The sequence below is a fragment of the Coturnix japonica genome, chromosome 21, assembly GCF_054131305.1.
Source record: "Coturnix japonica strain WE chromosome 21, WE-NBRP24, whole genome shotgun sequence".
NCBI classification, from domain to species: Eukaryota; Metazoa; Chordata; class Aves; order Galliformes; family Phasianidae; genus Coturnix; species Coturnix japonica.
Window position 1 is genome coordinate 7,986,602 of NC_140683.1, and position 144,179 is coordinate 8,130,780.

General features: G+C 42.9%; 2 protein-coding genes across 6 annotated transcripts; both read left to right on the forward strand.

The window, feature by feature from the left end:
* Window positions 1–211: 211 nt before the first annotated feature.
* On the forward strand, window positions 212–31,720 carry MEGF9 (multiple EGF like domains 9). Its single transcript, XM_015878845.3, has 6 exons — window positions 212–671; window positions 14,367–14,559; window positions 19,890–20,026; window positions 22,946–23,080; window positions 23,542–23,814; window positions 26,845–31,720. The coding sequence occupies exons 1-6, from the start codon at window positions 227–229 to the stop codon at window positions 27,297–27,299; spliced, it is 1,638 nt and encodes a 545-aa protein (XP_015734331.2). The 5' UTR covers window positions 212–226; the 3' UTR covers window positions 27,300–31,720.
* A 2,504-nt stretch (window positions 31,721–34,224) lies between these two features.
* Window positions 34,225–100,579, forward strand: CDK5RAP2 (CDK5 regulatory subunit associated protein 2). Of its 5 annotated transcripts, none has more exons than XM_032448013.2 (39): window positions 34,225–34,395; window positions 34,508–34,569; window positions 36,010–36,077; window positions 39,878–39,988; window positions 41,018–41,094; window positions 42,106–42,229; window positions 44,255–44,406; window positions 45,635–45,797; window positions 47,119–47,172; window positions 47,593–47,712; window positions 48,314–48,406; window positions 48,970–49,188; window positions 53,591–53,761; window positions 54,600–54,773; window positions 60,048–60,145; window positions 62,756–62,886; window positions 64,309–64,424; window positions 65,697–65,825; window positions 69,077–69,172; window positions 69,553–69,600; window positions 70,223–70,413; window positions 72,444–72,909; window positions 74,898–75,165; window positions 76,488–76,604; window positions 78,659–79,253; window positions 80,858–81,090; window positions 82,603–82,651; window positions 83,175–83,362; window positions 84,239–84,364; window positions 88,528–88,644; window positions 90,014–90,203; window positions 90,419–90,540; window positions 91,616–91,864; window positions 92,761–92,856; window positions 92,949–93,196; window positions 95,276–95,422; window positions 96,886–97,024; window positions 98,978–99,024; window positions 99,911–100,579. In XM_032448013.2, exons 1-39 carry the CDS (start codon window positions 34,343–34,345, stop codon window positions 99,968–99,970), a joined length of 5,907 nt encoding a protein of 1,968 aa, XP_032303904.2. In that variant the 5' UTR covers window positions 34,225–34,342; the 3' UTR covers window positions 99,971–100,579. The 5 variants fall into 5 exon arrangements, with proteins under 5 accessions (XP_032303904.2, XP_015734739.3, XP_085377064.1 ...); XM_015879253.3 differs by having other exon boundaries at window positions 92,761–92,844; XM_085520938.1 differs by lacking the exon at window positions 88,528–88,644.
* The last annotated feature ends 43,600 nt before the right edge of the window (window positions 100,580–144,179 follow it).

Genomic DNA, 144,179 nt, shown 5'->3' on the forward strand with positions numbered 1-144,179 from the left:
TAGATAGATAGATAGATAGATATGGGTATATAACGATGTATAGAAAAGAAACGACGGCGTCAAACGCTGTGATACGAAACGTGGGAACGCAGGCACAAGCTCCATCAAGGTATATATAAGGTTATAAAGGTATAAGATCGATACAAAGCCTCAGACACACAGCAGGGCCGTATGGCAGCATCATAAAGCGGGGCGGGCGGTGTTGGGGGGCGGAGCGCTTCGCACAATGCCGCCCCAGCGGGCGGGGCGCTGTCAGCGGGGCCGGGGCGCGCCGGGTGCCGCCTGCGGGCGTTGTGCGGCATGGCCGGCTGAGCGGGGCCGGAGCCGCCGCCTCCTCCCGGTGAGCAGCCACCGAACCGGGAGAGAGAGACGGGATGGAGGATTGAATGGCGGAGAGCCGCGCCGCAACATGAGACGACGGGCTCGGACCGCGCCCGGGCTCGTCCTGTTGTGTCTCGCCGCCCTGCTGGTTGATGTTAACGGGTTGAGCCCACCCGGTTCAGCGCCGCCCTCCGAGCCCGGTAGCGGTAGTGGTGGACCCTCCGAGAGCAGCCCCGCTCCGACCGCTCGGCACCGCGGCCCGACGGCCCGGCCCGGCCCCGCACCGCCACCGCCATCGGAACCGCCCCGGGAGGAAGCGGAGGAGGAGGAGGAGGACGCGGGCCCTACAGGTGAGCGCCGAGAGGTACCTGGGGTCCCTTTGTGCCCGCGGGTCCCGGAGAGCTGCTTCCTGCTTTTGCTTGCTTTATTTCTCTATAGGTGTTAATGTTTGCTCCCATGGCGGAGCCCCCGAGGCTGAACAACAGCGCTCTTGGCGTTACCGGCTCCTTTTGCCTGCAGCCATCAGTGCTTTTCGTTGTTACATCGCAGTTCGGGGCTTTATTTTCTCCAGGAGAAAGAAAGGATGGAGATGGGGAGATGCTGGCAGCGGGAGGAGGGCGTGGGGTCCTAAAGAGCAAAACCCTGCTGTGCTGCCATGAGGTTGGACCCAGCAGGATGCCACCCCTCCCTGCCCACTGCTCTGCCTATTCCTGGCCTGGTTCCTCTGCCCCCATTGCTCCATGGGGATGGGCACAGTGGTGGCACTGGGATGCCCGTGTGTCAATGGCAGCAGGTGCTGGTCCCCGCTCGCTCTATGCCCTTTAGTGCTAGTGGGGTGGGAGCACGTGAGCTGGTGATGCCTTCCTGAAGCCTCAGTTTGTTGGGCTATTTGTGGTTCGTTAGCAGGATGGGGTTGGGCCTTACTGGCTGCTGTGATGTGTCAGGGCTGTTTTGGGGGCCTGGTGGTGTGGAGCTGCTCCCTGGGCTTGGCCATGTCCAATGGCACCTAATGGGAGGTTTCCCAGCTCACATGGAGGCAGTGGGATCCATGGGGTCAGCTGCTGGCCTTCTTGGCTTCAGTGCCTTTAATTCTCCTTTGTATCCTTTATTGTATGAAGCGAATGGGCCTCTTCTCACAGCCATCAGAAGGAATTCCTTTAATGCTGATAGCTTTATTCCTGGTAAGGAATTGATGTGCCAGTCCTCTCAATGCTACCGAGACTGAAATCCTGACATCGGTGTGTTGTTCTCACTCTGATTTTTCAGAAGCCCTTCAGTCCCTGTCTGGTTTGTTTTCTTCTCCCATTCCCAGTTTCACAGTGTTTATTTTTCTTGTCAATCCTGTTAAAATCCCGGATTTTCTGTTTTTTAAGAGAAGCAAATTGCTAATCCTCCTGTTTGTTTGTGGAGGTGGGCTTAGGAGCGTGCCCTGCCTTATCCATACGGCACCCAGTGTGCTCAGGGTTGGGGTGGCCTCAACCTGCAGGGACTGCTGGGGTGGGTGCATGCAATTAGCATGGCCCTGCTTGGACTGTCTTTGCATGGGGAACAAAACCCCTCTGTCTGCTCCTTCCTGCAGGGTGCTTTGTGCATGAGGGTCTCTTGGCACTTGGAGCAAGGATGGGTGCAGGTGTCTTGTACCCCATTGGGGTGCTGGTGAGGTTTGCTGGCTGCGGCCCATGGCTGGGATGCTCTCAGCACAGGTTTCTGGATGGCACATCTTGGTTTCGATTAAGGACGTGGAAATCAAGTTACAGACGTGAAGGGTCGTGGTAAGGAGGATGCTTATGTTACTTGGGTTGAGTATGGGAGCAGCCAGGGCAGAGCTTTACTTCAATTGAGGAATGCATTGTAGGGTTTTACCTTGAGCTTACAATGCAGGGATGTTGCCTGTGGCTCACTTGCCTTCCTCCTGCCTGCACGCTGCTGTGCCTGAGTCACTCTTGAATCAGATGCTGCCAACGGTCCTGACTCAAGAGTTTTGGTCTTAGCAGTGCTATTGGGAGGACCTATGAAGTACCCAAAGTCACACTTATTAGCTTCTTTGTGCAGTGCTAAGCTTTGCCTTTTTTCCTTTGGGACAAACGCTGCTCTGCTGAGCTGCCAGGTGGGAAACACAGAGATGGAAGAGCTGGAGTGGGACTGTGCTGCAATGAGCTGCTTACTGTGACTGCAGGCTCTGCCAAGGGGAGCTGGGGGCATCCAGGGGACGTCCCAAGGAGCTGTGGGCAGAGGAGCACAGAAGGAGCCATCCCTGAGGAACGGAGATGCATCGGCCTGCTGAAGTCAGGGAGGGATTTCAGAGTGTTTTTGCTCTATAAATACCCGGGATAAGTCATCATGATGCTTCTAATATTTGTGACCGATGCCAGCGGGCTGGCGGGGAGTGCTGCTGCAGCTCCTGGTGCTCCCGAGAGCGGAGATGGGCTGTGTGAGGCATCTGCTGGCAATGGAGTTGAAGCTGTGCCCGCGCCGGGAGCAGAGCAGGGATTTCTCCTGCAGCCATCTGGCCAGGACGGCTCCTTCTGCTGCACCTCTGACAAGTGCTTAAAATAAACCCCCAAACTGCCGGGATGCTGAAGTGTTGTGCAGCACTCAGGCTGCAGCTGAGGCTTCTCAATGAGGCTGCAGCAAGGACATGAGCTCTCTTTGGGGGTTGCGTGCATCCAGCTCCATGGGGCTGCCTTGTGAAGGGGGAAGTGCTGCCAGGGCTAGCACTGGTGCTGGGTGGTTGGTGGGATGTTAACATGGTGTACAGCCTGGGGGGAGGATTGCAGCCTCACCATCTGCCTTGCCTTGGGAGCTCACAAGGCTTTGTACCACCCCAGGAGAACCCCACCTGCAGGCTTGTTAAACTGCCTGCAGTCCAGGGTTTGCGCTTCACAGGAAATTATCTGCTTTTCTTCTTCCCTCCCCCCTGCCCCAACAAATTGAATTTGACTTTCAGTTGGGTCAGATTGGAATAACGTGGCTGCGTGCTGGTTATTGCGTTGCTTCTGGCTGTGTTCAAGCTCAAGGGCCCTGCACTGTGTGCTTCATCCCCAGTGCGGGCTCTGGAGGAAACACACACAGAGTCAGCAGGGCTTGTTGATCTCGAGGATGCGTGGGGACTCATGAGGACACCTCTCCCCCATCCCCTTGCAGGTTGGTGGCTGGTGATGCTGGTCCAGGTCCTATAGTGAGAGCAGAGCCACCTCTGCTGCTTGTCCCCAGCTGTGCATGAGGGCTCCAGATCCCAAGGGATGCTCAGGTTGTGTGCAGAGCATCGCTATCAGAACAGGCTTTGGAGCACTCATCCATGTTACTTGGGATGGATGTGGGGTCCCTGATCCTGCATGGGTCCAGTTTCCAGGCAGGTGTCAACGAGGAGCTCCTGGTGCTGCGTGGATTCCTGCTAAGTCTCAGTGTGGTGTTCTGCTGCTTGAAGGAGGATTTGCTGAGCACCTGCTGTATGAATTAGAATTTGCCTTGTAAATGTAACCGATTCAGAGCCTCAGCAGGAGAGGCGGTTGTTTGCTCTTTGCATGGATAAGGATAAACAACGAAACCCCCGAGGTCTGTATCAAGAGGAAAACCGGCCTTGAAATCAGGGAGAAGCCCGAGCTGCTCTTTTTTTTTACCATTTTTAATTCACTCGCCCCACGTCCTTATAAATAAGCCAGCAGAAACATGACAAGGCAGGCATCCCTGCTATTTATAGCTCGTGCTTCTCTGCATGCCTGCTTTAAAAATCAGCTGGCTAAATGGCTCTGCAGCCTTTCAGCTAAAGACTTTATGACACAGGCTTTCTGCATGCAGCGAGGGATGCATCTCAAGCTGTGTGGCAGGGTCTGTCCCCCTTGGGTTGGGGGAGCTCCATGTCCTGACCCTGCATCCTTGCTGTGGCCATCACTGCCCAGCACCAAAACAGCACTGAGGGATGCTCCTGGTTGGGTTGGTGCTCTCTCTGCTGCTGGGGTGTTCACCTCCAGGTAGATGCAAGCCGACATCCCCCAGGTTTCATTTTTATTCTTATTTTTTTCCCCTTTTATTTCATTTTAGGGTTACGTTGACCCTTTATTGCCTTGCTTTGGCTTCATGGCATCACCTGTGTAATTAAGGCTGCGGGAAGCCCTCACCCGTTTAACTGGTCGTGCCACTTCTCAGATGGATCTGCTTTATTCCTGGTGAATTACCCTGCTGCACTTTTCAGGCAGCTTTACTGTATTTTGACTGACTGGCTGCCTATATTAACTGATAGTGCTGCTTGGGCTGCTTTGATCCCGTATTATTTATGGAAATGATGGCACATAACTCTGCGTAGCTGATTAATGCTGCATGTATCTTTAATGCGCGAGTTCTGCTGTTTGATCTGTGCTAAATGATAATTCTCTGATGTGTTCCTGGGTTCATTTCGGCTGCTTATGAAAAGGATATTGAAATGGACTGTTTGTTTTGTTGCTTTATTTTTTCCCCCCTGGTGGTTCTCCAGCTCTCACACTGCTTTTCCCCAAGCACTGCTCTGCTGTTAGCACGTGGAGAGCTTCTGGTTTAACACCATTTGAGTGCTTCCTTGGTGGCAGTGCTGTGGATTTGTGGCCGTGTTTGGGGGATGTTCTGGGAGGACTCTGGCCTTGGAGGTGATGCCTCGTCCTTCCTGGTGCTGTGACTCAAGCCCAGAGGCACCTCAGTGGGGTTGAAACCATCTGGAATGGGGTGGGTGCAATGCATGTTTCCTGTAGCCTGTCACAGGTTGGTTGGGGCTCCTCGATATTAAGAAAATGACTTTAATTGCTGCTTGACCCGTAGCTTCCTCCCCTGCGGGGTGAGATGTGGTCTGCTTGGAGATGGGATCACCCCGGGAATGCCACCACATCCGTTGCTGTGTCCCATGGCTGAGCTCACCCTGCCCACATCCGTCCCATGGGCTGTTAGCCAGGATGGCTGCACGAGGTCCATGAGTGAGCCAAAGGACCAGCACTTCCCTTCCCTGGGGGTAAAGCAGAGAGGAAACGCTGCTTTCTATTTCCTTATTTTTCCAGCCTTGCTGACGCTTGCTCACATCCATGGTAAGGCAGGGGCTGAACCCAGTGCCTTTCTATGGGCACACCACGTGCAAGGAAGGCACTGCAAGGGCTCCTTCTTGAAAAGCACAAAGATGCAAAGCAGTGTGAGTTGAAAGCCTTCAAAAGGAGGCATCTATTAATTTCTCAGAGCTTTTTTTGTCAAGATCAGCAAAATAGCTCCCTTTCTGGAAAAGATCCTTTTTCATTCAGAGGATTTTCCCACTGTAAGCAGTTTGTTTGACGTTTTGTTCCCCCCCCAAATTCTTCATAGCTTCATGAAAACCTGCAGTGATTTGTTTTCCTCCTGCCCTCTTTTCCATATCAGGTATTTGCTTTTTAGTAAGGCCAGGACTTCCTGTGGGATAGAAAATCCATTTTTCTGTCAGCCATAACTCAAGCCTTTTGTCACTGGGAACAAAGGAAATATTATAGATTTTTATATATATATATATTTTCTGGTGTTCCTCCCTTGCCTCAGCACTGAGACACACCAACCTGACTGCTGCAGGGAGCCATCTGGTTTTGGGAAGGGATGCTGGTGATGGGAAGGTGGGCAGGATTTTGGGGTAAGATTCCTACAAACTGGCTCATGCGATGCATAAGTGATGGAGTGGGGAAATCCCTCCTTGTCTTTGCCTTGAGCAGGTGCAGGGCTTGCCCCAGGTTGTTCAGCACTTCCAGCTTCGGATAGTCTGTGATGCTGTGGAAGTGAAGCTGGAGCACTGCGGATCTTGCCTGAGCTGGGTGTTTGCTCCCTTGGTGTGAGCACATCAGATGCCTTTTGGCTGTGGCTGCCCCAGCAGGTTGCAGTGGCTCCATCCTGCTCTGCCTTCCCTCCTGGGCTGCATCTTCCCCAGTACCCCTTTGGTGCTTGGGGAAGGATTTGCCTTGGGTTTGAGCACTGGAGACCATGGCCATCTTCATCTCCCTAGAAGCAGCTGCATTAAGGTGGAAGCTATAACCAAGGTGTGTGTGTGTCAGTGCTCTGTCCCAATTTCAGGGCAGGACTCAGGTACTACAGTGCCTTGCATGATATCCCCGTGGCCGCGTGCCCAGGGAGCAGCACCAGCAGCTTCGGTTGGCGATAAGTGTTGTGACGCAGGCAGCTAAATACCTGTTCTTGGAGAAAAGCAAACAGCCTCCACCTGCCTCCAGCGTTTCTCCCTTCAAGGGCAGGCTGCACGCCCAACGTGGAGCTCCCTGGAAAATATCTTTTATTATTAACGCGCTTGCTTTGGCTCAGCTGCGTTGTTGAGAAATCCAAGCTTGACTCCAGATAATGAATGACAAACATTTGTCTGGGTTTAACTATTTTACTCGGAGCGTTTTTTCTGTGTTTTGTTTTTTGTTTTTTTTTCCTCCTGGAAGCTTACTGTAAGCTGTCAGCAGCGTTGCCTGCTGATGTGAGTTATCGCTGATGTCCTGTGCTTGGGTCTTCCCTTCCATTCCTTCTGTCTTGGTTGTTTCTCTTCAGGGGAGGCCTTTGTGCAAATCTAACCCACTGGAAATGGAAAATAAATAAGAGATGGCATTGTCTCTTAAGGCGCGTGTGTGTGTGTGGCTGCATCCCTGTTTGGGGTCATCAATCTGCTGCAGGGCTCGGGGGAGCAGCAGGGATGCCCTCCAAGCCCTACAGATGGGCTCAGCCTTGAGCATGCTGGGTTTGTGCTCTGGCCTTGTGCCAGTGCTGCAGCTGGAGGGAGAAATCATAGAGAGCTCAGGTGCTTCCAGACATCCCCTCCTCCTCTGGGGACCTCGGGGTGCTGGTACCCAGAAGGTAATGTTGGCTTTTGGCTGCAGATCCCCACCTCCCCCTCCATGCGTTATTTCCCTGATGTGTTCTGTCCCAGCTCGGTTCCCTTTTCAGAAGTTTGGCTTTTCCTCTTAGGGTTTGCCAGCAGGTTTTGTCTCATTACAGTGTCCACATTCCAGTTCTGCTGGTGCCGGCTGAAAGCAAAGGCTTGAGGAACTCCAGAATGGGATGACAGTGAGAAGCAAGCACAGAACCAGGTCCCATGCAAAGCATTGCAGGGCAAACATGAGGCCTGTGTTATAAAATACAGGAATAAAGCCATAAAACCTGGCCAGCAGGAAGCATCCTCTATTCCCTCCTGGTAGGGCATTTCCCTTGTGCTGTTCCAGGGCTCCCCATGCTTGCAGTGCTTCACAGCTTGCAACTACTCACCTGGCAAGAATCGTGGTAAATCCAAATTTGCCTATAGCGTTGTGTTGTCATAGCCTTGAAACCAGACCCAAATGGCAAAACCTGCCTGAAACCAGTTGTGATTACTCATGCCTTGTGCTATCCTTACTCTCCCCGTAGAGTTTCTGCTGTGGTAATTCCACTCATTGAGCAATGAGACAAAATAGCTTTATTAAACTTGGAACCAAGCTCTTGAGAACCAGAACACCCAGGTTTTGGGTTGCTGGGAGGTTTTCTTCTCTCCTCCTCTGCAGAGGTGTTATATTGAATGCACGGAAGGGAGAACACTATGGCAGGGCTGTTGGAACTACTAGGTGATCTATAAGGTCTCCTCCACCCTAAGCCAGTCCATGGTTCTATGATACTTTGCTGTTTTTCTGTGAAGAGTGGAGCTTTGTGTATGTTTACTTAGAGCTGGGGGAAAAAAGAAAGAGAAAATGATGTGGCAAATGAATCTTGTACTGTTGTGGCTTCACCTGATCTCAGAGCTGAGCATGCAATGAGCTGAGAAGGTTCCCTGAGAAGGATGGGGTGTGTGGGGGTCTTCCCTCAGGCTCTGCAAAGCGCCTCTTCATTAACACATTCAGTAAGTGTTTATTAACATTAGGGATAAAAGAAGCCTTTGTTAGAGGATCTGTCCCTTTGCTGCTCCAGTGGAGGAGCTGAAGCTTGAAAGGAGCTGCCTTGGCCACCTGCTGGAGATGCTGATGGAAGTTTGCATTCCAGATTTTCTCCACAGGCTTAAACACAGAATAGCCTGCAGCCCTCCGAAGCCAGCTTGTGCATTTTCATATTGAATTCTGTATTGATTGCACGTCCGTGCTGTTGCTTCTGGCATCTCTGTGCTGTTGCTCTGTATTTTCTTCCAGTGTAAGAGTGACGGCTTGAAACGAGAGAGGAGTGCTGATGGTGCTCAAGGAGATGTGTTAAAGCTGTAGAGATGATTTCTGTGCTGAGCAAAGTACTGCCATACAACAGGCCCTTGGTTGAATGGTCGGAGCTTTCTTGCACTAGAGCCCCAGCAGCTGTGTTCTGCAAGGACATTGCGTGGCAGGTCAGCTATGGTGGTCAAGGATGTCACTGCTGCCCTTTGCTGGAGATCTGGGCTGCTTAGGAGACCTGAGTGCTTTACGTGGGGCTGGTGGCTGTATCTGCCATCCTCGGTGGGCAGCTGATAGATGGGAGCTTGATGAGATGCTTTTAATTAGGGGAGAGCCCTTGGGAGCCTCAGCTGAGAACATGAGTGCTTTGCACCATGCATCGGCATAGTCCAAATCATTGACAACAAATTAACTCCAGGAGAAGGCCGGAGGGCAAAGCTCTGAGATAACAAAGCTTCTGTGGGGCTTTGGGCAGCGTCAGGGATTTCATGCTGTGTCAGCAGTCAGCAAATTTGGGTGTGATGTTGGGGCTGCATGCCAAGTGCTGGGCTGAACATTCCCATCCGTGTGCCTGGAAGCTGAGCTCTGTGTCCTTGGTGACGCATCTGCCTCAGTCCTCAGCATGAATGTTCATCAGTTGGCTTTGCCCCTTCACCCAGTGGCACCAGTTACTGACCAGTTGTCCCAGTATGGCAGCTTGTTGTTGTTCCCTTTGGCAGTGGGATGGGCTTGCAGTGCTGGAGCATCCCCCAGAAGATGAACAGCAGCAGCATGCAGGGCTGCAGGTGGGCAGCCCTGGGAAGGTCAGCATGCTTAGTGTAGAATAACATCTGAAAAACATCTGGCTTTGAAAATCAGGGAAGAAACCCAGGGTTCTTGCTGCTGGTGCATGCAGCAGTGCTCATACCCTGTGCGGGTGCTGGTAAGGATGGCTCCTGCCCAAGGTTAGCGCCGTTAAAACTCCGGTATAAACTAATGCACCCGTTCATTAGCTTCAATTCCCCACAGCGCTGAGCAAAGTTTGTGAATTTAATTACTTTTTGCAGGGATCTGAGCACACAGAGACTGGAACAGCTGATTATAGTTTGTATTATTCATGCACGCTTTATTTTAATCCCTCTCTCCGCGAGGACGTGGCGGATAGATACCAAAATTGAAGCGTGCTCATAAATCCCCGGCCTGTGCGAGGTGCCTTCATCTTCCATCTGAAGGGGTTTGCTGACAAAACAGCTGAGGTTCCTGCGGTCCAAAGGGAGCGTGCCTAGCAGGATTGAGCTTCCCAAACTGCTTTGGCAGGTGTGTGCCAAGGTTACGTCTTGCCTTGTTTGCTTCCAACCTCCCAGCTCGGCTGTGTCGCACTCTGGGTGGTAAAAAAACACCCCATTTTTTTTCTTTATAAACAGCAAAGGCAGAATATTTATATGGTTGCAGGCGTTTGTGAAAATATTAGTGTGAAAATATAACCAAGTAAAGGAAAATACCAACGAAACTATTTCTGAATTGATGGAAAGGATCAAGCCTGGGTTTTATTAACTGCCAGGATTGCGATCGCTCAACATTCATTCCATCTGTTTGATGTTGCTGCAGCTTCTTGTATCATAAACACTTTAGGACCGCATTCTTTATATGAAAATGACTTTCAAATACTGTGCAAGAGACACGGAGGATTTATCTGTGTATGGAAACTCGGTGTTAGGTGTGAATTGCTCCCCACTGTGGTGGGGTCCCGGCTGCCCTGGGCTGTGTCCCAGCGGGGCTGATGGGTCGTGCAACCTGTGTTTGTTAGTTGATCTTGTGCCTGTTGGCAGGGTTTGATGCTTCAGTCACACACCTGTGTGTCTGGCTGCTTTGACACACGTTGCTCGGGAAGGAGCTGGTTCAAAGCTTGCTGTGCGGGTTGCTGGTTTGTTCAGCATCAAAAAGGACGGCGGAACAACAAATTGCTTCGTGCCTGCGCTGCACAGAGAAGCTTTCACCAACTGCTAGGAAACCAAATGACTGCATGTTTGACTGCAGGTGCAGGAAAGGAACAAAAATAACTCATCCTCCACATTTTTGGGTTTGTTTAAGGCCTGCTGCTTGTTGCTGTGCTCAGATAGGGATGACAGAAGCCATACACAGCCCTTGGAAGCCCAGGAGCAGTGACTGTCTTGGCTGCACCCCAGTTGCCTGCCCCACAATGATGGAAGTGCTGTTGGCGACCCAGAGCTGGCACCTTGACGTTGTGTTTCTTTCCAAGTGATAAGAGATGGATTTAATCTGATTTAATTGTCCTCAACAAACATGTTTAATCTTTTAACGATATTACAAGTGGTGTATAAGCATTGAGAAATCCTTGTCTTTTCTCCCCTATTGACCTACGCAATCCTTTTACAGAACGACACAAGTGATTCCTGTAAAGCTCTTAACAGCATTAACATGAGCAGTGCTGCTCTGTGTGCTGGCAGCATGCTAGAATTCATGGTGAGGAGCTGTCAGGGGATTGCCAGGCTGGGGATGTGCCTTAGAGGGATGTGGGCACAGCCCTGATGCTGGAGCTCAGGGAGTGTTGGGCCATTGCTCTCAGCCATAGGGTTTGAGTGCAGTTCAGGGTTTAAGGATGTCTCCAGCAGATATAGGCTTCATACAGGCATCTTGATGCATCTCACAGCTATTTCTTCTTTTGCTGCTTTGTTTTCAGCAGCTTTTAAATTATTTACTCACTAAGTGCCTTAGTTGGAAGAAAGAGTCACGCTTAAAGCACATGCAAGAACCAAAAACACAGCATGTCCAATAGGATGCAGTAAAGTATATGATTCAGAAGGCAATTTTTGCACTGCAAGGAGCCCTCCAGGACAGCCAGCTGGAGGCTGTGCTGTGCGTGCAATAGAAATGCTCACTAAAAGCAGCCCTCAGGCTCAGTGCTGGGCTCAGCGCTGAGTTCTGTGCCTCAGGGCATGGCTGGGGACGTGTTTGGTCCATCAGTGCATGCACAGATCCCAGCAGGTTCATCATTGTGTTGGTGCTGCTGAGCAGATCTTTCAGTAATCCTACAGGGATGGTGTGCATCCAGTAGGGTGAAAATCCAGGAGCGACTCTTCTCCGGTTTATTGGCAACCTATGACTTTTGCATAGTAATTATTCAGTTCAGGCTTGCTGCTGGCTGTAATTGCACTTTAAATCTGGGTCTTCTGCACTGTGAGCAGCGTGCCTGTTGCTGCAGCACGATGGGAACCTGCTCTGTTCCTCCAGCTGCCTCCGTGGATCTGGCAGTGAGTGGTGAAGGTTGAAATGCAGCTCGTGGTGGGAGTGATGCTTCCTTTTTTTGGCTGGAGGAGTAGCAGCACGTGGGAAGGGTGCACGCTTTTATAGTGCCTCTATTCAGGGATCTCACAGTGTCACTGGGCTAATTAGAGCCTGCCGATGCCTTCGTGAGGGAAGGTGGTGGTTCTTAACATTGAGAGCTGAGTGCTTTAGGAAGGAAGGGAAGGAAACCACGATGCTTTGGAAATGGAGCTGTGGGTGAGGAAACCAAGGCAGTGAGGGGAAAGAGCATGGTGAGGAGCTCAGAGCAGAGCTGTGACCCCAGGGGCTTTGTTGTGCCTGCTGCTGAAGGCAACCAAACCAGTACCTCCAGCCCAGCTTCCTCTGATCCTTCTCATGGGGCGGAAGCTCTTGGTGAGGTGTTTGTGAAGGTTATCTTCAAAAGCAAAGTGTCTGCTTGATAGAACAGAATAAAGGCTCTGAGTACCTGGGTCTGGCCAGGAGCTGGGGCAACACTCCCTGATCTTTTTCTCCCATCCCCACTTTCTGTGTTACGTTCCCACACCTCAAAGGCAGAGGCTTTGTTACCACGTTCCCTTTCTGCCTGCAGATCATATTTGCTTTTTCCAACCCGGCAGCCGTCAGAACACCAAAGTGTTGTCTGAATTAAGCCTGGGGTTTTCATAGTCTAGTTCATCATCATGTCAAACCCTGACGCTGCGCTCGCCGCTGGGTTTTGATGCTGCTGTCTGCTGCTCCTCTGCTTCCCACCAAAGGGCATTGAGGGCATGAATCCATCAGCCGGGTGCAGCGGAGTGGACTTTTGTCCTTGGGGTACAATGTATGATGCGTCTCCATTCCCAATAGTCTTCCTGGGTGCTTGAGGGAGGAAAGCCACGCAGGGCAGCTGCCCCTGGGGAGGTCTGTGCTGACCCTGTGGTGCTGTGCCTTGCACCCAGGGGCAATTATTTCCCAGGTTCCTCCAGCCTGCCAAACACAAAGCTCCTTTTGCCTGTGTTGGTTTGGATTCTTGCAGCATTGCTTGCTGTATGGGGAATGTGGAACCAGTGCTGTCTATGTTGCTATTGAGCTCAGCTGTTAGAACTGAGCTGCCTCTGGGTTTGGACCTGACTTTGTGCAGTTTTGGTGGGCAGAGACCCGCAAAAGAAAAGGAGAAGAAGAAAAAGTCACTGGGATGATAGTGTGTGTTGGAAGGTGTACAGCTCCCAAAGCCCGAGGGAGCCTCAGCCCTGCCCATGGAAGGAAAATGCCATGATCTACATTACATGATCTGTAGCTGATACCGTTGCTGAGCTCAGCCTGCAGCCTTTGGGATCACAGTGCCTGGGGGTGGCCCAGCCCCAGCTCTTACCACCCATTTGGCTCCTATCCTGTCGTACATCATGGCCACAAAGCCAGACTCGTGTCCTCTTTTAGCACAGCTCTGTCAGCTACAGCGCAGGTTGAGCTTTGAGGGGTATTTTGATGTGTTTTTGACAGTCTCCAGCAGTGCAGGTGCTGTGTTGGCTCAGTGCATGTTTTCATGCCTCACTCTGGCAAAAGCCCAATACCCACATGGATGAGGTTCCACTGGGTTGATTGAGCTGAGAGTTGGGCTCTTGTGTGAAGTGTGTTCTGGAGGGGTGGTTGTGGGTCTCGGGGTGTTTGTCCTACTTGCTGGCACCAGCTTCATGGGTTAATAGGCACCAAGTGACCTCCATGGGGATGACTTCCCAGGTGGAGCAGCAAAGCCAAATAACTCATCTTTTTGTAATGTATGTATGTTGAGAGAAAGCAGACAAGCAGTCGAAGCAAGGCGAGGTATTTAACAAGCAGCCATGGTTCATTGGGGCACAAGCATGCAGTGTAAGTGTTAAATAACCTTAGGTTCTAGCACTGACATTGAGCTGCAGTGTTGGGTCCTCATGGGGTGCTCAGAGCTTGGTTGAAGTCAGGTTTTCATGTGCTGGAGGCCTGTCCTCTTCCCTCTGCAGAGTGCCCCAATTGGGACTTTCCTCAGGGAATAACAAACAGCAGCGCTTGCGTAAAGCCCTGATGTGCTCTTTCTGAAAATAATCCTTGTTTATAATTCACAGTTGGCAGTAAAAGACTGTAAATTATTAAGGCACCAAATACTTTGCAGTGAAGAAGCGGAGATAAACCTTGTGTCAGAAACAAATTGCTGGGGAGGTTGTTCTCTTTGCTGCGTTAGGTGCTTGAAGATATTACGAGAAATAAAGTGCATGGGGACCGGGAAGGCACTGCTGACTCAGGTTTGTTCCTCTCTTAAAACATTGACTGCTTGGTCTTGTAGCCTCATGAAGGGTGAGCATCCCTGGAGCACGTATGTGGGTGTCAGGAGGATGTGAGGGTCTCCAAAGGGCATGTGTAGGTCCATAAAGCTCATGGGCAGTTGATGGTGGCCATTGTATTATGGGCAAGGCAGGTGTGTCCCTGCTGCCCAGCTCCATCACCCAGCACTGTTATTTTACCCCAATATCACCTACTGTTGCTCAGCTCCTGACAAACCATGTAACTAGACAACCACAAACATGATTATGTATCTGGATGTGTGTGTATATATGTGTTTAAGCACTTAGACCCATAATATGGCTATGACCTAATCCCTGTGCCCTCCTCACACTCCTTTCAGCATCTCTTTCCCTCTTGCAGGAGAACCATGCAACTGCAGTGCTGTGGGGAGCAGCGGATGCCTCGACACTCCGGGACACTGCACTTGCCTGCCAGGCTATACAGGGCTGCACTGCGAGCACTGTGCCCACGGCTTCCACCTCGACCACAACCAACAGCACTGCCTGCCCTGTGCCTGCAGCCCCACTGGTGCCCTCGGACCCAGCTGCGATGAGTGAGTAACCAAATGGACCCAAGTGGGGTGGGCTGGGGGGGAGGGTTGAGATACAGAGCAAGTATGAATCAGAGTCATGGAATGTCTTGGGGACATCAAAGATCATCTCGTTCCAACCCAATGCCTGCAGATGGGTCATGTTGGCTGGTGCTAATTGGAGGTTATTGGTGGTGGCTGGGGCAGGTGTGGCACCGGGGTCTGCTCTCATCCACCCTGTGGCTCATTCCCTGCCTGGGCTTTAAACCAGCCTCGTTTAACCTAAGAGAGCTGCTGCAGATGCTCCTGAGTTGCTGCATAAAGAATGTGTTCCTCTGCCTGGAATTCTGCTATGCTGGCATTGCTCTTGTTGTCTTTTGGGGTTTGGTCCGGGTGCCCTCTGTGCTCAGCACCTGCGCTCTGCTGCCAAGGCTGGTGCTGAGTCAGAACTGCAGCATCCTGCAGGGACACGCTGTCTGTAAGAATTTCATGCTTTATTTCTTTTCCAAGGGCCCAAGCCCTGCATTATTGGCCCTTTTCTGGCAACGTACATGATAAAAAATCAAGACCTAAATGCAGTTCAGCACTTGAATGGAACGACCTTCTTACTGAGAAGGTGGCTCTTGGGGCTGTGAGTTTTCCACCCTGCTCAGGACCGGGCACACCAGCTGCCGGCTCCTGCTTTGTTGACATTAAAAACACTGCCAGCTGTTTATGACTGTTATTATGATCGCTATTATTACTATTATAACTAATGAAAGCAGCAGCCAAGCATTAACTCGCACAGGTTAATTCCTGCACCCTGGCTTAAGAAAAAAGGGCCTGTTGTTGTGAGCAGAGCAGCAGTGTGGTTGTGGCCTCCAGCAGCTCCTGCAGCTGCTGATTTCTGCCAGCCTGGAGCTGAGAGCTCAGGGCAGCAGAATAAGAGTGATGCATTGCTGTCGGCTTGCTCAGACTATTGCCAAAGTGCCTTTTAAAGCAGCACCGTGTGATGGTTATTGGTATCTCTATCCATGTGCCATCATCTGACCAGCCGAAGTGCTGTTTATTAACTAGACCACAAATAAAACTAAAAAATAAAATAAAAAAAAATCCCCTTCCCTCGGGCAAGCCATTGATCTGGGGAGTGAACATTGACCTGACATGCTGTCGCCATGCCTGGATTCCGCAGCCACTAATCAAAGGTTGCTTTTAGTTTTAGTTCTCATCTGGGAGTCCCCTCTGGAGGCTGTGAGTCAGCAGGGCCGGGTGCTGCTGTCAGCAGGGCTGTGCTGACGTCCCTTGGCACCGCTGGGTGGGCACAGTGCAGAACTGTGCCTGCCTGCTCATCCTGTGTCCTGCTGGGCGTGATGGTGTGATGCTCCTGCTGGGCACCATGCCCGAAGCCCAGGATGGGATGGTGAAACAGCCTTCCTGTGGAAACCTGTCCTCTGTATGACTCAGTGAGTAACGCAGAGTTCCAGCCTGCAGGAGGCAGCCCACAAAGAGGAGGTGCCGAAGGACATTGCGTCTTCCCCTGGCCAATGCCAGGCAGCCCTGCATGTCCCTGAGGCGCACAGTGCAGCGGTGTCATTGCCCTTGTTTGCCTCTTGCTGGGAGTTCACAGCATGGCATGCAGCACCTGCTGGCTTTTCTTCCTGGTGGCACATGAGCAGGCGGCCCCGTGCGGCTGTTGTCACATCCTGTGTGTTGGGAGGTGACGTGGAAAGATGCTGTGAGCCCTGCAGAAGGGCTCAGCACTCAGTTCTCCATTTCTCCTTCTACGCAGTTGTCTCTTATCACTGTGTTCAGAGAAACTGCTGGTGGAAAGATGCACCCAGTGGGACCTTGGGGACGAGAGTGTAGTGTGGTTGCTTGTCCCAAAAGAAAACAGGAATGTGTTAAAGTGGGGCTTTGCAGTATTTGATGAGTCGCTCCCACTGCCTGTGCCTCAGTTTCCCCACGAGCAATGGGGAGCAGGAGCTTCATGTCTTGCATTTGCAGTTTGCTTCAAGCCCTGGGTTGCAGCCTGCATGCTGCTCTGCTCAGTGCCAGCCTGGCAGCTCTGAGGTGCAGTCCTGGTGTAGCCCTGCTTTGTGCCTCAGGCTGGTGTAAGCCGTGTAGCAAAGATCTGCTGTCACTTGCTTCCATTCTAAGAAGAAAAGGGAAAAAAAAAGATAATGCATGCATATAAATGACGAAGTGTTAATTCGGAGATGTTTTGCCCCCTCAAGGGGATCCGATGCTTTGTGTTTGCATTAAAAAGAATTAAAGCAGAGCATCCCTGAGAGTGTTTGTACATGGCTGTGCCCTGGAGCAGGGTTGCGGTGAGGCTGGAAGAGGAGCAGCCTCCCCCTGCTTACTTTCCATGTGCTGGGCTCTGGTTGGAGGGGCTGACCTGGATGGGTTTGCAGGATTACTGTGATGAGGGTAGAAGCAGCAGCACCAGAGAGTGCCCTTTGTGATGGTCTTTGAGTAAGGACTGGGGGGAGCTGGGTTTGCAGAGCCCAGTAAACCACACTGGGAACCCAACTCCTCAACACCTTCCAAAAGAAATGGCCCCCAAAAGCTGTTTTTTTTCCCCCTATTTCATATCTGGAATACTGTGTTCCCTTTGTGGATCGGCCAAGCACAAGTGGTGGCTCATTATCTCCAGGCAATGCCTCGTCAGCATCCCTCTGCCAAGAAGAGATGTTTTCGTAGCGGAAATTATTATATGTGGACGTCATAAATGCAGAAGAATACCCAGGCAGAGCAAATTTTTTTTGTCTGTGTGCTTTAATTATCCAAACATCTCTTCTATTACTGGCTCCTGTGCTTTACGTCTGATTGGTTCTTCTCTGCAAGCAGGTGGATGTCCTCCCTGCACTCATCTGTATTGGAATGCAAAAGAGAGAGAGGGAAAGGACTGAATGAATGGACAGTGGGCAGCAGATTGTCATAATCTCCCCTACAGTAATTTGGGCTGCTCTGAAATCCTGTTATTTGGTTGATTTTCCAGCAGGTTTTGCTGTTTCTGTGTTGCAGGCTTGCTGCTCTGAAGAACACTGCCTGCCCTTGCACAGATACCAGCGCAGCTGTTGGAGCCCTTATGGCTGCTTTGTGGTTTTGGGGAGATGCTCAGCCTGATTTCAGGCTGCCCTGTGCCTTCCTTCTCTCTGCACTGAGGGATTTTGGGCTGCGCTGTGCAGAACCATGGGCAGCAGCCCATTTCCCATGGCTGGATCCTGTTCTGAGTCCATTTGAGTTCAGCATTGGTCTCTGGAGGCACTGTGCTCTCCTCATTGCCACTGAGCTCCCTCTGAGCACTGAGGCAGTGCTGGGGTGGAGATCCCCAGCTTTCCCAGGGTGGGATGTGGGGTGTCCCTGCCGGGGGGATGCGGCGGCGGGGCTGGACAAGGTGGCCCTTTGACACTCACAGAGCAGCCTTTCAGGGTCCCTCTCCATCGAGGGCTGCCCTCTGACCAGGCACCCTCCCCCGGCACAGAGTGAGGAATGTGGTGCACAAAGGCCCAATGTTCTGTGCCATAAAGCCCAACTTCTTCTGCTTGCCACAAAGGCAGCTCAGAGCTGGGCACTGCTTCCACGAAAGCGTTTGGACTTCCAATGGCAGAGGGGAGTAGAAACCCAATGGGGCTTTTCCTGCTCCAGGTGTGCATTGCTTTGTGCTTCTGAACGAAGCAGAGAGATAAGAAATCCACGTTGTGCTCTACGCTGACACCCATAGGTGTGCCCTCCTTCTTACCCTGCTCCACAGTCTTGCCAGCCTCGTATATTAAGAGAAGAATTTAAAGTAAAAGCAGAAAGGTTTGGTGCTGGGACATATTGGTTGGCAGCTGGGAAAACATTCAGCATGAATTTCTTCTTTCCCTTCTCCTTGAGAAAGGAAAGAAAGAAGAAAATAAACCATTGGAGCTTGCTAAGGGTTTTCTGTTACATCATTAAACCATGCTCAGCATGCCTCCAAACAGCCCTAAGGCTGTGCTGCTCATGTGCCCATCCATCTTGTATCTGTCTGTCCCCCTCTCTTTAGGGGTCTCTGTGCAGGAGCACAGCTCCCATCACAACTGCATGCTGTGATTTCTCTTGGACCCCAGATATTTTTATGCTTTCATTATTTTCCTTGCAAAGAGGCCTCGAGTTCCTGTGCTGAGCAGTGATCTTTGTATCTTTGTGTCCATCCCCGGCCATCAGTGCTGGCTGGGAGTTACCTGTGATGCTCTGCAGCTTCAGGCCCAACACAAGGCAGGATGCTACAGAGGTGGGATCCCTTTGTGCCCCGCTCTAAGGGCACTCCCAGGCAGAGTTGAAGCTGACTGAGATGTTGGGATCTGGGGCCTGGTTCTGTCCCATCCCATCCCCGCATCACTTCATTGTCAAGAGCTACAAGCTGGCTCTGAAATGGAGCTGAGCAATTGATGTCGCTGCATCAAAATGTTTCCTCCTCCCTTCCCCCCCAGCCTCCCCCAAAAATGAAATTCCTGGTGTCGGCTCAAAATGCAGCTCCGTTCTCACTGTGCGAGTATTAAACTGTGGCTCTTTTCTTTCAAGTTTCTGGATTTTTATGGGCACGCTCGGTCTGTTAACAGGACTTTTTTTGTGGTTTCAATGCATTTATATCATTGACCTTTGCTTTAAAAAGTGTCTGACAGCCCTTACTGGGCTGGGGCTATGAAAAGGAGTGTTGTAAGGGGGCTTTATTCTATGGAAGCAGTGACCACAGGGAATGCTTTATATTTGCTGAGTGATTTAATTCTTGCACATGCAGAACCTGGCTCTGTGCCATATGTAATATGTAGAGAAAAGGTCTGCTTGAGAGCCATTAAAATTAAACTTTTCCAACCCCTTTTTGTTGTTGTTTTTTTTGGTAAAAAATAGCTTGCTTTCTTGTTATTTTTATGCTCATGAGTAAAATCAAGGGACTCTGCCCTAAAATGCTCCATTGAGTGGAGTCAGTGGGGAAATAAAGCTTTAAAAAATGACGTTGGAAATTATGACGTCCGAGGAAAGGTGCAGGGGGGTGTCAGTAAATATAGGCATGATCATAAGGTAAGAGGCAATAAGACAGAGCCCTGGACTCTTGGAAATCCTGATACTGTTGTCTATCCCTACTTGGCTCTTCCCATCCCCTGCCCTCTTACAGGAATATCTGCCCAGCGATGGCCAGAAGTAAATAAAACCAAACTGTTTTCTGTTTGCTCTCATTGTAAACACCACGACAACATTTGGATTAATGTCAGGCCTTGTGAAAAGCTTTTGAAAAAGCCAAATGTTTGGAGCCGCAGATTTGTAATTGCAAGGAGTTGGACCTGATGGCTTTTAAAGGTCTCTTTTTTATGATTTAATGATTTCACTGCTTGTTTCTCTCTGTGCAGCGATGGGAAGTGCCGGTGCAAAGTCGGTGTGACAGACCTGAAGTGTGACCGGTGCAGTGATGGGTATTACAAAGCCAACAGCACCTGTGAGCCGTGCCAGTGTAACAACCACTCCAGCACCTGTGACCGTGTAACAGGTAAAGCTGCCTTCCCCTCCTGAGCCTGCAAGCTTTGCCTTCTTTGTCTCCTTTCCCTATTTCACTCACCCCACTGATCTGCATCTTTGTGCATTGAGTGCTCAGGATCATCACTGTGAGGCTGAAATTAAGATGTAGGGCAGGGCTGGAGGGAGTGCTGTTCCCAGTGAAGCCGATAAAGGCTGTGTTATTTGCTCCAGGCTGCAGCGCAGAGCCTTTATCCTTCAGTCTCTATCGGAAATCAGTGCTCCATTGTTCTCCTGCACAAACACAACACGGGCTCTTAAGGAGCTTTTGTTTCACTGCTGTTTACCTGGAAACATATACCATGCTGGCAGTGACGTAAGGGGACTGTTATTGCCACAGATAATGTAATTAGTGTTGGGAAAAACTGGCAACATCTAATTACTATTGCTTACTTCTGAATTTGCCTCGTTTGTTATCCTTGATCATCCCTTTGGCTGTCTCTTGTGCATACAGGTGCTGATGGGGTGAAAGTGTTGAGGCATCTGTACTTGGGTGGTATATGGGAGGATGGGGAGGCTGAGCTGTTCCAGGTCTGCACTCCTTAGAGTTGAATTCATTCATTCCTACTCTGAACTTCAAGCATGGTTTTATGTTCTCTTGATATTGCAGGATATGAGCTTGTAGCTAAAGCTGTGCACACATCAGCTGTTATGCTGATTTGGAGCTGGCTGTGTGGGTTTTGTGAAGGAGTGAGATAATCTGCTCTTCCTTCTTCTCCCACGACGATCCCCCTCTCTTGATTCAAACCCCAGTACAGCCCTGGCCTCTGCAGCTCTGCAAAGAAAAGCTCTCATTTCAATTAACGAGCTATTGTTGATTTGACAAAAATCCTTTTTTTTCCTCCCTTTTCCTCCATCTGCTTTATTTGCTGCCGGAGATGGGGGGAACCCAACAAAACCAGAACAGAAAACAGTTGATAAAGACGAGCTCCGACATCTAACAAGTAACACAGTGCTCTCAGCCTGCTCTAGAGACTGCACTTTGTGTGACCTCCCCAGCTTCACATCCACTGTGTGCAGTCTTTGTCAAATTTTCAAGGCTTTTTTCTGTATTAACGCTGTCCTTTGGGCTCCCTCTGGCGGCTCCTCACAGCCTGGCTCAGCTCAGCTCTGCCCAGGAGGAATACTTAGAATTATTGGGCTGGAAATTAGGCAGCCAGAAAGTCCCCACGTGGTTTTGCTTCCTCTGCTGTGACCCTCCTGCCTGGTGTTGGGGCTGTGTGGCTTCAGTTGTATCCAGCTGGGGTTCAGCCAACCCTGAGCTGTCCCCAGGGTGTTATCAGGGTGGGAAGAGCTATTAATTATTAAGGCTTTCCAACATTGATACTCGATTGCTGTGCACGGCTGAGCAACCTGCTGACTCATTGGAAGTGCAGCCATTTCACAGGGCAGATAAATGCTGGTAATTTCCATGGGCAGGAAAGACACTGGGCTTGAAATAACCACAGCTGTACAGAACGCACAGGTGTGAGCTCAGATTTATGCCTCACTGAAGCCTGCAGAGCACAGTTCAAGGCACCCTCGGTGCTGATGGAGCATTCTGGCTTTCCAGGAGTGGCTCTGCACAAGGCAGCCTGGCAAAGCAGCTGATTGAGGGCTGCAGCTGTGGGAACAGGGAGCAGGAGGTGATTTCCCCTCTAACTCTGCACCTCTCCCACAAAAGCCACCAGCTCGTGTCTGGCAGGCACCCTGGAGCAGATCAAACAGTGTGTGGGAGCTGACGCCGCCGAGCAAGCATCCTGAGTCACCAGGGTGCTGCCGGCGCTGCTGTGGGTGAATCAGCCACTTCCCCAGTTCAGCTGCTAACCAGGGTTTGCTTCGTCTCCTTGGTGCTGGGCTTGGGATGCTCAGCTGCAAAGTCATTGCTTTGCAAGGAGAGGAGCAGGAGCCACGCAGTGGGCTTGTATGGAAGCCAAACTGCTTCAGAATTAATGAGAAAATCTGCTGTGGTTACATTAATAGTCAGCATTAAATCAGTTCAGGATATTGGATGTGGTTAGCACTGATAGGAGCAGCACTGCTGGCGTAGCTCAGGGAACATCCTGTTGGTGCTCAGAGGTGCAGTGGGTGTGTAGTGCTAGCTTGGGCTGTTACAAGGAGGTTGTTGCATTTTCAGTCTTGTGTAGGGGATTTAATCAAATAAGCATCCCTCAGGTCACCGCCACCTCCAAGAGGAGCCTGCTGAATTACAGGATGTTCCTGCTGATGGATGGCCTTGTGGTCGATTTTTCTTTCTCTGTTCACAATAATATCAAAATGCAATTTAGAGGGCCATTAGGATACAGCCTCCGTGAGACACAGCTTGTCAGTTTTCTGATTCAGGGGCTTCCCCTGGCAGGTCTCCTTTGTCCCTGCAGGAAGGTCAGTCACTGATTGCTGCTGGCTCATGCCCATGTCAGATGTTTCTCCTGTGCTAGGAATGGGGGGAGCTGGATCCACACGGGTGGGATGCAGCTGTTGGCCCCCCCAGTGCTGCAGTGGCATTTGTTCATCAGTTTTGTAGTGTGGGTACATGAAAAGATGCAAAGGCATAAGCTGGAGGGAAGTCCCCTTGCAGAAGTGGAGGAGTTTAAGCATTGCCATCCTGGCTTGCTGTCACAGATACTGCCCCAAACCCCTTCTGTTGGGGAATATTTAATATTGATAGCATGTGTTTACCTGCTCTGACCTTGAGCTGTGGGCACCTTCGCTGAGGCTTTTCACATTATATGTGTGTGTGGAACACCGTCAGAAGGTCATAAGAGTCCAAGGCAAGTCCCAGGATTGTGTTTTGGCTGGAGGGCATCCTGAATCAGCTGTGAGCTCTGCTGATTGTGAGCACACCAGGTGGGTTCATGCTCCAAATGTTCTGCTCCAGTTCTGTCGCCAACTGGCTGCTCTACTCTGTCCCCAGGCACCTGCCTGCACTGCCAGGGCAACACGGAGGGGAAGCACTGCGAGCTCTGCAGGAGTGGCTTCTACAGGAGTGCCCAAAGCTGCCACCGCTGCCCCTGCTCCACCGTGGCATCAACCGGCACCTGCCAGATCCGTAAGGCTCTCCTTTTGGTCTGATTCCTCTTGGTCTGAGCTCTTCTCAATGTGTTTCAATTAAATTGCTGCTCAGTGTGCAATAACCATGGGGCTGGCCTATAGCCGGTGGGTCTCCCTGTGCTGGGACCAACCAGGGCATCTTGCTGGAAGCAGTGGCACCAGGTTGCTGCAGATTGCTGACAGCCTCAATTCAGGAGCAGGCATGTTTGCTTAGCAACGTGCTGAGCATGCTCTGTGATGGCTGGTACAAGGCATCAGAAACCCACAAAGCTTTTTATTCTCTGTAGAAACAGAAAATGCTGCAGTTAAAGAATTATATCGATAGCTTAGAATTTGAGATTGATTAACAGGCAGTGGTTTTGCTGATGTTTGTTATCGTGGTTCACAGTCAGTTCCACAAAACAAACCCCACAAAGAGGGGCTATGGCACACAACTCTTCTGTTTTCTGTCTTCTGCAGAGCCCGGTGAAGCTGCCCCAACGTGTGACGAGTGCAAAGTTGGCTACACTGGCCCCAACTGCAACCAGTGTGCCAATGGCTACTACAACTCTGACAGCATCTGTGTCAGGTGCCAGTGCAATGGGAACGTGGACCCCACACTGTCCCCCAGCATCTGCAAGCCGGAGAGTGGCGAGTGCATTGGGTGCCTGTATCACACCGCTGGCTTCCACTGCCATGAATGTGAGGATGGTTATGTCAGGGACCCAGAGGGAATCAACTGCACCAGGAAAGGTAACATGTGCTCCTGGGCTCATGGCTGGAGTCTGCTGTGTGTGTCAGATGCACATGAGCTGCCTGGAGGCTGGGGAGGGGGTGCTGGTAATTGCTCATATGGTGGGTTTGGACTGAGAATGGAGCAGCTTTGAAGTCTTCCAGGGGAAATAGTGAACCCCATACCTCTAAAAGGGCTGGCTTACAGTGGAGCACAGGGAAGACGTAAGAAGTATTGAAAAGAGCAGCAGCAATGGATGCACCCGATGTGCTGCTTGCCCTCAGCATTCTGCAGATACCTTGAGTTTCCCACACAGGTCAAGACAGTGTTCTGGGGACTGATAGTAACTAACTCAGAACTAATCTAGGTATTCTTGTTTTGGCTTTGTAAATGAGAAAGCTGAATCTTCCCCGAGAGGCAAGAGCTGGGCTCATGCAGCAAGAGAATGCCAGAACTTAGCGGTACTTGCTCTGGGTTCTCTCATCTGTCTTCAGTGTGCACCTGAGATGCTGCATGTAGCACCCTCAGGTGCAAGCTGGCTCTGGTACTTAGAAAAGCTAGTGCACAGTGAAACTTAGAGTAAAATCACAGAAAGTAGTTCTTACATTCCCAGTTCAGTGGTTATCAGGAAGTTGTTCCTCAAGGTGGATCTCCAGCTCCATGCATAGACACAATTCCAGCACTCTTTATGTGTTAGGTAAAAGAACCCATTGTTCAGGAAATGCACCCGGACCCAAATTCATCCTTGTCACCAACAGAGATTGAATCCAGATCTTCCATTAGGAGCTAATGTGGTTTTTACTCCCGTGCTGCTCTCTGGAGGTGCAATCACTGAGCCCTCTGTGCAGGGAGATAATCAATACAAAGAAAGTTGAATGCTCATTAGCTCTAACTTTGCAGATGCAGGGCTGGAAATGACAGTTTTGCATTGGGTCATCCATTATCTCCCTCTGCACAGCTCTGCCATCGTACAAAGCACTATGTGACCTTGCTCCATTAAAATCCATATGCATGATTTTGCTTGTATACTTGCAGCTTTCACCACAATTCATTTTATTTTAAGGACATTGTTAAGCCAGTTCCTGATGTGGGAGAAGATTGTCACTGTTCTAAGGGACAGAGACATGTGTTCATCTAACTTTCCTGTTTCCTTGACACCTATTTTTTCTCTTTCTGACAGTTTCTTTCACTTGTCTAAAAACTGACTTGCTGAAGTACTGTGCATTAACTGATATAGCACGACATGTTCACAAACCACCGGTGTGTGTGAGTGACCTAGTTTGGAGTGGTTTCTGGAGTGAAATCCTCACCAGATCTGCAGGTGAAATTGTTGGGCTCTGAGGCTCTGTTAAGCCATCAGAGTTGATATGACAACACACTTTGCTCTCCCTGGACAAAGCTAAAACCAGCCTCAGCTTTCCACACAGACCATTTTCAAACCTTACCAGGTGTGATGCTTTAGCAGCAGCTTAGGAGAACAGTCAAGAGTCACATGGGATGACCAAAGTGAAGGATTTGGATCCCCAGATGGCTGCTGATCCTGCTGCAGCGATGAGGTGCAACAGGGCACAGAGGAAGCCAAACTGGGGTTGCCATCTGCAGAGTATTGCTGTCTGGGTTAAGTGCTGCTTGCACAGCCCCGGTTCCCTGGAGCTCACTCATGGCACAAGTTAGTGGCAGTTTTGCAGAAGCAGCTGGATATGATGCTCACGATGAAGCTGCCAAAGCTGCCCATTGACTGAACAGCTGCTGCTCTCAAGGAGCAGGCCTAGGACATCTGGAGGGCTGGCACGGCCTCACCGAGCAGAAACAGGCACCCTTGTCGTGGCCCAGAAGCTGCAGCCCGCTGTCAGAGCATGGCACTGTTTCCTGTGATGCTGTCATCAGTTCCAGGATATGTTTTCACCCGGGACACCCTTGCCAGCATTTAGCTGGTGCTGACTCACAAATAAGGCTCTGAAAAGTCCTGTTTCCTTGCTGGTGAATCAGCCATTGTCTCAGTTCTGTTTTTGCTAATTATAGCTACTGGCTGAATTTGCCAAGAATTAAGTGTTGATGAAGGAATTTGGAAAGAATGACTGAATTCCTCATGCCATTCTCCCAAGCTGTATCCAGGAATCTCCCATCACATTCCTTCCTACTACTAGATTCTGTCCATTAACCCATAGAGAAGTTCCTTCTGTCACCCAGCATCCTTATCAACCTAATGCAGCACCTGCAGTGAAAAGAAGCTGCTGCAGGGAGGACTCGAAGCAGGAGCCTGAGTTAGATTCATGCTGCCTCTTTTAGAGGAATTTCTTTCTCCATCACCTGAACTGGGAATCTATCAGCCCAAAGTTAACCCTTGGGAGTTCCCCTGAGGGTCCATGGCTGGAGATATGCTCAATATAGGCAGCTCCTGTTGCAACCTTGTTCATACTGACTCTTTCAGAAGAGGCTTCCTCTCCTCAGTCATCATTAGCAGACTTTCCAGGAGAGCTGGATCAATACAGAGCAGCACCATCAGCTGTAATTGCCACAGCTGTAAGTGGGTTTAGGATGAAGTTGTGTTTCTGATAGCAGAAACAGAAATGGAAGAGGGAGGGAAAGAAGGTGCAGAGTGTCCTGTGGAACAATGGATGCTGAGTACATTTTGATTGATTGAGGTTTCAGCTTCTGGAAGATTCTTACTGCATTTACTTAAGAGTCTAAAATAGATTCACAGGTTAGTCTTGTGAAGAAAATACTTCATTGTAGTCGTATTTTGAAAGATACTCAGATTCTTATGGTGATTTCTGAGGCCTCAAGCTCAGAGGGTTTGAAGAAGGTTTAATCACCGTGTTTTCCCTCCTGGGAGATCTCCAGCACTGAATCTTGGCTTGTGCATTTGTTATCCGTCTTTGGGCAGTGAACTCATCTGTTCACCACCAGATTTGCACAGGATCTCTGCCATCAGGGAGCACTTAGCACTGTAGATTTGACTGGCATAATAACTGTTACATAGGAGTGTGTTCGATTGCAGTTTATCGTGTTTCTTTATTGATTGCATCTGTATTTTCTTTCTTTTGTAGAAGCCACTCCTGGCCCAGAAATAACAGAGTTTACAAGTCCTGCTCCGAACATTAGCAAGGCAACATCAGTTCCAACTGCAGTGACAAACAGTACATTGTCACCAACAACTATACAGACTATATTTCCTTTAAGTTCCTCTGACAATAGTACCTCTGCTTTCGCAGATGTTTCTTGGACTCAGTTTAATATAATTATTTTGACAGTCATCATCATTGTCGTGGTCCTACTAATGGGCTTTGTGGGTGCTGTCTACATGTACCGTGAGTATCAAAACAGAAAACTTAACGCTCCTTTTTGGACCATTGAACTCAAAGAGGACAACATCAGCTTCAGCAGCTACCACGACAGCATCCCCAACGCTGATGTTTCGGGGCTGCTGGAAGATGATGGGAATGAAGTGGCACCGAATGGACAGCTGACGCTGACGACTCCCATGCACAATTTTAAAGCTTAGAAGAGGAAGCGATCCAGCTGTTCCAAAGTTGGCTTTAAAGAAGTTACAGGGCTTGTTGAAGGGGTATCGGGATCCGTGCCAAGGCTCCGTACAGAGGAGTTTGTTCTTCAGATACTCTTAGCTGGGCATGCTGTAGCTCGCAGGTGAGCAGGAGGAAGGTGTAGTACGTTCGAATTTCAGGTAACGTGGTGAAATGCATTCGGTGTATTGTTCTCCATCAGGACCCATATAATTCACTGTTGGTAAAGACTCGATTACGCTGATCTTAAAATATCCTTTTTACATAGAGGTGATGGGGCAGTGAAAGCAATGCCCCATTAATCAGAAGCTACTCTGTTTCCAGCCAGCCTAACTCTTACGCCTGCATCTTTAGCTTGAAAAGTAGCTTATGAATTAACAGTGGATTTTCAGGAAGCAGACCTTTGTAAAGGCTTTGTATTACTTCCTGATGTGAATTTGCTTAAAAAGGAGGACATAAAACGGGAAATGATTGTTTACTGTACTACCAAGAAGCAAGTAGAGGAGTGAGTTGCACACTTGAACAAAAGCCACCGTTAACTGTTCCCACAAAGCTGGGAAACAGGAAAAAATATCACAGAAATATTAGGGAGGAGAGTAAGCTTTTCCCTTTCTGAGTATTTATACAGGGTGATGATGCTATTAAAACATAGCAATCCACTTTTATTTTTTTTTCTTTTCCTAGCAGAGGTTTATGAACTTGTATAGTTTCTGTGCAAGGGAAGACGACGAGACATCTCAGGGTTGCTGTGTACAAATAAAAGCTAGGCTTAATACCCTACCCTGATAGCAATGGTGTGTTCTGTATATAAAATGTAATATATCTTCTTGGAACTGTATTTGTAATTATTTGTAAAGAAAAAAGAAAAAAAAGACAACCAACCAACCAAAAAAGCCGACAGCAAAACCATGGACCCGTCCCCAACATCCTCTGTTCCCCGGTCATGTTTTATCATCTAGATTTTAATTGTACAGTGGTTAGTGGCATTGTTTAAAAACAAAGGACAATGGGGTTGTTTAAGATACTGTAAATTAGGTGGCAATATTGTCAGAGCTGGGTCTCTGGCAAACACCCACTGCTTCAAGCTTTTCTTCTAGTGTGTCATTGAATAACTTTGTTTTTTTTTAAGAGAAAATGTGAGTGCTCCCTACTTGCATCTGTCAAATTTCCCTATTCCTTTAAATACAGAGGAAATAGCCAGCGTTGCCACGCGTAGAGCCTGGGAGGTGTCCAACAGGCAGATGTACCTTTTAGTTATTTGTTTTGAAGTCTCTGTACAAGATGCAGATACACTGGTGTGGATGCACTGAGAGCCTGCTCTCAATGACCGAGCTTTCCTGAAGCGGCTGCTCTTCACATGAGGGATCTTGGTGCTGTCCATCCCATGTGAACACGGTGCTGGCTATGGCTGGGTACAGCTTGCTGGCTTCCCTTGAAGGATGGAGGCAAAAATTGCCTGGATTTGGGTGGAAATGGCTTTCAGCTCATAGAAAGCGATCAGCACTTCTGGCTTTAAAAGCTGAAAGTGCGTGGGTGCTTTCAGGAAATTCATGTAGCACAAGGTGGTGGTGGAGAATCAGCTGTCTAAAATTCAACAAGAGGGGACTAGGTTTTATAGGTTCCTCTGAGTTTTCAGTGGGCCTGGCAGGCTGTTGGCACCGAGAGAAGAGCAAATGGGCAGCACAGTGTGGGGAGGTTGTGCCACGTGGCTAGTACTGCTGGGCCAGCCCCATGTAAATCAATAGCATTGTGCTGAATATGCACTAATATTACACCCAACTCACAGGCGACCTCCAAAACAAAGCTGCATCACTGTGCGTGTTGGTGCTCTGCAGGTGATTGGTGCTGAGGAGGAATGAAGTACCTGCTAAGGGTCAGCAGGAGCTGGCTGATGCATCCTCAGAGCTGGGCAAAATGACTATTTCTCAGTGTGAGAAATGCTAGGAAGAATGTGGTGGTTATTTATTTGCTTTCTGGTGCTGCATGGAGGCTTTTCTTATCTTTGGAGACTTTTTTTGGGGGGGGGGGTTATGGAATAGGTGCTTTAAACACAAGCACAAAGATGCCATTTCTGCCTCAAAAGCTTGTTTGATTTAAAGGAGAGGCACAGCAAAGAAGGAAAATAGCCAAGAGGATGGTGAGAAATGGTGAGAGGAGAATGTGGTATTGCATAGAGGAACGTGGAAAAACTGCTGCTGCCTGCTATGGGCCTGAGTGAGGTCATGTAGTTCTATAAGTCAGGCTGAAGTTTGAGCAGTGCCACATTTAGTTATCAAATGCAGGAGGAATGGAGGAGAAAATCTGGATCTTGCTAATCCTTGAGTTACTCTTCCAGCTTTTAAAGAGCAGAATGGTGACAAATAGAGAATTTCCTAAAAGTTGTAATTATTTGCCAGTGCTCATTTTGCAATACTCTTGCACTTGGTCACTTCGTAGGGCAGGGAGAGGTGATTTAGGAACTGTTAGCTTCTGGGACTGATGCTAGCAGGCAAAGTGAAGGATGGGTTGTTCACTTTAATGCTTCCAAAACAATTTAGTAGATGTTATCCTCTTTGCCACAAAACACCTCTTCCCCAGATCTGGTAACACGGTTGGCTACCTTGTAACTGGGATAAGGTTTAATGTTTCTCTGGCTGTAAAAACAGTAACGGGTCTGTGAACTGGAGCAGGAGTTCAGGTGCTGAGCCCTCCCATCCCATATGCTGCAAAGGGAGGTGTTTGTGTCTGGGCTGCTTCTGACTTCCAGAACTGTAAGAGCTTTGTGTTTTAGCCCTGGGTTTGAAAAGATGAGGAGGTCAGGATGCCTTATGCAAGGGAGGGGGATGCAGCCATGGTCTGTGGGGGTTGTACATCTGGATGAAGGGATCTAGATGGCACCTGTAGTTGTGATGGGAAGAATGGCTGGGTTGGGGGCCTGGCTGCCCAGGTTTAGGCAGCAGAGGAAAGCACAGAAAGGATGTGGCAGTGAGACAGTGCTTGTCAGATTGCAAGTTGACTCAACAGCCAGGCAGAACCTTGGTGTGGAGGAATGATATTTATAAAGGGATGCCCCAACAAAGAAAGAATGAACAGCTTCATGTTTGATTGCTTCCTCCATCAATCGTGCAGTCATCCCCCAGGCACTGTGGAAGGTGAAGGAGAAGTTACATCTCCAGTCAGCTTGGGTTGGCATCACTCCTGGATGGAGTGCAGAGCCAAAACACCTGTGCCAGGGTACTAAAGACCACCAGGACCACCAGCCTGCCCTATGTTATAACTTGTCATGAAGCTTCCCAGATGCTGAGGTTTGCAATTGCCGTGCTGGGATATGGGTAGATTAGCCCAAATGGACTTAACGGGGCAGCACTGGGGTCCAACTCAGTGGCTATCAAGAAAAAGGCAAAGACATCTATATGACTTGTAGGGCTGATGTAGCAATACAGATACCCAGAGCTTTCATTTCTAATGGGGTATACAACTGTCTGGCTGCAGTGGTGTGACCACTGTGGGGAAAGGCAGTGGTGGGATGGTACGGTAGCTGGAGAACACAGAAAAGGTACAATGAGGTGAGTAAGGGTGGGAAGCCAGCTCTGCAGATGATCCTTGGGGTTGTGAGGCTCTGTGGGACCAGCTGATCTGGATGGGGTGAGTTCAGTTCCACAAGTAACTGAAGGCAAGAGGATATAATGGAGCAGATAAAGGGCAAAAAGCAATGATGTGTCAAAGGCATGGGGCAGCCTGGCTGGCTCACAACTTAGGAGAGCATTTGGTAAGCAAAGTGCAACAGACATGCAAAAGTATGATTGGGTTAATGTGAGTAGATGATCTTAAATCACAGGAACCACTGTAGCTAGAAATAACTGCATGGAGCAGTAGCCCTGGGGAGCTGTCAGGAGATGTCATCCATTGGAATGATAATTCCCTTGGAGCAGGCTGAGCAAACTTAGCACACTGGATGCCTTTTATTGAAAGAGGAGGGGATGTATTCAGCATCCTTCAGGTATCCTGGCCCAGTTAACCACTGCTATACAGCGTCTTATCCTAAATGTTAAATGCAATGTAAATGTGGCAGAAAGTTTGCACGGTCTCCTTTAAATAATGGATGTCAGATTGAATCCTAAAAATACATTTCTCATTAAAGTGAAGTTTTGAAATGAGCTCCCACAGGATTCTGCTCTTTGTGTGTCAGAGGAATGGATTAAAATCAGAAAAATGTGGGCCTTGTACTTGCTCCCAACTGAAACCCATCAGTCTTACTACACATCCAAATAAGGCGTCTCCTAAGCTATATGCTATGCTGACAAATGCATTTCTAGAAGAAACAAAAGAAAAAGTGTATGATTTGAATATATGTCAGAATTTATACAGAAGAATGTTATTTAAAATGAATAAAAATAAATGTATATAATTTGTATCTATGCCACTCGGATTGTTGCATTTGTTTTTTGTTCATTTGAGTTCAGCAGGAGCCTTTGTACAGATAGCAATCAGAGCTGGCTTGAAACCTAGAGGAATGAATCTGATCTCATCCCAGTAATGACATTTGTTCCAAGAGAATTATTCCTTCACTATACCACTGTATGTGAGATGAGAACTGTGGCCTAAAAATGTTTTTTAACATCAGATATTCATTAGTCCAGCTGACACTGTGTCAGATAATCCATCTAAAAAATGAGCCCTGTGATCTGTTGTGTCTGCTTATTAACCATTCCAGCTTTCAGCTTTCATTCATGTGTTTGGTAGCTGGACAGCCAACACTTATTTCCCCATCATTTAATGTGATATTCACACAGACATATTTTGTCAGAGATCTGTGCAGTCATTTAAAATGCAACCCACAAAGCAAAGAAATTAGAAGAGGATTTTGTATTTTTCTTCTTCATGACCACGATGGGTCTTCTGCAGATAATTTATGTTTATCAGACACTCTGAAATCCACATCTGTGCTGTCAGTAGTATTAGACATGTTTTTGGCCGTGTCTGCAAAAGGACTCATAAGAAACTTGCACTTCTTTCTCACTTTTCAGAGTTATCTGTTTGGTGTAAATACAAATGCTAGTTTTGCATGGTAAATGTTGTGTCTAACTCTTTGACTCCTATTAAGCAAAGAACCTGAAGAGAGGTGAGCCAGCTTCAATTAAGCAAACGTAAGAATGACACATTCATTCAAATACTTAACAGAGCCAGAGCTATAAAAGCAAGGGCCACACTAGTGAAATTCCAGGCAGTATATTGAGACCTGATTTGCATTAGCAGAACAGTTTGATTCTGCATGATTTAGCTGAGGAGGAATCTTGCTCAGGAGTGAGCAAAACTGAATGCTGAACTAGGTCCCCAGTGCCAAGACATGAGGGCAGCAAGCAACCCAGGTTCAGCTGGTGGTGACATCCATCCTTGTGCCACCACCATGCTTCTGCACTGCACACCCTGCTCCCTCAGGCTTTGTGGTCAACACAGAATCATAAAATGGCTCAGGTTGGAAGGGACCTTAAAGAACATCCAACTCCAACCTTCTGCTGTGGACTGGTTGCCCCCGATCAGATCAGGTTGCCCAGGGCCCCATCCAGCCTTGTCTTGAATTCCCCCAGGGATGGGGCATCCACAGTTCTTAGGGCAACCTGTGGATCATACCATTGCACTGTTGTTAAGTATGTATTTCTTAGTTCCCTTTAGCACTTTGTTTCTGGACCAGTAAGAATCTCAGACTGGCTTCTGAAGTAAAACACCATTCCAGCTTGGCTTGCTGGTATAAGGATTTTCCATAATCTCCCCAGATTAAGATAAGGTTAAATAACACTAAGAAGATTATCAGTTGTTGTTAATGGCTTTTAGACAATACATTTACCTTCCTTGCCTCCTGAAGCTGCAGATATTCAAACTTTGGGCAGTGTAGTAACCCAGAGGAGTTTTCCATCACATCTATGTATGAATGTGTGTACATCTCTGTCTGTCTGTATGCTGTTGTCCATCAGAGAATCATTTCACGAAGTGTTGACAAGGAAGGCACTTCTAATTTCCTTCCAGGAAGGAATATGCTGGAACTCTGCAGACTCATCACTTTGCGGCTGATGGATGGTGACTTAATAGCACGCATGAAATATATAATATCCTACTGTAACCTTAACCAAGGCCACACTGGTATCCTAAGTAAGTATTTACTCACTTTATGAAGTGAATGCTCGTTTCTGCTTTGTAAGGATGTGCAGGCACACTGCAGACGGGATGAAGGGATCTTGGTGCCATATGGAAGACGTGGTTTTGCACACTGAGCTTCAGCAGGACAGAAGGTGAGGCCACTACAAAAGGGGAGCTGGTCATATCAGGTAATAAATGTCTCCAGAAGGCAGTGGTGGAGTTGAAGGGACTGAGTTTATCTTAGGACCCTCAGACCCCCAAGTGTAAAGTATCAGGCACGGCTGACTGAAGGGTAAAGCTCTCAATGTCTGGATTTCCCCACTGCCCTGGGCCAGCAGCTGCAGAAATAGCTCTTTCCAATGGGAAAATCCCAGTGTTCTGATTCAAGTCTGGAACATCACAGAGATATACATCAATACCACAGTCTGAGGTAGATGAGCCAAGCAGGCCAAGGCTGGGCTCTGCCGGTGACTGGAACTTTGTTCTAAAACTCGAGTATTTCATTCCAAATCTGTGCCCTCAGTAAAGATGACAACCCAGTATTACCGCCTTTCTGTTCTAAAAAGATGGCGGCTCTGTACGTCGCTCCTCCTTCCCTCATTCAAGATGGCGCCCACCGCTCTCCTCCCCTGTATCCAGCTGGCAGTCACCACCCCACTCTGCCCTCAACCAACATGGCGCCCTCTCGCTCACTTCCTGCCAGTACCCACAACAAAAATGGCGCCTCCCCTTTCTTTCCCACCGTGCCCTCTCCTTGCCTTCCTCCTTTCTACCTTCAGCGGCTTCATCTCCGTCGACGCAAAGATGGCGGAAGCGGTTGCGGCCGTTTGAATTCCAGCAGAGCCGCCAAAGCTGCGCACAAAGGAGCCGGAGCCGAGTCTGGTCTTTGGGTCCGAGTGTCGGCAGCGGGATGGATTCTCTACCAGGGGAAGACATGACGCTGCCTGTGGGCTTCGAAGCCAGGTAGGTGGGGGAGTAACAGGGGGACGAGGAGCTGAGGTAACCGGGTCGGATTGAGGTGCCCCCCCTTATGGTGTAAGGCCTCCCCGCTTCTCAGTGTGTTATTGCTTCGCAGTGTCTCCGTGATGCCGGACATCTCCCGTGAGGGCCCGCAGCTTGAGCCGGCCGGCTGCAGAGGTGAGGTGGGACCGTGGGGTGATGGTGGTACCGGGTTCTGCTGTCCCGGTGGGGTGGGGGCTGTGTCTGGGTCCCCCAGTCTCTTTATGTCTGGCTATAGTGCATCACTCTTTATCCTCTTCCACACTGAGAACCTTCACTCTCTAATTAGATATATGTTTCTAAACGATGAGGTGTTGTTACGTTCGGCATCCTTCGGGCTAGCTGACAAAACGCTTGTTTGGAAATCAAATGGCTGAGAGGTGTTATATTGAGAAATACTGCTTGTCAAGCTGGCTGTTCTTTGTTCTGCTCTGCGAGCGTAAGGCATGTGTTTCTGATTTGCCTTTGTTCCTGCCTGTCTCCAGCAGTGTAACCGGGCTCAATTCGTCGTGCAGAAGCAGATAATGCAAACTGAGCCAGGCTTACCAGGACCTCACAGAATGACCCGGGTTGGAAGGGACCTCAAGGATCATGTAGTTCCAACCCCCTGCCTGGCAGGGCCACCGAACATACACCTTTACTAGATCAGGTTGCCCAGGGCCCCGTCCAACCTGGCCTTGAACACCTCCAAGGCATCCATAACCTCCCTGGGCAGCCTGTTCCAGGGCCTAACCACTCTCCTAGTAAAGAACTTCCCCCTAACATCCAACCTAAATCTTCCCTCTTTTAACTTAAAACTATTTCCCCGTGTCCTGCTATTGTCAGCCCTTTCCAAGAGTTTACTCCCCTCCTGGGAGTAAGTTCCCTTCAGGTATTGAAAGGCTGCAGACCTCCTTGCTTCCAAAAGCCAGCAGTGATGCTGCTGCCAAATAATGTGACCGTACTCAGCCTCCGGCTCGAGGAATGCGGTTTTGTGATTGTTAATTAGGATGTCAAGAGTTAAAAGCAGTTTGGTATTCCCTGGGATGCTTTAAAGGCTGATCTATGTGGCTACACAATGACTTTGAAAGTACTTTAATGAAGTGTTTGAATTCACGTGGGTGTTTGCCTAAGGCCATGGATGCCTCTTTGTACTTAGGATAACTCAAGTGCTATGAGCTGTATGCAATCTCGCTATTTTCATTAAGTTTACTCTCATGGGAGCTTTGAAAGGAAAGGGTTATATAGCCCTGTTAAATGCAGTTGTTGCAGAACATATGTGCAAGCAGTTTAAATACATATGTGTTCAGAAGGCGTTATGCTTTAGGATTACCAATGCTGGTCATTTGCAGCTCCTAATAGGACTTCATTCTGATACTGGAGTCTGTTGCAGATGCTCTGAAGGCTTGTGTTTAGACGTGTCTTGTAAAGTCTCTTGACTTTAAAGTTCAAAATGCAGAGGTTGTGATGGGGCCAGATATTGGGATCAGAATGAAATCTGGGCTGTAGCTGGATGGTAATACTAAAGCTCACTGTTTTCAGAGTGAAACCTATCTTGGATTCCTTTGCCTGAACTCATTCTGTCTCTTCAATGTCCAGGATTACCAGATGTGGCAGAAGACACAGTCTCACCAACCAGAGCTCGGACCATGAAGGACTATGAAAATGTAAGTGGGCTTTTAATTTAAGACTTAGTGACAGTGTTATGTCTGAGGTAATTCTGATATGCTGGCTGCAGTGGATTGGGCTCTCTGTTTATATCATAGGTGTGATCTGTAACTATTTGTGCTGTCAACCCCCATCTCTCTGCCTTTAAAACCAAAGGCAAAGCATTGCTGTAAGGCAGACCAGCCAGCTGTTGCTTTTAAGTTGCGAAACAGAAATTAGCACCATCTGCTCAGAAGTGGATGTAATCACCAGAAACAGAGCGTAGTTCACAATTCTGCCATCGATTCCTTGTATTTCAAAGGAGCATCAAACCCATCTTCATTTATACCTGTGTAGGATTTTGTGTTTTAATTCACTGCTGTGTGGTATCTCTTGCGCTTACATACAAGCTTTTGTTATAAAAGGTCTAATATGTGCCAGTGCTGTAGATAAAACTGGTTTTGATGCTTACTGGAATACAGAGGAAATCATCAGATGCTTTTAAAGTGTCAACTACATTGAATAAACTGTTTAAATTATGAGCTAATTGTTTATGGCTGCTGGGTGATGTCTGTTTGGGTATAGCAGGACAACACTTCCGTAGAGGTTTTAATGTTGCTTAGCTCAAGTTCTTATGATTGCTTTACAGCTTGTGGCTTCCTATCTTCAGGACCTGTCACGTGTTGGTGGTTGATGGTGGTGTTTAGTGTGCTTCTTACTGCCATTGTTACCTTTAGTAGCATTGCAAAGTCTGAAATGAGCTTTTCTTCTGAACTCTCTCACACTTTCTTATTTTCCTCTGAGGAGAAAGTTGTGCTCTTTGTTTAGAACTGTCGGCTTGTTTTGGAAAGTCTTAGTAAATTAATGTTTCTTGCTGTTTCCGTTTCAGTTTATTTTGGAATATTGTCTGGGGTAAAAGGGCTCTGCTTTGGCATTAGTATATGCTTAAAGTCTTTTACTATGACATGCACAAGACCCTACTCTAGAATATATATGCTGCAAATGCTGTACTCTCAGCAGCATCCATTTTCACAGAGGAAAATGTTGGAGAAGGAAAGATCTGTTGTTGGTTATGGGTGAAGGAGGAGTTCTATTCTCTTGGAGAAGGCAGAAGAATTTATACTGTGCTTTTTACCTCTGGCCCACAGGTCTGTATTGCTGAGGTGTATTAGAGATGAGCGATGTCAGTCTGGGCTTTGTGTGGAAGGGGAGGGGACTTCCTGGCGTGTACAAACCCCTTCTGTTAAGCTAAGCTGTGGGATTTCTTGGAGGTCTTTGTTATTAACAGCATCATAAAGCTCAGAAATCTCTTAAAGTAATGGCAGAAGAATCTAATAAAGGGTAATAAAGCACACCGGGTTTTCTACTGCTCCTGCTTTTGAGATTGCTGGTAACTGGAAGGCTAAATGTGAGAAAGGAAGCATTCACTTTTTTGTCCTTTTACTGTTTACTTAGCGATCCAGAAGCTGTTAGATGTGCTTGGACTGACATCATAAGCCTGCTCTTATCCTGCCTTAAAACAAATCTGAGTTAACATGTTGAAGGCAGATGTAATTCCTGATAGCTCCTGCTTGGAGATGAGTGTGTTGTGTGTATGTACACATATGTGCATTTATTGAGCTTTGGGCTATGTTATTTGCTCAGGATGTGAGAAGGAAATGAAGGAAGAGTGGGAAACGACTTGGAAGGAAAGAGTGGAAGAACTTGCCTTGTGGTTTGGAGAGACCAGGGTGGATATGGTAACCTTTGAAGGGCACACTGAGTGGACCTATGTGGGAAAGGTCCCCTGTATGTTAAGAGTTGGGGAGCATACAAAGGTAGATAATCCTGGGGGTGTTTATGATGCGTCCTGGAGAAGGGGAAAATGCCAGCGACTTTAAATGTGATGACATGGACAAAACGAGAGACTTCATTAATTGAGGACCTTGTTATGATTTATTTGATGCTCGTGAGTACAGTTATTGGTAGCAAGCTAGGGTACTTTGTGTATATGTGGTTCTTTGTGTTCTTGTCTGTGTGGTTTTGTTTATTTATCATTATTATTGTCTTCCCAAACCCATTCAGAATTGTGCTGGCTTGTAAAATGGCCTCTGCTGGCAAAAACTGTGCTGTGCTGTGAAACCACAGCCCCTGCTGACAGATGCTGCTTTGCATAAAAGTGGCTCTGTGCAGACTTGGAGCTGAGCTGAGCTGGGGAAGTGGTATTTGCTACCATTGTATCTGTGGTGTGTAATTTTCCGTGCAGTATATTACATTTCCCTCTGTTTTTGTGACGTCTTTGCTGTTTCTCCTCTTTCATTCTTAAGTACAGACATGAAAATGTATAAAGGCATCAACAGTGGTTCTGTAAATGCAGAAGGAATGCAAAAGAACTGCCATGAAATTTCCTTTGCAATGTGAACTTGGTGGTATTTTACAGGTTGCTTTTTATTAAGCTATAACTTTTAATTGTTGCCTGCTCAGATTCACTTTGCACTGGGGAACTGAATGTCAGAGGGAACACTGATTTCACTTCTTCATTTCTGATGGTGTAGTATGTTTGCTTGCCTTCTGAAAAAAGGATGCTTAAGCTGTTTGGTTTAACTCTGTTGCCACAGAAATACATGAGAATAGAGTTAAGGAATGCTGAGATCTGAAATCGTTTTTTCTTTTTAGTTCAGATCTGTACTGAAAGTATGAAGTGTAGCAGAAATTCAGCTCTTACAACTTCAGTCTTTGTTAGATTGAGTCTTTATACTCCTTCCAGTTGCTCAGATGCCTCCTGATCCTCAGGAGCTGTCATACTTTAAGCAGTCACCACTTCTGCAGTTGATGTTGCCACTGTTTGTGGTCATTGGGATGGCAGTGTAGAGATACAGAAAGGAGGGAAGGAGTTAACTATGTGCACTGCTGCACTGAAGACATCCTTCTGCAGGATGTGTGGATGGGCCATAGAGTTGTTACAGAGCTCTGGATTTCTGGTTGCTTGGGTGATGCTTGCTTGTGAATAATAAAGGGGCACCTTGCTAGGCAGAGATTGTTACACTGAGCAATAGATTGTGAATGCAAGTGGTGAGAGGAGTTAAAGAAAAGTGTCTTCCTAGGCTTACACAAGCTGAGTATTATAAAAATTGCATTGGTAATAACTTTTACAAGTGGTACTATACTGTTCTGGAAAAGCCTACATAAATGTTTTATTAGGAGCTCTGTAGCATATTAGATTTCCTTTTGCTGAGAGCATCTGACAGGGGTCACGAGGCTTATTTAAATGAATGTTTTATGCTTGGGCTCTTAAAACATTTCAGTGGGAGACTCTTTTTAATGAAACTATCCGCTATGTTACTGCTTCTACTAGTTCAAAAATCATAAGTCCTGAAGGACGTGTATAACAAGCCATTTTTTTCCCCAAAGAATTGTGCTATGAAATATATAGGAGTGGATAAAGATTTTATTGGTATTTGATTTGGTTTTGCTGCCTTGTGTGCCCGAGGCTTTGCCCCCATGAGTTGTGCTCCTGTCTCATATTCGTTTGGTTTCTCTTCATATGAAGTCGGACAACATATTAGCACTTAAAGGAGTGTTATAAAGAACACTGCAACAGCACACTATGTGTCTTAAACAATACTCTTCTATAATCATGATTTCAGTGCCAATGTATCAGAGTTTTGAGGGCTAAAAGTAAATGTATGTGTATGCACACACATGCATGTCTCACCATGTTGGTTGGATTCTATCTCAGTAATTGTCTTTCACTGTGTTGAGCAAAACCAAGTGGATGTGGGTCTTGCTGTTTGTTTTCCTTGATTTGAAACGTAGTTGGCTCATTTTCTTTCTTTCACAGCAAATCTCTGATCTGAAGAAGGAGAATTTCAACCTGAAGCTTCGTATATACTTCCTGGAAATGCAAATGCAGCAGAAGTTTGATGGTCCCACTGAAGATATGTACAAAATTGTAAGTGCTTAGAATATCATAAGAGAATTATGTATCTTTGAAGAGTTTGTTTAATGGGAAAGCTGCCTGTTTTACTTCTGAATCTTTCTCAGCTGGCAATCTCAGTATGACTCTCTTATTCTGCTCTCTGACTGCACACTGGAGGAGTCTGCTTCCTTCCTAGCAGTTCTTTAATGGTATTTCACCAGCACCGTGAAAGCCTGCTAATCAAAGTGGCAAACTCTCCAGTCTATGTGGAGCTGTTTCCTCTGGAGCATGTAGATGAAGTTGTGTATAGCTTCTTGTTTTATTTAGTTCTGTTTAGTTCCTGTTTAAGTTTGTAGAAGAGAAGGTGTGGTTTGGTTTTCACGTTTAAGTTTGAAGAAGGGTTTGAGTCTATGCATCCGTGGGACAAGCGTTTACTTTGTCTACATTCTACAAGGCATTCATTTTGGTAATGCAGTGGCATTAAGGCTCATCTATAATAGAATGGAAACTTCAGTTTCTCTTGATGGTTCTCGCAGTAGTAAAGTGCACAGCTGCCTGGCTAGGTCATGGTTTCAACTGTGACTATTGCTAATTGGTCTATTCTGGTCTTCTGCGTCTATTCTGGCCTGTCTTGTAATGACCAATGTATAGAAAATTATCTGTTAACTTGTGTGCCAAGCAGTTCTTGTATGATGTGTTTTCCCAGGCTGTAAGAAAATCATTTTTAAATGATTTAAAGCCTCAATAATTGGTATACACAGATTTTAAAAAGAAAATCATTAGAAATTATAGCTTCCAAGCTGTAGTAACTCCCAACTTGATTTGCTCCCCTTCCCATTGTAGTTAAGGATACACACATGTGCATAGACTTGCTTGATTACAGCGGTCCTAAATGCTTGATGCTTTTAAAATGTGCTTTCATAAGCTGAAGTTGCTGTGCTGTTCTTATACCAGCAATACTTTATTTGCTGTTCCAAGCAAAACTGATCTATATGGTGATGTTAACTTATGCATGTGGTGACATCTGAGTTCTCTGCGAATGCTTCCATTCTTATGTTCTAGAACATTGAGCTGAAAGTTGAGATAGAAAGTCTGAAGCGTGATCTGCAGGAGAGAGAGAAGCTGCTCATCAAGGCCTCGTGAGTACCAGTATACTGAAATTGTGTGTTATTTAAGACTTCCAAGGTCTTGCTTCTGTTTGCATGCTTTTTTCTTGATGTTTCCAGAGTATGAAAGACACAAAATAGCATTTTAGTGATGTATTTTCTAGAAACTGTCCCTTGTGATGCTGGATTGATATTTTAGTTCTTATACACACAAGGGTGTTGTCATGGAGTAACTTAAATGTGACTACTTAGTTGAGAATGGGTTAGCATTCCTACCAGCCTTAGCATAACTTGTATAATAATTCCCTGTACAGTTATTTCCTCCTAGATTCCAGTTTAAAAATGAATCCAAGCTAGCAGTGTCATCTAATGACTGCTCTGCAGGCTTCAGTTGCAATGGAATTTTTTCTGTGGTTGGCTTCATGTGGCATTGAGTTGTTACTAATTACCTTGTTCAATAGTTGGGAGTTCCAAGTAGATCCTGCAGACCAGATTAATTTTCATTTGTAGCTGTCAGAAGGTTTCACTGGGCTTTGAATGGAACCTTGTGTGAGTTCATAATAGGACATGGAATTTAAAGTGAAATCATAAACAAGTGGTCATCCTTTGCTTAGTGAGGAAGTATAAGAGAAGAAGGAGCTGGTAAGAGATTACTAATTACTAAAGATGTGATTAGAAGAGGTCTCAGGAGCTACCTATCTTCAGTTTATTCCAGTGCTGCTGCTTATAGGTAATATGACTCTACTGAAGGCTTGATACTATACTTGGAAGCTTTAAATATATGGAAGAAATAGTAACTATTTTTCATTGCACACTTATTTGTTGTGACGAGGATTGTGTGCAGCTCTCATTGCTGTACATCAAGCAGAGACTATACCACCAAAATAGTTATGTGCTGTGTAGATGTTTGTATTTTATCTTACAGTGACAAGCAGGTACAGATAAAGTAGAAGAAACTTCTCTGTAATCTATCAGCTGCTTTCACTAAAATGTTTTCTACTTTGGTATGCAATGGGATTTTGATTATATATTATGGCCTTTCAGAAAGGCAGTTGAAAGCCTGGCCCAGGGTGGTGATGCTGAAATACAGCGTGTGAAAGAGGAGGCACAAAAGAAGTTACAAGAAATGGAAGGAATCTTGACTGGCAGAATAAACCTTCTGGAGGAGGTGAGTGCCTAAAATGGAATGAGTAGTTAGAAATCTGTACTTTGTACTATTATCTGAGATTTCATACTGCGATGGGCCTGTATTTTCAAAATTGCTTCAGATTTCATGGAGAAATAGCTGGTGCAAATCTAGGAGGAGAAGAAAAGAGAGGAAAACCAAAGCAAACAGTGAAAGGGAGAGTACCATTAGCTACTCTTAAAGCACTGAATGGGAGGATAGCAATTCTTCAGGAAATTCCTACCTTTGGATGCTATTTGGGTATGTTCAGAACAGACATTTAAGTCTGGAGTTCCAGTGAGGCAGCTTTGTTTCCAGAGCTGTAATCTCTGTTTAGAGGAAGAGGGGCTGCATTTTGGGCACTTGTTCTGGTAAGGTCTCATCTTCACAAATAGCTGAAACCACTCTGTAAGAGCTCCTGTCATGTGGTTGGCACAGATTATTCCCATATTTATTTTTGAGGAATTGCTGGTACCTTAACAGGGGAATTGCTTCATGTTTTTCTCATTTTGTAGTGTTTAGGCATCACAAGGAAAAGAATTGTCTGTATGAATAACGCATTTCCTCAGAAGAAAGGAGACTCCTCTTCTTTGTAAAGAACAAATGAGATATTAAATGGCCTGAACTGGAAATGTATACGTTCTATAAATAGACTCTTAATTGTTTTGCATCATTGAGTGCATATGCTTAGGTAAGGGATTATGTAACTGTGTCTTTTGAGAGAATAGAAATCTGGTGCTCTTTTGTGAGTAAATAAATAGGACACTGTTAAGCTCCAGTGTTTGCTTTTCTGTCTCAAAAGAATGATTTGGTCATAGAAGATATTGGTTACAGTCTTATAATGCTGTTTTCTATCAGGCTGATTTAGAAGTGAGCTATGGGGATTCACCATGACCTTTTCTTTAGCAGAACTGGGGTTTCTCAAGGCATTCCTTGTGCTATCGCTGAGGTAGAAAATATCCCAAATTACTTATTGTAAAACAAAATAATTGATCAGACTGACGTTTCTTAAATCTTACATGTAGAGTAGCAGATATTATCATCTCACAGTGCTACAGTATTTCCTGTAGCCTGAAGGTAGTGTTGGTCTCTGACGTGAATTGTATTATGCTGGTGGTTGTAAATACTGCAGAGCAGTATTTGTTCATGTAGTGCTGTTTAGTTACACAGATCTGGGTATGAGTTCTCTCTGGAGTTTTTGACTGAAAGATGAATGCTGATGGGAAGGGGAGAGGAGCAGTGAATTGTAGTAGAGAAGGGCTTTTTCTTCACACCCCATTCCCCAAGAGATCCTCTTTGGAAGGGAGAGTTACTTGTTAAGTTTCAGGGAGGCTGATAGATCATAGAAAGCAAAACTCAGTGAGCACAGCAGGGAAGCTTACCACAGAGGAATGAGGATCTGAAACAAACGTTATGTAGTGTATGACAGATTGCTTTTGTGTGTTTTTGTTTGCTTTGTTGGTGGCTTTTTGTTCCCCAGCCCAGTGAGCTGGATCACTAGAAGTTGACTGGAACATCTGGGTGTTCCCTCTATTTCTGTTGCTGTTCAAGGCAAACATGATTCATGCTTTATTGGTGCTTAATCAATCGTCTTGAAGTTCCAGTTAGCTACAGCGAGGCTGTGAATATTGATTTTTATCCCTGATTTTATGAATAAAACCTCTTTTAATCTTTTTATTTTCTGTCCGTTTCTTATGATGGTGGGAGGGTAGTGGGGTAGAGTCAAATTACTTTAAAGCAAATTATCATCGCTAAATCTAAAGCCGTAGCACAGGGAACTTCTGCTTCTATTTCTGTTGTTTGATAGGGAATTTGATTTGCTACTTTGAAATGAACTTCGCATCTTTATGTACCACAGAAATTGATTCACTTGAACTTTTCATGTCTGTATTTTCAAGAAGTGTTTGCAAAGTGCTTGAGATAATTAATGCGTGTTTGGTAAAGAGTCGGTGCATGAAATCTTCTGTGAGCATTTTGTTCTTGTAGACATCAAAATGGTCTTTCTTTTTTAAATTATTTTAAATACAGAATCTTAAGGCTGCCCAAGAAGAGGTGGAAAAAGCCATTGCAATGACAGAGAAGGAAAAAGCATTGAGACTTGCTGCAGAGCAGGAACTTTCTTCACTTACAGATGCTCCTGTAAAGGATCTGGATATGATTGCAGAAGCAGAGAAGGACAGGTCTGAACACTTGCTGGTGATATTTCTAACCAGATGGAAGTCCTTTTACTGTTTAAGTGTGAAGAGTCAGCATGGGTATAGAATGTAATGGTTTCATCCTTCCCTGGGATAGATGATTGAGTGTTACTAGATTTCCAATCAGCTTGTAAATGAGTGCAGCAACCAGTTTACATGTTGCATGACAGCAAAATCTTTAAAAAATGTCTGAAAGTGTAAAAGAATCAATGTGCACGTGACATGAACGTGTCCTGCTTTAAAGCTTTGTAACTCTGCTGTCTTATCTTCTGCTTCCTGCTTTAGAGCCGTTGCTTGAACAGGTTCACTCATATCTGTGTTCACTCACTGCTTTCGTAGTGTTTACATGCTTTTCAGTCTTGGTGTATCTGATGAGGTTGGTAAATCTAATGGGACAAAGAAAAATGTGTTTGAGCTTCACGGCTTTGATTATGCTTTGCAAAGCATTGGTTTTGCTTTGTTTGGCAGGTAGTTGAAAAGGTGCCCAAGCTGTTCTTACGGCAGGGAGATGCATGCAGTCAGATCTCAATACTTGGAAGACTGATCTTATTTGGTTTTTAAATACATTTGGGATAAAATACATGTCTGGTTAACCTAGTAAAGCTTTGGTATGTAAGCCTGATGTGGAAATGAGGAGAATGTTATAATCTGTAATACTTTGGAGTATCCTTTTCTGACTGAACCCTGAAGTTAGCTGCTCTGAGTATCATAATTTGATGAAGTCAATCTTACTGCATGATAGGTGATACTGCAGTGGATATAACCTGGCTGTTAGGCCACCTTGTTCCCTTTCCCTTTATCTTCCCTGCTCTCTTTTAGTCTCTTAGACCTCTTTGTAGATGATGTAGAGATGGTACTTGAGGGACCTTTTGTGATTTGTATGTAATTATGTGTGCTAGGAAGAGGAATGCATTGATAAGCTTTTGTGTATGGGATAATGTAAACAAGATGTTGAAGCTTGAAGCATTTATGTTTAAAATAGGAAGAGGAAAAATGAGTGCTTTGCAGATAGCTCAAACGTGTTGTTTGCTTTAAGTGGATGGCAGCTTTTCTAGCTTCTCTGGGGGAGGTTGTGGAAAGAAAGGCTCCCTCAGATTTTACAAGTATTGTGTGGAGCCTTTGGCTAGGAAAGCTGCCTGTGAGATTTACTGCAATAATTGTGGGGCTGCTGGTAGATCATGCAAGATTAATATGAAAAATCTTATCATTTTAGACTTATAGAGCAACTGAATCTGTCTTTGAAAAGTAAAGAAGCTGTAATTCAACATCTTGAAGAGGAAAACTCTCGGAGCAGACCTGGTGATGGGAACTTAGCAGCAGAAAAAATGGAAGAACTTATCATTGCTTTGAGACGTGAAAAAGATAGTGAGATAGAGGTGAGGAAACTGTTGTAACTGTTATACAGAGTAAATCTCACGTGGTCTGAGATTCTCAGGGTTTTAAGCATGGCAGCATGTGGGTGACTTAATAAAAAATCCTTCTTCACCGCTATTTCTTTCTCCCTTTTTCGTCTTCTAAACATTCATTGTTTACACTGTGTTTTGGCAGTCAGTATTCATCGTTACCAGCCGTGCTTATCATTCTTTCAAAGAGAGATCATTTCCCTCTACGAGCATAAGCTTGTTCTATCACAGATACCGTGTAATTGCTTTACACAAGTATATATTTAAAAGAAAAGCTAAATGTTTCTAGATCCTCACCAATAGATGACAGAACTTTTACAGTACTATAAGTTAAGAATGTGACCTGAGAGTTTGTTTTCTCTACTCTTATTTGGAGAAAAAGCTTTATTAAAGGAGGTAAGTGTTAAAAATTTCTCATGAAATAAAGTGAAAGCATTGCTGTTAGCTTACAAAACGTTCCAAGAGTTGCCATTCTATTTCTGTTGTCTCTTTAAGAGGAAAACAGATATCTTGACAGCTTAAAGGCAGGAATAAGTCTGAAACCTTGCTTTTCTTGGTTGTTTGCTTTTTCCATTTGTTATTCACACTAACAAAACTGAAAGGAAAAAGAAATTATGGAGGCTGTTGTGCTTTTGAGAAAGATTCATCCCTTTTGTTTTGGGACTTCATAAGAATCAGTGCAGAAACACCTTTTTGTTTCTGTCAGGAATAGATGAGACCCTTCTGCAGCTGAACTGAATTAAAGCTTCTCTTCTGGGTTTTACTGCAATGAAATCAATGTGTCAGGAAAAACTACCCTAGATTCACAAGATTATTTTGTGTCAAGCTGAAAGCAGGGTCATCTTTAATCATTTCAAAGCAGGTGGACAGACTGTATCATCCTTTTGGGTTATGGTACTAGAGAAAGAAAGCTGAATGTTTTTGGTGCACAGCTCCATTTTTATATAGGATTATTCTTCTTTAAAAACCCATCTTCCCCAAAGAAAAGTGCTAATTAAAATCTCCTGTATTAAAAGGATCCTGCTGACATAGCTAAGTCTCATAAAAGTGCACTTTTATTAGCTTACAAAGCAGAATTGCCCTGTCTCTCATTGAAGAACACTGTTTTCTTTCATACTATGCCCAGATACATCTATAGACTTCCAGGAAGCAACTATGCATTCCTGCCTAAATATTGACTGTAGTACAGTTCTGAGACACATATAGAGTGGTCTTGAAGTTCATTTTATTGAGTTTTAATGCTTAATGTGTTGCTTCTGTGTTTAGAATCAACGTACATGTTTTGTTCTTACAGGCTATTAAGATGGAGCTTAGAAATGAGAGAAATTCCTTTGAAAAAAAAATCCAGGTAAGTCCTAGTTGTCTTTCTGTATTTGTGGCTTCATACAACGTGTGTTGGGATATCTTCTGTTATGCATCTGTAAATATGGAGAAGTATTGGCTAGAAAAGTAGTAAAGGAACTCCTTTAGCTAATTCTTTTAGGTGGCAGGAAGGATCTCCTTGTTTTTGAAGCAGTTTTCAGTGAAGCTGAAAGGCACTCTCATCAAATATTAAAGCTCTATGGCTGGTACTTGTGGCCAGCACATGATTAGGTTTCTTTTACTCTATTCCAGGCTTATCTTTAAGATGATGACTTGCATTTGGGATGTATTTAATATTAGTAATTTGAATTATAAGATATAAGAACTTAGAGACTCTACTTATTAATCTGCTGCTACAGTAACTCTTAGTAAGAAGTTAATACAACTTGCACATAATCTAATTTAGTCTCTCGAAGAAGAGTTGCAAGAGAGAGAAAATGAGCTTACTGTTGAAAAGAAGAATCGCTTGAAAAGGGATAAAACCATTCAAGGGTTAACTGTTGCACTAAAAGCAAAGGAAAAAGAGGTATGATGACTATGATCTTGCCATCACTGAGTGTGCATGATGTGAGTGTGTCGGGGATTGTTTTCTCTGCCTGTAACTGTATAGGAAGCTTCTAGTAGATTCTAAATTGCTCCTGTCATGCGTGTAAGCAGTTCTCTTTGTTATCTAGAGCTTTGGGCCTTCAGCTGGAGGGGGGAGGGAAAAGGTACTTAACTGATGCTTTCTCCCTTAAGAACTTAGAGGAAAAATGTTTTCATTTACGCACTGCTGTTTATCAGCTCTGAGCACCACTTAAAAGGTATGAGAAGTATTTTTTTTGTTGTTGAGTAAGTAGAGCTGTCATAAAAGAAGGTGAGATAGTAGGTCAATGTCAGATGAAATTCGAATTTTATGGAAGAGAGGGAAGTGTTTAACTTGAGTGATAGGCAGTCTAGTGAGTATGGTGTGAGGCAAGAGTTTCTTTATGTGAGATTTATTATGATGTATTTGATGTTTTTGTTCTTAAAAATCTTCGTTTTGCGTAGTTGGCTGGATAGATAATGAGGTGGTGGGATAGCTATTACTGAGTCTCCATCCCTTGGAAATAACTTTCTATGTAGTGTTCGTTTTACTTTACTTAAAGAATGAAGAACTTGCTTCTGAAGTTGAAGCTCTCAGTGCTTCGTTGGCTAAGGCAAGAGAGGCGACTCATCAAGCACACATCCAAAAATTCAAGGTAAGCAAGCAGTTAATGTGGCTTTCCTTTTCCCTGCACCTTCCTTCACTGTTTCCACATAACATATATTATTTCATGTGTTTGGAAGTAAAGGATTGGAAAGTAGTTCAAAGAGTTGTGGTTTTCTTTTTTTGAATGTTTAATTTTATGTAATACATTTTTGCCCAAAATAATTGTTTAAATGACTGAATCTTAAAATACCAGATTTCTTAGTTCATTTTCTTCTTCTATAACAACTGAGAACTAAGTAAGAAATATGTAGAAGCACAGTGAGTTGAAGATAAAGGTGCCATTACATATGGAGTTGAGATGATACTGAGTTCTCTGAATGGAATGTTTTGGTTGTTCTTCCAATAGAAGTAACAACTCACCCTTCCACATCAGCAGAGTTAAAAGTTAAAAAGAATCTGAGAGACATGTTTATATTTGTATTTCTTCATTTCTACATTTCTTCAAATGTAAAGTGGTAGAAAGCACACGTGGGGAAAGCAACACAACAGCAGTAAAACTTGCAGGTTGCACAAAGTACCTGTACAGGCTTTGATTGCTGCTTTATGTTTCAGGGTGCTGAGGATTATCAAGCTCTCCTGATGGAAAAAGAGACCCTTTTAGCAGAGCTACGTTCAGAAAACCTCACAAAGGATGCTGAGAATCGTAAACTACAACGGAGGATTAAAAGGACTGATCAAGAGCTAAGTGATCTGAATTTAGAAAGAGAGAAAATGGAGAAGGAGCTGGATGAAGCACAGCTGCAGAAGAGCAGAAGTGACAAAACCATTAATGTTATTATCAGATAATTTTTTTTTCCTTCATTAAGTTTAGAAATGCTATGTTTGTCTGTTACTAACTTGTCCTTTTCTAACAAATTTAAACTTTTAACTGATGCTTTTTTGGAAAGGCAAATGTATTTGCTCAGTGTTCAGAAGAATGTGGCCGAAAAGACCAAGGCAAATTCTGGCACTTAGACTGCACAGACAAGTATTTTTTGGATCTTACTTTGTTAGCCTTGGTCAAGTCGTAGCCAAAATGGTTAGTCTTTTAAGCAGGAAATGGGAGCTGTTTGCTTCAGTTTTCTGATTGCAGTCTGAACACGCCTGACCTAGAATGTATGTGCTATTTCTGCTGTATTTACCATTTTACATGTCTCTGTTGTCTTAAATTGCAGTATGTACAAGTTCTGATGCGGTGCAAGAGTAAGAAGTCAGTTGTTGCAACCTGAAACTTCAGCAACCTGAAACTTCAGCTTGCTTTTTGCTATCATAGCTTGGTCACTGTAAAAGCTGTGTAACTAATAGCAATTTTTGCTTGTAAAATCCCCAAGCCACAGCTTACTACATAGAAGATAAAAGATGCATCTGTTCCTTAACCGTACTTTGTATTCTCTTTAGGGCTTTCTTTAAACCTTAGTGGAGATGTTTAGACAAGCTCTTCTTCCATTGTGCACAGGTCACGCAACAAAGTGAATGACTGGGCTTCCTCTTCCTTTGAAAAAAGGATGCACGTTCTGCTGAGTGCAGACATTAAATAATTCTCACCTGTCTTGCCATGCAGATTTCTCCTTCCTTAGGGCAGCACCTGCATGATGGGTGGATTCCTGCCCTGTTTCAAAGGCTGGTACTTTTCAGTTTGAAAATCAGCCTCTTTCTACATAACATAAAAGGTCAAATGAGCTTGTACTTCTTCAGTTTATATTTTGCCTTAATTATTGAATAAGGACTTTAATAAATACAGTGTGTAGATGTGGAAATTGCTGCCCTTGCAATATCACTTAAAACCAGTAGAGGGATCCCTCTACCTACAGAGAAATGAGATCTTTCCCCCCCAGCCTGCTGTATTTATTTAACTTACAGTTTTGGATGATTGTCAGCTGTGGTTAGGCTCCTGTCACACAGTCTTTATCTTTGCTATGCTTTGAAATTTCTTCTGGGTGTTGAGGTTAAGGGGAGAAAGAACAGATAGCTCCCATCAGTAAAACAGCCACAAAGAACATATTTTATTGATTTAAGTATTTTGTCTTTAACTGTCTTCTCTATTCAGAATCTTTTTTCATCTTTAAGGAGAGCCAGAATATAAATCTGTATGGGAAAGGCACAAAAAAATAGGACTGAGTAGGGATTTGCCAGGGGATTCAAAGTTACTGGTATTACAGAAATCTATTTGACTCCATTATGTCCAAGTTTTTCATGTAAATGACTGGTTCCTTGGGGAAAAGCATTCCTGTCATAAGATGAGCAGTCTTATAAAAATTATATCCCTAACCTATTTCCTGCTCCTTGCAGAACAGCTGCTTCAATTTCAGAGTTGCTAGTACATTTGGATGGAGCAAGACTGCCTGTGAAATGTTGCCCATTAAGTAGTAGATATGTGGGTGTAAAAAAATATGCTGTGATATTTCGCTGTTTGACAAATAGGAAACCACTTCAGTGATCTGATGCAAACCTCTTACGAGACAGCCCTAAAAATCCTATTCTGTTTATGCCCCTGAGTTACCTATTTATCAGTGTTTCTACTCTGTTAGGACCATTCTTGCTAGTTTTATTCTAAGCTGTCCTATGTCTTCCTCCCACACAAGGAAGGTTTTGGTGACTTTTCATGTACAGTTGGGATAATGGCAATTTTTTTTTTTCATAATATATCTGTTTAAAACAAAAAAGAGGGGAGGAAGGAGGGGGAAGCAAACCTCTAGATGAGGTTCTTCTCCTGGCTGAAGGGGATGTGAGCTGATCATCCAAATTGGATGGCCCACAGTATGAGTCTTCGGAAGCACCACATGTTGACCACTGTCCCTGGCACTGTGGGTTTGAAGCTTCAGCTTTTCCTTGAGTCACCTTAAAAACTTTCTTGGTTCAGAGCTTTCCAGAAGCTGCTGTTGAGATCTGCGTCGTTTTAATTCTTTGAAACAAGAAACTTTGGGCTTTTATTCTTCCATACAACTGATGAGGAACAAACATCATCATGTTCTACTTGTGTCCGCCATCTTGATACATAACATCTAGTTTTTCTTGATCAAAGCATTTGTCCGGCCTCAGATCATTCAAGCACTTTAACTGTTGTCTCACCAGGCCTATGTATAGACAGTTAAAGTATACTTGCTAGTTGCTCATATTTGTTCACTTGTTTGGGAAGTGCATAACTTATTAGGTAGAATTTATTATGGAGTCTTCCTACATGTAAGTTAGGCTGAGGGGGAGGTTTTGTAGCTTCATGACTTAATTATCCACCAGTCTGCTTCCCATATGATGAGGGGGAGGCATCTGCACCAGTCTTTGATGTTGTTGTGTTTCGCATTCATTTTTCTTAGTTCAACTATCATTAATCATAGGAAAGTCTCTTGGGGAAAAAGGTTGGCAGAAGGAATAGCAAAGTTTACGCTCTGAGAACATAGGTACTAAATTATCCTTGCAACTCAATGTATAGAAACCAATATATTTTCTCCCAGACAATTTGAGTGGTCAATGAGTTCAAGCAACCTGCTATAGTGATGGATAGTTTTGTGTGTTAACAGAATTCCATCTCATGCAAAGAAAATAACTTTCAATCTCAACCCTTAACTTGTTTGGAGAAGGATTTAAGGGAATATTGGAGGCAGAAATACTGCAGACAAACTCTCACAGGCCTTTCCATTTTCTGTAATAATGTGTATTGCCAGTCCAGCTCTTTCCCTGAACCCGGCCATTGTGTATGTGCTGCTTTAAAGGCGGAAACGTAACTTCTGTGCCTGACAAGTGTTGTACACTGAGAACTCTGAGACTTATGTTATAGGAAGTGTAGTACTATTATTGCCAACAGTGTGTTTTCCATCTGTACATGTCTGCATTTTCTCTTAAATCTATTTATGGTCTTCATAAAGAGAAACCACAGAGTAATAATTTCCTGAAGTTCCAGGACAAATCACAAGTGTTCCTTTAAAATTTGCCTACTGTGTTCTGATACAGTAGCTCCAAGGTGACATAAAAAGGAGTCAACTTTGCAATGCATCATGAAAGTCGTCATGTTACGGTCAGCCCTTCCAGTTCAAGTGTTGTAGGTGATGTGACCCACTTGAAGAGTTCCATAGCTGAAAGCCATAAGGTTCTGCAGTAGCCAGACCTTACAATGCTTCCACTCTATGCTATGGTTTATGGATAGTAAAGATGGAATGGAAGCATATTTCATTTAATACGTATTTACACAGTTTGGAACTGATGCTGCAGTTCTCGCTTTGCATAGGCAAACAAGTAGTTATTTTGATGATGAAAAAATTAACGTTGTTAGTTTGCAGAACCAAGTGCAAAAGTTTACCCATTCTTTGAAACAAAGCAACATTTGATGAGAGGGTTTTTGGGAGCTATTAGGAATGTCTGAGCTGATTCCTGATAATGAAGCTAAAATTAAGCAAGTAAACGAAAACGAGTTGCAAATGACAATTCGTATTTAATGTACAAAACAGACATAAAGCAGGGAAGTGGCAAAGTGATGCTAAAGATTTGATGTGAACCTGCGTGAAGCGAGGTAATTAAGTTAAAAAAAGGACATAAAGCAGTTTGTAAAGAGAATGCAATTAAAGTGTCACTAATACTATTTCCCTGTACCTGGGATAAGAAAACTATTGAATTTTAAATCCCGGTGGAGGTAAAAGTGGAGTTTATAGGTGACTACCAGATGTGCAGACTATTTAAAGGGCTTATGATACTCCACAAATGGGCCCTTTTTGGAAATAAAAGGAAAGCACATTAATTTTAAGATGTGGGCGCTGTTACCCCGTTCTTTTTGTCTGAGGAGAAGTTTAAGTAGCATAAAAATAATGTGGAAATGGCATAACTCATCTTGGAGCCTCAGGGAAAGGAAAAGAGCAAATGACAAAGTGAATCAGCCATAACCTTTTTTTCCCTATTTCTATCAAAAGAATAATCAGTTTCAGAAGTGAGTGTTGTGACAGTGCATGTGTGTGATACTCCTAACAGCCTTGGTGTCCATTCATTGTGTGAAAAGCATTTAAATTAAAACAGACTGGATTTTTAGAAAGCCATGCTGGCACCTTATTAAAAAGTTTTCTTGGACAATATTTATAGATATTAAGAGAAAGATATTGACTTCAGTGCATACACCAGAGCACGCAGTGATATGTGTGATCTAAAGCGATAGAAAGTTAAGCTGTTAATGTGGTTTGTCATTTGCTAAATATTCAGTTTCATTTTTTTGTAGGATCTTAGAAATCAAGTAGAGAAATTACACGGTGAAATGGCTGAGAAGGAAAAAGCTGTTGAAGATCATTACAATATTCTTCTGAGCGAATGCAATCAGAAGTTGCAGAGCCAAGAACTGGTTATCAAGCAACTAACAGACAACGTCAGTCAAAGGGATCTGTTGCTCCAGGTAGGTAGGCCTGAATCAAAATGAAGAATGTGAAGTTATCGTTTGATTTTGTGTGAGGAATGATTACAAAGTCCCATTTGTACTTGGATTTGCTGTTGATTTTGATGATAATCCTTCAATTCTTGTAATACTGCATTTGCAGAATGGGCACATAATTATGGGGATTTGTGCCATTAAATAGATTTCTTACTAGGGTTATGTTAAACACTTGGACAGAGAGGGGAAAAAGCTTTTCTAATATATATGTGGGATTTTCACTAATGTGATAAGATGCTTAAAAGCTCTGCAGTGTCAATGATTTACAGTCTGTGCAGATGCTGGAGAAAGTAGAAAGTGAGGAATAGGTATTGATAGTGAAATATTTTCTCTCTCTTTTTTTTTGTGGGGGGGGAGGAGGAGAGGGTGGATGAAGAGCCAACTCCAAACAAGGCATGTGAGCTAGTAGCTGCCTGGGTGTTTAAACAAGTCTTGCTCAGAGCTCTTATAGGTATGATCCTGAGCAGTACTGACAGCACTCATCCAGCACTGTGACAACTCATAATTGAGGTTGTTCTGCACCAAACTGTATGCATAAATCCTGCTGAGTTTTCAGATTTAATCAGTATTTTTTCTTTTTTTTGAACTTTTGTTAGGATTTAAAGGATTGAATGGCTGGCTGAAGCTTTTGTTTCTTCTTATTTTCATTTCTGTTTTGCTGTGTTGAGCTTTTCTTTTGTAAGACTTATAAAGAACGTGCTGGATCATCCTCGGTTATTTCCTGTTTTGTTTCAGTATATGTTTTACAGCATAAAAACCAGAATGAGTTTTGCTACAACGTATCATTGTTTTCTTTTGTTAGAAATCTGATGAAACAATTAAAGAAAAGGAAGCAGAATTGCAAGAGCTGCTGAATAAGTACAAGAACCTCCTAAGAGATAATCAAGAACTTGAGCTGAAAAATGAGGGCTTGGTAAAGGAAAAATATGCTGCCCAGTCTGAACAGTCGGTCATCAGGATAGTCAGAGAGTTAGAGGTGAGTTTCATGTAACTGTGATCATTTGCAGATAAATACTTTGACATGAAGTTAATGATGTACTTCCTTATGGTGGAGAAAGCTATTTCATTTCTTTAACAATATAGTGGTCATTAACGACATTTTCTTGAGGATATTTAAAATGAAAAGAGCCAATGGCAAAAGAAGCATGGGTACTGTGTGTACTGTCATGTTCTGAATATACTAGTGATGGAATGTTTAATATGTTAGGGACCAGACTGTTAAATAAGGTAGGTGCAAGCACAGTCTGAGATGTGAGTTATTTGGCAAGCACAGAGATGACAAGCTGCATCATGGCTGGTTAGGGTACCAACAAAGAGTATAACAAAGTATGAAAGAATATACATACAGAGCAAATGAGGTCTGTGAAAAGCTATGTAGAAGTTTTATTTCTGTAAAACAAACTGCAGTGCATGCATGTACTTTCTGTAATGAAGGGACTTTGTAGTCATGGAAAATCATATGGAATTAATACAAATCCAACAGTAAATTTCTTCTGGACACCCCACTTCAGATACAGATGTGTAACCAGGAAAGAGAACAGTGGCGAGTGAAGCCATGCATGGTAATGATCCAGTACCCACCTGCTAATCACAACCTATTCTGTATTGCTGGTTCACTTAGTGATTGTGAACAATATGTAATCACAACCCTTTGTCCTCTCTGCTCAACCTCTGTGTAAGATATCACCTCTAAGAGCCCCTTTGGCATATTAATCATAAGTTTTTGCACACAGATTATCTGGAGCTCTGCTCTCATTGGCTGCTTTAGACTCTTTGATGACTTTGCAGTGCTGCACCAACTCTCAGCAAATGCACAGTGGGTTCCTCCCCACCAGAGAGAACAGAAACTGAGCTCTTCTGGCCTCACTGATCTCTAAAGTTGAAGAAACGGAATTGAGAGATGCAGAACTTTCTCTCTTTCATCATACCTTTTTACTTTATTTTAATGTAATGATAAATTTTAAAGCAACCAACATCCAAAGCTCTGCTGGGTGCCTTGGCCAGGCCAGGGAAGATAAATGACAGTTTCCAATTAAAGTTTGGATTCTTGAGCCACTGTTATGGGCTAGAGAGAGCAAGGGAGGGAGGGAGTGTGCGAGAGCACTGCTGATGAGGTTAGTCATGCAACTGCTGACTCTGGTATCAATGAAGTCTTGGAATTAAGTATTTTTTACAGCATGGAATTTAGAAGTGCAATGGACTCGTACAGTGTTGAAAACTGTAGATGATTTTGTGCTTAACGCTGCTCTCTCGCTAACAATACTCCTTTACTTACAAAGCTTTTTGTTGGACAATTTGTTAGGTTAATACATTTCTAACATATTTTTAGACCTTTTCAGTTCATTTCAATACTGAGAAAAGCAGGAACATTGAGAACAGTGGCTCTTGCTCAGTCCTTGTATGTATGTTTCTGGGTTCTGTTGTGTTACACATATAGCCTTGCATGCAGCAGCAGGGAGCCACAATGAGTTTTAATTCTAAATTGGTTTCTCTGAGGGTCCAAAAGAATCCTTGGATTTGTGTGATATCTCTCCATAAAGTCTTTCTGAGAAGGGGAGCTTATGTGCCACTCGAGGGTGGAGTAGGGAATGAGAGCAGCTGAAACCTGATGTTTCTGCAAACAATGCAGTGCTTTTGAGTTCCTGTACAATCAGCACATTATTTGACTTTAGTTATAATTACTGCAGTACTTGGGGAGTTAATGCTGTGCAGCCAGGGAACTGAAGAAGAGTTTGTGCAGTTGTGATGTCTGATTTCCTGCAGTTGGTGAAGTTGTAGTCAAAGCATGAAGTCACTGATGTAGCCAGTGCTGCAGTTTTTGGGTGCCCTGAGAACCACAAATGGTGCAGCTCGGTGGTTGTATCTTAACTGGTGAAACCAATGCAGTGTTGTTGCTGAGTTGATTTTTGTCACTATCTTTGTGTTCACACAGCAGCCGTGATGCTTTTCACTGTTACACTAAACAAAGCCTGCTGGTGGGAGCGGATGGGATCTGTGAACTGCACCATTTCCATATTAGCAGCAGTTTCATCTTAGCAGAATTAGCCCGATGAAGTGATATTTGCAGATCTGTTTATAGTCCAGTAGTCTCGCCATATACATCATCAGGAGGGGCCATGAGTTCCTCAGAGCCATCAGCTTTTTGACATTTTCTGTGGTTGAGATGACATCTTCTAAAAGTCAGCAGCAGTCTTTAGCTACAGTAATTTCCATCTTTGGGTCTATGACTCACTGGCCTGTAACGACTTTGATCTTATTAGTGATCGTTTCATTTACAGTAGACCATACGTCGTGTTCTCTGTAAGGTTATAAGAAATGATCAAATCCTGGTGCTAATGGCTGACTGGCTGGGTCAGTGCTGGGCTGTAGGTTGTGGCCTCATCCCTGTCATTCATCCCCTGACCTTCACAGGTTTTGAAGTGATCCCAATGAGGCCACCAAATATTCCTGTGACGTTGCCAGTAGGTTACTTATTGCAGAGGTACAGACCTTTTACTTTCATGGCTTACAATTGGAAAAACCTTTTAATGAAAATAAGTGATGTTTTCCACCGCTGCTGCTTAGCAATAGCGTTTCAGATTTAAATATAGACTTTAATGTATTAGATTGCCTGCTTTCATGGGAATATAAATCTTCCACTGCAATATGGTCCTGGATGTCTTGCAGCTATCTCTTCTAACACATTTTCCCTCACACCATGTGTCAAGAGGTTTAATGTTTCATTAACTCCCACAGCATTATGGTCTGTGTAAGTTACAGAGCTGCCGTATGTTTTGTGTACCTTTGGGGAGTTGATTGGAATAATTCACTCCTACGCTTTATTTAGAAGTGACAGTAATAATGTACCCAAAAAAAAATGTTCATGCTGTATCTTCTCATCCTTATTATTCATGGAAGAATCTGAATAATCAAGAAAGCTTCTCCATGATTTTGCTAACCTTTACCTAGCTAATTGAATTTAGAGTTTGTAATAATTTGCCTATAATCTGTGACATTTGGAGTTAAGGAACAGCCCCTGTCTCCAGTAATGGAGGAAAGAAGAAAAACATTGGGAGGTTTTCATGAGGTTACTCAGATTTTGGTGCAAATATGGGGCTGAATTAGCTCAGGAATTCGGAAAGCAGGGTAAGAAAAGAGGCAAGGTTCTGTGTAGCACTGCTTTGCTATGCAGCAGTCACAGCCCATGAACAATTGGTAACAGCCGCTATCTAATCTGCGTGTCCTAAACTCTTCAGAGTGACATTACTCAGGGAGAGCTTCTAATTAGGAGACAGTTCTGTAGTATTTTCACAGTAATAATTGCAAGGCTTGTATCAGCCATATGGAAGGGTTCACAAGAACTTTTAACAGACTGTTAACCAACTAAATTAAGTCAAAAGACTTATCTCTTCCTGTTCCTTTTGTGTCATTGATCAGTGACGAACCCTTTTCCAAACTGAATAGCAGTCAGAGTGCTTTATGCTTAATGCCTATTCTTATAAGGCTGGAATTCCTGCACATTGCTAAGAGTCCTTAACTCAGGCTGTGAGATTCATTGACACTTTTTAAGAGGCATTTTTTATTGATGGACTCTGGCTCACCCATCTCAGCCCATTTGCCTTTGTGTTTCTCAGCACTCAGCCAGCAGAAGTCATTGCTGTGTGCTGCTTCTCTGCTCACCTTGACAGTAAGCTTGACATTAAGCTCAATATTTTGCCGTTTACCTATAAAATAGCATTTAAAGTGCAAACAGCACAAGAACCTTGAAACGTGTGTTGGGGCACCATTAGGGATGGTGCTAGTGGAGCGCGGTGAACACAAAGACAAGGTCACTTCTTCAAAGAGCCTGCAGGGTTAAGTGGCACGAGCTGCTCTTTCAGCAGTGAGATCTGTTATGCAGATTACTCAATGGAAATAATTTGATCAAAACTTGATTACATTTGCAAAATATTATTTAACATGTTTGCTAGCACACAGTGGAGTACGAGCATAAATAATTAAAAGTAAACAACAGTTGTCCTTGCTTTTGTGCTGTTTACTTTGCAGAATATGAATTTTTCAAATTAACAGCCTCTGCATCGTTAGCGTGAATTAACGAGATTCTACTGTAGCTGAATTTTTGTTGCAATTCCTGGCTTAGGAACTGCAATTGAAGTCATAACAGCTGCTTGAAACTCCTGGGTGTAGATTTCTTCCTTGTTAATGATGTGTTCACTAATGATTTAGTATCTCTTGAGAGTTTAGTTTCCAGTCTTGAGGTTGTAATGCGGAGAAAATAGAATTACCTTTCATTCCTGTCCTCTGGAGTTATCTTGTCATGCTGGAGCCATGCACATTCCCCTCTGGCTGTGGCACTTTTTTTGTTTGTGCTTTCAATTTTCAGGCAGAAGTAAAAGTAAGAGAAGCAACGTGGCCTTTTCTTCTCAAACAGAGACAGAAGATACTGTGCCTGACATTAATACATCTACATTTCCTTTAGATATCCCAGTTATTTTCTCTTCCGAGCAGCCTGACATCTTAGGTATTTTTATGTAATAAGTGCAAGCAAATACTCCTTTAAATAGCTGCATTTTTTTTTGCTTCCTGCTGGAAAAGTGGCTGAGTGGTTGTTGGATTGAAAAGTCTTCGGAACTTACAGTGGATGCTTACTGAGAAAGCAGCACAGGAGTCTGGATTTATTCTAGTAATAACATACCTTCTGTGAGCAAGGCTGCAGGCAAACAATCTTCTTTGTACATGTAAAGAAAGCAGCTTGGAGTGACCCAGCTTGAGTGTTCAGACTCCACAAGCACGTGGCTGGCCTGTTCATCCTGTATTTGTTGGCTCAATTCAGACCTTTCTATTGAGAAATGGAGCAGAATTTGCACAAAACTCAGCCCCATAGAAAGCCAATTTTAATCCAGAAAATGGAGAGGACTGCTAGGACAATGTTTTAAAATGGGCGCTTGGTCTTTAGACTTCTACTTGACTTTCCCTTTCCTTCCCTATGGCAACAACTTGCTGGGTTGTTACTGGGTTGAACTGCTGTTTAGACATGTAACTCATTTATGATAGGTAAATAGCAAACCACTATTCACCCCCTATAATAACAGCAGATTGAAGTGTCATAAATCGTTTCCAGATTCATATTACATTTCTGAGGGGGCAGTCTTGTTCAGTGACTTCTGAGTTGCTCTTTTCACCTTTTCTTCTTTGCATGCCCGCACAAAGTTGTAGACGTGCTGACATAAAAATTGCATTCAAAGATAACTCCGTTCTTTGTTTAATTTAGGATAAAAAAGAATCTGAATATGAAAAGCTGATCCTTGCTTTAAAAAAGGAACAAAATATTTATTCGACGCTGGTGCAGACCTTTAAGGAATCAGACAGGTAAGTACTTTTTCTGTTTTGATGGTCAATCTAAACTCAAAGGAAGTTAGAAGTTGTGAATAAAGGTGCAGCTCATCTGGGTAGACACTACTTTGTACAGGCTGATTGTTAACAGGAGATAAACTTGCTGTTGTAGTCTTCTTAAAAGGGAAATATTTTTGTAAAGAAGGAAATGTTGTTTCAGTGCCCTGGATATTTCTGAAAATATTTCTCTTTGGATTAGATTTCCATTTGAGTACAAAGAAAGCAGGTAGGTTTTCAGAGGAGGTTCTTGTCCTGTGTTGAAATATAGGGGAAAAATCAAATCACAGTCAACTGTGCTGCGCTGGGTGATTTAGCGTAGTCTACTCCTTCTCAAATAATAATAACATAATGCTTGCTTTAAAAGTGGCACAGTGAAAATTTTGATGAGAATTAAGCATGTGAGGTTTTGGAGATGTTTAAACAAAATAGAGTAAGTGAAAATTTCATAACATTCTTTCAACATCAAGCATTCAAAAGCATTCTAAACGGCGGGAGGTAGTGCTTTTCAACCTTTTAATATCAAAGAGCACAGAAATCTCTAACCTACTTTGTATTCTGCTATTGCTTGGCAGTTGAGGAAGAGATGTTATGATGAAACAAGGAATATTCTTAGCCTTTGGGTAAAAGAAATATTGTTTTATTAAAATGTACTTTTGCTGTTGTAATTACAAGTCTCTTAATTAGGTATTGGGGATGTTTAGGAGATGGTTTCTTGCTCTTCCTGCCTGAACGTAGTGGCTCATACCTGCCAACTTTTTGGGAATATATGTTTGCATTTTGCAGTCAGTGCATAGGAATTGTAGTTTGGAAACCAGCAAGTGAGTAGCACTAAAGTAGATGAGATCTAGAATCTGAATTAGGCACATTAATAGTAATGCCATCCTATACTTGGCCACAACTCAGAAGCTGTTTTAGAGAATAGAATCTTTCTCATTAGAAATAGTGATGGAAGGCAGACTATGGAGATTATTTCTTATCTCCAGGAAAAGATCAATGGCTTTTGTGGCAATCACCAGATGAAGTAAGAAGCACATTTGGTTCAGTATTTCACACAAAGTGCTCACAGTCTGTGGATAAGGTGATTGTGTCAACACTGCATAGCGATGGCAACAACAAAGAAACAGATCTACTGCTATATTTTCTTAGAATATCTTTCAGATGGGGGAAAATTATAATGGTAGCTGACTGTGCAACTTGAATGGGGACTTTTCAAAATAAGATACCTGATGTCAGTACCATGACATTCCTTGTCTCTCCAAGCAGAGAATCGATGCTTATTCTGATAAAACCTTGAGCTCAAGAGGAGGAGAGAATGTGCTTACTTAGCTTCTAGTAATGTCTTGGTTTGCTTTTCTTCTTAATTTTTGCTGAGCATTTAAGAGAGCTTTCTCTTCAAAGATATTCCCGAGCCAGGGAGTGTTAGTTAAAGGAGGGGGTTCATGTGCAAGAAACACTGTCAACAGCACACTTGTCAGAAGAGAGACAGGGAGTCTTTTCATATATGCTGCCTTTTAATTAATGTGTTTCTGCAAGATGCTGTTATCCTCATGCAAGTATGATGCTCTGTTTGCTCCTGTGTAGCCTCCTGTAAGGCAGATTTGAGTTTTGTTTTGAAAGATTCCTGGATTGTTAGGCATTTCAATATTGCGGGTTGGAAATTCTACACCAGCATAATTTATCTTAAAATACTGTGGTTTGGAGTGAATTTAACGTCAAAATAAATAATACGATGAGTCCAGTAGCACCTTATTTTTTTATTAAGTGCTAATTATTTCATGCTGTTACAATTCAGTTTTTAGTGTACTGAAGTCCTTTTATAGACTGATCGTAGCTGTCTTGTCAGTGCTGTTGAAGGGTAATGGGGTTGATCTAGCGAGGGACAGCTGGATGTGCTGACATGGAGAGAAGTAGGGGGCAGTGACTGATGCTAAAGTAAGCACTTCGGTGACTGCGCTGAGAAAAAAAAGCTGCTTAAGGAATTAATTCATGTTGACAAATTGTCATTTTTAAGATTTGAAATTTATACCCAGTTGAGATAATTGCCACGATTTAAACTTGAAAGGCTGATTTTTGCAGGCTGATGGAAGAATTCACATAGTTGGTTTGTGCCTGAATTATATTTTTCAATGAAACATGACTTCTTTTTTTATGATTACTTTCTTAGGGAAGCATTAGATTGTGTAGTACAGTCCTGCTACAGGGAAACAGAGTTTCCATGGTCACCATATAATGGGATACAATGAAATTGGTTGTTTTGGTTTTCCTACAAACAAACAAACACTCTCAGTTTGCCCAATACACTGTATCTGTTCTGTTTAAGCTGATTTCAAAGTAGCAACAGTTCAAAACAGCAAGAAGAAGATGTGGACTTAAAGGTTGGATCCCTCCTTTCTGCATAGGGATTAGTTAACTCTTATGCATCAAAATGATGTAAATGTGAGATTAAATACCAGTGCTGGCTGCTGTGAAATGGGGTCCTTGTGGAAGCCTGGATGTGTAAAAGATGCTGTCTTGCCTATCTGAGGGCTTTGAATCAAAATCTTAAAGGTTTTTGTTTTATTTCTGTCTTTCTCCTTTTTTCCTTAGTTTAAATAGCTTGCAGACAGAGCTAAACAAGATCTTTGTGTTACGGAAGCAACTAGAAGATGACATTCTAGCCACTCGGAATCTACAGAAGGTCTTAGAAGATCAAATTAATAATGCTAAACACAGACAAGGTCTGTATACATGTGCAGCCCGTCCCTTTTCTTGGTCTTCTTGCACAAAAGAAAACTGCTTTTATTATACTCAGTTTGCTGTGATGGAGAGGATCCATTTGAAATTAGATAAAGGTGTAAAAAGGCTTCAGCCTTCTGTACTGAAAATTATTTAGGGGATTTGTAACAGAATATCTTTGAGCAATCAGGGTGTTGTATAAAGGGACAGCTCTTCTCTTTCCCCGCAGCAAATGTTAGTAATTCTATGGCAATTCTACTGCAGTGATCGTTTCAAGCTGCCAACAATTTTGTACTCATAGAATTTACTGTTTTCTGCAGAAATCAGATTTCTGGCTTTGAATAAATCTGTGGCCATGGGATCACTTTCTGTCCCTGGAACTTCATTATTGGATGATATTTTGATAAACAGCTTCTGTCTCAGGGAATTGGTAGACTCCTCCTAAGGCAAGAAGCACTTCCACAGAAGAAAAAAGTAGGCAGTAGTTTTATTGTTTTGTAGTTTATCCAGAAATGTTAGAGCTTTTAAGTATAGTTTGTTTTTACTTCTGTGAAGTGTTTTCGTATATGCTTAAATATAAAAAATGATGGATATCATTAAAGTTCACTGCACTTGCAGATAGATCTGTTTTGTTCTTAGGAGCTACATTAAAAAAACAGCAAAGCCTGTTCACTTAGCATTTCAGCTTTGAGTTTCCACTTTGGTATCATTCTCTTACCCAGTTTGCTAAGTGACAAGAGGTAAACTGTTAGGGAAGAAGACCATTTGTGAATCATTGAGTCCTCACAGCTTGCATAGGATCGGTGTCAGACTTGGGAATAGAATTTGGATGTCTCCTCTGTCATAGTTTAGATACGCTTTCTCGCTATCTAATGAGATAATATTAAAGAATTAATTGTCATCTATGCTGTAAATGAACAGGTGTTTATTGAAACATAACAAAACCAGTCATGCAGTTGTAGAGGAAATGTATTTTCAATTCCATTCATTTTCAATTCTTTTGGCCCCAACGCAGAATGAGTTCTGTGACCTTGTCTAAGCTGGCTCTTTGCCTCAAGACTTCAAACTCTTACAAATATAGTTAGAATAACTGCTCATGCCTTACTTATCCTTCCTAAAAAAGTGGTTCTAAACGTAATGCTAAATATGCAGATTATAATGCGGAATTGCATCCACAACTCATGCTGATAGCCAGAGAAAATACAGCACGTCTTGTTGTCAGAGGCATGAAGAAATGTATGGACAAAATTGGTTCAGTTGAATGTAAAGATTATTTTGGGGGGCAATGAAACAATTTTAACAGGCCTCCCCCAGACTTCCTGGTAGGCTCTTATTTGAAAAGTCATCTCTTTGCATTTTGTGCTTTCTTTTCCTGCAAACAAATGAGTTTCTGAAATAATTCCCGTTGTTGGTTATTTTGACAGATGAAACGCTATCTTTCTGTGGAGATCAAACGTCTTATCTGAGTATTTGCTTAGGAGAGCAAGATAATTTAAACCTGCAGATAGACCATCTGTCTCTTGAAGAACTTAAGCAAAAGGTATTGATCTGGTTTAATATTTACTGCTTTTAATGGCTTAATTCTGATTCATTTGTAGTTTGTGCGTCTCATCTGAAGAAGCATTTTATTTAGATATGACTTGGTAGTTCTGAAAGGATGTTCTTATCTATGTGGTTTGTGATCCACCTTTTATGAGCAGTTTCTCCTTGTTACACAACACGAGCTTCAGAGTGAGCTGCGAGGTTGGTGGACTGCTGCAAAGCTTCTCAAATAGTCAGACAGCTGGATTCAAGTTTCAGACTCAATGCCCTATTTTAGTGATCATTAAGTATGCCAAGTGGAAAGAAAAGTTTTTGTATTAAGTATCCTACAATGCACATCTCACCTGCCTTTATTAATCATGAATATGGTAGTGGTGCCTGTAATTTATTCTGTATAGCACACTCCATCCTAGGCTTTACCATTTTTTTTGACAAATATGGAATGATAAAAAGGAACCCTGAGGTAGGTTAATATTATCTTCGTTCTACATAAGTAGAACTGAAATTCAAAGAAATTAAATTTGCAGACAGTTGTCAAGCAATAGATTAGTATTGGAGCTCAGAAAACTGTTCTAACTCATCATCCTGTGCGTTGATCTCTGAGCTGCGCACCAATTTATGATAAGGAACTGTGCTGAATGCAATTGTTTGAGATTGAACATAAGTGAGGTTTTCCATTTCTCATGGGCAGCTGAATTCTAGGCAAGCATTCAAAATGTGGGGGTGGGTAATGGGAAGGAAAGAAGCTTGCCTTACACTGAGCAGGTGTAAGTAAAAAAGCCCCAGATTGTCTATCAGTCCCATTCTGAGGAACACTACTTTTATCTCTGAACATATTCCCTTTGGCAGATTCAGGAACAGCATTAGCAAAAGAAGGTGATAAACCATTTCTTGCCTGAAAAAGAAATTCTGTGGCTGAATACTGATCTGCTTTTCGCAAATAGACTAATTGCTCTAATAAATACATTTCACCCTTTTCAAATGCTGCCTTCTTGATAGAACTACACAAGTCTGTGTCACCGATGTGCTTCATCTTAGTAATTTGCCTAGAAACTGGAGTGTTCCAAGTTAAGATTTCTTGAACACCAACTTACAAATACATTATCACGTTTTCCTTACATAGGGAGATTGCCTTATGAGCAGTTACAGAAGCCCAGGCATTCCAACTTTGCAGTTAAGATTTACATAGAGATTGATTTATATATCATAATTTGCTTGCATGCTAGCAGGGATGCTACCAGTTTTGTGCATTCATCCTTTCGTCGTTTAGGTTACTGATCTTCTCTTGATGGTTAAGGACCTGCTGTTAATTAATCAAGAGCTTAAGACGAAACAGCTTGGATTCTTCACAACAGATTCTCAAGGGAAGGAAGCAGGGAAGATATTAAACCAGAGTGAGGTACGTTTTCAGAGTTAAAGCAGAATGTAAGTGCAGAATGACCATAGAACCTGGGGAGTTTAGATTGTTAATTCCTTATAATAACTTAAATTAATGCTGGAAATAAATTTAAGAGGTTAACATGAGATCTCACAATCTCAATTCAGCAAGTGTTCAGTGATGTGTTCATAGATTTTAAAGAAACAGCATGTATATTAAAACATTTATTGGGTCTGCCATCTGTTGTTTTTCTCGTTTAGAAGAGGAAGAAAGAGTTAATGTTGCTTTATAAAGAAAGCATTGTCCTGTCATGATAGCCTCAGTAATGGTTCTGCACTGAAAAAGATTGTGGGCAATACATTCCAGTGAGTCTGCCTGGTAATTTGCCGTGCCATCCTGCAGAGGGTGCTGCACCCCCGCTGATGCCATGGCTTGTACCGAAGGAGTCCGTGTCGTTATCATGACAGGATGTTGTGAATCTTGCATTTGTCTCAGCAAGGGTGGAACATACAAGGCTACTTACTTAAGAAGCTTGCCACATGAAATTAGATGCTGAATGGCAAAGAGTGAAGCCTGTAAAATAGAAGGCCTCAGAATTCTTCTAGCAGACATGGGAATATAAAATTTGGTCAAATTTGATGGTGTGTCACTATGATGACAGTGCTGTAGAGTTCAAAAGTTAGAGGAGCTGTGATTAAATGCTTTTAGTTCAACAGGTACTATTTCATCAGCCTTGGCAACAAAGGGCTATCTGGTTTCCAGGCTAGGGATTGTGACAACAGTGTATTTTGCATATTAATAACCGTTGTCAGAGAGACCACGTTCTGTTTCTTGTGTGTATTCCGGGCTAGGATTTGTTGGCAGGTAGTGCTGAGATGATGCTAACACACGGGCTATAAGACGAATTGGGACAAGAACAGAAGCATGTACCCTTCTCAGGTTCTTAAAATGAACCCATCTCTCTTTTCCTTTGGAAAGCCAGAGCGCAGATCAGATAAATGTGCATCCTGGGGTCTCTGCAGGGCATCTCCCATGGGCCTGGCAGCCCCCATTGCTCCATTTCTTGGCCTTGTGTTTGGAAGGGAGTGAGGAGAACAGAAAAAGGTTGTTTGTATACTGTCCTCTGAACATCTGCTTTCTCTGAGAGAAGCAGCCTCAGTGATTTCAGCCTTCAGGGCTCCAGGGATCTTTACAAACCAAGCATATCAGTGGTTCATTTAGGAAAAACATTCTCAAGGTTTTCAGTCCCCAGGGAAATACTTTAAACAGGCTGCTTATTTTTAGCAGGCTTTTTTTTTTCTTTTTCCTGGCCTTAAGCCACTTATTTGCTTCTAATATTTTGTTGAACATTAGATTATGTTCCTTGGAGCACAGAAAGTTTCAGCATTTCAGATGTAGGACCAGGCTTAAACTGCAGCGATTCCTTGTTATGATGTGCTGTAACCTGTTGGTCTGACATAAGAATTCCGTTCTGAGCAGCACAACTTATTACCCAGTACTGGCCTGGGAAACTCATATGCTAGAAAATATTGAGTCTGTAGAGATAGTTGCATTAGGTGGGTAAGTTACATGTGCTAATGAGTTTAATTTTAATACACAGATGTGTAGATTCAGGTCTTCAAACTCTACATAGAATCATAGAATTACCCAGGTTGGAATTTAGCATTGTTTCATAACAGTGAATATGATTGGACTTCTTGATTTCCTATGATTGCAATGAAAAGCCATCTTTTCAAATGCATGTTCTTGCTGACTATCGCAGTTCTGTTTCTCTTACTCTGGTTTTCAGATTGCCTTTACTTTGTGTTGTCCTGGAAAACCAAGTTTTAAGTGAAAATACCAAGATAATTGAAGCGTGACTCAGAAGTTAATTTTGAATATAGATTTCTAATAGTAAAAGGCAAATATATTAATAGACTGCACCATCCAGTTACTTAAAGCCATTAGAGCTGATTATACTGCTAGAGATCGGAAGATTAAGAAAAAGCTTTTCTCATTTTCCATATACATTTATGTTCACCTTTTGTGCTCAATTAAAAATAAAGACAACAAACCCACACGTGGGTTCAATTCCCAGTGTTCGTAGGAAGCAAAAATAACACTCCCTGCAGAGTCCTGTTTGTCTGCAGTTGGATGGACGTGCTGAGAGCCAAGGCTTTACTACAGCGTGTGATACTGGGGAAGCAGGTTTTGCCTTTCATGTCCCAAGTTTCAGCTTCGCACTCTGTATCCATCAGAACTATAAATATCACATCCACAACCACTAGGCTCCAGTTTCTTTCCTTTCAATATGTCATCTGAATCTCTGTACCTGTAATCTCAGTTTACTGTTTTTTCTATGACTGTGCTCAGGATTCTGCTTCCTCTTGTCTTAAGTTAATTTTTCTTTAGCTCCACGTGGCTGTTATACACAGCAGTGCTGTGTTATTGGCATAGTGCTTTAAGGGTAAAAAATGGAATCGAATGCAAGTCTGAATCTGCTGTGCCAGTGCTGTATCCTGCCTGAGGTTTAGACATCCTAGGCACAGCATTGTTGGTATTCACCATCACTCATGTTCCTTATTTTTAATGAGGTTCTAGCAGCAAAGATCTTAAATAACCATCTTTTTTTTTTTCTATTGGAAATGATATAAATGTCCAGTCTGGTTGCAATTCTAGTTTGGTGTTCTTTAAATGGAGCTGTTTGGGTGCTGTCTGCAGTGATTCAGAGGCTCTGTGCTGTGCATCTCTTCTGCTGCTCTGCTGCTCTTTCTTCCTAGCTGGGTAGGGGTGGAGCTGTTCTCTGGCTCAGGTCTGCCCCAGTTTGGGAACCTCTGTTCTAATGTGTTCCTATAATACTGCCAAAATACTGCTTTCTTTGTGAAGTGTCTGCTTTTTGGGTGCTGGAGGAAAGCCCTGATTGTGCAGCAAGTAGAAGTGAATTCAGGCAGTGGGGAAAATGAAATAGGCACAGTGAGAACATGATTTAGGATAGGGGTCTGTTGTTGGGAGAGGCTAAATGATGTTCATGTGTTATTGTAATATCTGGGGGGAGAGGGTTAAATAAAAATGAAGTAACATATAAAGCAAGGTTTCACTGTAATATGAATAATTCCTGGTTTTTATCTTAATATTCTTTGATCTTGTTGAAGAAATCTAATTCAGTGTTTGTTACTTTGTATTACAGGCTTTTTTTGTTTTCTTTTAAGACATGTCACTGACTTATTTATGCATGTTTCATATCACAGTATTTTTTTGTGCCTCATTTTCACATCATTCCATACTTTGTGTAGTTTCTTGAAATAACAGAAGAGCGGGTGAAGCAGACTGAAGATGGTGACAATGACAGCAAGATGCAGAACAGTCAGTTTTATGAGAGGGAAAGTCAGGTAGGACTCTGCACTGGATGCACTGTGTTTCTCCTTAAAAACCCTGTAGTTCAAGTTATGTGAGGTTTGTCTGCTGCCATCATTGATGAAAAATATTTGAGATCCTTTTGGGTTGGAATACTCGATGTCATGGTAACTTGCTAGAGACATTTGTGTACTTGAGACAGGCTTCTGGAATCTGCTGTCCTCTGGTCATTCCAAAGAATCACAGTGTCTTGAATTAATTAAAGTTAAAAGGAACCTTGGGAGATCATAAAGTGTAATTAGCTGAATGTTTCTAGTAGTTTGAAAATGGTGACATGCTAAAATGTGACTCAGTGACACATACTGAGGGGTTGAGATGAAGAATAGTGACATTCTGTTGTTTGTAATTTCTCTAGATATGCCTTCATGAATCCATGGATTGTCCTTCTGAGATGGTTAAACAGGTAAATGTTGTATTGTAAAGATTCTCCTGCCTCTTAAACATTTTAGTGTTTCACTGGTGATGCCTACCCATAAAACTGCATGAAATGGTTCAGGTGCATACACTCATGTAGTTGATACAATAGACTCCCTTTGACTTAAAGGAATACTGAGTTACTGGTGAGGACCCACATTGAAACAAAGTCTCCAGTGTAACTTGCAAGAAGTTGGCTGTTTGTAAATAGTTTAAATTAGATCCTGTCCTTGCTATGAGAGTAGGGAGGTCCCAGGACAGAACTTGGTACTGTAAGGTCAAATGATACAAAGGAGAACTAAAACTAAATCTAAAAAATTAGCAGTAATGTGGAGGCAGCATTCCAGAAATTTCACACCTATTCAAAGCTAAATGCCATCAGGGAAGTCTACTTATTACTAAACAACTGATCTGTATGAATTAATCATGTGAAATAGGTGTTCATTTGTTTTTCAATTAATAAATGGTCAGTGAAATGTCTGTGGATGCTTCTTAATGTAGATAAAGGGCATCAGGAATTAGAAAACCCGATTACAGAAAGATTACAGCCCTTAATTTAATAGAACATTGCATACCTATCTAATAAGAAAATATTTGCAATTTTTTAACAGATAACTCCATCAGGCTATTCAGAGAGTTTCTGCAAAGGTAGACGTTACAGGAATCCAAATAAGCTTCAGTTTGAACATGATACAACTGGCAAACACTTTGGCAGAATAGGGATGAGTGAACATGAAACAGAAGAGATGAACTTGCTCACATTTCTTTTGAGAGAAAATAGAACATCTATACTTGAATCTACGTAAGTATGAGAGAGATGCACCTTTTTTGACAGTATTTCTATTTGAGAAGAGAATAAAGTAATTTTGCTAAAGTGAATTTAGATAATGGCACTGTCTAATTTACCTGAGAGATTGGCAAGGCGCCTTCAGAGCCATTTTAGTCTATCATGCAATTAAGTAATTAGGAAACATAGTATCAGTAGAAATCCTTATGAAAAAACCATTACAAGAGGAAAAAAAGCCTTCACAAAGTTATTGATACATGGAGCTCTACTGTGGAGAGGAATGTTTTCAGAGTGGGGACTAGAAGTGCTAGAGGGCTCTTATGGTAATATGTGCTACTGCTTTCTATTTTATTTTAATTTTTGCTTTGTTTTTAATGATATTAAAATAGCTGAAATCACAGGGAAGTAAATGGTGGGGTGTTGAACGGGGTGAATCCATATTGCTATAGAAGGGATATGAGTGAGAAATTATGGATAGTGGAAATGGAGTTACAATGACTAGAGAGTTAATTTTGATTGGACATTACTGGTACCCTTCGTGACCACTGTGTTTCTATCTGTGTGCGTGTGTGTGTGTTATACTACAGTGCAATCAGTTCCCAGCTCATTTGAAAATGAGAAATAAAGAAATGCTCATTTCTTTAGGAGCTGGACAATACCAAACAAGTTGTATAGAAAAACACACACCCTCATTAGGTTTTTTCCCTCCCATCTTACGCTTAAACCACTTAATCTTCTGGCTGAAAGCTCAATTACAGCTTTGCTAGAGATCACTCTCATTTTTCTTTCTTTGTTCTTTCCACGTTATGACTATATACAGTATTGAATGACTTTTTCTTCCCTTGCCCATCAGTGTTGTGCTTTCCAGAGAGTAATGGGAATGACCTTCCATATACTGAGAGCTCAGCAGTGCTGGTAGCAGAATATCCTGTGGAGTTACACAAGTCAAACCCTGTTCTATGTTCAGCATGCACTGCAGCTGACTTTACTCAAACAGTTCTGTGTTTTTACATTGCTGTTCAAAACTCTCCAACAGCTCCAGTGATCTTAGCTGTCAAAGCACCAGTCAGTGATAAATGAGGGGGTTATTACTTGTAGAGGATGAACAGATAACATTGTTTTATTTGTTAACCTTACTTAAAAGTCTGCTAATGAGTGATTCCAACACAGTCATCTTTAGCTCTCTAGTGTGTAATTTTTTCTGTATTCAGATATAAATGACCAGACTGGCTGGTGATGAGCCTGTACTTTGGGTAACTTAATTCTCACTAATGACATTATATGCCAGACAGAGACATAAAGAGCCTAGTTAGTCTGTAGCACTTCAAATGCTAACTATATAAATACAGTTGTTTAAAATGCTAGTTTATATGTTTAGTGGCACAAACTGTTCTTTATTGCACACATGATATCGTCTGTAGGATTTGAAGATTTGCTTATGCCTTAAGTGCCTCTTATTTGGCTTCAGTTTCATTTAAAATGTTTTCAGAACTGTTGTCAATGGGCACTGGCTGTCTGTGAGGCAGTATGGTGGTCTGTAGCAAGCTATTTCTGCAAGCTATTGGCTGCTTTCTCCATTTCCATCTTCCTTTTGCATTAGAAATACACAAAGGGACCCATTTCAGAAAAAAATCAACCTCTAGAGCTTCCTGTGTTTCGGTGGGAGGTTTATTTTTCAAGTATTTAAATCAGAAAGTAAACTCTTCTGAAAATGCATCCCTGTTTCTTCTATTGCTGCTATGTAAACAGTTGATTTAGTTACTAGAGGTTTACTAACAGTTCATGGATGAGGATGGGGCTGGTAGAGCATGTATGGTCATGAATAGAAGGGAAGTGTTGATGAGATAATTTGTGTTACAATTCACGCTGTGGAAATGTTTCAAAACCTCTGTTCATTAGTGAGTAATTCATTAGTGCGTAAAATAGAGTCCCCTGGGAATTTCGAGTATGTCAAGACACTGCAAAAGTGTTTCTTAGAAAGTGTTCCTGTTTGCTTAAATAAAATTCAAAATTCATGCCTTTCCTTTCCTCCTTCCTGAGTATAGCAGACAAGAACAAATGAAAACTGTAAATGAACTGTTAGATCATCTGAACACAACTGAGCAAGAATGTTCAAGTGAAGACATAGAGGAGAAGAATGAAAAAGATCTTAGGCAGATGATTATTCAACTAAGAGCTGAACTCAAACATTTCAAGCAGGCCAATAAATTCTTAAAGCAGCAAGCAGAATTAAAATCAACTTTTGATGGGAAAGAGAAGCTTCATGCAGATGCGGTGCCACAGATTAATAAGGATATTGAGTTGCTGAAAGCGGAACTGAAAGATGCAGCTACACAAACAATGACTTTAGAGGGTAATGTCATGAGATTTAAATTTGAAAGCAATAAAGGAGCCTCGGAAGGAAGAACAAAATATTCAAGATTAAATGCAGAAGGGGAACTTCAGCAGGAAAAAGCGTGTAAGAAGAGCGAGCAGCATGAAAGAGGCTTTTTTTCGAGGAGAACAAATGAAGTAAGTTTGTTTAAGATTCTCTTTTTAGTGCCTGGGGAATAGATGTAGAGAAGAAAGAAGTACGTTTCATTTCTAATATTAGATTTTGCTTTTGTGTAATTTTTAAAATTAGCAGAAGAGATGTACACGAAATACGTGTAAGATAATTGTTCTTAATGTTGGAAGCTTTTCATCATGCACTTCAGTGTGCCTTAGAACATTAAATAATGGAATTTCAATCCTCACTGGGACTAGGTACCAGTAAATCTTATAGCTGTTGGGTAGAGAAGACGTTGTGCCTCCATCTTCTGGCTGCTCTGACCAGATCCTTTGGAGGCAGAAAGGAACTGGTGTGTCTCTTTTGGGGCTACATGGTGCAGTTGGTTTTAGGAACATTTGAAGGGATGAGTGCAGCTGGAAACAAATAGTTAAGGTGTATGGTAGGGGAAGGCTTTGGAGATCCCAGCTGGCCTATTAATGCAGATCTGCTTGTGATGACTGTAAAAAGCGCACATGGTGTCTTTGGTTTGCTGGTGTCACCACTCAGGAACAAAGGACTGGAGGTGAATGGAGACCTACCTGCCTTCCGTGAGGAATGCCAAGAGTTTTTTCTGCAGCTCTGATCACTGAAACCTCTTTCTTTCAAGTTCTTGTCTTCGTTAAATTTTAATGTACCATTTTGATTCATCATTTGCCAGATGAGCTGCAACCTCAATACGAGTTAAAGTTCTTATTTGGTCTAATCCGGTACATTGGTGTTTCTGAATGGCTTTTATTTCACCCAGCCTGCTGAACTGAACTTAACCTGTGCAGTGTGTGAGTATATACAACAGCCCTGAGACAGGTGGAAATAATTTGACACTGTTAAGAGCATTTCAGTAAAACCAGAGAAGTTCATCTCAACAGGCTTTATTTTTCAGCTTCCAAATGATATTTGTATTCACGTATGTACAAAATGAATTGAGGATGTCATTAGGAAAATGAAACTTGCTTTTTATTATTTTAAATTGTATAATTGCTAAGAAATGAATGTGGAGAGGTATTTCAGAATACACTGGGTGGTAAAAGAAATTACAGGGCCTGATGATGCTGGTGGAGCAAATGAACAGAAAAAAAAAAAAACCCCAACAAACTAAATCTGTTTGAACTTGCCATTATTGAATTTTATTACTATTATCACTCATAACTTTATAACTTCCATCAACATGTAGCATGTTTTTATCCTTCTGGAGATAGTGCTATCTTATGCTCTGTGGCTTCACCAAGGATGCATTTATTTTATGTGGAGTCTTTGCAAGGTCAGCAGCTGACATGCTGTGATCTCCACTGAGAAACTGAGTTTCTCCTCCGAGCACCAGTGATGGAATATCAGTTGCAGTAGGTGATGGGAGTCCTGCAGGAGCAATGCATAGAGCGTGTGGGTGATGAAACTGTTGATGAACTGCAGCTGATGCAAAGCTCTTTTCATTTGCTCAAAGGTAAGAAAGGGCTGGGATGAAGGAGATGGAGGAAAGAAAAGGAAAACTGGTTCAAGAATTTAGGAAAAACTAGATAGGACATCCAAAAATATATAAAAAGGACTTGAGGGAGACATTTACTTGGCAGTCACATGTGATACAAGTGGGGTAGCAACAGTCAGAGAAGTCAGTTTTAGAGTTTCAGTAATAAACTATATTCCTAGGGCACACAAAAATTTGAGGTTAATGACCTACTGACCAAAATACTTTGTTTAGGTGGTGGTGAATTTGCTGTCTTGCTTCATAGACTGGAAGCCATTCATGGAGAGGCTGTGGATGCATTGGCAGCACTCACTCAGGGCCTTTTTGTTCTCACTGAATATTTGTTTTCTGTGTCGTGAGGGTATTGCAGTCTTATTTTCAAAACGATTTCATGTGACAGCTGATACTGCTGGAAAAGCTTTCTCTTCCCTGGAATACTTGTTTATACTTCCTTTACTTGACTGTTACCTACCAGCTGAAAGCTGTGATTTTATTCAATGCCTTTTTCAGACTGATGCTGCTCACCTGCTGAGGAAGTCCCGGCTGCCTGTTCTGCTACGATCATCCAGACCAGTAGGAAACTGGCCTGCGAGCTCCTCTGTGCACAGGTTGGATTCAGAACTCTGGCATCACACCGGAGCACCTTACAAAGGTCTGAAGGCATGTGAGATTCAAACCAAGCAACTTCAGCCACAAGGAAATGGAGAGTTGCTATTGCACGAGTCTGGAGCTGAAGACCTGCAAGAGGAGCCTGAACAGGAGAGCACATTAGTGAGAGGTAAATAAGCAATTGCATTTAAAGAGCAGGCATTGCAGTGCTGCTTGGATTCTTTCCTTGTAGAAAGTGAAAACAGGTCACTGTACACACATCAAATACTGCTTAAACTTAAGATCTTACTGAATGGTGAGTTATACATATGTAGGTCTTGAGAATCACTGTTTGTTTTCGTTCCATTGAATTTTTGCTGCTATAATGTAAAACAGCTTTGTATGGAATAGAAAGAACATTGCATGCGTGGCATGAAGTGCATTATTAATGACAGTTTTGCACGGTGCTCACATGTGCACATTCATATGTCAGTGTTCAGGTCAATGAGAAATTTCCTGCATGGGCTTCCAAGTCTAATGAAAACTGTAGCAAAGGCAGAAGAGTATAAAAATACTGCATTTGTTTATGCTGTGTAAATATGTTTTTCCAATATTCCACTGATCAGTCAAGTCAGCCTTGTCAGTTTCCAGCGTGGCTGGGTTAATTTAAACTCACTTGTTGACAAAGTGTCTGCATCAGCAAAGTATGACAAATTTGTAAGCAGAGAACAATGGGTACTATATAAAGATTTGGAGTGGTAAAGGAAAAATGCATTTAGCAGTAAGAATAGAAAATGGGTAGAGATGTAAAGGACAGGTGGGGGACAGAGAAAGCATAAATGTAAGATTAAATCAAGGTCCAAGTGAACCACTGTGAAAAGCAGAAGATGCAGAGGCTTTGTTGTTAAGGATAACATTGTGGGATGGGACAGATATGGCACGACTTAATTGTTAATGTCAAAGTTGATAAGACTGTAGCATTTAATTTTGATAGGTGCAAATTCTGTGGAGAATTCTGAGAGGGAAAATGCTTTTGGGCTGGTCTTAAAATGAACTCTGCAGTCCTGAGATTTCCTTTCCATTCTTGTTTCTTTATCCTATAGTGGATAATGGTTGTACTACAGACAGTAATGCTGAGTCTGGATGCAATGGAAGGTTGCAGAGGAGCAGCAGACAAACTCCTTAGCCTTTCCTCAGGGTTTAACACGAAACATTTGAAAATACTCTAAAAATTGATTAGCAGTTATATTACAAATGGGACTTGCAAATCTTTGTCTTTATTCACTGTTAGGATGCTTTGGACATTGTTCTTTAGTTATTCTTGTAGTTCCATCAAGTACTTTAAAAAATGTGACACCTGTTGCATGCCACCAATAATGTTTGTATTGGGAGTTGTTCATTTTGTGATTTTCCAGTTCTGAACTGTGAAATAACCAGGTTTAGATTTGTGGCTGTGGGGTTTTTTTTCCCATTCACTTACTGCCTTCTGTTCCCCACTCTGCTGCTCTCCAGGTGACTCGTTCAGCAAAGCAGACAGCAGTGGGGCCCAGGCTGAACCACAGGATGTCGAATGTGGTACAGGGAGCAAGAAGGGATGCGTGATGTACAGAAATCAGCAGAACTGTCAAGGTAGAGCGTTTATATGGGATAAGGGAAAAAAATGACACTCTAGTTTCTGCTAAGTTTTGCAATATTATAATTTGCTGCAGGTAACTGTCTCCTTTGTCATTATTTGTGAGTTCTAAATCTTGCTTACTTTGCTGGTATGGTTGAATTTCTCTTAACAATCCAAGTTAGTCTTTTAAGGGTTATGTTTTCAGAAGGGTCATGGAAATTTATGAACTGGATGTCAGTAAAAACAATGAATTTTTTCCTTAACCCTGATCTCTGCTGCTGATGTCCTTGCTTCTGAACACTGTTCTGTATTAAATATATATCTTTTTACATGTTTATGCTTCTGCATCTAGTTAAGAACTATTGGAATGAAGCAGTTGAATGATACGATTTTGCTTATCTGAATTATTTGAAGGCATTCAACTAGGTTGAAACCTAATGGAGTTATTTAATGAAAATGTAAATAGGCATATTACTGTGTATCAGTCATTTATTGGGAGGGGGGCTTGAATAATGTAGTTAACCTGTTGTTCACAAGACACAGGGTATGGCCAATTGTGATCACATCATTATTATTATTCATGAGTCCTCAAAGCCCATCAGTCTGCAGATTCGTTCTCTGTGTGAATGGGCACCCATACATACGTAAGGTATCTTAGTTCTTAATGGACAGTGTTTCATTAAAAGCTACAGCCCATCTTCTAATGAGAAACAATCCCCAGATCAGGGTTACAGAGTGAGTTCATCTGGTACCTCAGTCCACAACCTTTCTGCATCTCCTTTGGCAGAAATAAACTACAAAGTCAAAGGATTGTGCCTTTCAGGTAGAAGAGGAGGAAGAGAAGCCTATGAACTGAATGTCACATCTCTTATTCACCGTGTGATCTTGAATTCATACACGAATGCTTTCTGAGGAGCATTTCTGTCCTGTGATTCTTTTGCCTCTGGAATGATGTAAATGATGTTCAGCAATCTGTGTGCTGCAGAGAATATCATCCACCCTTAATTTCAAATACGTTGATATTCCAGTAATCTATCTTCCTTTTTTAATCCCCTCTGTTTTTAGGTTATTTTGTTCTCATTATCTTGTCCTTGTGCTTGACTCAAGACTTCACATACAGCCATCCCCTCAAACATGCTGCTCTGAGTCAGAGTTTGGGCATTCACATTCATTCTGTATGGAATGAAAGGGGATTTGAAACTCTTCAGGCTCACTCAAGATCAATGAATGACTCCCAGAAGGGAGTTTCTAAGTAGCTAAGGTCTTTTGCTGAACTAATAGAAGGGGAGACTTTAATTTATTGGTAACCAGAAAATACCATTTTCTTTGATACTTACAGCCCTCAACACACACAGAACTATTAACAGAGAGCATATGTAGCAATATATATGGCTTTTATTGCTCTGTCTGCGTTGATTTCATTACTTAGAGTGGCAAAGTCAACCAAGAGATGTGCTGCGCATACCAAATAAGTGCTGGTAAAACCTTTAGCAGTGAACGCTTTAATGAATTTTGTTTAGAACATGTTTTAAGAAAGAAGTTATTAAAGACAAATATTACTATTTTGTTGATAGTCTTCTTAAAATTCCGCCAGCTTTTCCAGTTGGTTTCATATAGATTTTGAAGTGAGAAGAAAAAGAATATATAATGAGAAGTTTTAGGAAGACACGTGTAAGGTCACACAGTCAGCTTTTAAACCTCATTGCCTTATGTCTGAAGTTATCATCCCTTTGGCTGGAAAGAACTGGGCTTCATCAGTGTGTCTCTGATTCAGAAGCGAACATAGCAAAAGTAATTTTCAATCTTTGGGGAAAAGAAAGGGGATTTATTTTGAATATCGGTTATTTGACAGCTGATAAGGAGTTTGCAGGATTTGATGTTCAAGTTGAATTAATGGGCAAATCACAGAAAGAGGTGAAAGGGCCAAAACAAGAGTGGTGCAGTTTGTAATTATTCTGCATTTTTATTCAGTCATTACAGAAGTAAATGAATTCGTTCTAGTGCTGTTAAGAACAGAATGTTAGATAAATAAATATTAATATTCACATGCAAGCCTCCTGTTTTTCAGAAATGGAAAATCATCATGACATTAGCGATGTGAATATCCAGCATTCATTAAAAGAAATAAATGAAGAGCTTTATTCAATGGAACATGAGGACATTGACTCAGCCACAGCACATTCGGGTTCCAAGTGTCTTCGTTCTCTCAAATTGAGTGTAACAAGCACAGATGCACTTGATGACTGTGAAGTCGTAGATGATACAGAAGAACTGAAACAAAGAATTAAGAAAATGCAGTCTGAACTTGAGAAGTACAAAATGTTCATATTTCATTTGCAGACCTCTGACCAGCTTTTATTGAGTGGTATTTCCAATGCAGTTCTAAGTGACGCAGCTTTGCCTGCGGAAGGACGTTTTGTACAAGATATGGCTGTGCAAGAAATCAAACCATTTTCTGGTTTACATCAGCTGGTGGACTACGAGATTCACACAGAAAATAGGAATTCACAGTCTTCAAAAATACAGACCTTGTGGCCAGCTCAAAACTGTAAGGAAATACTTGCAGCTAATGAGACAGACCTCAAAAAAGAGCAGGTTGCAGATATGCGTCCTGAAGAAGTGTATTGTCTTCAAAACAAATTGAGAGACACATCACCATCCAAGTAAGTAAAGCTGTTACTGCTTCAGGTTCCTTCTTCTAAACAGCACTACCAAATAATATAGGAAGGCAAGTGGAGATAGAGTTTTAGTGGTAAAACAACTAAAGCATTTAGTTAAGAGATGTCTTGAAGTTCAGAATACTGTATTTCCCAGTGTGGGAAAGCTCATACTGTCCACAGTAGTGATGCTATGGATCTTTTACCACACCTCAGTCCCACAACTCTGCAGTGAAATATCTTTTCCTGAGCAAAGTCAGATATCCTTGGTTACTCTACGAGGCAGGATGATCTTATGTCACTCAGAGGTTGTTTTTCTCAGGTGACATGTATAAGAAAATGGAACGTCCCACCAAGCTACAAACATTTCCCTGGGAAACTGACACGTTTATGCAAGCCCTTCTGTTTGTGTGACCACACTTTATGTGTAAAATAAGAATTTGAGAGTGTACTTATAATTTATTTTGCAGTTGTGCGCCTGCACTGCCTTCTTTGAAGGATGTAGAAGTATATATCTATTGAAATTAATGAACGAAATTTTATGGCATAAACTTGTAAGCTAGAAAATCATTTATGGGAGGCTGGAAAGTATCAGTCCTATTTTTCATATGGAAGGACCGGGGGCGGCATCTCTGATAACATATATACAAATCACAGGCGTAAAATGTGGACTCATAAGTCCAAAGCTTTTTTTCCCCTGACTGTAGTGTCATTATTTTCCTGAGGGCTGATAGAATAAGAGGAAGTATTACAAAGAAAGGTGTTCATCCTGTTGGCTTTCTTTGGAATGCTTGAGTAGAAATATTTGGAGACACCAAGCAAGCAGCAACATGGGCAATTGTATATCATCTAGTGTTACTGTCATAAAATACAGTCTTACTACATAGTATGTATAAATTTACATACCTTGAAAGTACACCTCATTCATATTACAAAGGGAGATGTAACTGTGAATTAAGGAATGGGATGGTACGGATCTCTGTGAGGGTTTTATGGCCACCGTGTAGAACAACTACACGACTCACAAATGACAGGCCCCAGAATGAATTATCTATCTCCCCCCATACAAATGACAATAAAAATGCCATAACAGCCCCCACCATCATAGATTTTCTTTATGGCCTCTATTCTTTGACTCCTTGCATTTTTTCAGATCCACTCCCCTTGCTGTTTGCAAGCATGCAAAGATGTGTAGAATTCATCAAACTGGATGAAAGTCAAATGTGCTCCTGGTGGCCAGTATAGAAAGTTTCCATACTGAGTAAAAATAATAATAATAGGAAAAAATAAGTGTATTCTTTAACATTCTTTTAGTGTTTTCTGTCTTATTTCTTTTGGCACCTTTGCACAAACCAGTTCATTGTGGTTTCTGCCCATCTTACAAAGGAAGCAGTTAAGTAGAGGACAATAACCACCAGTTATGCCCATAGGTACAAAACTCAGCACTTAGAGACATTGCATTTGTCATTGTGGCCGTAAAAGCATTTTAAAAGGAAATCGAGTCCCATAAAATTATAGCTTAGAAATATAAATTTAATTCACTTTTTATCTATATTTAAATGTTATTTACGGTCAGAAAATTACTTTCAAAGATAATTTCGTTTTCGCAGATATGATTCATTAGTTCATTCACAAGCTCGAGAGCTTTCCTTCCAACGCCACCAAATTAAAGAGATCCGCAGTGGCTGTGTCACTTACCATCAGCATCTGACGAGCCTGATTAAGGCTTTTGAGGAGCTGCTTCAAGCCAGCGATGTAGATTATTATGTTGCTGAAGGCTTCCGTGAGCAGCTGAATCAAAGTATGCTGTTGTTTGAGAAGCTGGAAAGGAAACTCCTGTATGGTAAGTAGCAGTGCTTTGTGCCTGTTGTTTGAAGTATGCTCGTGTTCTCAAAATTCATAGTGTTTTGTGTGTGGAAATGAATCCCTTAATTTCTCATGGTTGCTTCTGAATGTGTGATGTGATGGACTGGCTTGGAAGATCCAAAAAGACAAGGTTTTACCTTTGCAGTTGCCCTCCATATTGGCACCTTCCATTTGCAGTTCTCTTAGTGTACTTTAAACTGCTCAAAATTCAGTTGTTATAGTTTAATAAAATCTTAATTTAAGTCCTATCATGGCCAATATTGCTGCTTCTCACCCAAGCAGCTGGTAGGGACATCTTCAGCCAAACTATTGAATTGCCCTTAAAAAAGGGACCTGGACCCCAATATCTTCCTGACATTGCTTCTGGAATAGCCCTTTGTTTGGGAACGTTCAGCTCCCAGCCATGCAATGATATGTATTTGGCCATTCTTTAAAGGTAGTTGCAGCATTTTGCTGTTTGTGATGGCTCGTAGAAGGGAGCTGTCTATGAGAAGAAGGTATTAACGGGCAGTGTGTCATAGCAGTGTAATAAAAGATTGAGTGTCTTCAGTGATTTTGGTAGCTACAAAGATTCCTTGCATTAAAAATAGGAAGAGTGTGCAGTGAATAAACATTAAATGCCTTTAGAAAAAACAACAAGAAAATCCACTGAGGCAACAGATGGTATCCTATATACTTTGAAAAGCCACTGACAACTGAGACAATTCAATGTATCTAGCACAATGCTATTGCACTGAATCACACTGTAAAATAAAATGATGTTTGTAGGGCGATAAAGAACATCCAGCTTACTAAGAACTGACTGTAAAGAAGATGCATAAACAACCGTCTGTCTCTGCATTTCCATCCTGACCTTCAGTTCATTCCCCTTAAGTCTGAGCTGTGCAACTCTTACCTGTCACTTGTGCTTAATTGCACTGAACTTTTTGCATTGTGCTGAGCCAAGGTGTTACAACGCAATTCTTATTTCCTAATTCAAATTAGCATCTGAGTCCAGGTCTCTAGCACTGAATTGTGTGTGCTTACACACTGTGCCACTGGGAGTGCTGCAGGCAGAGCCCTGTGTGTGCTCCTTTATTAAGGACAGCTTGTTAACCCAGCTCCAGATGGCCAACATCCAAGTGAGCTGGAATGGTCCTTGTGTAATTTTTATTGAAGTAGTAGTGACATGTACCCCTGATCCTTCTGTCATGTAGCAGGATATTTCATCTCTGTCTGCTAACGTAAACGCTAAGACTGTAAAATCTGGCACATATGTTGCACAGTCCTTCCTTGGTCATTATTTGAACTCCAAAGAAAGTTTTGTTACTGTGATATAAATAGTTTTTCTCATGCACAGTATTTGAAGTGAATGCACAGCGTGTTCAGAATCTGCTGGCTTCTCTAACTTCTCATTAATTTGCCATTCTGCGTTTGAATAGCTTGAGATGGAGGGGAAGCAAAAATTATTCTCGGTCTTTCTCTTTAATCAGATACTTTTGCTTTGCAGGAGAGTCAGTAGGCACAGAAGTTACCGTACTTTATGAATTAGCTCAAAGGTAAGAGTTCAACTCTTGTATATTTAGGTATTATCCTAATTGCAGCTGCTAGAAAGAGTAGCTTTCCTGGTTGTGTGATCTTGGTGCTGGCTCAGGAGCACCAGCGTTCAGTTCTTTTGAACTTCATTCTCAAAACACCATTCTGCTGACTAAAGCAGCGTAAGGGTGAAAATGAAGAGAGAAGGTGTTGGCTGCTTATGTTGGATTTCTGCTAGGCTGGGGTTCTTTTATCCTACAGAAGTCATCAGCTGCCTATTGAAGGCAGTTTGAGGTCACAAAGGTGACCACCTAGTGCTGCAGTGTGAACACTGGGCTTCAGATCCATTGGTTGCTCCTGCTGACTTCAGTGAGGTTTGGATTTTGGTTTTGATATGTGCAGCTAACATGGTGCTTTGTCAGATTTAGTCACCTAAAATCACTTGCTTTACCTTTGTCCTGTAAACATGACACCATGCTGTCTTTTCCTGCTCTCAAAATAATAGGATAATTCTTATATTTTAAAACGTCTTGTCTGTCTTAAAAGGGAAAACGAGAAGAATGCCACAATGTATGCGGAGCTTAAGGATGAATCACCTGTACCGTCTGCTCTTCATAGCCTGTCTGACTTTGATTTGTCGGAGAAGTCGTCTCTTGGATCACCAGAGCACAGGCACGACCTAAGAGAAGGACAGCATGCCACAATGGCACTTCTGCCAAGCCAATTTCCCCCAGGTAATTTTTTTCCCCATGAAGATATTGGGGAAAATACGATAAATAAGACACGAGGGAACTAATTAAGAAATAATGAAGAATGTTTGTCTGCTTCGGCTTTGCAGTATCTTGCATAATCATTGCAATTTCAGTAATAAGGCATACAAAGATGACAACGATTTGAACTACCTCCTGTTTGAAACAAAATTAACTACGATATTTGGTCTTTGTTGTTTTAGACTATCATCTTTTACAGTCCTCCAGACGGTCTTTAAATAGACAAGTTATGAGGGAAAATAGACAATTGTCAAGAGATTATTGCACCGAAAAAGAAAGATTTTTCTAATTTTATAAAAGCCAGTGTTGTGTTTCCTTGAGAATTGTAAGTGCTGCATAATTAATAAGCGGTGTCATGTTTGACCTGGGTAGTTTCACTAAGCACGAGTGGTGCTTGCAGTAGTTTGTTACAGGTGGCGATGAAAATTTAATAGCTGAGATAGCACGTACTGTTCAGGAGAAAAATATTGCAGAGTAAACCAGGAGCGTATGACATGGATAAACTGGCAAATAAGATAGTGACAGCTAAAACAGATAAGTTCCTGGGTAAAGCTGAAACTTACAGCCAGCAGAAGAAAAATTGTAGAGTGGCAAAGCAAGAAGGAACAGGTACGGTAATGCAACTTGATAGAGCAGATTTATTTATTAAGGTATGCATTGTGTGAGCCAAAGTCAAATTTATATCTGAGTTACTCCGGTAAGCTTCCTATTGTTATAAGGAAGAATGTGTACTCTTAGTGCGTTGAGTCTGAATGTGTGGCTGTCATTTACTCTGAGAAAGAATTTGTCCAAATAAGAAGAATTTCTTCTAAATAAGAGGTGATCTCTTGGTTTATGCAGAGTTATTAATGGAGTACCTGAATGAAATTCGAATCCTGAGACAACGTTTAGAATACTCCATAAAAAACAACGAGAGACTGAGGAAGCAGCTTGAGAGACAAGTAACAGACAAGGAGCTAGATCAAGGTAAGAATTTATCTGCTTATAACTTAAATCCACCACCTGGTCTGCCTGAAGCCTGGGGGAGCAAATGCGTAATCCTAGCCTTAACTCCATTGCTTGAAGCAGTATGGATGTAGAGCTTCTGTGGGATACAGGCACACCACAGGGCCCACAGTTGCACGTTTTGCTAAGAGAACAGGACTGGAGTGTTACCAGGTTGCTTTATGCCATTTGATGTTACTGTGGTTGAATTTCACCCAGGAAATTGAATGACCTTCTAGTTCTGTAATCAGCGAACAGCCTGCTTCCATTTACCTTCAGGACATCATTATTGTTATAGTGGTCCTGGATGTTAGGATGTCACCCTTTTAATTCTCTGCCATGTCCAGCCAGGGGCAGTTGCAGGTGAGGAAGCCAATTTTAACAACATAATTTCAGCTGGGCCCAAGCCCACTATGAAAAGAGGAGGCTATTTGCTCTAAATTACATTGCTGCTATTGATACAAAGGAGGAATGCTGTGGAATTAGCTCTCACACCTCCCCTCCTTGTTGGCTCGGGGGGTGGTCAGTGCTCCATGAACTGCACTGCTGGAGATGCCTTCTGTGCAGCTCTGCTCTGAAGCCAGGTTTCATGTATGTAAAGGACAAGTAGCTGCAGTAGAGCACAGAGCCTAGGCCTTGTTGTTCAGCCTGTCATTAGAATTGATTGTGATGAATGTGTTCTACACAAAATGACATTGTGAGTTTCTAATGAGAAGTACCTGTCAAACCGATGGAAATTTCAACACAGAATGGGTTTTCCAAACTCCTCTTAATATAAAGCAGTGGATGAAAAGTGCTAAAAATAAGCATGCAGATTCAGAGTCACTGCTCTCTCTTGGTCATGTTCAACACCTCTAAAGGCTGAGCTCAGTGGTGCATTTAAAGCTTTTCATGAGATGGTGGCCAGGCTCTTGCTAAGGGCTATTTCTTAGCTCGTTTCGAGCACACAGCATCAGACATGCCTTCCCACATTCAGCTTTTCCTTGTTCTCCTTTCCACATTTTTCCCTATAGGACAATTGATTAATATGCACTGTTACTCAGAGTGGAAGCAAGCAATGAATACATCTGTGCTTTCCTCTTAACTCAGTTTTGCTAGTATTGACATTAGATTCATTATGTTTTACATCATCCCCGTGATCCGTTTCTGTTGTTGTTTAAATGGATGCTGCCTACAAATGGCAGTGTGCTTTCAGGAATAATTTACACTGCAGGAATGGTGTATAAAAAAAGCATCCATTTCATACATGAAGTATTTACACTGCTGGAAAGGCGCACTGTTCTCTTGAAATAACCACACTGAAACACTTCCAGCTCTGTTACAGCTTCATAAAGATTGTGGCAAGGGCATCCATTAATGCAGTGGAAGTATATTTTCTTTATAAACCGTCTTATGCTTTCTGTCTGTCTGCTTGTTGCCTTAGTGCATCTAGCAATGCACGGAGGAAAATCTTCTAAAAGAAAGGGAAAAACAACTGTGTGTTACGGCTGTTCCTTTTTGTTCCTGTGTTCTTTCAGCTCCTCCTGATTCTCTCAGTTCTGAAGCTCTCTTTCATGTTATCAGATATCTCCTCTCCTAGTAATGCTGCTACTTATTTGGGTTTTGTTTGTGGGGTTTTTTTTATGTTTTAACTTTCAATGTAAAAAGGAGCTCCCAAGTGGAGCTGAAGGAGATTTTTAGCTTTGAGTCGTAATTGTTCGAAACAGTTTAGTTTTAACTTAACGTCTTTAGTCTGTTTTCTTATAACACAACTTAATTGCTGGTGAGAGCCTCTTAAATTTGTTTGATATGGAGCTGTTTGCTCAAAGAAATTCAACACATAAGAATTCTTGTCTATTTGATAGATACTATATCCAGGTATGCACACACACCTGCTTGCTTTCTTTTTTTTTTTTTGCCAACTCTTTTTAATAAGTTGATTTTCAAAGTATTTGAGTGCCTCTGGGCTTCCACCATTCTATAAATGATACAAGGCACTGGTAATGACTACATCATTACTACAGAGCTGAGATTTGCAGTGCAAGTAGAACTGAAATAATTGCTTGAGTCATTTCAAATGTTAGGCATCAAAATAAAATCAAAGGTTTAATTTTGAGTTTCTTATGTTTCAAATGTTAATAACAGCAGTTAACATTAAAAGGGGTTTTTTATTTTTTTAACCCATAAGCAACTAATGTCGGTCCTCAGCCTCCAGCTTTGTTTTGCCTTTGTTTTGCTTTGATTGGGAACGAGTGTTTCTTCCCTTCCTCTTTGCTGTGATTTTCTGTAGTGCCTGTCTTTCAGCTCGTGCTTCTTTGAAACCTTCAAGGTACTCTTTCTTAGTGCTCACACATAGTGCTCAGCACATAACATAATGAAAACTCAAGTGTATCCCAATTGCAGGCCCTGATGCTTCACTCTACTCTGACTGGATGGACCTTTGCATCTATGGAGAGCATAATTGATGTCAGCAGGGCTCTGCACAGAAGTAGCAGTCTCAGTAGTGGGTCAAATTGCAGGATTGTGGCCTTATTACCACTGGCTCTGCATTATCCCTTATTATGTAAGATAACTAATAGTTATATTCTAAAGCTTTTCAGTCGGATTGTGATAGCATAACTTTTCAAATAGGATAAAGCTGGGTGATGGGCAATAAATTAAATTAGAATCAAGATGAGACCATCAAGCTTTGCCACTTGAAGTTGAATTGCTTTGTGAAAATCTGAAAGGAAAAAGCCTTTTGAGTTCACGTAGCTACCTCAACTCTTTAACATATAGATAGTAAAACGCCATTAGTGCTGAGCTTCTAGAGCCTGCGAGTCTTTTAGTAACGACAAGAGGTGCATATCATGGCACACTACGTCCCAGTTAGGTAGTTGGTAAAAGCTTCAATTGGGATTAAATAAAATGAGATTATTCAGAGGAAGTGCAGCACATCCAATTGAATTGAATTGCCAGAGCTGAAAGGCATCCTTCTCATACATTCCACTAATTTTTTTGCCAGCTGGTTATTTCTCTATTAACCAAACAGTTGACACTCACGCAGTTATCTTGAGCACTAAAGCATTGTAGATGCTGGGCTAACCAATCAACTGAAAAATACTACTAATGGTAATGTTAATTCCAGTGGGTTTTGAAGTGTTTTACTGACTACAAATAGGTTATAAAGGGCAATAACAGTTACTTGACTTGTGTTTGTGAGGCAGCTGCCTTGAGAATGGGATATGGCAGTTTTCAGGGTGTACTGTACACATCAATGTGGGATGAGTAGTGTAAATGCAGTACATTGTGAGGTTTACCTAAGCTGGAGTTTATCTGACTTGGATACACAATTTAACACGTTCATGTGAGACCTTCAGAGTAGGGTTCACCAACCTTGAGTTTCTAACAGTCAGACATTAAATCCAGTCACACACAGCTTCTCTTGGAGGCACTGGCAAGAAGTTCCTCCCTTTGGAGGATGGTGCTTTTCCTTCCCAGAGGGATGTGCAGAGGATGTGTCCCTCTCTGGGGCTTTCCTGTACCTCCCCATGACCACTGATGGAAGCCCAATGTGATCAACACAGGCTCAGTTATATAAATGTTAAATATCTGAAATACAAAGGTATGAGTCTTCATCCCTGCCATCATAAATGGGTTCTCAGTTTGCAATTGGAAGCAAAGATGGTGACTTCATCCTTACACTCTGGACTGGCATGGCATCGTATATATTAACAGGCCCGTTAGTTCCTTCATTAGCCATTGTTAATTAATTTGTAAAAGCTAGCCATCCTCCGCAGTGGTTTGTATGAAACAGAGCAATAGAGAAATACAAGTAAAGCTTGGTACAGTTAGCATTGTTTTAAAATAGCAGTGTCACAAAATACTGCTGCATTTTGTCCTGGTGCATTTTTTGGCTGATAGTTGAAGATTAGCAGGGATAATTTTGCAATTTGGGTAATAGCTGCCCAGCAATGAGAGGTTCTTGTGATGCAGAGCTTTAGGTTACTTGGCATTAACCTGAACTGCCTTTCAGTCTGTAAGGATAACCTTCAAAACACAGAGGGGATAAATACTTTTCATAACATGTTTTTCTGCAATTTTAAAAATTATTCTTGTCTGGAAAGTTTAATCTTTAATGACCTAAAGATGACTCATAAATCATCTTTTTATGTACATATTTATAGGTTCTGCAAACAATTTTATCCACGGCTCAGAGCAGCATAATTCTCTCACTTCTGAAGTACATTTCCTGAGAAAGCAAAATCAAGTTCTGAATGCGATGCTGGCAAAAGGATCCAGAGGTAAAATGTAAAACTGTGCATTACAGAAGTAGACTGCAACTCATTCCAAATCAGGAAAACAAGGAAGTATTTACAGTCCATTAAATTACCTTCACCGTTCCTCCCACACCTGAAATGCCGTGCTCAGCCATAAGCACTCACACTGGGGTTAACAGTGATAAAAGCGGAGCAGAAATGCTCCTTTCTCTTTATTCGTAGCATTTTCCATTTGATGTGTGCTTTCATTTTTCCATTCTTCTTTTTATATACCACTCTTTTTATATGTCCTCTCCCCTCTTTCTTCTGTGTCTTTTATTACCATTTTCATAATCCTTTTCTTCCCCCATGTCTGTGTTCTGAAGCCCTCTGTTTTTGTGCCTCTTACAGCTTATCATTGTGTTTAAAACCTTCTGTTTAAATATTACTGCTTTTGTTTGTTTCTACATCTGACAGTGTGATCTGATAATACCAGTGTTTCTTTTTTACATTATGAGCCATGATGAATAACACATTGCTGCCCTCGAGTTTTAAAATAATATCCATGTCTCCAGAGTTGTGAGCTTCTTTTCCTTTTGTTCCTGGAGGAAAGCTGCCTAAATACATCTTGCTTGCTTTCATCTTGGGTCCAATCTTAGCTTATCCCGTTAGTAGTGGAAGGCTGAAGGTGCTTGTTGTCAACAGCACGTGGGTGTTACTATTTGTACGTGCTTTCAGCCTGGCTACTTGAAGCTGAAGGGATGATTTTCTAACTGTTGGGAGTTGGAATGGTTCTGCCTTGTGTTTCCTTGCCAAACTTGCCTCTTCACTTAGGGTGACGTAGTGTCACTGTAGACTTCTCTGGCTGCAGCAGTCATTTGCTCCATTTTGTCCCAGGGAATTGTACTAAGGAAGAGAGGACAGCTGTGATAAAGTTGGTGTATGGATAAGTCTGGGAAGGATAGGACAAAGGGATTTGTGTGACAAAATGGAATGGATGCAACTCCCTGAAGCAACCCTATTAAGTTTTCTTCTTCCTAACAAGAAGAACTAATTATTTGGGAGAGGTTTAGCCAAGTTAATGTGCCTTCTTTGGGCAATTGCTGCTGCTGGTTTTTGAATGCTTTCCTTCTGATCAGTTCCAAGACGTGGTGGGGCATCTGGCAAAGGAGGCTGTACTCAGGTTTTTATTGAGCCCTCTTATGGAACCTCATTCAAGTCTCAGGGGTTAAATGTTGTGTTGTACAGGAAACGTATATAGCAAAAAATCATTTGACAATTGAAAAAGTGAAATCCTAAGACTCACGAGAGCAGCTGCTATTTTCTGTCAGTCTCTAAGAAAGCTGATTTTGTTGGAAAGCATAGCTTTTAATGTGTTATAGGCAATGCAAACACCCCATGTTTCTTCTTTCAGATAAACAAAAGGAAAATGAAAAGCTAAGAGAATCTCTTTCTAAAAAGAATGCAATCATTGAACATCTTCATGAGGATTATGAATGCATCAAGAAAGAAAATGAAAGGTTGCAAAAACAAATTGGCAAAAAGGAGGATGAAACCAGATATCTGACATGTGAAATTTACAGCAGTCGTAATGAATTAAACAGGTATTGATTCTGTCCACATTTAGACATGCATTTAGAGACAAAAATTGTCAATGTGATGTGGATGTGTTTAGCCATAGCCATTAACGTTAATCAGGTTCATAGATATATTCAAAGGGCAATGGAGGAATTGTTGAGGAAGGAAGACTGGATTCTAGATTTTGAAATAAGGGATAAGGATTCAACTATTAACTTAATGATTTATTGGATCTTAACAGGTTGCAAACGGAAATGAATGTAAAGCAGCATCAACTCTCTGAGAATGAGAAGTTACTGCAGTCGCTCCGAACGGAGATCAAAGTTTATGAAAAGCTGGAGGAAGCAAAGAGGAAGAGGACAGGTATAAACACAGTTACTTTGTACCCTTGGCTCTTGCAACCCTTCTCTTCCTGGATATGATCTTATCAAAAGACTGTAGGTCTGGATCACTACTGCTTTGTTTTTGCTTGGATTTGCTGTGCAAAAGCAGGAGCAATAACATGATGATAAAATGCGGCTTTTTACATGGGAAGTATAACTGCAAGGTGTGCTTATGCTCTGACCCAGCATGTCCAGGTTGCATTCCACCTTTTAAGGAAGATGTGGCACTGAATATAGGTAGCATGGTTAGGTAAAGAAGTGGAATGCTGGTCAGTACAGCATACAGGATCCAGCAAATTTTACATTGGAAGTCCTTGTGAAAGTCAGCTTTTCCCTTCTTCCTACATTACATAATATACCCTGCTGTTACCTGTATTTCATGCCTAACTGCAGCACAGCCCTCTTGGTGTAAGGCTTTAAGCCAGGGTTGGCTCAGGGATAGAAGTAAATTTCCTCGCAGAGCTGGTAATGTAATTAAAGTAGCAGCACCCACCTCACGCACTTGAATCCTTTCCATTATCTGGGGAACAGTTTGACTTCAGCATGAGAGAACACACAGAATTTTTGTGTACCGACCCCCTTCTATGAAAGATGAATGCAGCCCTTGCTTTTTTCAGGTTCAGATTTGTTGCTGGTTGCCAGGTGATCACTGTTTCCTTTTTCTCTGCAGTGTGTAAAATTAAACTCCCAGTTGTCCTCTATCCCTCCTCCGTACTCCAAGATTTCCCATTACTTCTTTTTCCCCCAGACTGTGCTTTATTGCACTTCAAATTCTGTAAATCTTCTTCATTCTCCTCCTATTATATTTTTTCCTGTTGGTATGAGGCTTATTAGCTATTATGGCCAAAGTAAAAAATAATTTTCAGCTCTTCAGATCTTTTGAGAGTAAAAGCAATTAAGACATGCTTTGTCAAACCATTATCTCAGTGCCGTTTGTAGTTAATTCTTAATATTGAGGATAAAACCGGCTATAATTTACTTGTTCAGCATTCTGATAATGGCTAATATTATTTCAATAGTGAGAGATGTTAAGTGTTCCTTTCAAATCATTTCAGATCCCAGATGTGATGCATCAGAAGAATTTCGAAAAGATCAGAATAATCCCGTTGACTTACATGAACTACTGACTGAAATACAGAGTTTGCGAGTACAGCTTGAAAGAAGCATAGAGACAAACAAGACTTTGCATGAAAAATTGGAGGAGCAGCTTTCAAAAGAAAAGAAGGAGGAAATGGGATCGGTGTCAGCTGTGAATATCAATTATCTTTTCAAACAAGAATCTCAGCATTATGCAGGAATGAACGGTACTGTGCCACGAGTGCTTTTGTTATACGGTAGAACCCGTTCCTTGTTTCTTTAAAGATGCTCTTGAAACTTTACTCAACACTAACTCCCTTTCCTGCCTTTCAAATCCCTTTCCTGCAAGAGCTATTAGTGTATGGGGTGAAGAAATGCACACTGTGCTGTCTTATAGGCTCCAACTGTCACTTCTTTTTCATTCAAGGAAAGCATTTGCAGAACATGTCTGGGATGGAAGGATGGCTGTGTTGAAGTGCAGGAAATTTTGCTTACTGGAGGGTTCTTATTTTAATGCACACTTCTATAGCATTTGCTGTGGGACTCGGGAAGGATCAATAAGTTCACTAAATGGTCTTGGTATAAATCAGTTTTCCCCTTTATGCTCTTGAGAAACATTTTACCTTTATTTCCATCATTGTTAAGTGAACCTGTTACAGCAAATCAGGGAAGGGTTGGGTTATGGCCCCAGTATGGATGAACAGGGCACAAGAAATGCTCTTTCTTGCTGCTGAAGTGCTCTGCAGCTTTCCATACATACAGCATAAAGTCTCCTTTCCCACTGCTTCTATAGGTATACAAGATCTGACCTTATGTATGGCGTAGCTTTGAGAGTCTCATCCTTGTGGAGTTGATTAACATATCTTCATCAGGCTATACTGTAGATTTTCTGACCATGTCTTGAGTTGGGGAGATATCTTCAACTTTGGGCAGGTACCAAGAAAGGAGAGTGTGGGTGAAGGATGGAAGATGCTCGAAGAACAAGAAAACTCATTGTATTTCCCTATTTCTTGAGCCCAAGCATAGCATCAGCAGAGAAGAGGAACAGAAATTGACCTAGGATGATTTTTTAATGTATTTTAACTTATTGATATGCTCTTCCTTCTTCCTTTTTGATGCATAGAAGATCTTTGCAAATGCCCTGCTGCCAGCAGAAACATTTGTGAGCTGCAGAAGCACGGAAGTGGCGTTTTGCTGGCAAAAACAGGTACATCCAAAGGTATCCTGTCTGTGCACGTTTGAAAGATGTCTCATGTCAATTAGTTCTACATGTAAGGATAAAAAAAAATACATACTGTCTTTCTGTGCCAGGTACACACTCTGCCTCTAAAGATGACTTAGACTGCTGCAGTACCTCATCTTCTGGTACATCATGCACCCCTCGTCTCGTTCCTGGGCATCGGATGTGGGCAGACAAAAATGGGCGCCACGTCCTTGGTTTGATTGAGGATTACAATGCTCTCCGGAAACAGATATCAGAAGGACAACAGGTTTTGGGAGAAATGGAGGTTACTTTAAGAGAAGTCGCTGGTACGAAGCTGCAGGAGCCAGGAATAAAGGTAAGCAGTGAAAGCTGGTAGAAGGGGCTGGGTTTTGCCTACAGATGCTATATATATATATATATATTACAAAAACAACCAGGTTAATGGTGCAGCAGGCACTATTAACTTCATAACTCTGTTGGGATACCTCAACCTTGGCTGTTGAAGTCGCATCTAGATGCAGGCTCCTATTTAAGGAGGCTATGGATAAATTAGCTAATTCTGCTCCTTTAATAAGCTGTCTCACTTGAAATGAGGTGAAACTGCTTGCCTTTACCATGGAAACTGGTAGTCATCACACTGAAAATTATTAAAAAACAACAACAAAACAAGTTCAACCGTAAAATGCTTTAGATAGGGCTTAAGCTGTGGGGTATGTATCAGTAACCTGAGGATAAAAATAATAAAGGAGATTTTGTTGTAATTGAGGGTTGGGGATAAGCCCAGGCAATGAGAGTTAGTTAAAAGTAATTTAATAGACAGCTGACGACAGACAGCTGGCTGGGTTCTCCACTTAATGTACAAACCCCAGTAACACCAAGTGATCGCATTACAGCAATGACTGATGTATGCTAATGAGGGTTGTTTTACATTGAGGAAGCTTTTATAGACTTTTTCCACTTTCTGGTAGCAGGTGAATACTTCAGTAATAGCAGCAGCTAGGCCAGCAACTTGAATATCTCAGTAGTGGTAAAGTCTTGACTTCTTAGACACAGTCTGTCATTCTTTCTGCAGACATAAAGATATCAAGTCACAGTGCTGTTGTCTTAAGCATTAGAATTCTTTAAGACAATAAAATGTTTGCTTTCTAATGAAAAATACACCAAAGGAGAAAAAATATCAGACATTTAATGGTTTTCCTCTAGAATCAGGAGAGCAAGTCTTTGCTTATGCTGATTTTTAGTTAGTTAACAGCCCTTTAGTATGGGATGGATGGGATAATCAAATCTACCTCTAGGTTTCAGCAAAAGGGAAAGAACAGCCTGTATGTGTCCGTGGCAGTTAATAACGAACTGAGAAACTTAACCTGCAATAGGGAAGATTTGGAACAGAAGGTTCGAACAAGATGCTGTTGGTAAAAGCAGTGAGACTATATTGGTGGAGGCTGCTCATTGACATTGCTGAATCACTATTAGCAGAGATATTTCGAAGAACACTTCTATATCCGAGTTATAATTAGTAAAGCTGTTGAGAATGCAGCCTGCAACAACTCTGAAATTCTTTTTGTAGCATCACCTGCACACTCACAGTAGAAAGATGTCTGAATGACACTTAAGGGTCTCTGAAGTACCGTGTGTTTTCAGATGACCTAGTTAAGGTGCTGATAATGACTGAAGAAGTAATCTCTCTAAGTTTCTAACTTCTCTTGGTGCAAAGATAAAAGCAGTGAGTTTCCTATCAGGCTTTACTTCGCTGAAGTTTCAGACTACTTAGCAAATGGGATGCTTTGTATGACAGGAGGATTGCAATTCTGAGTCGCTATTCAGATGATGTGTTGGATGAGGCACAAATCAGAAATGCTTTTATTTCACTGCCCTCCCCCATTCTGTATCACTGCTGCTTTGGTAATCCATTTGCTCCCCTTGCATTCTTTCTCTCCTTTATTTCACATTCGTGCAATTTCTTCAATTTGGTTTTCTCATCTGTCAGCAGAGGAAAACATTTTATGTGTGTCCTGATAGTTATTTTAGCATTAAATGGAACAGTTTAAAGGGTCTGCTAAGGAAGAAACATCTATATTGCTTAAATTGATGTCTGTAATCATTTGACTTTCAAATAACATGACACAAAATGCAAATAGAGAAAGGCAAGAGTTGCCAACTGTTACCATGTGGCACAGCAAATCCAGTAAATGTAATCTATTATTAATCATGGTTATTGATGAGGAGAGATATCTCCTTCCTCCCTCAAATTCGGAGATAATGTGCAATTCAACAGCCTGCCTAAATGAAGAAATGAGCTTTTTGGGCACACAATAGCTGTGTACATCATCTTAAACATGAAATTGTATCAATGGGATTTATGCCACTAATTAAGATTACGTTTTCATATCTTACCTTTAAGAAACTATAAAGCCTGTCTAATCCTACAATACAGGTACCAGACCAAGCATCACTGCGAAGCTTTTCTGCAAGCACTAACACGGTGCAGCAGATTTTAGAAGAGGCCGCACGTTTATTGAAGCTTCTTTGGAGAGTTTCCCTTCCAATGAAAGCAGAACACAGTACTGCTCACGGCACTCAGGTAACTGTTCTGTTTCATTCTGTTTGTGTTTTGCTTTCTTGAACTGTTGCAGCGTGTCAAGGAGGACACACCAGTGAAGAACAGTTGGCAAAACTGTTTGTAAATCATGACCGTAGGTAGCCCTGTTTTGAAGTAGCTCTCATCGCTGAAGGCCGTGGCTGAGTGCGTACTGCCTTTCTGTCCTCGTCACACTGCACATCTCAGCTGTTTATTTAGCACATGCCTTATGTGAAGGTTGTAATCTGCAGCTTTCCCATGTGATACTCAGGAAAGCCAGGCAAACTGCAAGCGTTCCCTTTCAGTGAGGAAAGATTTGGACTCCTTGTTATAGAATTAAATCCAATTTGATTATATATATTCCAGTAACAACAGAAACTTCAGCAACTTTGATGTAATCTGAGCTACATTTTCATTTTATGTTTTTGATGCCTAAGCTGTAAAATAGGATGCTTTCTTAAAAGTGTGACAAAACCCCGAGACAAGTTTTATAGCATTTTAACTAAAAAGGATTGCACTATGCAAATGAATGGAAGTAAACCGAATGAGGAATGAATTCTCTACTGTCATCATATCACTGCTCAACAATCAAACTCTGGCTGTAAAATCCATCTGAATTTTTATTTTTTCCCTGAGCTTTTTGTATGTGTTTCTTAAAAGAAGCAGGAGATTGCTGATGAGAATAAAACTTCAGGAAAGCTAACACTGGGTATATCATTTTAATATCATTTTTGTTGTAGTTTTCTAGCACTGTTAAATGTGTTAAAGCAGAAAAGCAGTGTAATTCTCTTATGTTTCTGTTCCGTGTTTGGGATATTGGAACTCTTCCATTGGTGCACATGAGGATAAAAATGGGTTGGGACAGCTCTATGTTGGCCTGGCTTGTGTGATCTGAGCACGTCACAGATACACACAGACAAATGCTTTTCCTGTCTGTACAATTTAAACCTTGATCTGGGTCAGTCAGAAAATCTGACCCTCGTGTGCAGGAGATCTGAGTTTCTACTCCAGTTCTTAATTAGAGTCTATTAGAATCCTTTTTTACACCTTCTTATCCAACATACTGAGATCTTAGGATCATCAGAGTGCTTCTGATGTCTTAAATGCAGTATATGAAAGAATACCTCCCAGAAGATACTGAGCGTTCACTGCCTTCTGTTTAGCCCCATAGGAGTAATCAGCTCTTCTAAAGAGCAAAGTGCTAGGGAAGAATTCCAGAAGGCACTATTATCTCACAGCACAACAAGACAAATGTAGAAGCTTAACTTTGCCTGAGGAATCCAGATCAGTGCTTTATTAGCAGACTGTACCAAGGCTACCTTAGAGTCCTGTTTTATGGGGTACCAACCATGACTTGCTTAGAATTGGTGGTAAAAACTGAACCTTAAAAAGAGGAATCTAAGTGTTAACAGGGTATAAATAATTTCTGTACTGCCTTAATATATTATCATCATCTGTGAATACAGGATGAAGGAATGAAAGCAGAAATACTTAGATTACGGAAGAAACTGTCTGAGCAAGAAAAGAAGTTACACAGCACGGTGAAACGTTTGCACTCCACAAACCAGCTGAAAGAAAACATGGAGAAAGTCATCATTGACCAGTGTAAGTGTATTATGTGCCTTATTATGGTTCTTTCTTTTTGTAACTCGTAGCTTCCATTGAATTAGAGAAACAACAAAACGAAGACTCGTTAAGCTATTATTTTGCCCTTATTTAACTCATTTTGCTCCATAGCCTATAATTTGTATGTCTGAATTCCATCTATCCTCCATTCAGTTTATTGTTGTTTTTCCTATCTTAGCATTGATGAGCTGCTTTTTGATCATCCCTTCCAGAAGTGTTGTATCAAATGACAGACAAGTCACTTAAACTCTAAATCAGGTTTTGTTTAGGGTTTTTAGTAACTCAGTTTGGGATTTCTCATATAAAAAAATCAAAGCTATTATGATGTCTGTGCCACTAAAATCCCTCAGGACAGATTAACTGATTTGATTTGGTCAGTTCTTAGTTCCAGCAACATGTCAGACAGTGGGTAATTTCAGTAGGGCTGTGCAGAGTTTAAATCAGCAGGGATTTAACCTTATGGACTCAGCCTTTCTATCCATCCACACTTTCAGAAAGAAAACAGAGCACCTCCCTCTTACTTCATTCACGCCCTTTCAGCACACCCAGAATTAGGCCCTAATAAAATGAAACCTATGTTTTCTGAAGCCGTGCAGCCCTGCCTGCCTCCCAGCAGCTTCACCATTAGTGTCACATGCTCTAAATTCACTTCATGTACTGAATGTAATATTTTTGATTTAGAAAAATCTAGTTTGCCGGGTGAAGTGAATTTACAAGCTGAGTTCTTTATGAGCAGGGAGAGCCGTGCTGCACAGAAAGACCCAGATACAACATTCTTTAAGTTTCATTGATTATGGGAATTATGGATGTCAAGTTACCTTTGCCTCAAAGAGCGATTTCAGAAATGTTTCTAAATTGCATCTGTATACAAATTCCTGACCAAGCATACAACAAAACTGGTGAATCATGGGCTGGAGTTTATGATGATGCTTATACTTGTTTAATTTCATTTTGCTAGTAAGCAACCACAGGCATTCCAGTAGGTGACCTTGCTCAGCTTCATTCTCTGAGCACCCTGCTAGATGGTCACTCCACTGAGGATTTTCAGATTCCCCTTTTATTTAGTTTAACATTCCTAAATACATTAGAGTCAGAGACTGGAACATTCTTATGGCTCAGAGTCTTCTGTCTGCTGTCTCTGGGCAAGAGAACGTAATGCTTAGAAACCTCATCTGAACCTCTGAACATGTAACAATGCAGTGCCAAATTGCCGCAATCCGCCAAGGGTATAATTATCTCGTGACAGCTATACCCTTGGAGTTGTTGGGTTCTTATTATTGTAATGAAAAATCTTTATTATGGCTAAATTGTTTATTTTTGAGACTGGAATATTAAATTGGCACTTGTGAATGGTATTTTTCAGCAGTTATGGAGGCTGACATAGATTAGAGAATCACATATTTAACCTGACATTTCTAAATATCAGTTTTGTTTAGAAGCATCCCCTCCTCCATTCACAGGTCTTGCTCTCTCCCTGCAGAAGCAAACTAGCTGAATGAGCAAAGGAAGCTTGGGCCCCTTCAGAGCGAGCCACTGACATGATTTCCCCCAAGCACATATAGGTTACTTTGTCCTTGAACTGCAGGAGGAGCTGGCTGACTTCTTTGCCATCTGTTGTCTTCCCAGCCCATCATCCCACATAACCTCTCCTCTGCACCATTTTCTTCTCCCTCTAACCTCCATTAGATCATGCACCGTCTCTCTTAAAATGAACAGAAAATGTTCCTTTCATGCCTTGGATTGAGCCCAAACGGGGCTTTGGGCAGAGGAACAATTGGATATTGCTAAGAAAGCTGAAGCGGTGGTGGGGCTGTTTATGTTGGCCTGGTTGCTGCCCATCTCATAGATGGGAGTTTGTACATTATGTAATATTTAGTTCTAAGACTTTGAGTACGGTACAGTGTCGTGTAATCATTGCCTCTTTGTTTCCAGTGGTTTTAACTCATGATGTCCTGAAGAAGGCGAGAGGAAACCTGGAAGTAAGTAACGTATCTACCGCACTTAGTTCCTTGATATATCAGAAATAGGCACTGCTACGTCAGTAGCATCTTGCAGAATTAGTCCAGTTTATTTTGGGTTTGCAACTGGAACAGCATTAAGATCAAGTCTGGGTGACAGCAGTTTACTATGATAAATATTCCGCACTATTTGATGTTTAAATTAGAGTTCTATGGCTGGCCATGCAGACAGCTACAAACCCTCTCTCTTTTCTGATAACTTTCCCCAGATTAATATTCATATGTCTTTTTTTCTTCTCCGATGGTTTATTTTCATCAGATCACAGCCCAATAAGCTGTCTACTGAATAAGTTCATGAAAGGCATCTTTATTTAAAGCCTGAGTGTGGGTTAATAACTGGTGCTTCTGTTTCTCTAAAACACAGAACCGATAGGTAAAGCTTTAGCAAACAGCTCTTTGCTAATGCAGAGCATTAAATTACTTTGAGCGTTTAAGTATCCACTGTTCAGATTTGATTTCTCCCAGAAGGCTCTGACTCCACTCCCAAAAGGCTGTAATATATTTCTTGACTCCTAAATCGCATCCTTCCCCTCACACCATTCTCAATGGCTGCACGTTTCCCAGCCCGCCCTTAAATTTTACCTCTCTTTTTGTGTATCTCTTCTCCATTATCCTCATCAACAGCAGCTTTGAGCACCTCCTTATACAGCTCCTGCATGGTCTCAGTCCTACCTGAGTTAGAGATTGAGAACATAAAGTCTTTCTGCTCACAGAAATCTCATCACTTTAATAGGCGGATCAGCTGAACGCAGCATTTGCAGATTCTTTTATGGGATGAGAGCTCAGGGATAGGGACTGGATGTGTGTAGCACCATAGAATTGTATTAATTAGTGCTTTTCTAACCAGGTCCCAGCAGCCGACAATCAAAAACCAGCTTCCTATACCAGCAAGAAAAGGATGCTCTGAAGGAGAAAGGCCCACTAACAATAAAAACAGACCATTCCTCTGCTTGATGGTTGCTTCTTTATGCCTTACTATTTATTGATGTAAAAAAATGTTCATTCAGCCTCTTTTAATGGAATCTTGTTTTGGGAAGAGCAAGGAAAAAAAAACCAAACAACCCTATTTTGGTAAATAACTTATTTAACATTTTCTGTAATGTAAAAGATGTTGGTTTTTAATATTTATTATGCAATCACGGTACTGAAGCTATTGAAAAAACCCACCTTTTTTTAAAGCTGGCTCCTTTGAGATTTTATATTTCATGTTGTCCGGCTGCTTGTTGTTGTAGTCAAACAGGTCCTGAGAGAACCAAGAGCTCCATCTTCCAGCCCCTTTCCCCACTTCTGAAATGATAGAACAGAGCTTAAGGAAGAACAGTTCTGCCAGCTGTCCTTGCTTTATAGTTAATGCAAATAACCAGTGTTTTAAAGCATTGAGACCTCAGCTGGAAGGTTGTTCTGGAAGCCACCTCCTTCTGTGCTTCCTCACTGCCCTGGTAGGAAGATTGATGCTATCTCTGAAAATATTACTTAAGATCTGACCATTTAATTAAATTTTTCTAATAACCACAAATCTCGTTTGTGTTTTTTTTGTTGGAAGCATCAGAACTTTGAGCTCCTGTTGAACAAAGTTCAGGGGGTTGATGTCTCAAAAATGCCCTAATTTTTAGAAACTAATAATGAAGGATTAACTTCAGTGTTCCAATAGCAACATTCCGGTCAGGCAGCACCAAATTCATGTGGTTGTGCTCCCTTTATCCTGCCTGCTGCCACTCAGTCCAAGGTGCCCACCCAGGCTCTGTGCACAGTATGAGCTGGGACATCATTCAGTTTAACCCCAACACACCCATAACTAAATGTGTTTGTTGGTTACAGAAACATGGTGCCATCATGGCTCTGTCGAACAATAATCCTTTCAAGTTAGCGATGCTGTATGAGATAACTTACCTTCATCACACACAGAGGTTGGCATGAGGACTGCACTATCTTAGCATGGGGTTAGGGTTCTGCTGGGTCATTCGCACTGTGCACTGGAGAACAGGCGAGCGCCCATAGGCTTCCACTGGAAACCGACAGCAGGGGGAGGCAAATTCATTTGTCTGGATTAGAGGAAAGATGCAGGAAAAAGCTGGAAAAAAAAGTGTATTTTTAACTTTGCAAATTGAAAAGCAACGGGGGGAAGGTAAGGAAAGAGGCATGCAGTCAAACTTGCTCTTCAGTCTCTTCACACATTATTGTCCTCACAGCTCACTAAAAACGTCAAGTTAATTTTACTAAGTAGCTAAATTATAGACACTCAGATGTAATCAGGACCTGCTATACGTTTCAACTTTCAGAATTAATCACCTTTTGGAGTTATCACACCTGAAGGAAACAGCTGTACGTCTATATTTAGTGCAACCCCTCTCTTGGTCTTCATGCAGCTTTTCTTCTCCCCCTCCTCCAGTTACACCATCTGTGATTAAAAAATAACCATTAAATGTTTCCTTTTTCCTGAGATGATTTGCCACTTATTTCTGCTGGTCCCTGCTGTGCCCACTCACAGCTCTGCTCTCCTCAGCCCCTTTTCCTCCCATCAGGTTGAACTCCAGGCAGGTCAATGGGCAGACAGGGGCACTATTGGGAAAGATACTGGTGGATCATCAGTTCTTTAAAACGAGACTGTTCTATAAAGGAGGGGCTGTGTCTGTGATTACAATTACCAAAGAGAACAAACAGAAGCAATACCCCCGAATCACAGGCTGCTTGCTGGCTGTATTAAAAATCAATCAATGCTAATGCAGTCAAGCGTTTAAAAACAAAAAGCACAGTAAAGCAGAGTGGTATTTTAATTTAGACCGAAGCTGCTCCCTGCATTTCAGGGCAGTAAGGGGGGGGGTCTGTGGGTATTGCTGTGTCCAACTCACAGCAGGGCAGAGCTCACACCCAGCTCAATGCCATCACCCTGCAGAGCTGAGTGAGGTGCACACACCTCCTCGTGCTCTGGGTTTATTCTCAATGCTGAACAAGACAAAGCCACCAAACCCAGAAATAGCTGCATTGCTTTTTGGCATTGACACTCAAAGCAAAGAGGCTTTGCAAGCTGCTGACTCCAACACGAAGCCTTACCTAGCAGCAGGGTAATAAAGTGTGTCACTAACACGGGTACCCCCTGCAACATGTGGGTAACCTCACACACAGGGATGCCCCTTCTTCCCCTCTGCCAGGCTGAAAGAGTCTGAATACGTGCCCTCCATGGAGCACAATGATCTGAAGAAGCAAGTGCTCACTGATGCTCTGTCCTGTCCAATCCCAGCACCCAGCCCTGCTTGCCTTCTGAATCGATTCCTCTTGAGAAAAGCCCTGCTGCCTACTTTTGCTGCGTGTTTGCCTTTCTTTAGAAAGAAACTTGTTACAATCCCCCCCATTCCCCTTAACCCCATCAGAGGAATCTACTTGGGTAATTTGTTAAAGCGGATTGCTGGGACATGCATTATGCATGAGATGCAATCTTTATTTTTGCACTGCACTGTGTGCGTTCTCAAACAGGATCGGAGCCACGTGCCTGCACGCAAAATGAACATTAGCAGCCCCTCTATCCCATTTACGTAAAGGAAAGAGTAGAGAAAAGAAATCCTCCACTCTTTCAAGCTGTTCTGGTTGGGATTGCTAAGAGCAGCTACCAGCAGAAGCACGTTTGTATAGTGCTGAGTAAACCAGCTCAGAGCAGCACGTCCTTAAGGACCACATCTGCACAGCTCTAACAGCTCTAGGGATGGTGACTCCACCGCTCCCATGTGTACCAACACGCTGCCACTCTTTTGGAGAAGACGACTTGTTCCTCACTATAAAATCCACTTAAAATACAGCTGTGGGGCTCATGTCCCCACACATCCCCCCTTACTGCCCTGCTTGGAGCCCCTCACAGCAGCGGGCTAAAGCCTGCTTCACCTCAAGTCATCAGAGCACCTTGTGCACTCTCCAGCAGCACCATAACCCTTAAATAACTTAAATAACTGCACTGTGAGCCAGCCTTACTGCAAATAGGAGAGTTCTCTGCAACCTCTGAGCACCGCTTGAATCCAATTGCTTGTGTTTTCCCTCCAGTCTCACTGTGGAACCCACATCATGTTCCCAATGTACTATTTGACACAAGGCATCCTCTTACAGCTCCATATTCAACTCACATATCCTATCACCCTTCCCATGTCCTCCTGCCCTCAAGACAGCCAGATCCCTAACAGAGAAACACACCGAGTGCACATGTGGGATTCTATGATTCTAAATGAGGGTTGATGGGGACAGAGGTGTTGCAGAGCATCATTCATGTTCCTGAGACCTCCAGATGGCACTTAAGAGCCTCGGGTGGTTTGAAATACAGTACGGGTTGTCTTGTGTTTGATCTCCTAAACCTGTCGGTATCCATCACTGTCAGCAGCTGTCAAGATAAGAGGGGACACGTTTTGATGGGAGCCCGATTATTTTTTGTTGCTGCAGAGGCAGAGATGTACACAGTCCTGAAACCTGACATTTCTACCTCTGTTACTGGGGGAAAAAAAAAGAAACCAGGGCTGACTTCCGCTCCAAAACCAATTTATGTGATGGAATTCACCCTGCAGAACAGGAAGGAGATTTGCATTTGCCTGAATGCAGGCTCGCGTGCACACACACTCCTTGATTGTTTTTAGTTACACCCGATGATAACGCAGAGAGAAAGATCGATACGCAGCGAGCTGCCCTGCTGACCTCTGCAGGCAGCACAGAATTGGCACCGAGCCTTTACATGGGGAAACTCAGAAACATCATGAAAGTTTCATGCAGCCACAGCAAGTCTGTAAGCACGAGCTGCTCCCCTCCCTCCAGGTCTCTGAGCTCATTTCCCCCAGGCTCTGCTGCTGCTGGGGGGATTTTTGCAGTATCCATAACCCACCAGACCCAGGGCAGCATCTCCCTGAGTGGTGATGGCTGAGGTGACCCCATTACACAGTGCTGAGTGGGACAGGGCTTGCCAGGTAAGGGTAGATACCATCACAACCGCACCTTAATGTTATTCTGAACTACAGATGCACGGAAATGGAATAAAATCAAGCGGAGCTTTTCCAAATAGCCCATTTGTAACCATTCCTTTTCCCAGCCTTGGGCTGCTCATGACATGCTGCTTTAACCAGCTCTTTTCCCCCCTCTGGGAGCTCCCACAGTTGAGAGAGCAGAGAAACGAAGCCGTGCATCGCCTCCTGCACTGCCACACTCGGGTTCTTATTCACACAGAACCTTAAAAATACCTCTAACAACAATAACAAGGAAACCTTGTGATCTCTTTTCTTAGAAACCTCTATTCCATTAACTCTGGATTAAGGCACAACACAAACAGGAGGCTCACGCTGGTAGGCAGCAAGAAAACAGAGGCAGAGTAAATAAGCACAGCCAGCGTGCAGAGCAAGAGGAGGATTTTAGCTCCCACAAGGTGAACCTGATGGGAGGAACAGTCAGTCCTGAGTGCAACAGAAGCACGTGGCCAAGTGGGTCTGTGTGAATTTGGTAGCAGAGATAAGAAGGAACCAAACCCCAGCGAGCATCGCTTGCTGTGATTGATGAGCTGCTCTGCTTCAAGCTGGGGAACGTGCTCTGCACTCGGGATAATGCAAGTGGCTGAGAGTGCCCTGATAGCAAACAGCCACACAGGGACAGCAAAGGGAAAGCTGGTAAACAAGAAAATGACCATAATCCCGTTACACAGTGACAAAAAGCTGGGTTCTGTCCCTCAGGGGGAGAGCTGAGCAGGGTCCATCCAGAGCCACTGCAGCAGCAGCTCCAGAAAGCTGAGATGGGGCAGCTACACTGCAGGGGATTCCGGCATCCATTTCAGATGCCAAGACCCTACCTGGATATATGTGACCAAGTAAGAGTGAGCAGGCAGGTGGCTCATTTTAGCATGGGGTCCTCAGCATTCATCAAGTCTCAGGGCACAACCAAGATGCTGGTATTGAAGCTGGAACTCCAGGCATGTCTTTGAGTCTCCACACTGGACCAGCAACAGGTGGGCACCACAACCAGACCAACCAACACTTGACATAGAAAATACCCTGTGTCTTCCTCAATTTGATGGCACAGGTTGAAAGTCTCACCTCAGCAGCACAACACAGAGGAAGAATCTGTTACATCTGATCAAAGAGTTTCTAACACCTGGGACATCTATGAAGGCCATTCCTGTGTGGGCAGTTTGGGATATAACAAACAGCTGAGCTTGTGAGGCTGCTCTGCATACTGCTCAGGCTTGGATCTCTGCATTTACAGACATTATTGAGATGTAAGGGAAAGACTGGATATAAGGGTACTTGAAGCAGTGGCACAGGTTGCCCTGAGACGTGGTGGTGCCCCATCCCTCCAGATATCCAAGGTGAGGCTGTTGGGGCTCTGAGCACTCATGGAGCTGGGTATGTCCCTGTGCACTGCAGGGAGTGGGACCTAATGGTCTTTAACGACCCCCTTCCAACTGAAACCATTCTGTGAGTTTACAGTGATACAAAAAGTTTTCAGGCACACAGTAAGTGAAGGAAGGAGGGTAAGGAGAGGGAGGTATGACAGCAGCATGGGGGGGGGGGGGGGGGGGGGGAGATTCTCATTGCCTGTTAAGTAATTTCAAAGCTATGGCTGGGTGCCAGTTTGCAGCAACACACTATAATTCATTCATGCGTAATAATGAAATCATCATATTTGGGGCATTTCTGTCAAATTGGATTGAAATTCAGAAGAAACAATTAAGACCCGTGCACGTATACATAGGGACTGGTTGCAGGAGGAAGGAAGGAAATGCTGCAAATCCCATAGAGCTGCTTGCATCTCCAGCAGCCCCAGTGGGAGCCCTGTGGGAACAGCCAGAAGTGTGATGGGCACACAAGCCAAATGGCACGGCTGGCAGCAGCCCACACAGCAGAGGTGATTATGTGACGCAAGGCAGGGATCTTTTCAGCTGGAGGTATTTTAAACACACACAAAATAACGTCGGAATCATAGGACTGCAATCTTTAGATTATATTCAAAAAAAAAAAGATGCTCAAAGCATATATCATTGAGTTATGAACAGCTTTGGCAGCTTTATTGATGATGTTGAATCTGGTTGACAGATGCATTTACACTGCATAAGCATTTGAGATGCTAGAGTAATTGCTTATTAGTCTTGTTGTGAGGCAAAACACCAGATTGAAATAAATAGGAGCTCATGAACACAGAATTTTGCTGCCTCTTTGATTATTTTTTCGAGCTAACCATCTGCTAAGCATCTGGGATTCTTAGAATCCAAGATCCATTCCACACACACAGGTGGGAATTACAAAATACAAATAGAAGGAGCTGAAGAACCCAAACAAACTAGGATGTAAAATTGTCCTAAATGACAAAGGACTTTCTTGTCTCTCTTGCATACATAGGAAGCTGGGTTTTACAGGACAAGGTCTTCCCTACCCAGCAAGCAGGTGCACTGTCAAGTAACTGCATCAGCATCATTGCACCAGTGTTCTTCAGCACACATTGCTGTGAAACCTGAGGTGCTGTACCACAAGGTGAGGCATGGAAGGGCTGCAGAGAAGGGGTCTTCTCCACAGGGGATGTATATGGGAAGCCCAAATCTCATGGAGTCGCCAGGAAGACTTCCAGAGCTCCATAGAGCTGCTTTTGCAAGAGTCTTAGCAAGCACTATGAAATCTCCACTGACATCCATCTCTTGCTAATGTGTTTTTAAACCTTTCGTTCATATTTGGCAGGAAAATATAAGAGGGCTGCATGCCTATAAACAGCTCAGGAGTTGGACTCAGTGATAACCATGTGTCCCTTCCAACGTGGGGTATTCTATGGTACCCATGATGAAGGTGCTAATGGGTCTCTTCCAACTCAGGATATTGGATGATAACCAAGATGGACACCCAGCCTGCAGGACCAGCTGCCCTACCATCACCTCCAAACTCACCCACCCTTGTCCTTGCCAAAGACTGCCACCAAGAAGAGGAAGAGATGAGCCAGCAGGCCAAGATTTGCCCCTTTGTGGGCTTCTGTGCTTGGATTGAAGACCCCAGAGATGAAGCACTTGGGAGACCCAGTGCAGTTATCACCATCATGGGTAAAAAGAATGCTCTGCAGTCTGGAACTCAGACAGGACAAAGTCAGGAGTCAGAGCTTAGTTTGCTGTGCAGCTCATTGCAGCCTGTGGGATGGCAGCTTAGATAAGAATGTGAAATTGATATTTGAATTCTCCCCAGCTGCCAGCACGCCCGATACTGAGAACACGAGTTAATAAAAACAGCCAGTTAAGTAACTGTCAGACTCCAGCAAATACCCATAAAGCAAATGTTCTTCTTAAAGGGGAAAAAAAAGAAGCAAATTAGACATGCATTTTTCTCCATGAAACAGCACAATTAGAGAAGCTTTATAACTAATATTTGTTTTCGGTTCTAAAATACGAAGGATCTTTCCTAAACGCGGCGCGGCAAAGGGATTCAATTAATCTCCTTTGAACACACATTCAGGTGTTCAAAAGGGGAAAAGAAGAAAGGATTTGTGCATCGTCTGTCATCTCCCAGATGCTGCAAACAGTATCTGAGAGAGTTTGTGTGACAAATGTGAGATTAGGAGGATTCCGATCTAAAAATTAAATTGCTTATCAGAGAAATAATATTAGAGGAAAATAAATTAGAATCTCCGCTGAAGACTCTAGAAGTAATTTTTTTGGTGAAATTAATTAGAATCAAAAAGATGGATCTCAAAGGATGGGACAACTCTAATTTAGACAGACGGTAATTAATTCCTTATTTCAGAAATTCATTAGCGGCGCTGTAAGTGCAAATCATTCCTTTGCTGGAGTCAGACTCCAGAGAGGGAGATTCATCTGGAAATGGGAAACGTGAACTCCCCATAGGTGGGAGGGCAGGGAGAGCTCCTGACATGGGGCAACAGCTCGCTCAGGAGGGTCCCAGAGTTGTTTTAACGTTGGTTTTTATTGGGGGTGACATGCAGCCGGATGCTGAGTGTGCATCCTACAGATCCTCCTACAGATCCAGGGGGGATTTATGGTGAAGCTCTGCCAATGGGTAACTGAGATTAGAGGGGACAAGTCCACAGCATCCCTCTGCTCCTCCCCAGAACCAATGGGCACATCTAAAAATAAATAACCGTGCACAATCCACAGAGCAATATCCATTAAGAAAATAACTTGGGCACCTCAATGGACTTTGCACATGAATTTCGGACGCTGATAAGTAAATGTGCTGTCGGCCTGGTGTGCTGCCAGCCCTAGGAATGGCTCCAGCACTGCTGCTCTATGGTCCTACAAAGAGGCCAAAGGACAGGCAGGCCCTGCCAGGTACCATGCACTGCTGGCTGGCATCTGGATCCTTCTGATAATGGGTTGGGATTGGAGCTTATCCTCCAAGCTGGAGTCTTCATCAAAGGGAGGACAAGCAAGGCTGAAATCTGTTCCCTATACCCAACTGGAGGGAAGCCTAAACCTCAGCCCTTAGCTGAGCTGACCCACATGCTGGAGCTGGAAGAGAGTCCACATCCACAGCGGGGTGGGAAGGAGAGCCATGAGCGTGGATGGGTTTAACTCCACAGTTCAAACCCTTCAGACTGAGGGTGCAGAAGGTGGGACATGCAGTGCTCCTGGGCTGCACCAGCCCCTGCTGCAATAGGAAGAATTAAAAAGGCTTTTCTCCTAGTGACATGTCCTAGCATCTAGTGACCCGTGCAGTACATGAACAGATGGCTTCACCCGGGCACAGGAGAACAGAGCTGGAAATACATTAGGATTCATTTTATCTCGTGGTCTCAAGTTCCTATTGGGAAGAGCAGCTTTCAAAGAGGACACCTCACATGACTTCTCAGGGATTAAAAGGAGCTATGCAGTATGACCTCTACAGTGCAGCATGCTTAGTACAGGATCACACATTTCGTTCACACCTCTCTGGCACACACTTATGGATCAATTTCCTCCAGTCCTCATGGATCATTCAAAGCCAGTGGGAAAATGGCTGTGTAGGGCAGCCAACACCAGATGTGTTCAAGGCATTGCATTCCAACACAGCACAGATCAGACCACCCCCTTCCACCAGTCCAGCTGCAGCAGAAAGCCATTTATACCTTGACTACACTGCCAGCAGAAGAACCAAACCTGTTCTAACAAAACTTGTGCTGCAGATTTAATGCCAGCTATATCTGCTGTTAGCTGCCCACCCAGCCCTGCAGCCATCCCAGTGCCTGGTGCACTTACAAAGCATCTTTAAGGTATCTTGGCTTTTAAAAAGAAATCTCAAGGTCTGGACAGAGTGAGGTGGCAAAAGACAGTGCTGGAGGTGTCTCCATCTCAGACCTCTCCCAAACCCTGCATACCCACAGGTCAGAGGTTCTGCCCCCAGCCAGAGCTCCATCACATCCACTGACCCCAGGGGGTTCGTTCTGCAAACCCCCCAGGGGCTGCATCAGAAGGCCTCTGGGTCCCCTTGATACCAAGAAAACATTTTGATTTCAGCCTAAGCTTCTTATCTCACAAAAGAGCCTGCCCAACATCTCTTATCCTATTACCAAATATGAAGAGCCCCTACTCTCCCACAAACTCTTGTGTTTACAGCTTTGTTGCCCAAATGCTTCCCTCCCACCTTGATTGTTGATAAACACGGAAATCCATTCTTCTCCTAGCACGGGGGGGCAGGGGATCTTTTATCCTCCTCCTGATAAACATTTATAAGCTCCTTATCCTCTTACCAATAACCAAGAGCGTTGCAAATCCTGTATCAGACACACCAGGGTTAGGGTTGTTTGCATTACGTGAAGAGATTTTATAGAGTGGCAAATAAAAGGCATCTCGTTTTGTTCTTTTATCCGAAACTTCCTCCTAGTGGGGAAGGCAGAGCTGTTAGCAAGTAGATTTAATTGGGTATTATTCAGTATCAGGTTGAGACAAGTTCTCCAGCCTCCCACAAAGAACTTCTGCTCTAATTTGTTCTTACTCGTGGATGAAAGGTCATTGTGCTGACTAGGAAGTTAAATAAACAAAATTAGCATCTGATTTAAGAGACTTCTTATTCCCTCTGGTGTAAATTAGTGTAAAAATTAGCAAGGCACTCTATTGCTTCTGTTTTCCGCCTTGGAAATGCATCAGTTCCTTGAATTTAATGGTGCGAGAGCTTGTTATTTCTTTATTTATGCCAGTTGCATGCGAATGGGTGGCAAGATGGAAGAAGCTGAGTAGATCGGCTACAGAAGTGAGAGTCATTCAAGGCGAGCAAGAGTAGGACATAAGAGCTCACAGTGCCACTGACACATGGATACTGAAAGAGTGATAACTTCATTCTCATTCTCACAGATAGAGAAGCATTATTAGAAATTACCCTGGACTGCAGCCACGAAGCTCAGTAGCACAAAATAACCCAGGGGGCAAAGCAAACTCATTCTCACTACCAAGGCCAGCAGGATGCTTCGTCTGAAGGTTGGACCATTCTTTATTTCAGCTTTATATTATTACACGTATTTAAATATATATTGCTAATTCTTAGGTGCTCACACTGTTTAAATCACTCCAAGTACTTTTGAGACACGGCTGAAAGCAGCTGCTACTTGGGATTAAGGTAGAAAACCCCACTGAATGTGTTCCAGAAGGAGGTTCCTGGCACAGGGCTCATTAAGAGGCTTTAAACTTCTTCTAAACGATCTGTTAATTATTATTGCACCCATCAGTGTTTGAGTTCGATGTTACCAGCTTTCCATTCAGAGCACAACTTTGTGCCCTATCCATGCAAACAAAGCTCCTTTCAGGGACAAAGGGGTGAAGAATTTCAGGGAAGGGAAGAACTTCTCAGCAGGATCCAATTGACAGGGAAGGAGCCCCTGGTCACTTCAGTGACCACTCTGCAGCCAAGTGAGGTGCTGTATCTTCAGCTCTCCCAAAGCCATGAGAGCTGCACCATATCTACAGGACCTTTTCTATCATGACATTCTTGCCAGAGAAAAGATAAAAGAGTAACAACCTGAAGTGAGCTCCAGAGCCAGATGCTCCAACTTACAGCTATGAGCATCCCCAAGGACGAGCCTCACTCAATGGAAGCCAAACCAGCTGCCCCCATAGGGACCCTGACCTCAGACAGCCTCCTGCAGGCGAAGGCTGCACCGACCTCCAGCAAGGTCCTCCTATAGCAGTAATTTTAATCCCACACGCTACTAATTTGGATGTTGATTTTCCACGGCGCAGTTCAAACATATTTTGACTTTAATTGGGAAAACTCAGTCCCCAGACCCCAAAGAGAGGTGCAGCGTTTTCAACCAAGCTCATCATTTTGAGCCTGCAACTGCTTGTTAAACCGAAAAGATGTGGAACTGAGAGCAATATGTTCAAGTTAATAGCATGAATATTAATTCCCCGAAGAGTTATGGAATATATCTATTCTACCAACTAAGCAAAGGTAACATTCCTTCAGCCCCGTAAGAGAAATGCAGGCACTGAAGTAATAGTTTGCATTCCTTACAGAGCCAAGCTTAAAACGTGAGTAGAAACATTGGTTTCCTGGCTAAGGAGGGAGCAGCTGCAGCAGCTGAAGAGCTCACTGCTTGAGAGCTGTGGGGCTCTAGTAGGGCAGGTAGGGAGGACCCAGGTTAAGAACTAACCCAAATTTCCCTTCTGTTGGCAAAAGCAACAATGCTACTGACTCTGGAGTAGCTGGAATATTTTCCAGCTGCCCAGATCGTGCTGAGATGTATCAGCTCTCACAAAAGGGCATGGATGGCCACAACCCCTCCAGTGCTCAGCCGGGACTTATCACAGCCACTGTTCTTACTGCCATATCATTCCCTCCATCGTCAGACAAAAGCAGCACTCAAGAGGAGGACAAGAGTTCAAAACCCTTCACAAAAGGGCCTCTCACAAAAAGGTCAGTAAACCTTGCAGGGAAGACACGTATTGTGACTGCAGCGACCACCATGCATTGCAAAAACAGATTAAAACCACAGTAAAATAATGTAAAAGATGGAGCAGAAGAGCCATTAAGCATATGTTGGGTACAAGCTAATAAACACATAAACAATGACGACTGCCACTTAACCACAGGCAAGAACTTCCTACAAGCCACAGGTACTGGGTACAAATTGGCAATAATCATGTTTAATGGGTTTGGTTTACACTCTTACTGTTCCACAAGTTTTATTCCTTTCTGCTGCATTAGTCAGTGAAATAAAGCCTCTCTGTACTTGCAAATCTGGTGGGGTGGAAGAGTCCCAGATGGTACCAGAGTCATATTCAATAGAGGCCCCTCAGGGACTGGGGATTTTTGTTCCCTTACAACACTAAGACTTCAGGCAGAGTGTGAAAAGCGCAATAACAAGGATGAAATTTGGATCCAAACCAGATCTAATAACTAAAGTCCAAGGGAAGTGAACTCAAACTTGTAGCTCTGTTCAGGCACCTGAAAGATCTTTGCACCAAGAAAAGAGCAAGACAGACAAGACAGCCAAAGGAGGAGGAACAGGTACTTAGCAGGAGCTAACTTCACAGCTCTCACGTATCTTACTCATTGCACAGTTCTGTTAATCAAACACATGCCCACCTCCAACTTTCAGATGAGAGAACACCATGACTTACTCATTTCCACGAGGCCAGCTGTTGAGTTGGTCTTTGCTCCAGGTTCACAGCAGGACATGTAACACGGAGGAGAAGCACCCAAGACAACTCCACAGAGCCCCACTCACCACAAAGCAGCCCCCTTCCTATTGACCCCTCCAACCAATCCACCCTTTGCTTCCTGATTTGTCCTCAGACCATCCACAGCAGTAGGGAATTGAATTAATCACATCCTCCTTAAAGAGGCCTGATTAACATTTCCATCACATGCTAACGAGACACTTCCTGGCTTCAATCTGCTTTTCTTCATTACAGCTTTCTGAAGACAAACTTTATGCGTTTATGAGAAGCATTAAATGCACAGTCATCTAACTACAATTTATGGCCATCCTGGCTCTGTGTAGTTTGCATAAAGGCTCAGAGTGCTGTGGCATGACTGGGTTCCTCAGATGTAGGCCTCCATCCACAGCTGTGTTGTGGGTCCCTTAGAGGAGCTCATCACCATACAACAGCAGCAACCAAACCCAGAGATAGCTTGAGAAGATAGAGGGGAATGTCAGCTTCAAAACATAGCAGCAAGTGCTGTGAAGCATCACATAGTGAGCATGGAGCAATCTGACTACCAACAATAACCCCAACAGAGAGAAAAAAGGCAGGAATGGCATTGAGGGCAGAATGCAAAAAAAACAATGAGAGAAGCAATAAAGAAAAGGCTTATTAGCCTTTGTATTTAGTGCATACATTCAGCACCTACAGTCTCATACAGCCAATACATAATGCAACAAATACACAAGAACCTTATTGTAATAAATACAACACCGGCGCAAACGAGATAGTAATTAAGAACATAATTCAGACAGATTTTAGTTAATACCTATTTACTAGAAGGTGCTAATCTCTCAAATAAATGTCACTCTGTGCTCCCAGCTCCCCTCTGTCCAAACCTGTTCACCTGCTAATTGGAATGTTAAGAATGGCCCCATTCTTTGGCAGAGGAGGGAAAATAAATGGTGCTGAGTACAGCAGCTCATTTCTGAATGCAGTATGGTCATTCCCAGCATCTGCCCCATCCCAACAAGCACACAGATCCCTCTGGGGCTATGAACCTGCACCCAGAAGTGTCTGATGTCAACTGTGGCCCTGGCTTTAAGGCAATGGCAAAGGGAAGAACTGGAGAGAGTTCTGCAAGAACCATAAATCTGCAGCCCCTGGCTGGGCATTCATTACTGCCTTTTCTCACTCCATCACGTGCAATAAGGAGTTCTGTCCTGTGGGGCTGCCAGCCTTTGAAGCCAAGCAGTTCATTTTCCCCTTGGAATTCATCTTCTGGACCAGGACACGCTAAAGGTGAGCCTGCATTTGTGATAAAGACCATAAATATTTTACGTTGGTAATGAGATATTTAGCATTGATATACAGCTTAAAGCCTAGCGCAATTCCAGCTTTGTTAATTATAATGAACTATTGTAGGACTTGACTTCATCTGCTCCTTGTAAATCTGGCCGTGTGGCTGTGATGTGCTGGTGGCTTCTTTCCAGGGTGAGGCTGAAGCTCATCCTGGCAATGTCTAATCAAACATCCAGCCCCATAGTGAGGGCAGTGCATTGTACTGCTGTGTCAGAGCCTTGCCACCCCTTTCAAAGCCAGAGATGGGGAGCAGCTCTATTCCCATTCCTAGCTCTGCATCTGACACATCCCATTACAACTCTGCAGAGACTAAAGCTCACACTTAGAAGTTTCCTCTGCAGACACAACATACGTTGGGATAAAAAAGTCTACATTACAAACAAAGCAAAAATCTGCAAAGCTCACTTAAAACCCCTGGGCTTGGGTTGATCCCATCCTGGGTTTTACTCTGAGCCCAGAGCATCCCCCTTCAACATTTTCATTTTGTTAGCTGCTCAGAATCAGCCAGGATCAGGACTTTTGCCCTCAAATGGGTGTAGGACATGGGAGGAATGGTGAAGAACATGGTTTTGAGTCAGTTTGATATTGAGAAATCACATCTTGTTGTCCAAATTTGCTAGATCTGAATAGAATCATAGAATGGTTTGCATTGGAGGGGACCTTTAAAATCATCTGGTCCCCTGACCGGCAGCTCTCAGCTCTCCCAGAGCCTTCTCGTCTCCAGGCTGCACAGAATAAATCCTGCCTGTGCTGAATCCCTTGGAAATGGAAGATATCAATGATAGGAAAAGCATCAAGCTAACAAAGTGATGGAGTGTGAAGCTGGTATTGGGATCTACCATGCAGGAATGGCACCATTCTGCCTTTATTTAGAATTAATGGATACTTGAAAAAGTAGCTTAACGTTTTGTCAGATGCTAAGCATAAATCTGGATAATAATTCACGCTACACTAGGCTCTTTATAACAGCAGTTTGCTAAAACAAATTGAATTCAAACCTATATTCATTTACTAACGTAATGCACGGCATATCTGTGAATAATTTTTCATATTCTAAAAAATTCTAGAGAGAGGCTTAGCTGGGAAAGGGCCAGCATATCTAAAATTGATGCCCATTAAAGCATATCTGCTACTCTAAGTGCATTTGTTATATGCACCAATAGCTACTTTAAGCCTTTTTTTTGTTGTTTTGTTTTAAATTTTATCTATTTATTTTTAAGAAAGAGATGATTGTGTGAAAGCTGAAAGAAATCTAGATCTGAAAACCCTGGGGGTAGAAAGAGAGAGATCGGAGCTCCTTGTATTTCAGGCCGACGCTGTGTAAATTTAGGAGGAGGGAAAGAGCAAAGCAATTTGGTGTTTAGAAGATGCAGTTAATAGAAAAACTTGAAGAAAACGTGTGGCTTTTTCTTTTTCTAAGTGGTTACCATAAGTAGAAAGAACTAAATTCCTTTGGTTTGGAAGATGATTTGAAACCTCCGCTCTACCCCCATCTCTGCCTTACACGAAAGATGACATTTCATTAAAAACAAACCAAGCAATTCCACTTCTACTTGCTGCATTGCAAAACTGAAGGGAAACCAATGTTTTTGTAGGAGTAATGGGGGAAAAATGAGTGCTAAATTATTTAAAGCTGAGAGCCAGCTTCTATGCTGCTTCTACGCAGAAACAAGCATTGCCCTCATGCAGAGGCAAACGCAGATGAGGTCTCACTGCCATCCATGTGCTTGGGAAATGAAAGCCTGCCTCTCAGTGTGCCCCGTTAAGCAGCCAGGACCATTTGGATGAGAGCAATGTGATTTATCAGGGCCACACAGAGCATGAAGGATGGGAGACACCCGGCGGCATCGCGCGCTTTATGTTACCACCTCCTACAAAGACTCATATTTCAGAGAGGAGGAACATCCATCGCACACCATCCAGAGGCTGCCTTACATTTCACCTCCATGGCATTCCCCTCCAACGCACATTAATATTAATTTCTTCTTCCTCCCTCATCCCAACAATTATTTACTTTGCAGAGGATTTACTGTGACACTTCAGCTGAAGGCAACGTGCATAAACCCCACTCCTGCTGTACAGGAATTAATTATTAGAATTCTTAATTTATTACCAATTAATTCCTTCTAAATTATAGGAGAGGCGACCTGCTGTAGATAACGGTTCCTTTCTAATGCCTTCCTAGAAAATCTCTCGTTAATGAGCCCATTAATTTAATGGCGGCTGGGGCAAATCATCCAGAGAGAACACTTGAGTTGCAATCTGCATGCCCCACCTTATATTCTTGAGAATGAAGTAAGAAGAAAGCTGAGTTTGTTTGCAGTAAACGCTAGTATAAAATATGCCAGTGTATGCATGTATGCAAATAGCCTGATCTAGCATCATTAAACCTCTTAAGGAAATACAGAGTTTGGAAGCCATTTCCCACTTTAGAGCTCAGGCAATGACTGGAGCATCTGCATTAAATGCTTAATGTTCAGCGGAAGTGCAAATCGCCATTTAATTAACTTCTTCCATAAAATATGATAGTTTAGCAAAGTGAACACAGATGAATTATCATTATTCGAGAGGACGCTCAATTGCGTTGGTGAATTCCAGAGTTTGCAGAGCTGACGACAGTCAATCAAAGGGTTTGTGGGAGCTAAAACAAAACGTGTTCTTTTATTAAAGGGATCATTATGTGAGCTCACAATTCCAAAGAGAACTGCTGCCAACATCTGGCATAAAGCAGCTTCCTTGAGCAGCCTGTGCCAGTGGCTGGGTGGTCACTGCCTCCTGGGCTGGAAGCCCTGCAAAGTCATGCTGCTTTGCAAGAGCTGCCCCCATCCATCTGTGGTCATAATGCTCGGGGGTGCCCACCAGTCTCACTGGTTTCCTGATGAAACCACAGCATTCCCTGTACCCAGGGAGAGCCCTGAGCAGATTTCCCCACTGTGTTATATCAACCTGTCTGGAGGATGCAGGGGATACAAAGAGCTGAGGTACAGCTGCCATGGCTGCAGAGGGGTTTACAAAGCAGCACCATCTGAGCAGCTGCAGATAGTGCCCCTGTGGAACAGAGCTGAAAACATGAGGGGGAAAACCACAGAGATGACCTGAGGCAATTCTCACTGTCTGAGAACTGAAGAGGAACGAAGCTGAATGATTCAAAGTTGGACTTCTCCTGTTTTATTTTCCCTCTTCTGTTAATGATGATCCCACGCTTCATCTCTTGGGTTCTGATCTAACAATGCCTCTGCTTGCCAGAATCTTTCTTCCCTTTTGATGGATGTTTCCTCCAGACAACCCTTCCCAATATAAAAACACATTCTGTTTGAGCAGTCACTAAACCTGTCTTCATGTCTCCAGTCTCCGGTACCAGCAAGGTAATTCTCTGCTCACACAGAGCTAAATACACCTGTACCAAAACCAGCTTAATTTAATGCCACTTCAGCAGTCATTTATCTCTTCTCACCTGTCAGAAGCCACCTCCTTTGCCTTGAATGCTTGCCATTATCTTCCTATCAATAATTCCTTCATCTCTAAGCCTTTGCTTTTTCACCCTGGTCTCTTCCCCTAATACAGGTGATGCCCACAGTGGTAGCATCACAAATACAGCCTCTGAAGACCGAGAACAGGCACTGATCTTCCAAGATGATTGGAATCGTATGCTGCTGACATGCAGGCCATGGACAGGCATGGGGGTACAAAAAAGGTTTTCTTCAGATTGGAAATGGGAACAGATGGAAACTGATTTCTATATCCAGAAAATAAATTGTTACAATGAATGCAGGTTACAGTTGTGCATTATCTTGTCCAAGAGAATCCTGGATGGAGTTTCTGGAGGTATGTGAAGCATGGGGACAACCAGCTGCTTGTAGAAGGGATTTACAAGAGCTTCCTACTGCCTGGTCAATTGAGAATAGCAAAATTGAGCCAGGAACAAGTAAAGGCTGTCCAGACACAGTGAGCCCACCGTGATCACAACCATGAGAACAAGGGATTCAGATTTCCTACAAACACAGAATAGAATGGTGTTTTTTTTTCCCCTATTACTCACCATCATCAGAGAAGCTCTGAAGATGCCGCAAACTCAATCAACTTAAAAGAGCATGAGGGCTTTTATGAAGGTAGCAGTTTATCAATCGATCATCACTTTCATCAACAGCTTTTCATTCCTAGTTCCCATCAATAGGGCCATCTTGGAAGGTTCGTTCTGATCAGGACAGTCTAATTGGTACTAGAAAGTTCAGTGTTTGAAGATTGTATGATTAGGGAAATGTACAAATTCAATTTCTTTCAACCAGATTCAATTCTAATCTAATCAGAGAGATAGAAAACTCCAGTGTAATAATGACAAAGAAAATGACTTTGTTTCAGGCCATTTAAATGTCCCTTACTGCAAACACTCCAGAAGAAGAGGCTGTGTTTAGAGTCAGAGATGGGGTATTTGCTCTGAACTCAACAGCAAATGGGCCATTTTCTGTGCCTAAATTAACATTCTCTCTTTTTGAGAGAGAGAGAGACACCATCTAAGTCAAATGAGCATTTGTGACATTTAATAAAGCAATTATATCTAAAGGCTAGAGGCCTGAGATAGAATAGACTGGCTAATGTTGTCTTGGAAAAAGTCTTTCAATAAAGGAACGGTGCTCCTCCACAGGCTTCCAATGACCTTGGACAGATTAAAACCCATAGTGGGAAGCATTGTCCGTCAGCATTGTTTAAGTCAAATCACCTCTTGGCTGGTATGACAGAGACAACATGGTAGCATTGCAGGGCCATGGGGGAGCTTTCATAGTTGGCAGAGAGATCAATTCATGATGGCAGAGTGCTGCAGACACCTGACGTAGCTTGAAATGAGCTTATCTGGATTTACATGAGCTTCACTTACTCCTTTCTGTTTTGTGATTACTCAGTCCTAACACTGAGCAGTTTGAGAACTTTGAAGATGGATGCTCAAAGCATGCTGAGCATCTTTAAAACATTACTGTTGGTATTACAGTGGTGCCTGGAGTGTCTGAACAGGGATCAGGGCTCTTGGAGCCACACAAGCATAAGGAAGATGCTTATCTGGAGACAGGATTTTGCAAAAGCAATCCACTCAGTCTAGCTGCTCTCTGGGAAGCTCTAAGAAACTCCTCCCAAATGCCATGTCAGCAGCACAGCATCTATGCTGAGAGCTCTTGGAGTGTCTCACCAGCCACCTGCGCTTGGCTCAACAACAATAAAAATCAAGGAGAGGCCAAACTACAAGATCATGTTTGAGAAACTCGGCATACAAATGGCTCAGAGCCGGCTGATAAATCGGCAGCACAGCTGGAAATAAACTCCAGGAGTCTTGGCTGTACAGCCATTCTTCTCTTGATGTGACACCAGTTATTGTAAGAGCTGTGAAATTCCTTTGGTAGCCTCAGAAGCAGCAGCTCATTTGCTCATAGCACATCAAGCCCAAATGGTCCTGCATTGCTTCAGAGCAGTCTCATCACAATGCACCTTGGCATCAATTGGTAATAACTAAATGCATTGTCTTGAGCCGGTGTGCAGCCAGAGTCAGCAGAGCATTGCTTTCTCTTTATGCATTTTAAAGGTGTGGGTTTTTTTCCCCCTTGTGAGAAGGTTTGGATTGACAGGTCTGGAGGTTGAAGTCCTTAATTTAGAAGCAAAATAGGGGCAGAATAGCTATAATATATGCTTTAGTTCCATTCCAGAGTTGTTCTCCAATCTGTACTGAATGGAGCAATGCAAAACTATGGGGAAATTTTTCCTCTACTTTCTGGGCCTACCCAAGCACAGAAGGTTGGCTAATAGGAAGCTTGCTGTTTTTGCTGGTGATTGAGGCTTGATTTCAACTCAGTTGTTATCAGCTGAGCCTTCAGTCACAAACATCTATTATTGCACTCCCTTTTTTCAACAGATAAAACCCCTGGTTGATGATAATGACCCAGCTGCTATCAGCTCAGTGCTTCATCTTTGTACAACAGAGCTCACCTATTACTCCCCTCAGCCCAGCCTTGCTCACAGCAGCTTACTCACCAACCACCAAGACCTGGGAGCCTTAGTCTTGCTTCAAAGACAAAGGGACAAAGCCAAGTACCTGCATGACAGCAGTCAAGCCAAAGCCTTGAGGTGCATCATGTAATGATAATTTGGCCGTTGCATAAAAGCTTTCCTTCTGGCAAGAAGCAGCTGGGCTGAAAAATGGGCAGAATGGGACAGGAATGCATCTAAATGACAGTGAGCATCTCTGACTAAATGTCTGATTTCAGAGAACTAAACCTGAATATCCTATTGGAAACCAGTGCCCCTAACAAGGTGCTGTGGGAATGCATGGTAGCATTGCCCTCATTATTAGCAACTTCCATTTTAATGCAAAACCTTGGCCAAAGAAGGCTTTCCTCAGACGATCCTGTTGTATGATGGCATATTGTTTGATGCTGAATTCCCTCCCCAGCCTGGGCACCATGCTCAGCACCAGAGACCCCTTGGCACCTGAATCCGACCTAAGCCCACCCAGCAAGGAGTCTCTGGATGGATTTTGTTCTGCTTTTATTGAACTGAATGAAGATTTTTCTAGAAAAATACCCTGATCTGTGCAATGAAACAGCACCTCCCAACCAGAGAGTAACTTAAATCAATGAATATTGCCATCAGCCAATGATGCTACAAAACATCTCAGGAGAGGAGGTGGACCAAAACGTTTAAATGTATTGACCTACAAATGAAACCAGATAATGCGAGTTTGATGTCATCAGCTAGACTGCATTCCATTCTGTTATTTGTTAATAAATACAGGCCTCGCTCTTGTAATTTAATGCTTCCAAATTACAGATGTGTGCAGGGGCTACCTGTGCTTCATATCCTCAAATGATTATTTTTTATTATATGGATTTCAATGCCCCAGTACCATTTTCAGTAGTGGTTTTCATAAGCCTCATTTGCATGTTGATTTTTTTTTGGTAGTAATTATCAGTAAAAGGTCAAATATTTGCTTTATCTATATAATTCAATTTTAGGAATGCCTTTGGGATTCAAATTAACTCCCTTGTAATATCTTCATTGAAAAAGAAGATTAATTATGCTTACAAGAAACCTAATTTGGCTTATCAGACCTTTAATGTTACAGGGATCGTTAATGCATTTAAATTTAGGATTAGTAGAGTGATCTGGTTCCATTATTTTGGTGACTTTAATATTTGTCATTATTTTTATGCATACAGTTCCTTTTCCCTAAAGTGAAATTATAATGTCTATTATAAAGGAAATAAACATTATATATTGACCTTAGTAATTATGCTTCTGCTTTTTAAGAGTGCATAAAAGATGCATTTGTGACTCACATATAAATTCAGCACTCAGGCACTAAATGGACTCCTGGTAACGCTGCCAGGATCCTCAGCACAGGAGGATATGAGAGAACCAGTGGGGCCAGGCTCATAGTGGCATCATGACACCAACCTGAGAAGCCCAAATGGAGACTCAGAAGTCAACTCATTTCTCCCACTGGTTTTCCTCCTGTCCAGACACACTCTACTCAGCCCACAGACATAGACCATGACAACAACCCATCTGGAGGCATGGGGAAGAACTGAGAGTGCTCCAAAGCTGCTATTGCCATTCAAACCTCCACCTGCATTGATAACCACACCCAGGGCTGTCTCCTTTCTCTGTTAGCAATGCCATGCTTGTTGGTATGGGATTCGATTATTCATGCCATGCTGATTGCTGGGATTTTGGGTTATTTATGCCAGGCTAATTGCTGTGGTATCGCAGCGTTCATGCTAAGCTAATCACCGTGGTATTGGATTATTTATACTGAGCACGCTGCTGTGGTATTGGGTTATTTATGTTGAGCTCATTGCTAAAGGTATTGCGTTATTTATGCAGCACTCGTAGCTGAGGTATCGAGCTATTTATCTTGTGCTTATCCCTGTGATATCTGATTATACTGATTAAACAAGTCGCTCCTTTTGGTAGGTGATTCCATTGTCTGATCCAGTATCACAGGGAAAAAAATGCCTCTGCTCTTCAGATCAGCTTCACAGTGTGCTTTTCTTTTGGCTGGCTTCCTGTGAAGCTCCCTGTTAATGTGGCTCCAACATGCAGCTCAGATTTAAGGTCTCCAGGAAGCAGAACCCTTCCACTACATTGAACTTTCTGAGCATGCTATGGAAGGTCACCCAGCTCCATAGAACCTCAGGGTATCAAGAGCTGCTCTCTGCACTGTCACCCTCTCCCTGCCTTTGACTCACTGACCATCCTCACCTGGATGCCTAACTTTGAGAAGAGGTAAACTACATCCCTAATCCATGTGCCCAAGGTCAGGCAGAAGGACTGGGTCCCTGTGTTGCTCAGCCTCCCCTGTCCCTTCTCTCCTGTCCATTGTTGAAGTTCAGGCTGTGACTGCTGCTCCTCTGCTGGCTACGTGCAAATGGAAACTATCACCATAACAGCACCTTGTTCCTTTAAATTGCTTCCAGGGTTTTTGTGCATCAGTGACTCAGTACTATATTTCAATACAGCAAACTTTAAAGGTGCTTAATACATTAAAAAAAAAAAAAGATAATTGCAAAGAAATAAGCACTGATGTTAGCTTAGGAGAAAATCTTTTAAAGTGTTTTTGTTTTGCTAACAGAATGCTGCTATGTATTATTCATTACAGCTTCCGAGATTTAATTATTATTAGTGCAACTGATGATTGCTAGAAAAATAAACTGTGGCAGAAGGTGTCCGTCATTGGGTGAAGGGCATGTATATGTTGTATAACTTGGTACTCCCATTTGCATTGATCTCATTAGCTGCTCACAATGTGACTCCTGTCCCTTGTGAGGGGATGCAGCTGTCCCACTGCTCTGCCCCATCCCCTCCCCAGGTGTATTACTGCAGCACAGGGCTGAGGGTGAGCAAACCCTGACCACCTCTGCCTTGCTGTCCACTCTATGTCTGTACCTTGGCTTCCTCAGCTCACCCCATCCATGTCCAGCTGAGGATCTTGCAGCAGCTAACATTGTACCGTCAGGAGCAAGCTCTGCTATTGAGTGGTGGCTTGAGGCAAACATGGGGAAGCTGCTGGAGTGAGTTTAAGAGGAAATCTTGATTCAGCAGCAAGCAATGCCTTTCAGCATGCTTTAAACAAGACACCAAACCTCACAGGCAGAGCATTCAAAGGTGCTACCATTTCAGTCTCTCCCAGCCTCAATCACTGCGATTCACAGATGATTGGTATTTTCCTCACTGTACTTCAGCGTAATGCAATCCAATGTAACTTGGTTCAGCCCTGCACAGTACATTATCCCTTATCACACCAGCCACACAAATGACATCCTGCAGTATTTCCTGGGATTAAATAGAACAGTGCTATGGATGCTTGTGCCAATTACTTAAGCTCTGGTGGGGAGGGAGGGGGCTACACAACTTTAGCCCCCCTGCTCTGCTGTAATTCTGCACCCTCCCTCATCCTAAGTCTATATAGAGCTTGGAAGCCCCTGATTAGCCACTCACCTGAAAGTCTCATTAATTCTCTCTGGATGCTGCATGGCTTTTCTGAGATTCCGGAACCTCCTGTGATATCTGTGCAATGGTTTTGGCACAAATGCTGAAGATACACTGCCTTTCCATTTCATAGCTCTAATGTCCTTGGCAACCTGATTCAGCCCCTCATCAGAGTCCAGAGCAAGCAGCAGAAGAACATGAGTTCTTCAGATTTAAATTCAGTCTCTGTCCATTCAGTCCTATATGACCTTGCTAAATCACTTGTCACTAGATGCTCTGAAGATCCTTTCTCTCCATCTGCTCCATTAGGAGGGAGCCAGATCCATCAGGCTGAGCGTGGATTTCATGAGCAACTTGAACATAAGTGGGGACTGAATGAAGACTGGAACAGAGTGAACACTTTGTACTTTGGGTACCTGCATGCACACAGGACTGTGCTGCAACAGATGAAGCTTCTGGGCTTGGCATTTCCTTCTACACAGCACTTGTAGAGGCCTATACAACTCTAAAGAAGGGAAGAGTGCTCTGCTAATGTGCTTCTCCTCTTTAGCCCCTATGGTGAAGTGAAAGGCTTTAGCTACACAGAAAAGCACCAAAAGGGAAAAAGCAGAAATGCACCAACACAAGAAATCATGGGACAGGTGGACTGAACCAGAAAAGCATCAGGGAGGTGGGATGCAGAAGAGTTTGATGCCCTTGATCTGCAGGTGACCTGAACAGAACAGCAGACTGAAATCCCAACCTTTCAGCATCCTCATGCAGCGCATGAATTGAAGTTATTTGCATAGTGGGATTATGGAGAAGTTCTCAGTAATTAATATCCTGTATCCCATGCACAGACATGGAAGACACAGATCACCACACTTCTCTTTTGGCCCAAGTAGTTGATCCAGTTTCCCCCTCTGTGTTTTATGCACATTCGTTGAGCTTCTCTCTTCAGCCTCCCTAGTGGCAGCATAAAACCTTTACTGGATTTTACATTGCCCTTCTACACACAGAAGAACTGCCGTCTTCAGCACAGATGGAATGAAGAACTCAAGATTTAGCCCTGTAGTTTTCTAATCTGCTTCTGGGACCATTTAGAGAGAAAGGCAGCAGATAAATACATGGCGGTTGGCTGAGGGCAGCGTTGGATGGCTCCAGCTCATAACTCAGCACCACTGCATCACAAACAGGAGCTGCTCGTCCTTGGAGCTGTGATGTCAGATGCTTTTGATGGGACTTGTGTGTTTAAGGGCTGGAGCTAATCTCATAAAGCAGACGTGTGAAGTGCCGGGCATTTACACTCGGACTGTTGAAAGCATATGGTCATGGGGCCGTGGAGGGTGTTTCTCTGATTCTAACACAAAAATATGCATTGCATCTAAATTGACACTGAAAACTGACCTGAACCTGGTATTATAGAAGATTAAATTAACCCCCAGCAATAGCTCCAAATTACAAAAATGGTTAGATCTTAATAAATTGAAAATGATAACAGCGGCAAAAGCCGTACATTTTCCCCTCATGTTCCTTTATTGCTGTAACACTTCTTTCCAGTTTGTTGCTTCCGTGGGTTTTATTAGCACATTTCAGTAGAGTAGATTTGCTCTGAAGTGATAAAAGCCGACTGTAATCAGAAAGCTTTATGTTATCTGCAGCAAACAATGGTAAATGCCACCTGAGAAGGGCTCCGTTCAATGCCTTCATTACAGTGATTAGTCTAAGACGCTGGGAGATAGCAACAAACTTCAAACTTGCTGATAACAGACTTTGTTGAGAACATAATAAACATCGAACGCCCTGTACTTCAACCAGCAAAGAGACATCTCAGCACCAAATACACCTCTGCCTGATCAATACATGGCAGAGCAAGGCTGGAATGCTGTGTAACGAGGTGTCCCCCATGCATGGGGTATAACTGGGCCTCCTACCTATGCTCATAGTGAAGCCATCTCCACATAAACAGCAGCAAAGGGCTGAGTGCCAAGCAAGAAACCCATGCTCCCATCGAAAACACTCATTTTGATGCAACTGCATAAGATATGCTCACAGAAAGGAAGGGATTTGGTCAGTGCAGGGCCAGCACTACGTGCTGTGAGTGGCACATCACCCTTATTGAAACACACTTGCTTCCTCGCTCTGTTGACAAATGCAAAAGGCAGAAATCTTAAATAGATCCGGGAAGAGCAATCCAAAAGGTTAGTTTTGAAGTGTTTGACATTTTCTACTAGAGCTGAGCAAATCATTTATCTGATTAATTTAGTTTCCTCTCTGTTTGCAAGTTGTCCGGGAGCTGTTGCTGAGATTTGCTCAAATTCATTTGTTATCTGAAGTTCCTGCCTAGGTCTGCAGCTTGTTTATGGGCAGTTTGTTATAAGCAGACACAAAATTTAGAGCTCTGCTGATTGCTCCCGATCAGGTGTATGAGGCAGGATATTGTTTTAGCTCTTTGATGGGGTGATCTAATCCTTTCGATTCCTGAAGTGACTGCATGCAAAATTTAGTTTCTACAAGCAGCCTTTGCTGTTTGCCTGTAGGTCACTGCAGCCACAAATGCTTCTGCCATTCCCAGAAGTGCTTGTGAGGCTGCAGAAGGCTGGAGATCTCTTAAAGATACTCACCCTTGGGTGCAAAGATGGCAAACAAATGATGAGAGCCCCAAGGTCAGGCTGGATGGGGCTCTGAGCACTGATGGAGCTGTAGGTGTCCCTCTGCACTGCAAGGAGTGGGACCAGATGGCCGAAGGTCCCTTCTGACTCAAATAGTTCTGTGATTCTATGGTCAACACAGTATATTCTATTTCCCAGCCCAGTGATAACTGATACACAGGACAGAAATACAGCCAGAATTTCAATATATTAAAGCAGACTAAGAATTATCTAACCCTAAATTTGTGTGTGAGGGGAGGAGGTTTGAGTGAGAAAGTACTTCTAACTTTGCCATCCCATTTTCACAACCTACATCCTATTAACTGACCTGTTACATTTCTACCCTAAAGTTGAATTTTCCATAGTGAAGTAAAAGGCAGTGCCACGTGACACGTTGGGTGAGAAGGATTACAGCAGCATACCTGCAATGCAGGATGACATCAATGTGGGGTTAATGAATCTGGGGTTCGCATAACTGGGACGTTGTATAGATGGGCTGGAGGGCTTGCCTCATTGTTCAACACTCAACAAGTAACTTCATGAAATGACATCCATATTTTTCCTGCTTTGTAAGAATAATTTGAGTAACTTTGTTTATCCTTTCAGTTGCTCTTGGCTCGCCTTGCTGATGCACGCATTCCTGCAGACTCTGTGCAGGAGCATTTGGATGTAGGGGGTGTGGGCTGAAACACTTTATAATAGAGACAGAAAGGAACAGGAATTTCTGGTCTGTGGAAGATTCTGACATTTTGAAATAGCTCACTTCTGCGAAGCATGATGAACAGTCATACTTGTGAAGTTCTCTGCCAACATTTTTTTTGTCAGGAGTCTTGGTTCAGTGCCATCAAGACATGTTTTTTCAATAATGTCCAATCGCTTTAGTTTGGTAATACAAAAACAAAATGAGCAAAGTCCAAATGAAAGCTGCAGACCTTTTAATTAAGATATGATAGATTATATAAACCCGCTATGCTTGCTGCATTAAAATGAGCCTGCAAGCAGTGGCTGGAAGAGTGGCAACAGATCAGGAAGAGAAACATTCCCCATTCTGAGGGCCCTGCTTCAGCCATACCATAATTTCTATGAAGAGACACAGCTGGGCTGACCCCAATGCAATAACAAAAACCTCCAACTGCCTGTTGATCAAAAGAAGTCCAAGCAAGTACATAGCATACAGCACCTCCCCATCCAGTAGGCATTACTCTCCTGCTCTGTGATATTAGGATCTAGAAATCAGATATGAAGTTCTGTATCCCTTTTGTACGTGGCTTACTCCAAAAGCAACGGCTCCCATTAACCGATAGGGAAATCACAACAGCTACAAAGAGCACAGAGAAGCTATTTGATTGAGTAAATTCTCATGTACAAACACTGTTTTTCAACATAGCCACTGCTGTCAACTTACTCAAAAGCAACAAGCACACAAATGAAGAACAAAAATCTGCTTACCTTCAGAAGGCTGTAGGTATGCAGGGATCTCCAGCAAGATCCCTGTGCCTCCACTGACAACCCTTAAATGAGGTCCGCTGACTCCAGCCCTTCCAGTCACTCAGATACACTGCATGCACCTGAGCTACCCTGTGTTGGTCCTGCCTTTCTATCAGGTGCTCAATTACTGCTTCAAGCCATGACTTAGCATTTCTGCTACGCATCCACTGTTTGGTACCATAAATATTCAGCGAGTGTTGTTGAATGTCAATGGATGCCATGTTTTTTTGCATGGAGGGATTCAATTCCACACCTTTGCTTCATGCACACTTCCATGTCAGATACCATTCTGTCAGACTGCCACTCTGCTGCCATCTGTTGCCACCCAGCAAATAAATGTAATGGAATATTGGTGGGAAGCTTCAGCCTCTACTTCCATATCACCAACATCTGCCTCTGACGTTGTGGGCCAACATCATAAAATGGAAGGTGTTACTTCCAGAGCAGCCCTCATAATGGGAAAAAATCCCTCCAAGACTCCATCACAGGTGGATCAGTCTCCAGCAGAACCACAGTCACCATGTAGTTAATATATTCTAAACCATTCCATCAATATGTTATGCAGAAGAGTGGCATCAGCAGTTATTAAACTTGCCTGACACCTCTCATTATTAAGACACTGCTGTCAGTTAATTACGATTTAGCCAAAATTTAACCATTTCAGTTGACGTTTTCCTTGCTGTCAGTCTTCCTGAGACATGTTTGTGTCTGAATGCTTTGATGTGAAAAATCAGAATGATATTTCCAAGAAACCAAACCAAACTCGTCAACTTCCCCAACTGTAATTTTGATTTAACGTGTGGCCAATGATTAAAGGATGGTTAGAATGAATGGCAGAGGAAAAAAAAAAGTTAAAAATAACCAAAACCCCAAATATCATTTCACTTCAACATGAATATTTTTATCTTACTTTAAAGGAACAAAAAGAATAAGAATAAAATTGCCTTCCTTTCCATCGTTCTCCTTTCAGGTCCCCTTGTCTGTCTGACTCCCTCCCCCCCTCCCAGCTTGCTTCTGGAGTGGCTTTATCAGTCTGTGTCTCTTTCCTCTGAAGTCCTCATTGCCTCCTTGTTGAGCACACTTTGAACAATAGTTCTCTAATTGCTCTTCAGAGAAAACTCCTGAACAACCTGGAAGGGCCCTCTAGCTGTTTCAGGGGAAAGGGATCATTTTCAGTAAAGGTTATCTTTTAAAATGGAAGCTGAACTGATTTTCTAATATTCAGACCTTGAGATATTTGTGTTGGCAAAAACTGCTTTGTCTGATGTACAACCAGCTCCCAGCACAACCCAAAGCCAAGCCTGAAGATGGCCAGACAATAGGTACCATCTACCTCCTCCAGCTGACCTTGGGACTGCTCAATTCCAGAGGATATCTGGGTAGGTTGAGCTCTTTTTCTTTGATCAGAGCATGAAAGGATGCACTGTCATGCAGAGCTGCTCTATGATGTGATCAGGGCAATCCATCACTCATGCGTGGTTTGGGAAGTGCTGCTCTGCCCTTTGGTCACCACAGTCTGATCCTGAAGATCTCCTGCTGACAGGACGTGGCATGAAGTGACTGCAACTGGAGCATCTCAGGTGGCCAAACTGAAACACAAGGTTTCCTGATGGGTAAACTGCAATTACTTTTTCTTGTTGTAATCGGCAATGGAAAATCAGAGGACAATTCAATGCATTGCCTTGGATCAATTAAAAACCTCTGAAGCTGAATGATATCGAGAAAATTCATTTAATACCTGTATATTTAAATCTAAATTTGACTGAAGCTGGAAATATTTTTTCCCAAATAGACAATTTTATTGTATTTTACTATAACTACCCTAAAACATACAGCAATCTGCTATGAGTGTGCTGGTCCTGTACAAACCTAATGCCATCCTGAAGCCTTAAAACAAGGCAAATCCTGGCTCCAGAGGGCTTCAAATAAGCCTCAAATGGGAACATCTCCTCAAATTCCACTGGAGGTCAGTGCAGCATTGCAGTTCTGCCTGGAATAAGATGTCCTTTTTACTCTGATCTAGTGCTACAGCTCAGCACAAACCCCTGTAGAGCTGTTTTTAAACTAGATTTGTATAGTAATAAATATGGGCTTAAGAACTGTGTTTGGTGGTTATATTAGGAACATCCTAGCAGGGATATGAGAATCTAAACTCGTTTGGGTGTTATTCTTTCTTTTCTGTTGTTGTGGTGGTGGTTGTTTTTCAACAGCTCAGGGTGTTTTTTCTTGCAGAGTAAAATTACTTGGAATACAAAAGGAAAACATTTTTTGACATGTTTTCAATAGCTCCAGAGCACAGCACTGCCTTCCGATCAGATCAGCAGAGATAGGTGCAGTCCAGCACATGCCCTATAGACTCAGGGGCTCCAAACCACAATTTTTAATAAGAATTCCAATGTGAATTTGCCCTAATCAATGTTTTTCCTCCTTTATCCTTCTCTCTTTTCTGACCATAGGACTCAACTGATAGAGAGGATCCTAGCCAAAGGCCACAGAGTCCCACCAGTACAACCAGTACCAAGCAATAACTGTCGTGTATATAGTCAGTAAAGATGCTTCATGTTCTTGAGCTGCCCTTGAGGTTATCAGGCACCTATAGATAACCTCTAGCTATCTATTTACCACTATTTTTGTACTATTCCAACTGTACATTACTATTCTTGCATTATTCCACTGTACAATACCCCATACCTGGAGACTCTCAAGGTGAGGCTGGATCAAGCCCTGGCCAACCTAATCTAGCTGTGCATGTCCCTGTTCATTGTAGGGGAGTTGGACATTTATGGTCCCTTCCAACTCTAAAGATTCTGTGATTCTATTACATCCCTGTGTTATCTTCCAGTGCCATATTTGCCCCCAATACAGAAACCTTTGGCATTTTAAACAGATCATCTCTCCTAGTCTAACAGGTCTCTAACAGCTAATCAGTATAACACAACAGTATTTTCTGCCCTAAATCCCACGATCCCTGTGTCTTTCCCATGCTTTCATTCATCAAAAAGCTCCTTATAGGCCAGAACTAGTAAAGCTGGAAGATTTGGCTTTTGTTTTCAGAATTAGCAAGTCTCTTTCTCCCAAGGAATTTTGTACAAAATATATTAGTTTTATATTTCTCTGCCCCTTTCCGTGAGTTATTTTATGCTAATAGTTCCCTAAGTATTATTAATTAGGTTTCTTTAAGTAAGAGAAAGTTCTTGAAAGTTAATTAAAAGTTGCACGCAGTAATTGTGCAAAAAGTAGCTTTTCCATTCTGAAAATTAAACCTTTGTAATTAAAATCCAATATTCATTTAAAGATTCAAATGGGGTGTTTATTACTCATTTATTATTATTTATTTTTGCCACTTTGGAATAGCAGTTGCTCCAGCAGAGGGAAATCAATCCAGCTCAGTACTGTGGTCCCCTTCATCCCATCCCCTCTCTGGATATGGGATGTTTCCATCACCCCCATTACATCACCCTGCCTGGAATGCACCAATCCTGAACAGAGAGGTGGGGTTACTCACCTGTGCGTATCCTCATCTCCACCCTTACAGCCTGTCACCTATCAGATGTAAAACATATTCTTCTGTTATCTCAAGGTTGGAATATAGATTTCAGAAGCTATCAGCATCTCCACCAAGAGGCTACTTACTGTACGTTCCTCCCCTAGTTAATAGGGACTAAAGGTCATCTTCCTCTTTCAGCTTTAGATGTGGTCCAGTCTTTGTGGCAAAATCAACTTCTCATGTACTGTGCACAGTGTGAAGAAGCTTGCATAGGACTTCTTGTGTTTCAGAGGTCAATAATCAGATAGATATAATTATCATAAAGTTATTAATCATTGTGCTGAGCTAATGTCACCCATTTCTCTTTGAATGGTTTTTTGCCTCTGTAAAATGCATGGCATGCCAATAAAATGAGAGAACTGTAATAACCAGAATATAATTAATAATTATCAATAATGAATGCGCAATCAACACAGAACTCCTTGTGATATGTTTAGGAAATGGATGGTTCCCTTGTGCACCTCCTTTAGCTGCAAAGTTAATGCAAGCTGTTATTACTGAGCTACTATTTCACCGGTACCAGAGGCACAAGGAGGAAGAAACTTTACTTAAAAGCAATGAGGAGCGATTTCATGAGGAATTACCCAAATGTTTTAAAAATAACAAACTGGAAACATTTAGGTCAAATGCAAAAGAAAGGCTTTCACAGCAGTGAGAGCGCTGTGAGCAAACAGAACAAACTCCGGTAATAGGAGCATCACCAACAAAAATAATCAAGAATAAACAAAATCCATGTTGAATTAGCACAGAGGGAGATCTCATTTGTCCTTGGGCTGCATGATACGAAGGAATTTTTCTAATGATGTTATTATTGCAGTGTACTAGGGCAGCACACTGAGTCCCTCATCAAGATAAGGGCTGTTGTGACAGCTTTCTAGGGCAGGACGTGCAAGTATTACACGAGATTCAACTTAAAGATCTTACAGTCAGAATACACACAGCTGTCATCCCTGTGCTGCTCATTCAAGGACACAGTACCCAGTTTAGGAAAGCAGAGTGTCCTGTGAGCACCAACCACACCATCCTTCTCCTCCTGGAGTCGTGTCCACCCCAAACTTTATAGCCAAAATCGGATCCTCTGGCATCATCACAGCAGCACAACCCAGATATGTGGGCTGAAATTCATTGCACCCAGCTCAGTCCAAACAGCTTTCCCCAAAGGGGTTTTTCACCCCAAAAAGCATCAGTAGAAGTACCTGAGGGTTGGACATCAGTTTCTGAACGTCACCTTTAAGGTGTGCTGCATCCCACCCTTAACATCCCTGTATGTGTGAATCTGAGAAGCCATTCACCAGCACTGCACCTCAGCTTGTCTCCCTGGGGCCAGTATTTCCAACTTTTGAAAGAGAGAAAAATCATTCCTGAATATTAACACCTGTGCAGCAAGGACTCCGATAAAGACGATTACAGAAATAAACCACTGGTTGATAACCAAATGCAAAAAAAAAGGAGAGAAATGATTATTCCACTGGCATTATCTGCGTGTTCTGCACCGGTACATTTTAAGGCAATCTCAACTGAAAAGATAAAGACATAGCCATCCCTATAAACAAGGATATTTCATTCAATAGATAGAAAGCTCTAAAGGGTTCCAGCTTTGCTGAAGCACTGAGACACTGAGAATTGAAAGAGGTGGGAAGAATTAATTAGACGTCTGATATTATCCCGGTAAATAAAAGTAATAAGCGAAGCTCTGTAAAGGAAGATGTGATTCATATTCAAGCGTTTACAGAATAAACAGCTGCTGATTCTCCTATCTAGCCCAGTCCTTATCCTTTAAGGCTGCAATAAGTGACCTCTTAATCCCAGGCAAAAGACTGCATGAGCATCTGGAATTGAAAAAGAAAGCATATTTCCTTCACTATTCCAATTTCCACTCGATTTCAGTATAAAGTTGTTTGTGTCTTCCCCCCCCCCCCTCTTTTGGTTCCTACAGCAGTGTGCTTCTGATGATGAGATTTTGTGGATCTGAATGCTTTCGTGGCCTCCTTTTTATGTTTTTTTTTCTTCTCTCTAAATAAAGACATGCCTGACCTCCCTACATCGAGCAGGAGCACTGCAGTCCTTCAGCTTGGTTATATCTCCATTGTACTGGCCATGCTCTTAAAGCACTTATAGCAATAATTTCTTGGCATGATGGACAGACTCAGCAATAACCTGATCCTGCAATGCACTGAATAAACACTTTAGCATTTAGTACATGGACACTAATGTGCTGGGAAGTAATTGCTTAGAGGTTCCCAGCTTCAATATAATAATGCAGGGATTGCATTTATGCAGCATACAGCGGAGGAGGAAAAAAAAATTGCTATTGGCCAAACTTCCTCTCTCCCATTTTGATTAGAGCAGGAGGAGAGAGGTGGAGGTAAACAGAGGGTGATGCTGGGTTATCAGATCCTCCAAGCTGTGCTTTGCGTGGGGAGAAACTCCACTGATTTCAGCCCATTTTACACTGGTGTCACCTGGGGAAGGAGCTGACCGTTGTAGCCTCCTTCACAATAGCAATGCTGAAACCAGGGGAAGATTAAAAAGCCTATGCTGGCTTGGCACAAAAAGAAATAAGAAGTGTCTTCTCTAGTAAATACATAAACATGCAGCAGCAATTCCCTGGGTGTGCTGAGCTTAAAAAAAGCTCAGTGGAGTTAACAGAAGGAGAACAAACTGCGTGGAAGCACCAAAGTTTTGCATTTCCACTTATGCGAGTAATTACTCCAGCCCTCATCAACATGGCTCTGCTTAAGGAGCGTTTATGAATTAGAGACGCCTAAACTTTAAATGGAAACTAATTTAGGTATTTCCTTCATTATTAAAAAGTTTTTCCCTGGACGCTTTGGGCTCATAAATGATTATGAAACAGTTTTGCTGCTTCTTTGTTTCCACCCCCCCCTTGCCTTTCCTTCTTCCTAAGCACTGCAAATGACTTCTGCGTGGTTTGCATAGGGTGGTCACCTGTAGGATATGGGAAAGCAGTTAAAAAACATTCTCTTTTTAAAATATTTCATTTTAGAACCTCTCAAAATAATAATAATAATAATAATCAGAAGACTAAAATAAAAAGAACAGCTTTCCCAATGTATCATTAATACCAATAAATGGGAGCTGGCGGATTTAAAAGCCAAGATGTAATGCGTTTTCCTGGAGCAGTGAGCCTTTAAACAAGTTCCAGTTATTGAGATTGTGTAGTAAAAGCTGGTAAAATGAAATATCTTTTCAGATAGGATAATAAAGACAGGCTATATTAACATACCCTTCCCAGGAAACACAAGCACAGGGGAAACGTTTGCTGTTCTTTATAGACTTGGTCATGGAAAGGCTGGCATGTGCCCTGTAGAACTTCAGTTTGACTCCCAGGAAACACTGTGATAGGAAGGCAGATGGGGAAGGTTGTGGCCCTGCTGAAGCTGTCCTTTGGGGATGCATTTTCTCAAGCACATGCGCTGCCTCTGGGCGGAATACTTTGCCTTTACAGAGTATTGGCACAAAGCTGTGCATTGCTTTACAACAACACCTCCATGGGGCTTTGGTGTTCCAGGTTCTGTCACCCACTGAACAGATAGGGACAGGGCAAGCACTTGTAGGGACAGAGCAATGGGATGCCAGGGTACATCTGAACATTATTCCACCTCATTCACACCTGAACACTGACCACATCCCATGCCTGCTCAGAGCAGAAGCCAGCCTGGTGCAGCATCCCTCTGCGATGTCTGTCCATCAGTTCTCCTGCAGGTTAAGCCAGGCACCAACCCAAAGCAGGTAAATTGTGGCCAAGAGCACCCCAACCACTGGGGGAAGGTAGCTGTGTAGATCCCACTGAAATACAACAACTTTAATCACTTGTGAGAAACTCATCAGCAGCTGCACCCTGCTGAGCCCAAGGAAATGAAGCCTAATTTTTGAACATCACTGTTTTTTTTTGATAACTCTTTGCTCTTGGTGGTCCTGGAGGTCAGTATCAGCTGTGTGTATGAGTGCAGAGAACACCACAAGCACCCTCTCTGCCTCCAGAACTGCTCAGCTGCATGCTAAGAGCATAGCAATGAGTCTGCAACTGCTGGGGAAAGAACGCTGTTAAAGGTAAAGAAGGAGATTTAAGGACGGGGAAAAATGAGCTGAGATAAGGCTGAGACAGTGTCAAAGAGATGGGATATACATCTCAGGGAAAATCTAAAAGCAAATCATTACCCAAAATATACTAGCTAAAAGCAACAGTTTTCAGTACAGAAGGAATATCTATCCAGCAGGGTTTTGATAGGCTGTTTCCTTTAGTTTTCTTCCACTGGGGTGTAATGTTATTCAGAGGTTAGAAACGGAGGCTTGGAGGTGTTGTGGTGGGATGCTGGAGTACAGTCCTAATTCTGTCCTTGCTCTGTGATGCTTCTGACTCATTAACACCTCTGTGCACTGAGCACGGCTGGATTAGGAGCTACATGTTCCCAAAGCAAAGACAGCACTTGCTGCAAAGCACGTGTGTACACATAGGAATTAATTTGGATAACCATAGAACGGCTGTTTGGGGTCAGACCCAAGGTTCCCATCAAGATATCCTCTCTTTACAGCAGTGAATCCAACTGGATATTTACAGAGTAATCCTTCCCCCGCTGCAACCCTCCAGCTTCCACTTTGCTGTTCAGAAGCCTCTCTGACCCAGAAATGGTATTTTGTGCTTAAGAAGAAACAACCCAAGAGATGGGCTGTGAATTTAAATGTCGGAGTCTTTTCTCTTGCAGGTGGTATGCCTTACTCCTGTTTGGTTTAGATCACTTTCAAGCAGATTAAACTAAACTGGTACGCAGCGCTCTTATTATAGAATAAGCGCTCACGGAGAGAGCTATTCAGGAATAATTGTTCTGATTTAAACATTTCTGAATAATTCCACACCAAGGCCTGTTGTGAGCAGAGAAGCAGCAGGTTGATATGACATATAGATGGGAGCTCAAGGAAGTTTATATGTCTCTTCCAACCTTAATAACTCTAAGATCATCCAGTCCAACCATCTACCCACCACCAGTACTGCCCACTAGACCACATCCCTTCTTGGTTTCTTGAATGCTTCCAGGGATGGTGACTCCCCTTATGCTGAAGTCCCTGTTACAAATGTGAGTGCATCCAATCTGGAGCAGGAACACACCGGCTAACCAATATGTCCAATGAAAGCTAACATGCTTACGGTGATTCTGACCATTAAATACACCTAGCTAACTACTCCTGAGTGAGGCATAGAGCAGAGCTTCCTCCCCCAAATAATTAAGCAAATCGGTTTGAATAATGAACGCAATCCAGCAAAATCACCATCTGCTTATGGACAATTTGCAAACAGGAAAAAAAAAAGTGGCAGCATTCTTTTAATAAATGATCTGTTATGAATTATTCACCCAGCTCTAATTAAGATTAGGATTCCTGATTTCTCCAGGCACTCATAGAATGATGATGCTTTACCATTCCCATGCATTTTCCATCCAAGAACCCCTAAGCACTTTGCAGACATTTGGGAGGCAAACCTCAGAACCCTCCTTTGAAGGTGAGTGTCTTCATTTTGCAGGGCATGAAATGGAGACTCAGCTAACAGTGTGTCGTTCTGCTGCTTTCTCCCACCCTTATCAATATGTGTGGCAGCTTCTGCCATTCTCCTTTGCCCTCATTTGGGATCCTGTGTTTATACTGATACAGAGGATCTCTGCAGATGAGGGAAAGTGGTGATTTAGAGTATGGCTTGAGTGTGACAGGGACAGAAGAGTCGCCCTTCTGAGCTCATTTGGTAGGGGGTTGCTTAGGCTTTAAGTGCAAAATTATCATTGCAATACCAATACTACAGTCCACATATTCAAAGGTGTTTTGAAACCAAAACAAGAAGTATATGCTTAAATTGCCACAGCTATATAAGCCACTAATATAGCTGGAAACAAATTCAGAAAAAAAAATGCATTTTTCCCCCTTGTTTTTTAATGGATATGAAGGAAGGATTCTACCTTCATGCTTTTAAAACCACTTTAGTACAAATACAAAGATCTTGGTATGTGGCAGTTTATTTTTACAAGTCTCTTACTAAAGCAAAGATACCTTTTAGGCAGCGTATTCCCAACAGTGGTTGCTGCACATTTGTGGTCTGGAATTATGCTATGTAACGAGTTATGAGTCATCATCCCCCATTTATTACGGTGAGGGGATGGCTCCTGTATTGCTATTAGAGCAGAGAGATTTACACCATGGAAAAAAAATAATCTAATGTGGAGAGAACACTAAGGTTAAAGTCAGCTTCAATTCTAGCTCTATGAAAATTAAATGTTAGGGTTTTCTGTTACAGACATGTCAGGCTAAAAATGAACCCTCATTAACAGAATGCTGTGATATACGGTTACATCTTCCTTGTTGGCCAGAACGTACCGTCTCTGAATTTAGCTTCACAATTTCATATGGCATTTTCCTGCTCACTCCTCCTCCTTCACAGTTCAAGAATAGGAATAGCTCTTACAGCTGAAGGACAGAAGTTGTTTTTCATTAAAGTATCATCGTTTTTGAAAAACAATCCAATTCATCGACTCTCCCCCCATGGTGTTAAACAGACTCAGCACGCAGCATCTCAAGTGCCTGGAGGTGATGTCCTCAGCCACCTTCAGAGCCAGGATTGCTCCTCTTCCCATGTCTCAAACTCACCAGCACTTCCACCTGGGCTTCACATTTCCAAATGAAACACATCTATATTAACCTCTGTTTGTCCCCAAGTAAATCCTGAGGTTTCCGCAGGGAAATAAAATAGAAGCCTTGCCAGAGTTCATGAAGTATTTCCAGGGGGTAAAAATGAAGGTGTAACCTTTGTTATGTGGCTCAAGGAGAGAGAGTCAGAAAGCTTCATAATCTGGGTTTGTGTGAAACCCAGGAGTATCCAAGGCAGAAGCCCAGCACCTGGCTGTGTTACAGCCTTTGTGTACATGGCTGCCTGATAGGAAGTCTGGATGGTGAGGTAGGATGGAGCCTCAAGGTTATGATTTGCAGCTATCAGAGACTTATCCAACTAGTGCTTCATTTGGAAACTCGTTTGTTTCTTTTTAGCCACTTCCAAATCTTTCTCAGTTTTCTTTTACAGATGTCCTCTGATCACGGCTGTCCCCATCATCTCTCTTCTCTACCATCACCCACTGCATCAGCACAAGGCAGCTTGCACTGTACAATAAGGACAAGCAATGCTAGAAGGAAGTGTTTTTCCTCTTTCTTCTCCTCAAAAAATAGACAACAGTCCATAAATCTAGTTCTCCTGCTTGATCAGTGCTTCCTTCCATCTCCCTCCGGCATTGTTCAAAAGTGGCTCTTGGAACAACCTCTTAAAAATGTATTGGCAAGAAGAAAGGAAATTGTTCTCAGTGACAACAATACTGTACACATATTTGTATATTTATTCTGAAGATCAAATTGATAACAACGGCTCCCTTCATGCCTGCTGATTTATCTGTTGAACAGGTATCTATGCCGTATGCACCGCATGGCTATAACTGTCAAGGCTGATATAAGGATAAGATGAATGACCTCTACAGATTTCAGGTACAAGTAGGAAAATGTAATCATAACTCACTTTAGAACCAAGTGATACATATTTATACATTGCCTATCGCAGGCTAGCAAGCCTTTCCCTTTTATTTTGCATTCATGGACTTGTGATGCACATCAATCTTATATTCAGTTTGTTAATATTGTTGTCACTCAGCTGAAATTTATCGTCACATGACTTATGATTGGGAGACGGTTTCATCTGAGGAGCGTTCTCTTAATTTACCACATTCAGATTTCCTCTGCTGGCTCAACTCTGCATCACAAAGCCCTGATACTTTGCTTGGTTCAAACCCATTCCACTTGCTCCCTCCTAAACTAAGAGCAGTAAATGTCAAAACTATTTATAAACTGAACAAGAACTGAGCATGTAGCAGAATAAAATGGTCTTAATCAGCCCCAAAGGGCTTAATAGGCTGAAATGCACGTGGCTTCTTTCCCTTGGGAAGTGTGGCCCTGAAGGACCCTCTTTGGGTTTTGACTGCCTTTCCCATGGTTAGAAAGGTGGAAATGACCAAGCACAGCAGCCCTGCACCATGCACAAATGTAGCTCTGCCTGCTGGGAGCCATTTCTTACTGCTTCAGAAGCCTCCTGTACTCAGGGTCTCACTGGGTTTAAAGCCATGAGCAAGCAAGATATGAGTCTACCATCCCAAAGGACCATGCCTGGGGACACAACCCTGCTGATGCAGCCCAGATGGATGCTTGGGACTCATGTGGGATATGGGGGATAACTCCCAGTCCTACTGAAGCCTCCCCAGCCCTTCCCAGCAAGGACAGGCCAGGCTGCTGTGGGAAACCTGCTATGAAACTTCATGGAGGGGGGAAAAGCCAACTTTTCTTTCTTTCAATCTTTTTTTTTTAGAGATCATAAATATTTATGAAGCACCTGTCAGTCATTTTTAGGGTTTCTGACTGAGCGTGTCACAAGAGAAGGGCTTTTATGAGGATTTATAGTAAATTGCAGTAAATTGTATTCCTGTCAGGGAGCAGAGAGGAGTTACATGGTGTCAGGGGAAAGTAAGCAATCTCCACAGTATGACACACATGCTACAGGGGGAATCTGTCCCTGCCTCGGGGGCCATCACAAAACCTGTGCACTCCTCATGTGTCAATTCAGTCTTCCAACTTTACCAGGTACGGTCAGGAGAAACTCCCTCTACTTGGGCAGAAATCACAGCAAACAGTTCTAATCCTCCAGGTCGACCTCTTTACATGATTTCTTCCAAGGAAAGACGCTACCTCACACACAATTGCAATACACACTAACATCAGATTTCTTACTCTGCTCTAGCACTCCCTAAACTGCATCCCAGTTGGAATGCAGAACAAATCCTGAATTCTCATCCCAGAGAGACTTTGGGGGCATTTAGGGATGTAAAAGTGAGCCCAAAATATCAGTGGAACAGCAAGTATTAAATAAACACTCTTCCTGTAATAAAACAATGAAACACGAAGTCAGAGCAAGTTGCAGGAGTGCATTTTTTTGCCTGCATCTGTGGTGAAGAGAAAGCAAGAGACAGGCTGCTGTAAACCTGCACCTTGTTGCACTATACTGCAGCATGCCCCTCATACGTGAATCCTTTCTCCTCACAGATCAATGTTTTAAGAACGGTTCTTCAAAAGCTACGTTCAGTGCAGCCCTTACACAAAGTCTGTCCTCCCACTGTGCTGTCACTTCCAGAACACAACACAAAACCAGGATAGCAATGTGTGCCCCAAGCCTTGTAACCAAGGACCTTCTCCCCCACGCTTTGTCATAGCCATTCTAAAGCACACCATAAACTCCACTTGTTCTCCTTGTCTCCTGGTGCCCTAATCCAACCAACTTTAAAACAAATGAAAAAGAGAAGCACAACATTTTTTAAGCCTGCCACAATTTCATCTGATTTTGCTGCTCATCATTAGGACGACAAAAGATTAAGGGGAAAACTGATGGCACCCCAGCACTGAAGCAAATTCTCTATGGATCACTCTGCACATTAACCTGAAAGTGCTTGATTGCGTTATCCTACCAGCTCCGGAGCTACACTATTATTCTTTGGCTGATTCCTTTACTTTATATTTTGCTCATTAATGATGGGGGGGGGGGGGAGGAGAGGGAGGGGGGAAAGAGTGTCAAGATCACATTTAGTCCAACAAAAAATAGAAGTGCGGGGATGTGAAGTGTGGTTGCATTAATTGAATCAAGGATGATGACAGTGCAAACAGCTTTGAGCCCCGTAAATCTAGACAGGCTGTTGTCAGATAAAGTATCAATGTGCTTTATCAAACTTTGTCCATAGATTTATAGAGTGCTCAGACCACAGATCTGTAGTTCCTCAATGTAATCACTTTGGCATTTTCTAGCTATGCTACCAACCTCCACGTGAAATAATGGAATTTATTGACAGAGAAGCAGGCACAGCAATTTTGCTGTTGTTTAGAAAAATTGCCCATCAATGAGGTGTCGGTGGAGAAAGACAAAAGATATTACAGTAAGATGACTATCTCCTGACTCCTGCTGAATTGGTAGATGAGTCATTAGCTTCCTTGGAGGCAAAAGGGTGGCCACTCTTCCAGAAAACTGCTCTGGTTTTTACTTACAAATTGTATTGCTCCAAGAAAATAAAACAAAGTCAAACTCCAAACCCCAGACTTGCTCCCATCTTCTGAATTACTTCTCTTGCAGGCTGGAAGACAGAAGTCTGGCTTTTGTCAGTGTTGGTTTGGGTAAGCTATCCCGATATTTAACCTCTTTCTTTGCAAATGTATGATTTTAACAGCTAATGTGATTTGCCTCGGCACTCACTGTCCTCTAGGAGTGCTCAAGCTATCCTAAAACTTCTCCTTTAAAAATATTCAATTTCCCACAACCAACACCTGGAAATGTCTTGCAATTGAAGGATATGGCTACAGCACAAGCCAGATGATGAGCCCTCTCTGGAACATACCTATGCTTCTGCTGAAAGGTCTTGATCATGTCATCAGCAGATAACGATGCAATTTCTCTCCCGCTGGGTTCCATTAATCCTGCTACCCCCAGCATACTCTGCTGCCTGTTACAGCTCAACCTGTTATTGCAAGTTGCTCAAAAAGATCCATGGACTACAAGTTCTGCTGCTATATGGACACCCTGGGACTCCAGATGAGAATCCTGCTCCTTTCTTTCCAAAAAGGTTGGTACACACGAGCAGAAGGACATACCTAGTAAGTAGACTCATCATCTCCCTCTTTCTCCCTTGACATTAACTGCAAGACAGCATTGCTTGCTCAATAAGTGCCACTTCATTCTGGTACCAAAGCACGCACTGGGAGAGACAGAGGCAGGAAAGACTTTATTCTTCTGTGCTACAGTAGCTGAGGTCCCAGATGAAATCAGCACTCTGTTGCTTTAGGTGAGATATGCACCCTTAGAAATACTGCCTGGCCTCAAGCACACACTGTTCAAACAAATGAAGGAAAGGTGGAAGGGGAAACAGAAATCCTGAAGAATGAAGTGACTTGCTTCAGGCTGCAGAGAAGGTCAGCAACAGAGGCAAAGCCCAAGGAGCTTTCTAAATGCTATTCCTTCTAGCAGCGACCTTGACCTAAGAGATAATCAAGAATGAAGTATAAGCAATCTCTAGCCTGTGTCTTTGGGCTAGGACGAATTCTGTGCTTTGATGTGACATTTTAAATTGCACAAAACTCTCAGCCTTCTCACCATGCCTTGGTGACCCTTAGGGAACAAAGGGAGACTTGCAATAAAGGGCAACTCAAGTAACAGAGGAAGGCTGAGAAATAAAGTACTACAGCAAAGCATTGTGGCTTCCTAACCTCCTAGAAAATAAAAACAAGAAACCCTCAAAAAACAAACAAATTCCAGTTCAGACCCAATCCATGCGTGCATGACAATAAACAGCTAGGAGGACCACTGTTGTCACATAGTGGGAAAGGTATACAAAACAGAAGGGACCCATTCTAGGCACAAAAGCTCCTGCTGGAAGACAATGATTGGCTTGCAACACAGTCCTGCTACATGTGCCTGTTGAGGCCATTGGTCTGTATACACTTGACATCTTGTCCTGACATAGTAGGATATCATGCTTAAAAAGACGTTATGCAACTGGGGACAGGAGGCTGCTCAACATCTCATAAGATTTCCAGTCAAAGTGAATAAACCCAAAGTTCTGAAAACTTACATGAAATGAAACTCCCTGTACACTGAGATAAGGCACTTCCTGCATCCCACCTGAATTTGATTAAGAAATAGAGCCCTCTCCTGACCCTGCTGCGCTGCCTTTCTTTAGTTCTACCCAAAGGAGATGGACAGACAGTCACCAGAAGCCAAATTAAAGTAACTCAAAGCAGTTATGGACCTTCTCAGGTGAGGTGCTGTTTCTGTCTGTGGACGCACTTTTTGCCTATGCGTCCCCACATGACATTGGTGAGAATGACACCCATTACCCTTCTAGTGAAGGCCTTCAACACTCATCCAACACCGTGTGATGGTCTGACTGCACCATAACTTCTAAAGAGCTCCTTTAAAAGCAGCATTTTTGGCTCTGCTTACTATTCACCTGCCTTGGTGACTACCTGCCAACCAAGCCCTGGATCCTGCCTGAGGAGGGAAGCATGTTGGAGAGTCCCTGTGAGTTCTCAGCACAGCCCTACAGGCAGAACAAAAGCCCGAGGCAGCCATCTCAACAAGGCTCCTGAGTGACTACATGTTCAAGAGCTCAGAAGCAATTTACCATTTGGAAACATTACCTGTGCTTTTCCCACTCCCATCGTTTCATTCTTTGTGCCTGGCCAGGCAGGTAAGTACTTAGGATTGAAAATAAATTGGTAGCAAATTCAACTGCAAATGCAGTTGAGTTATTATGTGAGTTGCTATTCCAACACAACCAATGTGTGCATGGGTACTGGTAGAAGATAAATAAACCCCTGGCTGTTAGCTCCTGCAAGAAAATCCACCCACCAGTTCTATTCTGGTCAAAACACATTTGCATTGTTTCACCTCCACCTGGTCATAGTGAACCAAGGACCTAACACTACATCAGCTTCTCCTATGAGTTTACTGAGTGGCACTGAGTATGTTTAGTATCAATTTACCTCTCTTTTTTCAACCTTTAGTGACAACATTGGTGATGCTGGCGCAGAAATGATTGTACTGTTCAGTTTACAAATAAAATGCAGTCCTTATGATGCTTAGCAAAGGAAACAAGGAGATAAGAAGTGTTAGTACACTGGCCAGTGAAAAGGCCTGGAGAGATCTAGATCAGTATGGTGCTGGTTTACAAAAGTGTATGCACAAAGAAAATGGAGCAGAGCAGAGGTACAGAGTTCTTGAACCAGCAGGGATGACATCAAATGGCATTCATCCCCACAAGACTGTCAAAGCCTTCAGGAGAGCATGCATTTCCAAGTATTTCTTGCTCCTGAACACTCTTGAGTTCTCCACGTCTTCTGATCTCTACTGCAAAATTATCTTCCCTGAACCTAAGAGCTTCTATAACTACTTTTCTTCTAAGCTTCTATAACTACTTTTCTTCTA

What these genes read in the sequence shown, in the direction of transcription:
- MEGF9 (XM_015878845.3), top strand. Translation starts at nt 227, where the DNA reads ATGCCGCCCCAGCGGGCGGGGCGCTGTCAGCGGGGCCGGGGCGCGCCG. An exon ending in CTCGGACCCAGCTGCGATGA is followed by an intron (nt 14,560 to 19,889) that starts GTGAGTAACCAA and finishes CTCTCTGTGCAG; the next exon opens with CGATGGGAAGTGCCGGTGCA. An exon ending in AACCGGCACCTGCCAGATCC is followed by an intron (nt 23,081 to 23,541) that starts GTAAGGCTCTCC and finishes TGTCTTCTGCAG; the next exon opens with AGCCCGGTGAAGCTGCCCCA.
- CDK5RAP2 (XM_032448013.2), top strand. Translation starts at nt 34,343, where the DNA reads ATGGATTCTCTACCAGGGGAAGACATGACGCTGCCTGTGGGCTTCGAA. An exon ending in AAGCTGCTCATCAAGGCCTC is followed by an intron (nt 41,095 to 42,105) that starts GTGAGTACCAGT and finishes ATGGCCTTTCAG; the next exon opens with AAAGGCAGTTGAAAGCCTGG. An exon ending in GAAGTGACAAAACCATTAAT is followed by an intron (nt 49,189 to 53,590) that starts GTTATTATCAGA and finishes ATTTTTTTGTAG; the next exon opens with GATCTTAGAAATCAAGTAGA.